At 45.6% G+C, this 119512-nt stretch overlaps 2 protein-coding genes across 3 annotated transcripts; both read left to right on the top strand.

Moving 5' to 3' along the window:
- Positions 1 to 2824: 2824 nt before the first annotated feature.
- PTGFRN (prostaglandin F2 receptor inhibitor) lies at positions 2825 to 73741 on the top strand. The gene is made up of 9 exons (XM_031457894.2): positions 2825 to 2905; positions 32778 to 33146; positions 35730 to 36143; positions 41137 to 41517; positions 51901 to 52326; positions 55246 to 55665; positions 65859 to 65966; positions 70123 to 70428; positions 71958 to 73741. The coding sequence occupies exons 1-9, from the start codon at positions 2857 to 2859 to the stop codon at positions 72122 to 72124; spliced, it is 2640 nt and encodes an 879-aa protein (XP_031313754.2). The 5' UTR covers positions 2825 to 2856; the 3' UTR covers positions 72125 to 73741.
- Positions 73742 to 77879: 4138 nt separating this feature from the next.
- On the top strand, positions 77880 to 113416 carry CD101 (CD101 molecule). 2 transcript variants are annotated; one of them, XM_064488877.1, is made up of 11 exons: positions 77880 to 77968; positions 79672 to 79787; positions 81668 to 81786; positions 89007 to 89387; positions 90746 to 91162; positions 93437 to 93823; positions 96758 to 97141; positions 97843 to 98247; positions 101181 to 101591; positions 104152 to 104547; positions 112494 to 113416. In XM_064488877.1, exons 3-11 carry the CDS (start codon positions 81744 to 81746, stop codon positions 112727 to 112729), a joined length of 3060 nt encoding a protein of 1019 aa, XP_064344947.1. In that variant the 5' UTR covers positions 77880 to 77968; positions 79672 to 79787; positions 81668 to 81743; the 3' UTR covers positions 112730 to 113416. The 2 variants fall into 2 exon arrangements, with proteins under 2 accessions (XP_064344947.1, XP_064344948.1); XM_064488878.1 differs by lacking the exon at positions 77880 to 77968 and having other exon boundaries at positions 79664 to 79787.
- The last annotated feature ends 6096 nt before the right edge of the window (positions 113417 to 119512 follow it).

A 119512-nucleotide genomic window follows, 5' to 3' on the forward strand; every position in this document is an offset into this window, starting at 1 on the left:
CTCATTTACCCTCACTTTCTGCTACAAAAACATCTGTCTTGGGCTGACTCATGACACAGCTGGCTGCCCACCACCAACAGGCTACCCACTTTAGTCCTCATTCTACTGGCCCTGCCTGGACAGTCTTATTTCTTCTGTCTGTTTCCACGATTGTTAAGGTGCTCCATTCATTCAGTAACACCTGGAGGTGGGGAGGGGAGGGAGAAGAATCCCTACCACCTTAAATATACAACATCTCTTGTAAGCTCATTCCGACACCTCACAGCTAAAGACCTGCTGATCATTCAAGACTCGTTTCTCAGTCATCCTCTCCAAGAAGCTTTTTTGGACAAGTTTCCCCAGGACTGACCACTCCCTTATGTCACAACCGTCCCTTGCAAAGCGGTTACACCTGCGAGGTCAGGATGCACAGGCTGCAAGCACCTCAAGGGCAGGAATTGTCATATTTCCCTCTGTATTCCCAGGCTCTAGCCCAGTGCCTAGCACTAATTCACTCTACAAGTATTTATTGAATAACTATCTTGTGCCAGGCACACTGCCAGACTTTTACTTGTTTGTTAAACAAAAGAGTTTTTAGCAAACATCAAATCTGCAGTAAAATAGGGGGTATAAATTGAGACTGTGATGGTCTCTCTGGCCCTTCCAGATTAGACAGAGATGGGAGCTGAATGTATGTAGTCAGCTTAAGCTGGTATAACAGATATCATAAACTGGGTGGCGTGAACAACAGACACTTATTTCTTATGGTTCTGGAGGCTGTGATGTCCAAGATCAAGGTGCTGGCCCACGCAGTCCCTGCTGAGGGCCCTCTTCCTGGTTTGTTAGACAGACGCCTTCCTGCTGTATCTCACATGGCATAGATACAATCTCTCTCATGTCTCTTCTTATAAGGACACTAATCCCATGCATGAGGGCTCCATCCCCAGGACCTAATTACCCCCTAAAGAGCCCAAGTACCACTGGAGATTAGAGCATTAATATATGAATTTGGGGGGGGGGCACAAATATTCAGTCCATAGCATGTGCTAAACTGAATGTGATTAAGTACCAGAATGTGCTTTGGCCGTTAAGCACTGTGGGTAGTTGAGAAAGGGAAAGATCTGAGCTTCTGGAAGGGCCAGGCCTTACTATTCTCTGAAGCTCCAGCTTCTCACAAGGCCTGACATTATGCTTGCATGTAAGGTTGGTTGAATTAAATTGAAAAATTTCCCAGAGAAATTCTAGAGGATTCTGTGGGAAGGGAAATGGAAAGGAATTGTAGGCTGGGTGAACAGCATGAAAACCTTGGTGACAAAAATGAGTTTAAAACAATCTTTTAATTGTGTTAAAATATATATAACATAGACTCTACCATTTGAACCATTTTTAAAGGGTGCAGTTCAGTGGCATTGACATTATGGCCCCACCAGGGATGAATTTTTAAGAGTCTCCTACAGAAGGGTTCATACCTGGCTAATGGCACATTTGTTAGTGGAAATAAGAAACACTTATTAGTGGAAAGAATGATGCATTAGAGTAAAAACAATGTTCCTCTCCCCAGTTTGGGCAGTTTCCCATTAACATCTGTGATTTGTTTTGCATATGCTAATAAAAGGCTGTGGTGTGGGGGTTGGGGGGGGCAGTGCTGCTCCCTGTAGTTTTCTTTTTTTAGCTCATTTTTAAAATCTTTTTTCTTCCTGTATGCTTGAATCATCTTTGTGACGTTTTAAACAATGAACACTAATTTTTTTCCCCAATAGTGGGCCTTTTGTATTCAAATCAAAAGCACAAAACCCTATTGTGGGGGTAAAAGGAAGCTTTATTGGCAACCAGTTGTGTCCACTTAAAGCAATAAATATAATGTCTAAAGAATACATTCCATAGAAGTACTGTAACTATTAATACACTTGGGTTCCCAGTTCGCTGCCACCCCCTGCCCCCACCATGTATCTATTTGTGGGAAGCGCTAATCAGTGCCATAGGCACCCTGGAGAAGGAAGGAGGCGGGCGAGGGGAGGGGAGGCCCACCCAGCCACAGGGCAGTGGGCAGAGCAGAGTGAGACCTGGGTTCTGGTCTCGCCACTTCCGCTGTGAATCCTGCGCAGGGCATCAAAATACTTAAGGACTCTACCTTGGAGGCTGGAATCCCTGCCCTTGAAAGTCCTTTCATCTCTTTCAGTCTTATCCCAATAATTTTTCACAAGGGCCAGGAGACTGGTGGCTGGGAGCTTAGCTGGGATGAGTGGGTGAATGTGCTGGGACTCAGCTGAGGGAATAGTAGCCACGCGTGGGTGACTCCAGAGTGATGGAACTCGGGGTGGCTCGGAATGCAGCTCAAGCGATGGGATTTCCAGACAGAGTCTTTCCAAGGCCAACTTTTAAAGGTCGGAGGAAAGTTTGTCGCGGGGCGGGGGCCCGGAGGGGAGAGCGGGGTGGGCTCCGACGCCTCCTCCCCTTTAAGCGGGTGGCCCCGGCGCTGCCTCCGTTACCTGGAGCGGGGAGGGGCTTGGGAAAGTTTGTGTTTGTTGCTGGCAAAGCGCCGGATGGGAGGCGCGGGCGGGCGGGCGCTGCGGCTCTTCCCTTCTCCTTTCGGGAAGCGGTCGGGGCTGCACGCTCGGCTCGGCGGGGCGGCTCCGGCGCCCGGCTCCCGGTGCCCGGCCGGCTGGAGGAGGAGGGCGGAGGCGGGCGGGCGGGCGCGGAGCGAAGGGCGCACGTCCGCCTCAGCGCTGGGATTTCTCGGCTCGTGAGGAGAGCGGAGCAGGCGCGCGGCCCAGGCGGAGGAGCGCTGACTCTGGAGCAGCCGGAGCTGGAGGAGGAGGAGGAGGAGAGGCGGCGGGGAAGGAGGAGGAGGGGGAGAGTCGCTCCCGCCCGGCGAGCATGGGGCGCCTGGCGCCGAGGCCGCTGCTGCTGGCGCTCCTGTCGCTGGGTGAGTGCACGCAGGGCCCGGCGGGGGCGCGGGGGGACCGGCGGGCGCGGCTGCCGCGCGCGGCCTGGGGCGCCGAGGGTGCCGGGGCGGCTCCCGGGAGATCCGGCCGGGGTCCGCGGGCGGCGCGGCCCGGCGGGCAGCGGGCGCGGGGCCGCCCGGAGTCGGCGCGAATCCGGCCGGGCTGCGCGGGGTGCGAGCCGTCTTCCTCTAGGCCGAGCCCCGTCCCCACATGTGCGGGGGGAGTGGCCCGCGGCCGGCTTCCCCCGGCCCTCCCTACCTGTTAGCCTCCGGCAGCCGGCTCACCTTGAACTCCCGGCCCGGAAGGTGCCAGCGGTCCCGGCCCGCGCCCCAGCTCGGGAGCGGAAATCTGCGGTTTGATCTGCCCCGCCATGGCCGGGACCGGCCCAGCCGCGCTCCGCGCTCGCTAGCCCGCGCCCAGCTGCCTTTCCAGGGAAGCCGGAGGACCCTCCAACTTCCTCCTACGAAGGTCACCGTGTGGCCCGAGCGCTACGATAAAAATTGGTGTGCGGGTCCCCCGTCTTGTTCGTTGTGGCTCGATCTTCTGCCTCAGCCTTCTCCTACAGCTCCACAGCTGCCTGGCTGCAATTTAGACACAAAGACCTAGGAGCCTTGGCTTCGTCAACTTTTCCTACCTGTTACTTTTTCTCCCTTACTGTCCCCTGCCTTCTACCCTCTCGAAACCTTGGTGCCTCTTGATTTATGGCCCAGCGCCCTTCTCCAACCCTAGGAATCTTTGGTGGGTTTTTTTTTTTATTATTATTATTTTTCCCTCTTTATCTCCCCCCCCCCCATCCACAGGCACCATCTTCACTTCATCTAATACGATTATATGAATATAACCACTTGGTTATCAGCCACAGAAATCCATCTGCTTATTAAGTGCCCACCATGGAACACAAGGACTGACTCTTAAATGCTTTCGCTTTCCTGAGTCCCTTTGGGCAGTGTGAACCAGAACTGAAGGAATCAGTGACCTGACCAGGGGTTTTCTCCCACACCCCAAGAGAAGGCAGGTCTGAATCTCTGAGCAAGCGCGTGGTGTGTGGTGTCTGTCCCAGCCAGGAGAACCCAGCTGCGCACAGGGTGAATGACTACAGTGCACTTACGGTCAGAGGAGGGTCCCAATGGAGGCCTTCGGCAGCCACTCCCCTCCTCTGGCATCAGGGCCCACACAATCCCAATCCCCATGACTCCTGCTTCTGGGGGGGCAGCCTTTCTAGCTGCTAGTGTGTTTTCTTCCTTCACCTCTGAGGGGTTTTCTGGAACTCACTCCCCAAGAGAGCTCACCCAGGCATATTGCTTTAGCTGCCACCACGTGCAGGACGCTTCCAGATCGTTCAGTAAATTTGGGAGCGTCTCTTCTGTTGTCTCAGGTCCTAGTGCTCTTATTCTCTACCTTTCACTCCGGGACCCTTGTCAGCTCTCCGTTTGTTGTACTCTGCTGGTGGGAGTCGTGCCCCTTCCACAACTGGCAGACGTGTCTGGGTCCAGCAGGGCTGTGGCCACTGTTGTACAGATCATGCGCTGCTCAACTCTAGGAGCTGCCGTTCACTTCATAGTCTGGGTGAATGACCCTCCCTAGAGTTGTGCTGGGCAATTCACAACCTGTGTACCAGTTAAGAGGGTGGGGCCAGGTAGGGATTGGCAGAGAATGTCCGTGGGTAATTGTGGTAGGGGAGAAGAAAGGAGAGGGGACAAAAAGGGACTGGTGAAAGCAAAAATGGAAGTGGGGCAAGCACAGCTTGGGGGGAAGTCTTGGATGTATTCCAGCGTATCCTGCCCTGGCTGGACGTCTCATGTCAACTACACAAAGGGAATATCTGTGGTGTCTCCAGCCAGTGCCTCGTCCCCTAACAGTCCCTGAACTTCATGCTCCATCTGATAACTCTGCCACACGGAATCTCACTCAGTGTGGCTTCAGTGTGACCTCTGGGAAGCCCTCCCTCCCCTACCACTGTGGCACTGTTCTGATTCCTGAAACCCAATATGTTGATATGCTAGATCATCTTTCCTCTTGTATTGCATCCTGGACATAATCTTGCTGTCACTCTTTTCACCCTCCACATTCACACTGTCCCTCAATTCTGCCGCTTTTCCCATGGTGCAGACTCCAGCATCTTCTTTCCTTCCCGTATATAAAGCTACTGTCTTAGCCCAGGTTCTGACGGTTCTGGCGGTTCCCCACACAGATCTTCCTGTTTGACTTTTGCCTCCAGCCTCCCTTTTAAGTTCATCATTTTCCTAAAGGATTGTTTTTGGTGGTCCCACCTTGGCTCGTTGGTTCCTTATGATTTCCTTCCAAGGGTATTCTGCCCCTTGTGTCCTCTCCCCTCTAGTCTTCTCTCTGATTCAGACTCATCTTTCTAAGTCACCTGTTTGCTCTCCTTTACCTGGAATGCGTGTGAACCTCCTGGCCTTTCCATTTCTCATGGCCTGGGAATGCCCCTCCTTCTTCTCTCCTCTTGCCTGTATATTTCCTCCCCCCCCCCCACAACTACTTCCTCCATAAAGCTTTCCTGACTGAGCCTACCTTTCACGATCACAACAGAAAGAGTGGGTTTTCACTTCCATTGCTGGCGTCTGCCCTGTCTTGTCCATCCATTCAATGCAGCATTTCTTGAGTGCCTACTATGTCCATCAGAGTATCCCAGACAAATGGCCAAGACACAGCGTCTCACTGAGTGGTCCGTGGGGATGGGCAGACAGTTAATAAAACAGCCAACTGCAAGCCAGAATGAAATACCTGACATAGAAACCCAGGTGCTGCTAGGAAGCAAGGGAAAGGATGATTAATTTTGACTTGGGATTGGGGTTGATTTTTGCTGAAGAAGTGACATTTGAGCTGAGCCTTGAGGGTAATTAGTATTTTGAAAGAAAGGATGGAAGAGCTTTCCAGGCTGTTGGGAAAGGCATCCAGTGTGGATGAGTGGAAGTACCTGGCTCATTCAGAAAGGGCATGTAAGTTCCATGTGACTGGAGGTGGAGGAGGGGGGATATCCTCGGAGGGCAAGCCAGAAAGGTGGGTTTGGGGTGGATCCTGATGGTTCTTCATGCGCACCGTGAATGTGGGCTTGTGGGCGCTGCCACGCAGCCTGTGCCTCTCCCTTCGCAGCACTTCTTCATCTCACTGTGTGCCGTTGTTCCTGGTCACAGTCCCCAGCCCAATTATATCCCATGGGCCAGGGACCATGCTGGTCTTGTTCACTGTAGTATTTCTCTTACTAATCGGGTGCCTGGCACAGAGTAGGCATTTGATAAATATTGGCTAACTGAATGAATGCGTGGATACATCGTTTTACCTTGAAAATTTGCAGAGTGAGATTACTCCAACATGGCGATGTGTTTGAGGAAGGGCAGTCTCGTGGAGCGCAGCATGAATTAGAGAGTGGGAGCTACAAAGGTTGTGGAGAGGGATTAAGATACTCTCTTAATGTGTGTCTTTTAAAAAAATTTTGCAAATCCATTGGAATAGTTTTTAAACAACAAAAGCATCTATATTTTAAGATTCAAATAACGTAGAAGGATGTTGTATTAATTGGGTAAGCTAAACTGCTGTAACAGATAGACGCAAAGCACAGTGGTTCAAACAATAGAAGTGTCTTTCCTAACAGTCCTGTTTCCAGTGAAATGCTTGGGCGGGATCCCTGTTCCACACAGGCATTGTGGCTCCTAGGCTGATGGCGGTTCTGCTGTCTTCAACCCCCGGTTTCTAAGATCACTTGGGTTGTCATCACGCCTTTCCAGCCCCATTAAAGGGAAAGAGCATGGAGGAGAATATATGGAGGCTTCTTTGGCCAAGCTGGGAAGAAGCCCACATCTCTTCTACATACACACCTTTGGAAAGGATTTAGTCCTGGCCACACTAGCTGCAAGGGAAGCTGGGCAGTGCGGAGAGCCTGGTAGCTGTGTGCTAACTACTGCAGGAGAAGACAGATGTGAGGGACAGCTCACAGTCTCGGGGTCACTTATAAAGGGTATACAGTAAAAGGATGAATGGGCCCGCCCTCCTGCCGCCCAGGCACAGCCACTCGTGTATAATGTACAAGTGTCCGTGAACTGAATATTTGTTCTTGTCTCGTAGGTCTACACAGGGCTGTGCACCTAATGGGCATGGAGTAGTAACAGCTGCATACCTAGCGTCAGGCTCTTACGTACATTCTCTCACTAAATTCTAACAACAGTGCTTTAAGAAAGGTACTGTTATTTCCTCCATGTTACAGATGGGGAAACTGATGCCCAGAAAAGTTAAATAACTTGTCCAGAGTCATACAGCCTCTCCATGGCTGAGCCAGCATTGGATCACAGGACTCAAATTTTGTCACCCCTAAGAAAAGGTTAATAATGGTTCCCCATAACCTTACGTGTGTCTCGCTTGAGAGTGGTTTAGGCGAAGGATGATAGGGGTTTGAAAGCAAAAGTACAGTTAAAAATAGGAAGGTGTGTCACAGACATAGTAAACAAACTTATGGTTACCAGGGGTGGGGATGGCGGGGGAAGGGGGTGGGAAGAGATATACTGGGAGTTCAAGATTTGTAGATACCAACTACTATATATCAAATAGATAAATAACAAGTTTCTTTTCTATAGCACAGGGAAATAATATCCAGTATCTTGTAGTAACCTATAATGAAAAAGAATATGAAAAGGAATATATATAATATATATTATATATTAATATATATATATAATACATACATATATATATATGTATATGTGTGACTGAAACATTATGCTGCACACCAGAAATGGACACAACATTGTCAACTGACTATATTTCAATTTAAAAAAAAAAAATGGAAGGTCTGGGATGAACACAGCCCAGGCATGGTTCCTGAAGGGAGGGGCGGTGCCAGGATGCACCTCACAAATGTGGCAGCTCTGTACCCCCAAGCACATCACCACCCCAGAGGAAAGGGGCCAAGCTGCAGCTTCCTCCCAAAAGCGCTGGAGAAGGGAGGCTGACAGGAGGAACCCTGGTGACTTCGTCCAGCTTAAGGGTCTCTGAAATGCTATCGCCTTCAGAGAGTCCTCGGTGCTCATTTCAGCCTTGTTCACAGAATTCCTGCATCTGCCAGGCTGATTAATGCCTGCCCTGGCTGTAATTATTCCTATTAGCTTGCTGAATAGGAACTCTGGTTGTCAGTGCTCACTCCTTACAAGGCAGCCGGGCTAGTGGGCATTTATATGGTTATTTCGTTTCCTTGCTGATCTGCTGAGCTGATTTCTACCCCATAGGTTGCATGTATATTTTCATAGCAGCGCTGTGTCTGCCAGTTAAATAAGGTGTGCTTGTCTGTCAATGCGTGTCTGCGTCTCACTTTATCAAACGAAGTTGGGGGAAGCTGTCAGGGCAGTTCCTAGCTCTTCTGTTTAATTGCCTTGGTTTCTTAAAGGCAGGGTAGCAAGGCCATTTGACTCTGCTTTGGGAAAATAACTGGAACTGGCAAAAATTCTTCATGATTTATCTTCTGGAAAAGGCGAAGTGCTGCAGTTGGCACAGTCGGTGCTTTTCAGATCTTGGAATATTTTCCTCCACACCAACTGTAGTCTCTGCAAAGCAGCAGAATTAGACCTGGTAGTGAACGCCGTCGTGGACCAGCAAGGCGATTTCCAGGAGGCTGGAGATGATGGCACGGCAGGCACGTTTGTGTTCTTCGAAGGCGGATTTCTCCACAACACTCCCTGTGTGTTTGTGCTGGATTGTGGAGTCGCTAAGCAGCATGATTCAAGTTTAAGTATGATGTTCTGGGACCTTAATTGCATCCTGCTTTGCACCTTTATAAGCAGCTGAATGTGAGAGCACTTACATCACTCAGGATATTTCAGGCGAATGGAGAAGCAGTGTTTGGCTGGTGTTACTCTGTCTAGGATGAATTTGCCTTAGAACTGTGAAGAACAGAATTGTGCTTAAGGATTCAGGGCATATTTTAGAATGGGTGCTACCGTGGAATCCTAATGAAATGGAGGCCGTGTGCACACAGATGGCTTACTTCTCAGACCTTAAAAGTGACACCAAGCCAAGAATGTCCTGATAATGGCTCTTCCTTGGTCTCACTTAGGGCTGAACTAGGTCAGGACTTCCTAGCTTGTGGGCCATGGTAAGGGACCCACATGGGGTTCAGGTGGGTTGTAGGTGTGTCATGATACTGACACCCTCAGCCCCTGGCTCCCCCAGGTCAGAGCCACCTCAAAACCAGAAGCCCTGTCTGCCCTGAGAGCCATACAGCCAGTGCCATCTCCTGTGTGTGCTGTGAGTGGATGGAGATTGGCGGTCCTCTCTCTTACCTGGGAGCCACAGACCTTGATCCCCAGCCCAGCATTGGAATGGGCAGTTGGAAGATGGAAGTTGCTATGGCCAGTAGCTCATCTGTTCGCTCAGTGAATACTGAGAGTGCCTCCTGCTCCACGCCAGGCATTGTTCCCAGCGCTGGGGATTCCGCAGTGAACAAAGCTGACTCAGAGCTGCCCTCTGAGGGTGGGACAGGACGCGCTGCATGTGTGGCTGGTGGTGTCACCAGGAGGCAGCACCACCTGGATGACTGGGGGTTAAGAACCAGTTCTTGGGAATGCTTGCAGTTAGGGGACGGGAAATGGAAGGGGGAGTCCTGGAAGGAGTAGTCACATGGATGCCAGGAGAACCAGGAGATCACTCTCCCAGACGCCAAGGAGAGATGAGTGTGAGCAGATTTGTTTTGCGGGAAAACCAGAAAAATAAAGATAAAGAGAAGCCCTGGACTTGGAGGCTGAAGAGGGCAGAGGGGAGAGGAGGAGGAGCGGGACAGACAGGGAGCAATGCGGTTGGGGCATGTGGTTTCTGCAGTGCTCCCAGCCTGTTCAGCTGTAAGGATGGCCACAAAGTCCCCAGCCACGTCAGCTAAGGTCATCTATATGTTCCCTTTCATTTTCTGTGTAAATTGGAAGTTTCCCCCATGTTCCTTCGGGTGTCTTCTTCCATGTTGATTGGTGGAATTAACCTTCTCTCCAATACCTGCTTTGAGGCCTTCAGCTGTTAGTTGGAATGTCCAGCATGGGGACTTCCTGGCAGTTTTGTAACCCGTCTTTCTCCCATCTTCATCAACTAAGATTTCAATAGTTTGTATTACAAATAAACCATGACATGACTATTTCTGCTCTTCAGAATCACTTAGGGAGAGAAAAAAATAGGGCTCAGGCTTTGGAATCAGTCCCCCATTTGGATCTGGATCTTCCCTCCAGCAATGTGAGACTGGACAGGTTTCTTAACCTCCCTGAGCCTCATATTCGACACACGTAAGAAGGGACTAGTACCTTTCTCGCAGGTTTGTCATGACAATTAAAAATAGTATGTCTAGAAAAATGCACACGTTAAACTTAACATACGTAAATCCCAGAACTTTGCTACTCAGAGCAGGCTCTGGGGACCAGCAGCACCGGCAGGCAGCACCTGGGATATCTCAGGCCCTGTCCAGTCTGCTGAAACAGAGTCTGCAGTTTAGCCACACCCCCCAGGGGATTCAAACGCTAAATTTTGAGAAGGCTTTGTCTGGAAGAGTACTTGATATGTGGGTGTTTTGGTGGCCTGGGCTTCCTTGATGACCTCCGAGGCAAAGGCTGTGGTCAGAGAGTCAGAGCTAGAGCGGCATGGGATGGCGTGGGCTCCATGGGAGTGCAGCAGGCGTCCAGTTAGCCATGAAGGGTGTGGCTAGCTTAGGTCTGTAGAGGGGGCGGTCAGCCTGGTTTCATGACCTTACCCCACCATGTTCAGCAGCCGGGGAGCGAGGCAGGGACTGGGTGTTGTCTCCACAAGATGAGGGTGGGGGGTGAGGGATGCAGGAATCTGCAGAAAGCTCAGACAACATCCCAGACACAGTTGGCCAAGGAGTCCAGTGGGACAGGCAGCTGAGTGAGGCCAGAGGGCCTGGGGAATCGCGGAAGGTTTGAGGGACTAGAGGACAGGTTGAGGGTGAAAAAGCAGATTCAGAGGCTCAAGGGAGTGGATGAGCCGGGAAGGTAGGAGGCGAGGGTTAAAAGAAGTAACTTCTGAGTAATCCGAGGGATAGTAGTCTGGGTGGGTGGCAGCCAAAATTTTCACCTCTCACATCATTTTGGCTAATTTACATCTAGCATCTGACTGGGTCAGGCCTTGAATGGCTTTGGAGACAAAGGTGTGACTTTTTAGAAGTATTAGTCCCAGGTGTTGTAGGGGAAAAGTTGTAACCTGTGACTAAAGTGAATGGAGGGTTGGGAGCAAGTGTGCTGGGGAGGAACCAATATGAGGATTATTTCCTCCCTAAGAAATGTCTTCCTACCTTTTACATAGCACTTATTTTGCACCAGGCACTGTATTTTCCATATATTAACTCATTTAGTAGGTCTCATAACCCGATGAGGTAGGTACCACTATGACCTCCATTTGATAGATGAGAAAACCGAGTCACAGAGAGGTGAAGGTCACACAGTAAGTGGCTGGGCTGCTGGGATTCAAGTCCAGCTGGCCTGGCTCCAGACGCAGGCCTCATAACCACAATACACTGTTCTGCCTCTCTGTCTTAGGCCAGATATTCAGGGTCAAAGACATGTTTGAAAACACAGAAAGGAAATGATACAGTTAGCTTTAGCTAATGTGATAACATCTGTGTCCTCGTCTTTTAAAACAGGAGGCTGGGATTCTGGCCCTTGATCTTCCGCTGCTAGTTTTGTGACCTTGAACAAGTTGCTGAATGGCTCTTCGCCCCTGTAAAGTAAGGGACTGGGCTAGCTGATCCCAAAGTCCCCTTCCATCTCCGGAATTCTTTGAGTCCATGCTGACCCCTGCTGCCGGCCATATGGGCCGCCCGGTCCAGCCCTGGCTCCTTGCCCCCTCTTCCCCAGCACTCCTGTCTGCAGCCTGTGCCTTTCATCCCTCACCTGCCTGGCAGCTCTCCGCACCGGGCATCGGTGCCTCAGGGCTCTGGGACTTTTAGCTGTTCCGCCCTTGCAGCAGCAGTTACTCCTCCTCCGCGCCCGTCCGTGCAGTGACGCTGGCATCTTTCCTCCCGGTGCTCTAGGTTACCAGGGTGTCACCACCACTGGACTAACTGTGTTTTCACATGGACCTCTGAGAAAAGTCAGAGAAACAGTGAAACCAATGAAGTGTTTCTAGATGACAGACTGTTCTTATCACTGATTTTTTTTTCTTTTTTGCAAGTTTTGTGGAAGGTGTCAGCCACAAGTAAGTTGTCGTTGAGTGAGCAAGGCTTGGCCCTCAGCGCTGTGACTTGTGTTTTCTTCCTCACTGAGCACTCACTTTGAGCTGGTAGACAGTTATGCACCACAGGCCCTCTTTTTCCGGACACCGGCAGACCACAGCGAGAAGAGATGCAGACACTGAGCTGGGTCCAAATGTTGGCAGTGCTTTGGATTTTCCACCTTCCTACAGAGCAGGAAAGTTCAAATTCCAGCATCTCCAATCAGTGGCCTTAATTGGCTAAGCAATGTGTTCTAGTGTTTTGGGGATTTCCTTCTTTCTCATTCTCTTAGCCTGGAAGGGAAAGGCACAAATGACGTTGGATACGATAGCAAATGAAAGGATACATCCTGGAAAACCTCCCTGCTGTTGGTGGGAACCTGTGCTATGACCACAATCCTCACTGCACCCCGCCCTCCTGGCTACTCTCAGGGGCACCTATGGATGCTGCTACTGACCCAGTGAGGTTCTCTTACTCATCATGGATGCAGATCTTTTTGAGGCTTATCCAGAACCTCCTGGGAATGAATCCTCCACTGTGTCTGAAGTGGCCTGCTGCCTTCTGCTATTCCGGAGATGAAGGGGTGGATCGTCCTTTTTGAAGGTACTGCCCCTTTAAGACGTCCTAAAAACAGAACGTTAGCTGATTTGGTGTTTGTCCAGTACGCTGCGACTTTGCTTATGCTGCAGCGAGGAGTTAAAAAAAACAAAACCAAACCACTTTTGGCACAGCTATTCATTTTTCCATTTTCCGAAGGCTGGCACATCCAAATGTTTTCTTATTTATTAGAAGGCATCACAGTCCATCATCTTTGATTGAGAAATCCATACAGTAAGCTAAAACTGCAGTGCCTAGCCCAGAGCCTGGCACGTGATGGGCACTTAGTCATGTTGGTCGAAGGAAACACAGTAGTGAGTAAAAAATTTGTGCTCAACTCTTCATACACAACATTCCTATTTTTTTCCCTATGGTCTTATTTTCTGGTGCTTCAGCAGCATTTAGGGACTACTTACCATGTTTCTGACATTGTGAAAGATTACAATATACACACTACTATATATAAAACGGAGAAACAACAAGGTCCTACCGTACAGCACAGGGAACTGTATTCAATATCTTATAATAGCTTATAATGGAAAAGAATATGAAAAGGAATATATATGTATATGCATAATTGAATCACCATGCTGTGCATCTAAAACCAACAACACTGTAAATCAACTACACCTCAATTAAAAAAAAAATAGAATTACAAGGAATTAGGAAATGGAGTCCAAAGTGGAAACTGAACCAGTTATAACTGAACAGCAGGATGGATCGTCGTTTTTAAACATCTGAGTGGATGGATTAGATTATTAGATTATGAGATTGTGCATATGGGGCTGCAGAATTTTAGGGCTAAAACTGAGACCAGGAGCTGCTTTAGAGTAAGGCTCCATGGAACAGGTCGATCTGGAAAATGGTTTGAGCCCAGAGCAGGAAAAGCATTTCGGATCTGAAAATGACTGGCACAGTTTCTCAGAGGTGGGAGTAAAACTGGTGTGTGCAGGATGGTGTCCCATTTGGGGATTAGCTGACTTGAACTGGAACAGTAAGAGAGACTTCAGGGGGTATGGATATTAAACTCTGGGGAAGGGAGGTGGGCAGAGGGGCGGAACGGAAGCAGAGTCACCCTGAAAAGTGTCAATGGCATCATTGGTAAAAGCCCACATGCATGAGGCTGGTGAGGTCTGCCCGGGCTCACAGGAAGCTAGCCTGCTAAATTAAGGTGGTAAGTCAGGCCATAATCATATTTTTGGTCATTTCTCACAAGGAAAATGGCTCACCAAGCAATTACTGATGAGCCCCTTAGGTAGTTTATCAGAGCATTTCTCCAAAGGACCCTCGGCTGATAAGAGACACAGAAAAGATTCAGAGGAAGGATGGGGAATTTTAGATGGTTTTCTATGGAAACAAGGTTTATGCAGTCATGTGGTTTATTCATCAGAGTCCCACTTTAATAACAGTTTATCCCGAAAACAAGTTTTTTCCGACCATTAATGTGAGTCCCAGAAAGCTTCATGTTGAACCTGGCTTGTAGGTCCCTGGGGACGGTACCGCTGTCACCGCACCTCTGGAGTGTCACAGAGGCAGCGAGGAGCCCCAGGCCCAAGGGGAGTTATCCCACAGCAGGCTGTGTTTGGTCCTGAGAAAACAGTGGTAAGGCAGGCTCTGTGTTCTCTCCAGCGTGTTCACTGATGGTATTTGGGCCTCAGGACAAAGAAGCACATAATCACGTTTTAATGACTCCGCTTGAAGTTCTCCCAAGCACCCCTCACTCCATGGCCTTAGAAACGACTGTCGTCTACATGCACATTGCCCGTCTTATGTTTGTACGTGGTCTGGGAGTTGCTTCCATTTGATTCTTTGGAGCCCAGTTCAAGGCTCACTTCCTGGAGAGGTGAGCATGCCTGCTGACCCTGTAAACTAAGCACACAGCTGCATCCGGTCCACTGTCGTGGGGTCGCACTGGGCCCCATCCATTCAGAGCACAGTGGCAATTTCTAATGATCTGTGTACTGGGCTGAGTGTCTGTCTGTCTCACACCAGACTGTAAGCACCATGAGAGCAGGGCCAGGTCTGTTTCTGTTTACCCTGGTGTCTTAGGACTTTGAGGCTTTGAATGATTAAATTATTGTGTGTGTTTAGAAAATGCCGGTATATATCTCACATATACATATATAACACATACAATATATGACATGTACAGCACATGTCTGAAGTCCATACATAAAAGCCTGCATTGTGGGCCTTATGCCATAAAGGGGACAGAGGTTATCTGTGTGTCTTCACTGTCTTTTTTTGTTACTACCGTAGCATTTCCGAAATAATTGCTCTTGACTTCATTTCTGAGACGGAGGTTCGTGGGTGGGGGTGGGGTAGGAGAAGATGGAGTCCACATGTGAAGAGGAGGGGATGGGAAAGTCCTCACCCTGCCTCGTGGGATTGTCTCCTTTTTCCTTGGCAGCTGGTGTAGAAGACAGACGACTCATGGGTTCTGACTATTGTCTCTCTGCTCCCTCCACCCTTTCCTCCCTTTTTGGGGGTTGGCAGAGCCTCTCCCATCCCCAGCTGGCATCTGCTCCCTTCCTGGGCTTCATCTTGGTTGCTCACAGTGTGGAGAAGCAGACTTCTCCGGTTCCAGTGCATGCTTCAAGCGCCTGGTGGCTGGGTTAGTCCAAACCACACACCGTCTGCTTGTCATCACTGTTCTCGTAAGTGCAGCTCTGGCCACGTCTGCAGGAAGAGGCGGCGGGGCTGCTGCCTGCAGCGTGTGCCTCACCTCCCTGTCGGCCCCGCTCGCAACTACTCTTATTATCTACCCTGTGCCAGGTGTGAGTCTAGAGCCCTGGGCATATAAGGACGTGGTCCCAGTCCCTTGACTCCTGTAGCTGCCAGTCTCAATGTGGAGGCACGACGTAGACACAGGAAGAGAGGTGGCATCCAAGAAGTGTCTAAGGATTGTTAGGGGAAAAAATGCTGAAAGTTTAAAGAAAAGGGAATGCATTCTGGTCTGGTTTCAACAGAGGTGATCTTGCAGAAAAGGTGGGACCACTGACGTAATTCTCTACACCTGTTTGTATCGCTACCTGCAGCTCCCCTCTACCTGTATATGCATTTTTTAGGCTTTAGTGCCACGTCTGGATTGGGAACCTTTTGTAAGGATCCAAAGCAGCCAGGTCAGCTTCTCTAGCTCCAAAGAAGAGTGGTAATAAGCCTGATGTGGGTGTGGGATATTGAGATTATATCACTTCCTGGGGTGCTGAGAACTGGTCTCTTGACTGGTGGTCCTATGTGTTATGGTCACTCAATCATATGCCCTTCACTTTCTGTTATGAGCTTAGTGGAGAGCTTTTTTGAAAATTCATCAATGAGGGGCCATTTCTGATATAAGTGAGGTTAAGTAACTCCTGTTAACCCGCCTAGATGACAGTCCAAAGATCAGTTCTGGCTCTAGGATTCCAGTTTGCAGAGGCTCATTGAGATGGGAGTGATCCCAGTCGTTACATCAGCAGGCATACTGCCAGGCTAGGAACATGGTGATGCGCAGGGGGCCGCCTGCCCCATCACGGGGCTCATGTCCAGCAAGGGTGGCAGACCAGCAAAGGAGCCTTGGTGCTCATGGCGGCCGTGCCGAGTGGACCCTCAGCAGGCACATTCCGAACTCTGCCTGGGGCTGCGGGCTGGGGCTGAGGGAGGATCAGGGAAAGTTTCCGCAAGATGGACTCGTGGGATCTCATTAAGTCCGGACCATCAGTAGGTTTTTGTCTGGCAGAGAAAGGGTGGGTTATTTGTTTCAGGCAGAGGGAAGAACACGGGTAGAGAAATAACACCTATTTATAAGACTCCTTTTTGGTGGAGTGGAGGGTTAAGTTAGTTTTAGGGGTTTCAAAGGGAAAGGCTGGAGACGAGGGCAAGTCCTAAGATTGTGAGGCACCTGGAATGTCACCTGAAGGTGTTTAAACTTGATGTTGTGAGTGGATGGCTGTTTTTCTCTGGTTCTGCCTTCCTAAGTTCCTCATGTCTTTTTTTACTTGCTATTTTAGAAGATTCTCATTGTTGGAGGACTCGTCTCCTCTCAAGCTTTCCTATGAAGCTGCCACACTGCTCCGCCCTCCTTGACCCTGACACGGCTAGGTCTTGGCTCATCCCCTTACCTGACAGTTGGTTCTGCACGCAGCAGGTGTGCAGTGGAGAACTGCTGCGTGAACGAATGAAATATCAGACTGATGGAGTCCGAGTCTTTTCCTTAAAGGGCATGTGAACTCAGAGTCTTTTCTGTTCAAGTCAAACTACCAAACTATACTCCTACCAGGCATCAGCGGGGAAGCTGGCATGGACCTCCACCAAACCACCCATGGCATCTGGCAGCAGGTCTGTAAACATCGAGGGCAGGCTGAAGGCTGTGCTGGGGAGGAGGGATGGACAAGGCAAAGGAAGAGGAGAAAATGGGCGTGGGAAACAGTTAAACTGGGGGAGAGAGGACAAAGCTGCCCAAGGTAAGGAGGGAGAATTTTACCAACAGTTATCTCAGGTGCATTCATGCCCAGATGCAAGTTGAAACTCAGTGTGAATCTCCCGTTCTGTTTAAACTAGAGACTAAAAGGAGGACCAGGTGTTCACACAGAACTTGGCAGACTATGTTGGCCCGTTCAAACATGGGGAGGATGGAAAATGGCTGAGAAGTGAGGGGTGCTGGGCAGTGTTTGGGCCTCTAGCAGCTGTTAATTTTATAGAACACTCTAAAATAATCCTTGTGGATAGATCTTGTCTCAGCTTTTTCTGTCTCTGGTCCCTGGACAGAGAATTGTTTGAATCATTTCATGATGGTTGAGTTATTTTGGTTACCCGTTGGTACAGAGTGCCTCGAAGTGGCTTTTGCGCCTTTCTGTTGTTCTTTGGTCACCTCACTTCTCGGAACCTCAGTTTCCTTATTTAATCCTCTCAAGGTTGAGTATTAAATCATGTGAACAGAACTTGCAAACCGTAAAGCCATGCTATAAATGTAAGGTGGTTTTTGTCAATTACCAAGCCCTTGAAGGCAAAGCTTCCCGCTCAAGACTTGGCTTGTGTATCAGGGTTGCATCAGAGGAGCAGAGCCACTGCGAATATGAGGAAATGAGGCATGGAGGAGAGGAGTTAGACTACACACTTTCAGGAGGAGCCAGGGAAATGAGGGTCTGAAAAGGGGTCAGGGAAAGCCACTAGGCAGCCTTCCTGAAGCACTGGTGAGGGTGGCAGAGGAATCGGGGAGCCAGGCAGAGTGGGACTGCAGTGGAGGTGGGGGTAGGGGAGGTGGGGGCTGGCATAAGAGTCTGTAAGGGAAATTGCCTCTTCAGAGCTACCACCTTTGAGTTTGCAGCCGAGCATCCGGTGGTCTTAGAGCCACATCGGTCAGTAAGGAAAGCATTTGGGAAGAAACCCAGAGCAGAAAGAAGAGTGGGGACAAACTGGTCCCCACCAGCACCGTGCACGTCTCTCGCTGCCTTTAACCATGACGACCACCACAGTATGATGGCTGCTGCTTCCTTTCCACCTCCCAGGTCTCACAGGCACTTCTCTCTTGTCCAGCTCTGACCCGGAACTGCACAGGGAGGAGGATTCTGGGGAGTGTAGTTCTAACTTAGCCATGTTGACACAGTGCAAACCCGCACAATTTCTTGATGTAGAAGTAAGGATTTGGCATGACCCTGGCCTCCCAGGATCTCTCAAAGGCCACAGAACTGGAGGCGATGTCGTGGTCACGTGAGCTAGGCTTCATTGGTAAGGCGTTTGGTTAGTTAATGATCCAGTCTTTAAGAAGTGACTTGAGTGGTTCCTCGGTGGCTGGTGACCCCGCACCTCCTGTCTTCCATGCCTTTCCTGTCTGTAGCACAGAGGGAATGGTTATCTCAGCAGCAGAAGCTGAGGAAAGTTGCACTGACTGAAGAGCCTGTCCATCCCAGGGCAGTGGGAAGTCATCTTCCTCTCACTAAGCTCCTGTTTCACCCGGGGAAGCATATGCTTACCCTTCCTCCTCGCCCTGCATGAAGGCTAAAAGATTTGCAGATATGAATGACCACAGACCAGAGCCAGAAATCGTCGTGTAAATGCTAAGGGAGACCAAGGTTTAGCTCTCCGTACCACCCTTCTTCACCGCCGTGGTCTGTCAGTCCCACCGCCCTGTCCTCGGGTTCCTGTAGCCAGCTCAGGCCAGCAAGGACTCAGGGAGTGCCTTCTATGGCAATCTTGGCCCCTGGGAAAAATAACACACTTTGTGAGATTGAATGGCCACACCTGGACCTTGTCATCACTCAGAATTCGTTCGCCTTTTGGTTGTCACCTCTGCTGTTTCCCTCTGTGACCACCACTGCGTCCCCTGACTCCTTTCAGATGCCCTCCTACCTGTTGAACTTACTCTTCATCCTCACTGGTCCCGAAAGTTCCTTTTTTTCCAAGCTATGTTCACTTCCTGGGCTCTAATGCTGGTGGTCAGCATGTCAGCAGTGAGCTAGTTAACACCCTGAGGACCCTCTGCCACATTTTTTTTTTGCCAGTTCTCATACTGTAGCTGAGTAATACACACCAACCATAGTCCCTAAGTCTGAGCTTTGTCATTTTACTGGGGAACAAAAAAATCCCAAAACCTGAGTTTCTCACCAGTTGTGGTGTCTTCACTGCACCACAGTGAACCTTGTGTTCGTTCTGTGATGGTTTTCTATTATATTCCTTCTGATTCTTATTCTGCACCTTGTCCACAATCTCCAGGATCTAAACCCCTCTCCGTGACTTCACTGAGACATTGGGGACTAACTTAAGTTTCCTCAAGTTTTTTGCCTCAAAACCTTGCTGTATTTTAACCATCCTTTTCTCCTAAATTCTGAAAAAAGTGAGGGCTCTTTCTTTGGCTCTTTTTCCATCTGTATGTGTATACTCTGTCCCTGTGTGACCCCACGCAACTTGTGGCTTTGAATGCCATCCATGTGCTGGTGCCTCTTCAGTGACTGTCTCTGCTTGGACCTCCCCTGAGCCCTAGACACATACACATCCACAGCCTGCTCCGCCGCGCTGCGCCCTGACTCGCATGTCAAATGGGCCCCTCAGAATGGCCAGGAGAGAACTCTGGCTTTGCCTGGTGTGAACTCCTTCCTGCCAGTTACTTTCCCATCTCAGGAAATGGCTTCACCATGCACCCAGATGCTCGAGGCAGAGCCTGTGTCGCCCCAATTCCCATCTTCCTCACTCTCCACCTTCAAAATGGCAATGTGTCTTTTCATTTATATACAGAATATATTCTGAGTCTGACTGCTCCTGAGAATCACCACCACAAGCTGAGGCCAAGTGTCATCTTGTGCTTAGTTTACTGTGACAGCTTCCGTTCTGGTGTCCTTGCTTCCAAATGGGCCCCGATATCGCCCACCTTTCATGTAGCAACCAGGGTGGACTTTCTATGGATGCAGCAGCCTCCATCATCCCCTGATTTCTGTGCTTCCCATTTCAACCAGAGTTCCCTTGTTCATTATAATCCAGTCGCACTGATCTGTTTTCTATCCCTTGAACCCCCAGGCTTGCTCCATCTTAGTGCTTCTCTATTTGCTGGTCTCTCTGCCTGGAGCAATCTTACCCCAGAGTTCTACCCCTGCCTCCCCCACATTTTGGCCTGAACTGACAGGTGACCTTCTCAGAAGGGCCCTTCCTGACCACACTGGCTAAAAGCAGCCGCCCCCAGCCCGCAGTCATGAATATATTGGCTTATTTTATCTTGATGGCATTGATCATTGCTCTAGGCTTGTTTCCCCTCTCTCTCCTTGAATGGAACACAAGCTTCTTGTGAGCAGGGACTCTTGGCCCCATGTCCCAGTGTCGAGAAGGCGCTTAGAAGACTGACTGGCTGACTTTCTAGGATAAACTGCCCACTTGTGCCCGTCATCCCCTTTTGCCTGCTTTGGGGTCTTTGTCATGGCTGTACCCTCTCTTCTTTGCATCTTGATTGTTCCTTTCTCCTGGCTGTTGCTCTCCAAGTCCCACACCACCACGTCACGGCAGATGCAGTTCTGTGGAGGTGACCAGTGTCACCTAGTCTTCAGTTCAGCAGTCCTTTCTCAGCATCCATCTACCTTGACTTTTCTGCAAGTTTGGTATTGTTGTTCTTTTTTTTTTTTAAAATTATTTCAAACTGAAACATATCATAGGGGTCTATCGCTAGATACTGTGCAGGTTGCAGATAGTGTAGGAACCAGGGCCTGTCTCAGGAGCTTGCAGCCTCCTAGAGGCAAGTGGTTGGATATGTCCGTAAGTAAAACAGTAGGGATCACTCCCAAATCCTTCTTGGAGTCCTTGCATCCTTTGGCTGCTAGGATATAAGCCTTTTCTGGTTTTCTTCCCAACTGGCTACTATGCTACTATTTCTTTTTCCCTCTTCCTTTTTTTTCTTTTCTCTTTTTCTTTCTTTCATTCTCTTTCTTTCTTTCTCTCTTTTTTCTTTTTCTCTTTCTTCTCTTCCTTCTTTCTCTCGCCCTCTCTCCCTTCCTCCTTCCTTCCCTCCTTTTTTTCCTCTTCTTTTTTTCTCTTTTTCTTCTACTTGTGTCTTACATGATAGGAGTTTGCTATGGTTTTGTCCCCTTCCCTCTTCTCTGTACTCTGCCGTGTGGGGACCTCATGGACATCTCCCACATCTTCAGCAGACCTCCTCTTCCCTGACCTCTGTGCTGGTGACTCCACATTCATCTGGGGCTCAGATACCTTTGAGGGGTTTCCGCTTCCACCATTTGGTGGACCTTTCCACTTGTCTGGATCTCACTGACTGCTCTTCTCCACTGTGTTTCCTTAGCAGCTCTCAGCTTCCCTGGGACATCCGTCTCATCTCAGGTCTGTCTGTGGATCCTTCTCACAAGGCCCTCCCTGGAGCTGCTGCCTTTCCGTTCCTGCCCTCACCCTTGGTTGTCCTTGTACCCCTCCCCGTCACCATGTAGCAGGCTCCCAGTTGACCTCCCTTGTGTCCACTCCGGCATGCCCTTGACACACTGCTCCAGCTGCCCTACTCTTCACCACTGCCCATGTGTCTCCTCCTAGGTCTTTGCTTAGGCTCCTCCCTTTAACTCTGGTCACCTCCCTCTTCCTTATCTCTGCACCGCCCCCCCCCAGCCATTTTTTTCAAAGGCCAAATTCAAATGTTGTCCCTGTATGAAGCTTTTCACGAATCTCTTTGGATGGACACACCCTCACTTTCTTTGGGACCCCATGGTGCTTGTTATATAGGTCTCTTTGGTTACATATGTCCTTCCTGAAGTTACAGTTTCATGTGCACCTTATGACTCAGCATACCGTAAGTCCCTTAAAAGAAGGTCCAAAGGCTGATTTACCTTCCTCTCTCACATTGCATCTAGCACAGGGGTTTCTTGCTCAACAGTTGTTTGTTAAATGAGTCATGTTGTATTTGCCTAGTTTATCTCCATGAGGTCTTAGATGAAACTTTTTTTTTCTTAATGATTATAAGGCCTTTTCTAGTAGAACCTTACTTGCGTTTGGATGGGATTTTGAAGCACTGCCATATGTGACCTCATTCCACATTCTCTGCTGGCTGTAAGTTGTTTAATGTGTACATTGCTGCATTTTCATCACTTAGGGACTGTCGAAATGAAAGCCAGCACGACCCCTTCCTGCCAGAACTCTCAGTGGCGGACATGCAGACGAAGGTTTCTCATTTATTAAGTTAGAGGCTCCAGTAAAGGCTGTATGAGAGTTTACAGTACTTCTGAGTATTCACTTCTAGCTCACGTGTGGACTGGGAACTCCACTTGGAAATCCATAGGCCCCTGTCTCTTAAAGGCCTTATAAGGTCTCAGGAAGGGGCATTTTGGTGTCACTTTATAAGGCAAGCTGGAGGGAGGGTATAGCTCAGTGGGAGAGTGCGTGTGCGTGCTTAGCATGCACGAGGTCCTGAGTTCAATCCACAGTACCTCCATTAAATAAGTAAGTAAATAAATAAATAAATAAATAAACCTAATTACCTTCCCCCCCCAAAGACAAAGCTAGATAGCTTTGATTTAAAAAAGAAAAGAATATTAAAAAAAGAAATTAAAAAAAAAAAAAGAAAACAGCCAAGCTGAAATGCCACAAGCACTTTAGTTTCACTATTTCCATTCTACCTGTACTACTGGATTCAGTAATGTCCAATACTTATCTTACAAATGGCTCTGGAAAGTCAGATTGCTTGCTTCTAGGCAGCTCAGTGAGGTGATAAAATTTGAGCAATAATAGAAACAATTGCAAAAATCCTTTGCAGATAAGCTGTACTCTGCAGGTCTTGATGTAGAGTAATGTTGATGATAACCCAGGAAATAAAAATCTATTTCCCATGGATATCATGAGGGGGTGGAAGAGGGTAGATAAACACAGTTTAGTCTTCATTAGCGTGTCTCTCCTAATGATTCCTCACGGTTGCCAATAGTGCTTATTGAAATAAACATCGCAGGAATAATTGCACTGAAAAACTTGCCTGACTTTTCTTGCCTATCCCCATCCATTCTACATGATAGAAGAAACTTGAAGGCATTTAATTATTTTCCTGAGTACTTCAAAGGGAGGCAAATGGTAATCTGGAAGCAATTACCTCTTGCTGGTTAATTATCTGTACCGCTGAAAAGTCAGAGCAGTGGGCTTCCAAAAGTCCTTCCGATACGGTTTTGGAATAAAGTTCTCCTCACCTTTTTTTAATATGAAAGTATGAGATCTTAGAGCTAGCATCGCTTAAAATAATGAAGGCAGTTTGTCAGAAAAAAATTTTGAAGAAATTGGAAGTTATTTTTAACAACCCCATTTCTCTGTTTCTCTCCTCTGTCTACTTCATATCAAGAATATATATTTCTTCTCTTAGTAACTCATTTCTGCTACTTTGCTGCCCGTGTGGTTCACATTGCCCTTGGAGAATCTGAAATATTTTATAGGGAATTGCAAGCTGTTTCTTCTTCCGACTCAGAGCAAAGACAAAATCAACAGAAGGTGGTAATACCGATGATGCAGTTGAAGACAAAACCAACCCAGCTCATCTTTGTCTTGACAGTGCACTGCATGGGCTGGATAAACCTGGGTTGAGTCCCTCACTTCAGCAAGTTATTTGACTTCTCTGGGTCTCAGTTTCCTCAGTTCTTTGACAAGGGTGGTCCTATCTACCTTATGGTTCTGTTCTGTGGATTGATTCAGAGGAGTCATGAACTGTGCCCAGCTCAGTGCATGGCGTTAAGAGAGAGACACTGTGTTATGATTCCTCCTCTTACTCTGTCCCAGTCTTGTCGAGAGATACTTGATGATGAATCAAAGTGAATACATTCTAACATAAATACTCGGGATTGGGGGATGATTTAGCTCAGTGGTAGCTTAGCATGCATGAGGTCCTGGGTTCAATCCCCAGTATCTCCACTAAAAATAAGTAAGTAAACCTAATTACCTTCCCCCTCCAAAAAAACAAAACAAAACAAAACAAAACAAAACAAAAAAAAAACCCACAAACAACAACAAAAAAGAGTAAAATAAATACTTGAGAAATGCTAATGATTTCAGCTGAAATTATGGATTCTTTGGTTAATCAACTATTTCTTTATTATTATTCCCCCATCAGTTTGTTTGTTATCCGTTCTTTCATTTTTGTGGTTATTCTAGAGGTTAGAACATACATTGTTGACTTGTTAGTGTCTACTGATGATTCTTTTAGCGAATGCAAGACTTTTGAAAACATTTAAACTCTGTTTCACTCTTTCCCTCACTTTTTGTGCCACCATTCAGTAGATTTACCTACACAGTTACCCTTTCTTTTGCTCTTCCTGTATTTTCATGATTCTGTCTGAGGTCATTTTCTTCCTATTTGAAGAACTCTCTTTAGGATATCTTTCTGGTGTTCCTTTAGCATTTATTTTTATTGATTCTCTTTCCCTTGTTGAGAGTTGATTGAAAGCATGTTTATTTTGTGTTCCTTTTTAATGATTTATTTTTATGTAGAATTCTATGTTGGTATTTTTTTTTAATTGAAGTTTAGTTGATTTACAATGTTGTGTTAAGTTTCTGGTGTACAGCATAGTGATTCAGTTGTGTGTATTTTTTTATTATAAGTTATTATAATAAATATTATAAGTTATTACAAGATATTGAATGCAGTTCCCTGTGCTATACATTGGGACCTTATTGTTTATCTATTTTATATATAGTAGTTAGTATTTGCTAATCCCAAACTACTAATTTATCTCTCTGCCCCCACCTTTCCCCTTTGGTAACCATAAGTCATTTTCTATGTCTGTGAGTCTCTTTCTGTTTTGTAAGTCAGTTCACTTGTATCATGTTTTTTTAGATTCCACATATAAGTGATACATGATATTTATCTTTCTCTGTCTTACTTCACTTTGTATGATAATCTCTAGGTCCATCCATGTTGCTGCAAATGGCATTATCTCACTCTTCTTATAGCTGAGTAGTATTCCATTGTATATATAAAGCACAACTTCTTGATCTGGTCATCTGCCGATGGACATTTAGGTTGCTTCCATGTCTTGGCTATTGTAAATAGTGCTGCTGTGAACACTGGAGTGCATGTGTCAGTAATTATTTTCCTTCATCACTTTAAAGATGTCATTCATTATCTCATGAGCATTGTTTCTATCGAAAGTCAGTTATCAATTATATTGTTGCTTCCTTCTCTGACTTTCAGCAGTTTTACTCTGAGGCACCTACTGTGGTTTTCTTTGTATTTATACTGCTTATGATACATGGTACTTCTTGAATCTGTGACATAATGCCTTTTGTTGGTTTAACACCTTAGATATTACCTCTTCAGAAATTAATTCTGCCTAATTCTGTCACATTCTTTCTCTGTCATCCTGAGACTCTGTTACAGTGAATCTGTTTCTATTGTCTGTTTTTGGTTTTTGTTTGTTTGTTTGTTTGTTTTGAAGAATCAAACTAGATTTATTTTATTTTATTTTATTTTTTAACATTTTTTATTGATTTATAATCATTTTACAATGTTGCGTCAAATTCCAGTGTAGAGCACAATTTTTCAGTTATACATGAACATGTATATATTCATTGTCATATTTTTTTCTGTGTGAGCTACCATAAGATCTTGTATATATTTCCCTGTGCTATACAGTATAATCTTGTTTATCTATTCTACAATTTTGAAATCCCAGTCTATCTCTTCCCACCCCCTGCCCCCTTGGCAACCAGAAGTTTATATTCTATGTCTGTGAGTCTATTTCTGTTTTGTATTTATGCTTTTTTTTTTTTTTTTTAGATTCCACATATGAGCGATCTCATGGTATTTTTCTTTCTCTTTCTGGCTTACTTCACTTAGAATGACATTCTCCAGGAGCATCCATGTTGCTGCAAATGGCATTATGTTGTCAGTTTTTATGGCTGAGTAGTATTCCATTGTATAAATATACCACATCTTCTTTATCCAGTCATCTGTTGATGGACATTTAGGCTGCTTCCATGTCTTGGCTATTGGAAATAGTGCTACTATGAACATTGGGGTGCAGGTGTCATTTTGGAGTAGGGTTCCTTCTGGATATATGCCCAGGAGCAGGATTCCTGGGTCATATGGTAAGTCTATTCCTAGTCTTTTGAGGAATCTCCATACTGTTTTCCACAGTTTTGTTGTTTTTTTGTCTTTTGTTTTCAGTCATTTGGTGCTGTCATATGGAATGTCTGGTAGGTTTTGACTGAATACTGAGACATTGTAAAGGCTCTGTATGATGTTACCTTCTTCACAGGAAGATTTCCTTAGTTTTCTTCTCCACTAGCAGGCCAGTAGAGTAATAGAAACTCACCATAATCCAATAAAGGACTGAGATGTTTTAAGACTAGATTTCAGTATTCATGAGAGCTGGTCGTTCTCCAGTTTTGCTCTTACTCCAAGGACAGCGTCCTTTCCAAGGCTGTAACTCAAAGTCTGGGATATTTACTATCGTTTAACTTCCTTTGTGAACTCAGAATTCCAGTTTTTGTTTCCCTAGTACTGTGAGATGGTCAAAAACTTTGCTTAACCTTCTAGCCTCTTAGTATTCATTTTCTGCTTAGTTTCTCAGACACGTACCAACCTTCCCCTGTGCCTCCCCCAACCCCACCCCCAAGCAGCTTTCATTTGCCTTGGGGGGAAAGCAGTGTGGCGTGTTCTCTGCTATTACTTTTCCCCAAGAACCTTAGCTCCTTAGACTATGACCTTCTTAATGGCCCTGAATTTTAGTTACTGTCTTCTCGGCCCCATGAAGTGTTGGCAGCTTTTTCTACTTACTTACAACTTTTAATTTTACTGCATAACTTAAAATTGGCAAATGTCTCAAGAGAAAAAGCAGTGGACATGGGGTGTTCTGTAATCTTGGCCCCTTAATCATGGATACCTGGATTGATCCCCAGCGCATTCAATTATCTGTTTCTTTTATTTTATCCATCTTTTATGGTTATTCTGGGGGTGGGGAGGTGAGGGAGCTGAGTGGGAGGGAGTTGATCTGATACAAGCTACTCCATCATAGCAGAAAGTGAAAATCTCCTGAAGGTAGACGTCTCCATTATCAGTTTTTTTTTTTTTTAAATTTATACCCTTCTTACTGCGCCTCACCCCCAAAACATTTCTGAGGCAATTTACAATGAAATATATGTGTATACATGCAATATAAACCTTAAAGTAAGAGTAAAAAAAAAAAAATCAAAGGTACCAGGACAGCAGAGAAGGCAGAGGAAAGTGTAGAGACAAAGGAAAGAGGAAATTATTAGAAATTTAAATTGTGGATTGTTTCCATAGGTCAGCATCATATTTAGTCCTAGACTTCCTTGAAGCTAAGATACAAAAGGATACCTGAATTTTATATATGTGTGTGTGTGTGTGTGTGTGTATGTGTATATATATATATATATATATATATGTTGGGACAAACAGGATTTGGAAGTTGGAATAGAGAAAAGAGAGACGATGAACTTAGCAGTAACAATTGTATTCAAGGGCTTTTTTTTGTTTATTTGTTTGTTCTGTTTTGTTGGTAGGTTTGGGCAGAATTTTTAAAAACAAGAATTAGGAAGCAATGGAGGGTTCTGAGACTTACCTAAACAGGTCTGATCTAATTGGGGCATGGTGGCGTGGTGCTGGGCCACTTGGTAATTGGGATTGCTAGTGGTTTAGCATCAAAGCCTTAATACACTGCACAAACGTGTGGTTTAAGTGCCCTCATTTTGTGTTGAGTATCGAAGACACTTGGGCTGTGATTACTAGCCTGAGTGGAGAGAGATGCTATATAGTTCTTGTTTTCTGGGGAAAGAATGCACAATGGTCCATCAACAGGTATTTTTTTCCTGGTAGTAAATTTTAGGAGAATTTTATCATATGGATTCTTGTATCATTGAACAACACAATAGTGTCCCCAGTAGTACTTTTAAGGCTAATAAAGAAATGCTTTTCATATGAAGGTTTCTTATTTTGGCCCCTGAAAATAAATGAAACCACAATTCTAAGTTGTTTCTTAGTAAAGACATTGTTGTAGAAAGTTAACCTGACACAGTTAAGGTGCTGAAGTGTTTGGGACTCTTCGTTTGAAATACTGGTAGAATTTGGAAAACCAGAGGAAAATTTTGTTCTTTTTCCCTTAGTTACAACTGTTAGAAGAGGTTTGAACAAAAGTTGGCAATGTGTGGCTTTGCAGATATTCTTTTTGATTTGGAAAGAGCCATATGCTCTATGTTTTACAAGTTATATTTACTTTTCAATATTATTAGCTGTTATTTAACAATATTAAAGGAAATCTGTGCTAAATACCAGATTGCTGGTAGCAAGTTGAAGTTCTGTTAACCAAAATTCAAAATCTTGCTTTGCATAGATGAGGGGACATCCCAGATCTGCATGTATGACACTGCTCGGGTTTTATATCTTTTTCGATTAGAATTTGATCTTTCAAACATCTGTTCATATCTGCTTGACTTTTCCCAGCGGCACTATAACACAGTCAGCATGGAAGGTACTTCTGCAGGTTGAGCTGGAACGCGGAGGCAGGAGTGACTCCAGGGGACACGTGGAAGGCTTCACAGAGGAGGTGGTGCTGGGGCTGCTTCTTGCAAGATGCTGAGGAGACTGCTGGGAGGGCATTCCAGAGGAAGGAGGACAGAAGCAGAGGCGGTGGGGCCCAAGAGAGCATGCTGTTTCTAGAAAATGGAGGGTCATTTGTTTTGTTGTGCTACCGAAGTCAAATGTGGCTGCTCACCACTCCAAAGCTAATTATTTGAGAGGCCAAGTGTCAATGGAAAGAAAAGACCGCGTTCAGAAAAGCTGGCAATCTGGGAAGAAAGTAGACTCATGTCTAGAGATAAGCTCTGAAGTTCTGCTCAATCATGATAATTTTTAAAGGGAAAAAGGGGGAGACAATCTCAGTTAGTCATCAGGGTAGGAGGTCAAATTCTTCATCGTTTCTCTGTTGCGTGCAGACCTGCTGACTTCTCATCTTCCTTTGGATGCTGTCTTGCCCGCGTGGCCCGCCTGCAGATTGGCTAAGGGGGAAGCTAAGGGTAGAGAGGCAGTCATTCTTTAACTACTTAATTCTTTATTCTTACTCCTTCTAATCCAGGAAGGGAATCAACAGGTTAGGCAAGGCATTGTGTACATTCAGAAAAGCAAAAATCAGGAGTCACGTTAAGTGTTGCCTAGTGATCCTATCTCTATGATTAAGATCTGAGGAAGACAGAGAAGAGCAAACAGAAGAGGCAAGAGATCTGCTTACAGTTGGAGTGAAAGTGTTAACAGCTCGGAGCCTAGTAGCTGACGAAGCTGAAACGGTAGCCATGGACCAGACCATGAAGGATCTTGTATGTCTTTTATTCATTCACTCGTTTAGCAAATATTTATTGAACAACTGCTGTGTAGCAGACCCAGTTCTAGGCACTGGCATTCAGCAGCGAGTAACACAGCTGAAAATCACTGTTCCTAGAACCCTTACATTCTAGTGGGAGGAGTGGGAGGAGACAGATAATAAATAATAGTAAAAATATATAAATATGCATAAAGAATATTAGTGATAAATGAGAAGAAGAAAATTAGGCAGGAGCACGAATGAGGGTGGAGGCGTGCAGTTTTAAGGTGATCGGGAAAGGCCTGACTGAGAAGGTGACACGGACATAAAGGTGTGAGGCTGGTGATGGAGCCAGCAGGGTGAACGTCCCTGAGGGCTCCAGAACGAGGAAGTGTGCAGAAGCCCCAAGGTTGGAGCAGGGCTGGTTTGCTCCGGAGTCTTAGGAAGAAAGCATGGCTGGGAGGAGCACGGGGTTGGAGAAGCAAAGGGGACCAATCCTAGGAGGTCCTGATGAGGATTTGGCTTTTACCTGAGTGACAGGGGGAGTGATTGGAAAGCTGTGAGCAGAGTAATGATGTAACACAACTTAAGTTTTTAAAAGATGGCTTGGCTGCGTTGAGAACGGAGGGCTAGTGTGGAAGGCTAGTAGGCGGCCAGTCGGGAGGCTGTCGTAATAATTCAGGCGAGAGGGAGGGTGGCTTGAACCTGAGGGATCCCAGTGGGGGTGTCCACGGGAGTGTATCCTGGGGGTGATGAGGAGCCAGGAAAGACTTTTGACCGGTGAAGTAGCATATGATTTGTGCGTTAATAAGGTGATGTTGGCAACTCTGTGGAAGCAGGATTGGAGAGCTGAGACCCGGAGCTGAATGAGTTTCCCAAGCTCCAATCATGAAGAGGAAAGGCGCAGACCTTCCAAGGAATGTAGCCTCATGCCTCAGGGCCCTGTTGAGCTGGTTGTTGACTCTGGTCAACTTCTTGGCCGGGGATAGGAACTGAAACGATTTATGCATTAGGAAATTCCTCTGTAAACCTCCCCAAGGAAGCAAAGTGAATGACTGTGATCGGGTGGATTCTAGAGGCAGCCTGCAAAGCAGATATGCACAGACCATTTTTGCATGCAGGGCACTGTCGTGAGTGCTCTCAGTTAATCCTTACACAACCCTAAGGGTTTGTGTCTCCATTTCATAGATGAGGAAACTGGGCACAAGGAGGTTAAGCGTTAAGCTCTAACTCCCTCTTAAGGGTCTCTGCCATGATGCTTCCTTCTGAAGGGTCTTCCTGGGGGCGTCAGAATTATCTGGTCATCTCTGAAATGAAATGTGAAAAAGATTGCCTGCTTCCTTTGTGAACTGTGGTGATGATGGCCTCACTGCCGGACAGGCATGTGTTATTCCAACGCCCTGAGTTGTCAGTGACAGAAATTAGCTTAAGGAACATAAGTGACTGTGAGTGGAATTGCTGGGAATTGAAATGTCCAGGGGAAGAAGTGTGTGTCTGTGGGTTTGTGGGTTTGTGTGTGTGTGTGTGTGTGTGTGTGTCCAGTGCATGTGGAATGACTTAGAAAGTCTGGCCAGATCTAGTGGCTCAGATGATGCCATCTGGTCACGAGGGCACATTCTCTCCACCTCTCTGGTCCAGGTGTTGGCCTGGGTCACTTCTGCTATAGCTGGCTTCCTCACCTAGCCAGGAGGGCTGCTCACATGTAGCTTCAAAGCAAACCATCACTACTGTACACTGACTCCAAAGGCAGTGAAAGTGTCTTCCTGAGCAGCTTCAGCCAAAATGAGCCAGGAGGACTCTGTTAGCCTAGTTTCAGCCCCAGTGTCCATCCCTGGGACGGGGGGTGCAGGGCACTCCTTGGCTTGTAGACGTTATCACCCAAATTTCTGCCTTTATCTTCACATGACACTCTCCTTGTGTGCATGTCTATGTCCAGATTTCCCCCCATTTAAGGATACCAGTCATTGGAGTAGGTGCCCACACTTTGACCTCGTCATGATTTAGCTCTTTACATCCGCAGCAGCCCTACTGCCTAGTAAGTTCTCATTCTAAGGCACTGGGGGCTAGGACTTAAACATATGAATGGTTTGGAGGGGGAGAGTGGTAGGGAGACACAATTCAACCCATCACAAATGACAAAAACACAAAGTTGAAGATAAATAATAGAAATTCCATTTTATTGAGCTCTTACTACATGACAGATTTTCAGCTAGGCATTTTATTTCATTAACTCAGTGAATTCTTCTTGCCCCATTTTATAGTTGAGGAAGCCAAAGCTAAGAGAGGCCTTTCCAATTTAAACTTAGGTCTCCTTGATTTCAGAGCCCAGACTTTCTGCTATATATCTCAATGCTGTACCTATTCATAGAACCTCAGGCAAGAGCCAGGCAGGTGTCTGAATTAAAATGCTAACACAGGTAGTAAACGCACTATAAAATCATGCTGAAGCTCATTGCAAAGGAGCTACCTCAAAGGACACACAGATGGTGGGCCCTCGCAGAGGCCTGTGTTCTCTGGTCAGGGAATGCCAGTGAACTGTTGGATTGTCCCCCAGGCTCATCCCCCATAAGCGTAAACTGCTGCATTCCTAGGAACACCCAGCAACCCGCCAGAGGAGGCCCTCTCTCCCTTTGTGCGTCCCTATCCTCATTCTGAATTTAGATCAGGGTGAGTAGTAGAGAGAAGGAAATGAGCCAGAAAATAGAAAATTAATACTTGGTAGAGTCATCATATTTTAAAATTAATTTATAGGCAATGTCAGATAACCGGAGTTAAATCATTTTATCAGCAGGCTGCTCTAGGATTTAAAAATTGGCATTCATCATTGTAAATCAGGTCTCAGGAGCCCCAGGGAATGGTCTCTGGGATGAGGGTTGATACAGGGTGGGCAGAAATGTAAATACTTGATTAGCTGTGTCCTTTTCTTTCACACAAAACCTAAAATATTTCTACATCCCAGTTGAGTGATCGCAGTAGGTTAAATAGTAACAGGAGGGAGAAAGCCATTCAAGTTTATGGTTAGCCTACTTTCAGTACTTCTCTTCCTCCCTGTAGGTTCTAGGAGACTGTTGCATGAGAGGTACTCACTGCCAGGGCTATTGCTGGCTCGGGGTCTTAGCGGTGACTAAGTCCATGTCACCTAGCCCATCCTCTGCCTTTCATCGACAGTTGATGTCGTATTTTCCCAGGCGGGCAGGTCAATTTCCGCCATGTACCTGGGAGCAGGAGTGCCCACAGTTTTGCCGCATTTGTACTGGGAAGACTTTCCACAATTCAAGACCGACCTTTCGCCTCTTGTCTTTGCAGCTCTTTGTCGAGGGCGCGTGGTGAGAGTCCCTGCGGGGAGCCTGGTGCGGGTGGTGGGCACCGAGCTGGTCATCCCCTGCAACGTCAGCGACTACGACGGCCCCAGTGAGCAAAACTTTGACTGGAGCTTCTCGGCCTTGGGGAGCAGCTTCGTGGAGCTCGCCAGCACCTGGGAGGTGGGCTTCCCCGCCCAGCAGTACCGTGAGCGCCTGCAGAGGGGCGACATCCTGCTGCGACGGACAGCCAACGATGCCGTGGAGCTGCACATAAAGAACGTCCAGCCCTCCGACCAAGGCCACTACAAGTGTTCCACTCCCAGCACGGACGCCACCGTCCAGGGCAACTATGAGGATACAGTGCAGGTTAAAGGTACATCCTCACGGGGGTTGCTGTGCCCAGGGACCAGACTTTCCTCTGTCACTTGGCTGTGGGTGACCATGTCAGGAAACTTAACTCCTCTGTCCAATGGAGAAATAGTATCTTACCAGATTAAAGGCAGCGATGGGCCAGGTGGCCTCTGAGGGCCCTTTCTCTTCACTCCATTATTATTCTGAACCATCCCATGGCTGGTGACTTGGAGGCAGCCTGGTGTGTGGTGGAGAGTTCAGCTCTGAGCTGGGTTACCTGCACTCAGTCCCATTGCTCTGTCAGCTCTGTGGCCGAGGGTATGTCACCTGCCTCACCTTCCTCCTCTGGGAAACAGTGCCTCCTGTAAAGGTCACAAGGACATGGCAAGTCAGCACCTGTGAAGCCTCAGGGCAGTGCCACAGTAAGGACTTTATAAGGTTAGGGACAAGAAGGTGTTGGTCATGATGACACTGCACAGTTTTATGGGAATAACAGATGCTTCAAAGCTCATGTCTGTCTTTGTGCCCTTCATGATTTAAGTACCTGTTTGTTCTAGAAGTTGTAAGGGTCATAGATAAAGACAGATGCGGTCACCGCAAGCTCATTGGCCTGACTGTGCAAGTAATCACATCTTATATGCCTGGAATGTTTCAGGTTGATTGGTTGGTTGGTTTTTTTTTTGCATTTTCCAAATCCTATCTGATTTACTCACACATTCAATTCTCTGAAGCCAAAGGAGACAGGACAGGGTATTTCCCTAATTTACACATGAGGAAATGGAAAAGCATAGGTTAATGACTTGCCTAAAATCACACAGCTAATTAGTAAATGAGCAAGAACAAACAATCTTAATTTGGGGCTAGCAGAATAGAAACATTATTACTGTTATTACTTAATTATGCATTTATCTGTATCCTGCCTTGCTCCAAAAAGAATTAAGTCAGGGTAGTAGTGCATTTAATGACTGAGAAAGAAAAAGATGTATATGATGATATAAAAAGGGGTGTTGATTCAGGCACGCATTCCCTCTGTAATGATTTGTAGACCCCTACCGTATCTCGGAAACTATTCCCTCATTAGACTTAACGAGGGGATAAAACGCCATGTCCATTATGCAGGTATTAAAACGTCAAACCTACCTCTTCTGTTCTCTCTTCTCATTCCTATAGAAAATCCAAATATATTTTTTAGAAAAAGTCCCAGAAGACATTCTTGCACTGGAGTTAAATAACCTGTTCTGTCTGTAGTCATCACACACATGCTGCACCTCCGTTAGGTCAGTTGCACCCTTGTCTCCCTGTGTATTGCTCATCTTGAGGAGTTGCAGGCAGCAGGAGGAAACCTCCCCTAACCCCCCAAGTATCTTTCTGTTTCTTCTCCAGTCTTTGGAAGGCAGGAGCAAGGAGAGGCTTTCCTTGGGTCAGGGAAACAAACGGATGGCCACAAAAGAGACTGGCCCAGGTGGAGTCTCTGGTGGCCGTCATGCATGGTCTGGGGTCTCTCTGGCCTTCAGCTTATCCATGCCCTGGCAGATAACTGGGTCTTGGGAACCGAGTCACATTAGCTGGACTCACAAACTGATGTATATACTCAAAGGTCATCATATTCATTTGCAGGTGAGATGGGTCATTGGGATGTGTCCTTCTAAAGATGTAGCAGTTTTTTCTAGAATAATCCCTTCTCAAGGGCACTGGATTCACTTCCGAGCACGGAATGGCAGGAATAACCAAGGAGGTGATGACCGGTGGTGTTGGGGGGTTCTCCCATCCAGACCACAGGCGAGCCTGGGAGACTGTCCCTGCCCTCGGTGGAGGCTTCCTCACTGCTTGCGTCCTGTATGGCTTCCCTTCCTCAGTAGCACTCGCCAACGCTTCTCTGATCTCTGGGCCCCTTTTTCTAGGCTCTAGAGGAGCCCAGCCTTTTCCCTCTGGGCTCTAATGGAGTAAATAGCCGAGGCTTCGGCTTTCCTTGTCGGGTTCCTAACCTGCAAACAGAGACCCTCTGCTCACCCTAGTCATTCTCAGGCATTCCCCAGTCCTCAAGGCACACAGCCAGCTCTCCTGTGCTTTTGTGGCCTGCAGATCATGCTGCTTTAACTCCTCGAAGATCCCCCAGGCTCCTTACTCCAGCCTGTGACCTAGCAAAGGAGTATTTGACAGTCATGGCCCATTATTTGATGGTGATTGCTGAGTGCCAAGCACTGTCCCAGGCACCTTCCCTTGTAACTGGCTGAACTGTCAGTCAGCTCCCTGAGGTAGGTCCAGTTGCCATCCCTTTTCAGAGATGAGGAAGCTGAGGCACAGAGGAGTAAAGTGACGTGCCTGAGGGCAGCAGAAGTGTGTCGCCCAAGGCAGAGTTCTCCCAAGGGACTTTATACCACCCAGTTCTAGCAGGGGGTCTATTAATAAGTGCCTCTTTAAAATTTCAAGTCAGAAAGTCAGTTGAGGTCATAGGTGAAGCAAAATGGGCCATCGTACCCATCTGGGCATTAGAACAGGGGAGGGGAGGAGGAAATTGTCCTGCAGGCCCGGGTGGAGGGGGGCGGGGCAGGCACGTGCCCAGTGGCGGGCGGCGGTGTGCTGATGGCTCCGCTTCTCCCCGCAGTGCTGCCGGATGCCCTGCGCGTGGCCGCCAGCCCGCAGCCCTCCCCGGGCCCCAGCCTGCGCGAGGGCGAGCCCTTCGAGCTGCGCTGCTCGGCCTCCACCACGTCGCCCCTGCACACGCACCTGGCGCTGCTGTGGGAGGTGCGGCGCGGCCCCGCCCGGCGGAGCATCCTCTCCCTGACCCACGAGGGCAGGTTCCGGCCCGGCCCCGGCTACGAGCAGCGATACCGCGGCGGGGACGTGCGCCTGGACACCGAGGGCAGCGACGGCTACCGCCTCTCCGTGTCCCGGGCCCTGTCCTCCGACCAGGGCTCCTACCGGTGCATCGTCAGCGAGTGGATCGGAGAGCAGGGTAACTGGCAAGAAATTCAAGAAAAAGCTGTGGATGTGGCCACTGTGGTGATCCAGCCGACAGGTGAGCTTTTGGAAATTGTATGTTTTGGACTGCATCTTATTTTCTGACCGATGCGGTGTAGAGAAACAGGCCGGTGCCTCATCCTTTTCTGACAAGATTTCTGCTCCTCCTGGGAGGCCTTGCGTTGACTGGTGAGGGAGTAGGGTGGTGTGGAGGGTCTGGGAAGGATGCATCTGTTTTGTGCCAAATAGTAGTTTTGCTTTGCAGCTGCTTTTCATCTGGATTCACACCCATAGGAAGCTGCTGATACATAAGATACTAAGAAGGTTTTGTGACTGAGAGATTCAGTCCCTTTAAGTGCCAGGATGAGGTCCAGCCTGGTGTTCAAAGGGGATTTGGGGTGCCCCCACCTGCTCCCTTGGCTTCATCTTGTTTGGTGTTTCCTGAGGTTGTGGATTGCCTTTCCCTGCAGCACTTGGGGATGTGTCTGGCTCACCCCAAAACCTCTTGTCTGACTTGGGTCCTCTAGGCTTGCCTTCCAGGTCCCCTCAGATGTGACATCCCCTTGTACAGGAGGGGTTCTCTAGGGCTGGGCCACTTCTTATTTCCTGTATGACCCATACCCCAGAAGCATCCAGCCCTGGGGTCTATGCAAGAAATTGTCATCATCAGTGAACCAGCCTTTTCAAAAGTAACAAACAAACAAAAACCTCCTTATTCCTACTAGAGAAAGAATTAAGAAAATACCAAATACATTTTAGAAAAGTCATAAAAATAAAAGAAAAACAGGCCATTGTTGACTCCATGTCCAGTTAGCGTCGGTGGGAACCTACTGTGTGCTGGGCTCTGGGGTCAGGGGTGTTTGAGGATCGTTCCCAGACCTCTTGGAGCTTCTGGCTTTGGCAGAGACAAAGTGTAAAGAGACCATCTCTGGTGTTGTCACTGCTGTGGACGGATGGGTGGACTTTCTGGGAGCCTGACATCTTCAGATCTCAGAGTACTCTGCTGCCGTCGCTTCTGCCTCCTGTTTTGTAAACTGGGAAGACCTTGGGTGGACTCATTTCCTGACTATAAACGAGGGTGCATGACCACTCTGTTGCTGAGATGGGAAGCAAAGCAGGAAACAGTACACCCGGGGAGTGCTTTTCCTCTGTAAGCTGCGTTGTTCCGAGCGCTTTACTCTGCATTTGCATCGCAACACGGGAGCTGGACTTGGTGAAAGCAGGGCTGATGATCTTGAGTGACTGTGGCCGTCAGTGAGGTCGAGGTGCCCTTGCCGACAAGAGGGGCTGCCAGTCACACTCAGTCTTGGTTCTCCTGGCTGCAGAAATCACTTTCCGGATGGACTCAGGTCACCTGCCTTTTCAGAAACGATCAGCCTAGAATCTGACCTAGGAAACCTCAGATATTTAGCTTGCATCAAACAACTGTTTTATGGGACGGAAGGATTAAGAATTTCAGATTGGCAGCAAATTATCTTGTTATGCAAGAATTTCCATTGTAAAGGTATTTTTTTTTTAATTTCAAACAAGCCACAAAACTCGTAGTGTTGTTTTAAGACTTGAACACTATAAGCTTATTAGGCAGGCAGTAGCACCTGACTCTCACCCAAGGCTGGAGGTTTATAACCTTTTGTACCATGGGCTTTTTTGACAGTCCTTTGAAACTCACAGACCCCTTCTCTGAGTTAATGTGCTTTAATTCATAAAATATATACAAAGGATGACAAAGGAAAACAATTGCATTGAAAGGGTAATCAAAGTATTCTTAGGACAAATTTGTTATATAGTATATTGTGTTTCATTAATGCATTAAATAGTAAGATATAATGGTAGCCCTCACAACTACTGTAATTTCTAAGTAGTGATGCTGTAATTTCTAAGTAGTGATGAATGTAAATGATACTTTAAGATGTCTGCAACAATTTTAATGTGATGTGAAAATATCTGTGATTTCTATTGGGAGCAAAGATAATACTGCACTGGTTTGTTACTTACTTTCATAACAAGAGGATATGCTGTATCTCAGGTAGAAGTTAGTAAAACTAAGAATTTTTATCCCCATCCATGTCATAGACTCTTTAAATTCCTTTTGTGGACCCCAGGTTAAGAACCACCACACTAGAGTGATAGTCTTTCTCATTATCAACACCTGCACTCTCCATAGCTAACCTCTTCTTGTTTTTTTTTAAGTTGAAGTATAGTTGATTTACAATATTGGTTCTTCAGTAGTATTATAGATTATACTCCATTTAAAGTTATTATAAAATATTGGCTCCATTTCTTGTGCTGTATATTACATCCTTGTATCTTACTTATTTTATGTTTAGTATAGTTTGTACCTCTTAATCCTTTTCCTCTATCTTGCCTCTTCTCCCCTTCTCCCCACTGGTAACTACTAGTTTGTTATCTAGTAGTGAGTCTGTTTCTGTTTTGTTATATTGATTTGTTTGTTTTATTTTTTTAGATTCCACATATAAGTGAGAACATACAGTATTTGTCTTTCTCTGTCAGATTTACTTCACTGAGTGTAATACCCTCCAGGTCCATCCATGTTGTTGCAAATGGCTAAATTTCTTTTTTTTTTTTTTTAATGACTGAAGAATAATCCATTATATGTATATATATAACCACCACATCTTTGTTCATTCTTCTGTTGATAGGCACTTAGGTTGCTTCTGTATCTTGGCTATTGTAAATAATGCCGCTGTGAACATTGTCCGTAGCTAGCTTCTTAAATACTCTTATCCCATTGTTAAGATAAATGGTGGGGCTGTGCCATCTAGGTGGCAGTATTCCTCCCCTCCAATGTTAGGAGTGGCCTGGCTGATGTAGCTCCTGGTGTCTAGTTTATGGATTCAGTTATATCCAATGGGAGAAAGCCTGCCCCACTGCAGCTTTGTCTGAGGTCCTCTCTTACATTATGAGTTCTGAGAACTGGTTCTCTTTTTCCCTTCAGCATGCCCCATCCTGTCCCAGCAGTGAACCCCCTAATCCCATAGAACATGTGGCAACAGTGATGTGGCAAGATATTTAGCCACTTGCAGAGAAGAAATTAGAAAGTGAACTATACTGTTAAAGGGACATTTCTGCCAGTATTTCTAAACCCAAGAACCCGCTTTGTCCATTAATATGGTCCACAGCTGCATACTGCTCACTTTTTGCCTCAGCCGGCTCCCTTCTGAGCCTTCTTTTCCCTCCAGCAGTGATGGAAGGCATAGAGGGCTTCCAGCAGTATTCTAGGGTCTCTGACCGAGGTTAGTACATGGAGTGATTCCTACCACAGCGCAGGTGCAGGTCAGCAGTTTCCATACTGACTCCTCCCAAAAGATGTCCTCATGTTACTTTTGGCCCCTTGAAAGGGGTTGAAAGAGGAGGAGGAATTTGGAAGATGGGTGGAGGTGAGAAATTAGACTATAAATTCCTTTTTCTAAGCTATGCCCACCTTATTTTCTGTCTTCATGAAGGTGGATCTTGAACGTGGCCTGAAACACTTGTTTAAAATGTTGTCAAGCTTTGAAACTATTCATAGGAAAGTCATTTACTCCAGAGGGCCTGGCCTTTGGGGTGGAGTCTTTTCTGAACTGAGTGCTAGCCTTTGTCGCTGAGCTGACCCAGGACCACAGCTGATGCTGAACGACTCTTGCTGGAAGCCCAGGACGGGGCTGTCTGTCCACTTGAACCCCCTGGGAGGTGTTGGCTGTTTCTCATGTAAGCAGTTGTTCCCAGAGCATTACCACATGTGGGATATTTTTCTACTCTGATTACAGATGTACAACTTCTTTTCAAAAATACCCCAAATAAAGTAAAATGTTTCCGTGTAAAAAGCTTTGACAGGTGAATGCTGAAACCAGATCTGCCTTGAGACAGTGACACTGAACCCTTCAGTGCTTCATCTAAATATAGCCTGCTTTTAATTATCCACACGAGTGAGAGGGCAGTGGCATGGCTAATCCAGAAATCATTGTGTGTTGGTTTCAGAATATATGCTTTATACTTGGCTTTAATTTCAGGTGGGTTTGTTGAATGGAATAAATGATGCTCTGAGGGCATTGCATTTTGAAGACTTGGCTCATTAGGCATATTGTCTGGTTTCACTTTCCCAGTCCTTCTCTAGGGTTCCTGCCTTCCCCTTTTACCCAGAAGATGGTTCCTCACTTCCTACCCTCCAGCTCTTAGCCCCCAGCTGACAATATGTACTGGTCAGAGCTGAGCCGTCTTTTCTCTGAAACTCACCCAAGTCCTATCATGCATATGGAGAAAGGATGATTTTAGTTTTGTGACGTTCAGCAGACTTGTTTTCAAATGCTAGTGTACGAGATGATAGTGTAACACTTAGGAGCAGAGTCCCTGAAGGCAGACAGCTGGGATTTGAATCCTAGCTCTGCCACATATTGGCTGTGTGACCTTGACCTTGGGGAAGCTCCTTAACTTCTCTGGACTTCAGTTTCCTTATCAGTAAAATAGAGATAATAATGGTACTACCTCGTAGGGTTTTTTAATTCAAATTTATCATTTTTTAATTGAAGTATAGTTGATTTCTAGTACTTCAAGTGTACAGCATAGAGATTCAGTTTTATATATATATTTTTTTCAGATTCTTTTCCATTACAGGTTATTACAAGATATTGAATATAGTTCCCTGTGCTACACAGTGGGTTCCTTGTTGTTTATCTATTTTATATAGTAGTATATATCTATTAATCCCAAATTCCTGATTTTATTCCTCTCCCTTTTTCCCCCTTTGGTAACCATAAGTTTGTTTTCTTTGTCTGTGTTTGTAGGGTTGTTTTGAAGATTAAATTTATAAACCACTCAGAACAGTGCCTGGCATATATATGTGTTTGCTGCAATTATTATTTTTATGATGTAAAAAGAAATGTGGTATGTTTCACTAATTCATTCAGTGAGTATCTCAAGCACTTAAAACTGTACAAAGCCTTCTAACTTGAATGTCATAAATAAGAAGGCAGAAGGAGATGATCTAAGGGGATGGAGTGGAAGGGGCAAACGTAATCCAGATTATCTCCGTGTCCGTGTTTTTAACGTTCCAGTTCTCCGAGCCGCTGTGGCCAGGAATGTATCTGTGGCTGAAGGAAAGGAGCTGGACCTGGCCTGCAACATCACAACAGACCGAGTGGACGACGTTCGCCCCGAGGTGGCGTGGTACTTCAGCAGGACCCCGGACAGCACCTTGCCCGGCCCCCGCGTGTTGGCTCGGCTGGACCGTGATTCCCTGGTGCACAGCTCTCCTCACGTTGCCTTGAGTCACGTGGACGCACGCTCCTTCCATTTACTGGTTCGAGATGTTAGCAAAGAAAATGCTGGCTACTATTTCTGCCACGTGGCACTCTGGACACCTGGGCACAACAGGAGCTGGCACAAGGTGGCAGAAGCCATGTCGGCCCCAGCTGGTGTGGCCGTGACCTGGCTAGGTGAGTGGTTTGAAGGATGGCTCTTAATCTCTCCAGCTTAATCCCTCCTCTGGGATATGGAGAGGAGTCAGGGTGCTGTGTGTTTTGCAGTATTTGGGGTTCTTGATATCAGGAGAAGCATACTGTCACCTGGATAGATCCCAAGCTGAGGAGGTGAAACAAAACTGGCTGAAATAGAATCTGGCAGGCAAGGGAAACATTTAGATAATGTGGCCTCAGTTGTCTCAATACCCTCATTTGAGAGGATATAGTTTCCTTTTGTTGTCGAGATTTGCAGGGTCAGGGGCCCTGCTGAATGGCTGTTTGAAGGATCTTTGTTGGAGGGAGAACACTGCCATTCTTCCTTTCCTTTTCCTAGACTCCTGGGGACTGTCTGGCAGGAGCTGGTGCTTTCCTAAAGCCCAGTGAAGAAAAAGAATCCCTCCAGTTCATGAAACTTGTTTTCTTCACTCAATGTCCTGGAGTCCCAAAATGATTTTTTTTTTAATTTTTTTTTTACAGATATCCATTAAATGTAGGGGCCTTCCTGCTTCCCTCGCTCTTCTGGTGGGCTCTCTCCCCGTGTACGATTCCCAGGGGCAGAGCAAAGTGGCCCTCAACTGTTGACCACATTGCCACCTGTGTTATAGCAACTTGTCACATATGTGAAGGTCATTGTTGTATCTTTTTTTTTTTTTTACATTCCCATCTTCCCTATCTCTTATTTTCTTTAATGCTTGCCTTCCAGGGCTGAGTTTTCTTAATTTTGTTACCATCTTGTAATTAATCGCAAGTAAACTTAGACAGGATGGGGCCCAGTGGAGTGGAGAGAACTTGGCTTCCCACGTCCGTTATGGCGAAGATGGAGATGGGATTGCTGGTCAACCTCTTCCTTGTTTTCAGCTTCATGTCTACTGTCTGCTGAGTGTTCTGAGCCCACATGAAGGCATTTGGCATTGCTCTGTTAGGAGTAAAACAGATCTTTAAAGGTTAGGAAATCATTTCCTCCTTCGTGTGATGCTGAGCGTCCTCCCGCCGTGAGCCCCAGCTCACGCTCAGCTCTTGTCTCTGCATTGAAATCTCGCGGGTTAGCGGCACATTCACTGTCTGTCTCTCCCTAATAAGCCTTTATTTGGCCAAGATGGGGAGTTGGCAAGTGGGGACGGAGGGGGCAGGGAGAAGAAGAGTAATAAGAGAATGAGCAGAGAGTACGTCCAGTTCAGAGCGAGACTAGGCAGGGTGTTCGTCATCCCTGGTAGCAAAGTGATTCTTTGATATCTGCAAAGTGAAAGGAGCAGGGTTTACCTGGCGAGCTTTTATTCCAGTCCTCTGAACCCTGTGTGAGAGACTCACTGTGAAGCACTGAACTGGAACAATGTTAGCCCAGCTAGAACTCTCCTTAGCAACCTTCAAAATAAAACAGATGTTGTCAGCACCGAAAGAAGAGTTTTCATCTCTGGAGCTGAATGTGTCTCATAGCCCTGATCCTCTGTGCATCGTGCGGGGCTGTCAGATCCCAGACCTGACTCTCGGCACCCCTCCCCTGCCAACCTAGAATCACAGCTCAAGAGTTTTTTGGGGTTTTTTTGTTTTTTTTTTTTTTAAAAAGTGCTGCCTGCACTCCAATTTGAGGGCCTCTTTGAAGTACTCATGCATTGATCCCAGCATACCCCGGGGGAGATGCAGGAACTGTCAGGAAATTGGAGGGGAGCTCTGGGAGGGAGTGGGCTCTTTTAGCTGGAAGGGATTTGTTGGTGGCTGTTCTCCGGAGAGTGGAAGGAAATCAAGAGACTAAATTGTGGGAAAAGGCTCAGTTATTATCCTCAGAATCCAGCACTGTTGTCATGAAAGCCATCAGTGTGCTTTCCCCTGGCTGATCTAAGTCCCCAGATCCCACATCTCTCCCAGTTCTTTGCATGGAATGGGCACTCACTAAACATTGGCTGGATGGGTAGATAAGCCAGCACCAACACATGGCTAGTGTTAAAATATGTGCATAGGAAAAGAAGAATTGCAAAGAAAGCAATAATGCTCAACTCAGAATATTCAGAGATATTGCACATGGAAACCTACCAGGAGTGTAAGTGGTTTTTTGTTTTTGGGGTTTTTTTGGTGGTTTTTTTTTTTTTTTTGCTTCTTTCTTCCTCTTAAATCACTCCTCCATCCCTGTCTCTATGACTCACAACATTATAGCTCCTTGGACTCTTGTCAGGTGGCAAGTCGGGCACAAGTACAGCAGTGGACCTTTCTCCAGGACCTCCCTGGAGGTAACTGAGAGGTGACAGGAGAACAGGTGACCTGCCAAGTACTCTATTTATATAGGTCCTCTTATGTTGTGTGACTGTGGGATGTTGTCACAAAAGAGCTCCTGAGAAAGCTGGTTCTCTATGCAGGTATTACACAAAACGCTCAATTTTGCTACTTGACAGATTAAAAATAGTAACTATCGTTTATTGAACACTTACTGAGTGCCTGGAACTGGGCCAAGGGCTCTAATGCATTAAATACTTGATCCCCACAACAACATTGTGAATGAGATACTGTCCCAGTCCCCATCTGAAAACTACTGATCTTCATTTTGCTTACAATTCTGAGGGTCAGGAATTAGGGAGGGACTCAGCGGAGTTCATCTCCATTGCACATGGTGACAGCTGGGACAGCTAGGGCTGGGGATCCCCTTCCAGATGGCTTTCTCATGCACGTGCCACCATGTTCCAGAGCCTCTCTCCCTGTCCCCACATGGCATCTCATCCAGGCCCTCACCACATGGCTTGGGCTTCTCACAGCGCTATCTTCTCAGAACAGTCACGCTTCTTACCTGGTGGCTGACTGCCAAGATACAGGATGTGGAAGCACCCTGCCAGTTAAAAGCTATCCTTAGGACTGGCACAGTGCACGTCTGCTGTTTTCCATTGGTCAGAGCCGTCACAGAGTCTGTCCAAGTTCAAGGGGTTAGGGATAGAGACCCCATCTCTTAATGGGAGAGTCGCAAGGTCACATTGCACGAGGGCATGTGGGATGGGAAACCTTCCTGCAGTCATCTTTGGAAGATAGAATCTACGCAGTGGTTAGTGCTTGTTTCTTTTATTTCAGAAGAAATGTTTAGGTTGGTTTAGGGCGCGTTATGGCCCTGGGTCAAGTCTGTCCCAAGTATTTTCATCTTAAGTGGAGTCTCTCCTAAGTATCGTCATCTTCTGTGGAAGCAGTTTCGGTTTTGGGAATCAGCTGCACTCCTGAAACGGAAAGCTAGGTTGTTCTTGTCCTTGTTTGCTTGGGGTTGGTGCACTGAGTAGATGAGGGGTTAAAACTGACTGGCGTCTTTTCATGTTGCATCGTGTAAACCAGACAGATCGGGCAGTGACATGAATGGGTCTGTCAGGTCCAAGAGGACTCGTAGTAAGTAGCTGGGAGGACTATGGTTTTTTCAGAGGGTAAGAAAAAGCCTCTTTTACTTAGGATGTATGTCCTACTTTTGAAGGGAAAAAGAGGACTTAAGTTGGCTTGCAAAATGAAGCCCAATTTAAAGCAGGAGACATAAAAATAAAATCAAGATCAAAAGGGGTAAAAAGAAAAAAATCAAAGAATAGATATTGCAAGATGGTTGGGATGAATTAGTTACTGCATTTGAGCACTGAATTTGCCTCTGAAGTTTTGAAGAGTCGAGGCAAAAAGAGATGTGATTATACAGTTCTCCTCTGATGAAGGAAAACAAACAAAAGAGACAAACTTTTTCTTGGCACTGAATTTAGCGTGTGCTTTTTTATTTAAGGGGCACTGGATAACATAATGGACAGTGCTTTCAACTGTTCTTTTACAAAAGGCTCTAAGTGATTGTTTACATGGATGTTTCTTATATCCACTTCCTAAAAAAACTGAGGGAATAAATCTTAAGTGTGAAGGAGGTTTTGTAAGAAGCTGAGTTACTATGGAGGACAAAAGTTGCTTTGTGTTGATCAAATTTAGTATATGGCTAAAACTGTAGAGAATCTGGAGGAGTGGCTGGTTAATCTGCATATTAAGCCATCTCTCTCTGCTATCAGATGTCTTAAATGAGCCCTTGGCAAGAGTTGGATACTAATCGGTTCACGGTTGAGCTCTCCGCCTGAAGTCCCAGACTTCTGTGGTGTTAATTGGAGAGGGTTCTACAGGCTTCAGATACAAGGGCAGGAGGAGGCAGAGCTGAGTTCTGCTATTCAGGCTTAAGAACCTGATTTGCATTCTTCCCCACTAGAGGACCGTCCCCACTTCCAGCAGTGTGCCAGCGAGGAAGGTAATTATTTTTCTTTAAAAGGAGCTGTTAATCTGCTAAGTGCTTGGTAGAGACTTCCGAGTTCTTTGCCATCTATAAAAGGTGAGATTTAGATCTGCAGAATTTTATGGGCAACTGTCTGTCCCAGGTTATCTCTGAAGGCAGAAGCTCCACCACTGTCTAAGCATGTTATCTTGGGTGTGTCGCTTAAGGTTTCCGGGCTTTGGTTATCTTGGCTTGGTGGGATAATGCATATAAAGTCCTTAGCGTAGTGCCTGGCACTTAAGTTCTCTACGCGTTTCCATGGTGGCCATGGTGATTTATCCATGTTTTGAGGGGAGAATCCACATAGAACATGCTCTTCCCCACCAAGTTCTTAACCAAATAAGCATAGGGGTATCTTCGGGCATGGAGAACCAGTGTGCATGTGTCCAAGGAGGAGGGGACGCGCTGACTACACCAAGCCCCTTTCTTGCCTCTGCCCCCAACTTTGACAACGTTCTCCTCCTCCCCTAGGCTAAGTGAATGAGGGTGAAGAAAGAAAAACCGGCATGAATGTCACTTTAGGTGTGCGGCATGAGTGTCCCATTCAAATAAAGTTATCTTCATTGCTCTGAAATCACTCATGCTGAATATAGCCTCATTAATGGCTCTACGAAGTGGGGTAAAGTGCCCCCCAAAATAACAGCTCCTTATCTACAGCCTTCCCTGTTTAAATGTTAGAGGATATTTAATTGTTACATACAAATGACAATTGCGGCAACTCTTTGGTAATTAGTCAACTTGCTCAGCTGCCTCTAAAGCACCTGCCCAATTCCAGAGAAGAAACTCGGCCTCAGCAGAAACAAGGGCGCTCTTCCCCCAGTTTCCCCTCACTTGTGCATGCAGCCTGTCCGTCTGATTAGCTCTACCATGTTAACTAAGCTTCACAGGGGGTATTAGAACGTGGCCCTGCTGTACAGTTCAGGACTAGTGTCTCAGCTGTTATCATCGCCCTTGTCTTCTGGGATGGAGCCAGTTTTGAGAAAGCATTAAGGACTGGGTGTGTGATGAGGTTGTGCAATTTGGCCCTAGTGGGAGCCAGGCCATGGAGCCAAAGCCTCTCCTTTAATTCTACTCCCACACACCGTGCAAGGCCTCCGTCTTTGAACTTACCTCCTTTGGGCTTCGGTTTTGTTTTTGTTTTTCCCGTTTAGGAAATGTACCTGAAAACAGTACCTGTCTCATCAGGCTGTTCTGAAGATTCAACGAGAATGCAAGGCAAGTGCGTAGCATGGTCCCTGGCATGCAGGAAGCCCTCTGTAAAAGCCAGGTATTAGTATCATTGCACCTTCCCTGTAGAATGGTTGTGAGACGAAAAGAAGGAAGTAACCTGAAACCCCCAGTTCATGTCCCTGCACACAGTAGGCACAAAATACCCGCTTTCACAAATTAGCCAATGATCCTGAGCATTTTCATTGTCCTGCAAGTTACAGCAAAGGAGTTTAATGACCCATATTCCAAAAATAAAAGTCTTTTCTTGGTGGGAGTGAGGGTGGGGGTGAGGTTCGCGTTGGGGGAGGCTGCAGCTCCAGGAGGTGGCGGGTGTGTGAGCAGGGCGCCCTGGGAGCCAGACTGGGGAGCAGATCCTTGTTTCTCGGAATGTTAGGGATGTGGTGCCTTAGCCCGACCTCAGTATTCTGTGAAAGGGCTTACAGCGTGGGTGGGTTGTTTGTTTTTGTAGGAAAAACCACCAGCTTCAGTTGTCAATATTTTGCTGATCATATTTCATCTCTCTTCCTTTGCCTAGGTAGACACACACACGCACAGGCACACGCACACCAGTGTCCCTCTCTCTTTTTTCCCACCTTTCCCTCCACCCTTTTCCCTCTGGAAGAATTTGGAGGGGGGAGGAGGTAATTAGGTTTCTTTCTTTCTTTTCTTTCTTTCTTTTTTTTTTTAACAGAGGTACTGAGGATTGAACCCAGGACCTCATGTGTGCTAAGCATGTGCTCTACCACTGAGCTGTATACCCGTCCCCACTTCTGGAAGAATTTAAAACATATCCCAGACATCATGTAATTTTGCCATTAAATACTTTAGTATGCATCTTTAACTGATAAGCATTTTTTAAACATAACCACCATTGCGTTCTTAGCTGATTTCTTGATGAGATCAAGCAGAATATAGCAGTAATCAGTAGTGGAATGCTTGTACCGAAAATGAGCATTTTTTAATGCAAAATATTAAATTTAGTCCAATTCAGCAAGTGTGTTAATGTCTTTCATGTACAAGGCACTGCACGCACAGCACATGCAGATGAAGAAAGCAGGCTGTCCCTGACCCTGCAAAGAGCCCTGTACAAGGTCCGTAAGACAGACAGATCTGTAACTAAAGTTCAAGGCAGTGTTCAAGTAAAATCCTTCGAGAGCAGGGAACCTGGTGGGCGGTCGGGTCTCTGTGAACGTTTGCTGAATGAGAAGCAGAGGTGGGACAGGCTGCTGAGTTCAAAGGAGGCCTCCTCTGTTAAGGAGAGGCGACCTGGGAGATGTCTGTGCACAATGGACCTTGAGGAACAGGCCCAGTCACTGCCAACAATTTTTTAAATCGTGAAACAGCAATAAAGGAAGATTTCCACACACGCATCAAAACAAAAAAGAAATAAGAAGCACGCACACGCCTACCATTCTGGCGTAGTGGAATTATATATTTTCTAGGAGTGTTAAGTCCCATCCGACCTCCAAGGCTGGTGGATCCTTTAGATCACCGAGAATCCACTTGTTTGTCTTTATTTTAGGATCCTCCTTTGAGGGGCCTAACATTTAGTTTTAACAGAGAACAAGGAGACCGACCAGGCAATGAAGACATTTTCCTCCTGTGTCAAGCTGGAATTCCTATAACTAGATGCACACATGCTGTAACCTCCCCCTGCTCTCCCTTTTCTAAATTTGGATACATAAATTTAAACAGATCCATCCGGGGGTAGAGGAGGGGGTAGAATGGGAGAATCTATTCAGTCATTTACTCAGCACCCTATTGAGCAGGTGTCCCAGGAGCTGAGGCACAGGCAACATTGGGAAGAAGGCAGAGGAAGTGACAAAGGGATGGTGACAGGTGCTATCGGAATGGAGTCTAGATTGTACACAAGAAGGCAGCGGGCAGTGGGGCTGGACAAAGGGGTTAGACTCACACGATGCAGACCCTTGAATGCCAGGCTGGGGAGTGTGTTCTTAGCTCGGTAGGCAAGAGGAAAAGCTATGGGAGGCTTCTTGAGCAGATGACTTTGTGGTGGTGTGAGCCCTGAGGCGGGTTGGAAGGTCGTTATAATAGTCCTGGCTGGAGGCAGAGGGCCAGGATGAGGAGGGTGGTCGTGAGGTTTTCATGCACCTGCTGTGTGTGAGGCCTGGGGTCGGAGAATGGGAAGAGACCCTGAGGAGGTAGAGTTGGGGCCTCAGGAACCATCTGAGTGGAGAGTGGGAGATGGGGTGCCTTTCATGAGTGGAGTCTTAGGGAATCAGTGATGGGAGTGTGGTGACAGGAGCCCTGGTTGGAAAGTTAGAGAAGGAGGAGCTGATTTGGCTCATTTGGAGTGAGGTTTTAGCTGTGTGTGTGGGTGTGTGTGGGTATGTGGGGGGGGGGGTGTCCACTCCCTTCTCTGGCCCCAATCTGTCCTTAGACTCAGGCTCAAACACTGGCACCGGGCTGTGTTCTAGGCTTCTTGACTTGGTCTCTCATGGCATCTCAAGATAAGCACGTTCGCAACCCTATTCATCTCACTCCCACCCACGTCTGCCAACACACACACACATACATGCACATGCATACACACACCCGTGCGTACATACATTCATACATGCACACGTACCAGGCCCCAGTCTAAGCACTTCCGCATATATTTTAACTGTTAATCCTCACAATAATATTATGAGGGAGGTAGTTGCTGTTGTTCTCCCCATTTTTACAGATGAGACACCAGAGAGGTTAAGTAATTGGCCCAGGATCACACAGCAGGTAACAGCAGAGCCAGGATTCAGACACAGTCTGGCTTTCAGACACACCCCCGGCTCCTCACCACTGCTCTTTGCTGCCTCACAGTCTATTGGTCAGGTTATCGTGGTGACACATGTGGAGGGTGTTCGAGTTGTACTCGGAGTGGAACCGGCTGCTGCTGCTTCGTGAGGACTCGATGTTGTGGTGATCCCGGCTGGTCCTGACTGGTCAGAGCGGGGGTGGTCTTGTGTACGCACAGCAGTTCAAGTCTGTCCTTTCCACGTGAAATAGACGTGCTTGTCCTTGTCTGTACCCTGCTTGCTATGCCAAAATCTGACATGAGGGAAGGGGCTGAGACCCTGGATGTGGGGTAATCTTGGCTTCTACACATGAGGATATAAATACGTTTCAGTGTTTGTTCCACTGCAGTTGCTGGAGAGGCGGTGTGTGTGTTCACACTCGGCCCAGGGGCAGGAGACTCCCCAGCTGTGCAGCTTCCCCTGTGAAACAAGGTGGCTGACAACGCTCTAGTGTCTTTCTCTACAGCGCCCACGTCACTGAGGGTGCGCTCTCCTGGGCAGGCAGAGCCGGGCGGGTGTAACTTTGTACGGCACAGGGTCCAGCCTCGCGTGCAGTTAAATCCTTGTGAAGATGACATTTGAGGGAGTTAGGATTTTGGGTTCTTTCCGTTTCCTGGCCACTGAATCATTCTTGGGGAAGTCGTGATGTTACACGTTTCATCAGAAATGTAAATCATGAAAGTACAGTTGCTTGACCTCAGCAGTTTATAATTTGTGTGAGTCATGAATAAAAGCAACATTAAGTAAAACTGAACTGTTTGATGCAGATGATGTGAATATAGTGTTGGCAAATGGGAAGTTCTGTGGTCAGGTAGAATTATTTGTCCCCTAGCAGGCAAAGTGCTACCAGAGAAAAATGCAGCCTTTTCTAAACGTTGTTAGCACCAAGGCAGCAAACGTTTATTGAGTGACTACTGCATGCAAGGCTGCATATTTGGAGCTTGGGGACAAGACCTTTAAGCAAGGAGTAATAACAGAGTGGCATGACTGCAACGCAATAGTACCTACATGGTTTCTGGGAAAGAGAGGAAGGGTGTCACACTCTGGGTGCCCAAGAAGGGGACACCGAGGAGGTGACAGTGAAGAATGAATGCAAGTTTGCAGGGCTGTTAAGAGGAGAGGCCACTGCAAACCAGTCACCACGGTGATGCCAGACTGGTGACCAGAGAACTTCGAATCATGAGGTGTGGCATGTGTAAGGGGTGGCGATGGGGAAAAGGAAGCAGCGAAAGTGTCCCCATGCCAGTTCCTGGGCAAGTGTGGAGGGAGGCCTTGAAATGTGGAGTTGCAGGAATGGATTGAATTGATACAGGGTTTTTTAATACAAGTGAAAAATAACAGGACTGTGACGGTGGCAGTGGGGATTCTGGGAGAGCATGGACTCCTCACCCACCTCCCGCCCCATCAGAGTTTGTGCCTGGCAGGAAGCAGGGTGGTTATAGTGAGCGGGCTTTACTCCAGCCAGGACCACGGTGAGCGGTCTTCAAGGCCAGTGGAACTGAATGAGAGTTCCATGTGTTAGCGAAAAGAATATCATTTGGGGAGTTTGAGGGTGAGAATACACGGGGGAGATGGTGACCTGGGGGCCTTGCGTTTGGGGCAAAGCCCCAGATGGTGGGAACCCGAGCCACGGCTGGCTGTCTGGCCAGTGCTAGCGTGTGCTCCAGGGTGGGGTTTTCCAGTGCTGCCCCACTGGCACTTTGGAGGTCTCTGGGCACTGCCTGGCCGGCCAGAGAAAATCTTAGCTGTGCATGGACACCAAGCTTCTTTAGAGATTCTTCTTAGAAGCTTCCAACCTCCTGGGGAAACTGACAGCTGACCCCAACCTGACAGATCAAGACTCTCATTGGGGACATTTGGCTTCTGGCCTGGCAGGGTGATCTTGAGGGGCATCGTGGGGGCAGCGTTCACAAGTTTTGCAATAACGCGCTCTTACAGGACCCTCCCCGGGCCACGCAAAGACCTTTCCCTGCTGCTGCAGTCAGCAGGCGGGCATTCACTTGTCAGGACAGGAGTGGTGCTTGTCTCATCCCTCCTGCTAATTCCTGGTATGTAGCTCTAATTTTTTTCTTTTTCTTTAAATCCTGGCCCCTCTCTCTTGTTCAGAACCAGAGTATCAGGTGTACCTGAATGCTTCTAAGGTCGCCGAGTTTTCAGACGACCTCACGGCGCTGGAATGCCGGATAGTGGACATGAAGAACGCGGAGGCGAGCGTCCGTTTCACGGTGTCCTGGTATTACCGGATGAACCGGCGCAGTGATGAGGTGGTGGCCAGCGAGCTCCTGGCAGTCATGAACGGGGACTGGACGCTGAAGTACGGAGAGAGGAGCAAGCAACGGGCCCAGGACGGAGACTTCATTTTTTCTAAGGAACATACAGACACGTTCAATTTCCGAATCCAAAGGACTACAGAGGAAGACAGGGGCAGTTATTACTGTGTTGTGTCTGCCTGGACCAAACAGCGTAACGACAGCTGGGTGAAGAGCAAGGATGTCTTCTCCAAACCGGTCAACATATTTTGGGCATCAGAAGGTAGACGCTTTATTCTTGTTTATAAACGTTGTTTGGTTTTGACTTAAGTCATCCCACGGTGCACTTTCAGATGCACGGTCACCCTGCGGGTTTCCCTTTATGCTCAGAGTCCAAGGAATGCACGCTCAAGTGACTGTTTCTCATCCACAGCATGAACCAGCCCCTTAGCAATGATGACGCCGAGAAGGTAAGTCCTAACGAGAGGGCTGGGGCTTGGCCGGTGGTAGAAGGTCATCTGGTGGGAGTGCACAGCCTGCCTGGGGTAAGCTGTCGACACTGTGGCTTAGCTGTGTGATCTTAGGCCAAACTTTGCACAGGCCTTTGGGGGTATGTCCGGGCACCAGAGATGCCCCAGAGTGAGTGGGCATCTTACTCTGAGCGGCCAGTCACCCATTCAGAGAGATTGTTTCTCGGGAGAGCTGACAAGAACTTAAGGTAAACAGTTTCTCTGATGCATCTCCGTCTGAACGCTCAGAGCGCTGTCTACCTTGGGACGTCAGCCTTGTCAGCTGTTTTATCCCGGTCTAATCCATCAGCCCAGGAAGCCCGGGCCCCCTCGGTCCTCCTCCATGCCCCCAGGGCGAAGCACCATACGGCCCTCTCCACATTTCTGGTGCCTCACTGCCCCCCCCCCGATATCCCCAAACCCCACAAAGGGCCCTCTAGAATTTAGCAGAATCTCCCATTTCCTGACCTCATCTCTAAATGCTCCTTTCTTTTTCTCACAGTGAGCATGGCCAACCTTGCTCTCCTCAAAGGCACCACTGCCCCTGCAGCCTTTCGGGGTGGTGGTGTTTTCTTCCCACACTGGGCCCGGATGGGGCAGGTGCCCGCCTGGTCCCCCACTGCAGCCTCCAGACCCTTTTCCCTCCTTCCTGAACACATCTTCTCCTGTCATCGGATCCTTCCACCTCCTTCCATTACTGTCACCTGTCGACTCCTGGGTCCTCCTCACTCGCTGTGTAAAGATGCTCACTCTGGCTTCACAACTACTCTCTCCAGCACTCCTCCTCTCTTGCTGGCTCCACTGTGTCGGCATGGGGTCACATTGGCTGCACACTGGAATCATGCAAGAGGCTTTAAAAAAATACTGATGCTGGAGTCCCACCAGAGTCTGTCTTAATTGGCGTGAGGTTATGTGCAGTCTGGGCACTGGAATTTTTAGATACTCCCAGGATTGTTCTCCTGTGCATCCAAGGTTGAGAACCCTAATCATTCTCCACCCGTGCCCTCCTCTCTAGTCATCATGATCTTTGTCCACTTTGGGTTGTTCTCTCCCAAGCTCACACCCTACGTTAGACGTCTCACTTCTGATAACTGAGAGCCCTCCATCCTCAGCTCCAAGCAGTCTGTCCTCTGAACACACTCCCATCTTTCTAGATCACTCCCAGTTTCCCGTTGGCCTATTAACGTCCTGTTAGACCTCTTGTGTTTTGTTTTGTTTTGTTTTGTTTTGTTTTTTAAAGCTGAACTAACCTTGATCTCATTTCCCCCTCCATCTTTCTGGTCCCCACTCTCTTTGTCCACCATTTCTGTTTTTCTCCTTTGACGGCCAAAGGATTTGATTTGTCTGTACTCGGTGTCTCTGGGTTCTCTCCTCCTGTTCTCTCTAATCTGCTCTAACCTGGCTCCCCACCCTCCCCACACCACTGCTCATGTTATAATTTCTAGAGATGGACATATGGCAAAACCCAGTTGTTAGTCATCTTGCCTGATTTAGCAGGATTTAACACTGGTGATCATTTCCTCTTCTTGGAAATACTTTGGTTTTTCCTTGGCTTGTGGGACACCACCCTCTGTGGGCTTCTCTCCAGCCTTGTAGCTCTTCTTCTTGGCCTCCTTTGTTGGTTTCTCTTCATTTTCCTGACCCTCCAACATTAGACTGCCTTCAGACCTAGTTTTTGGACTTATTTTTATCTCTTTAACCTTTGGCTATTTCTTCTAATCTCACAAATTTGAATTCCAAGAAAGAATGTGAACGGCTCAGTGGACCCTCAGGAGTCAGCGACTCTGGAGAGACACCCTAACATATGTGTGCTCCTGATAGGCTTGGTGGAACAGCTGTTCCCCAAAAAACCCAACATAATTTTATTTTATAACTGGATGGATTCTAGAATTATCTCATTAAAGGATAAAAAGGATGTGCTTAATTCTTTTGCCCATCCATTCAACAGATATTTCTGTACCTCTTAAGTGCCTGACATTGAATTATTATAATATTGATGAATTCTAATGTGTATTTGCTTAGGGATTTTTTTTTTGACAGAGAGGCAGGGAGGAACACCCTTAAACCTTAAGGTAGGACAGACATGGGCACTTGTTCAAAACGTTCAAACAGCATCTCTGAGGAAATGACTAGATCTACAAGCAGATGCCCCAATCAATGGAATGATCACCTCTTCTGTAACATTACCATCATAGGATTAAGCAGAGAGAGGACCCATTTTTCCCTTGCTCTGCTCTTCCAAGCCGGCTGGTTAAGCTAACAGTGCTTCGCCTGTACCCGGCGGAGCCTCAGGAGGGAGAGGCAAGCAGCATCGCCTGAAGCCACGTCTCCCCCAGGTCGCTAGAAGCGAGTTCTCCTTCACATCCTTGGGGGCACCAGTAGCTTCCCAAATTCTCACTCTGGGTGAAACTTCTCAAGGACTTGAAAATCCTTAAAACCAAATTCTCACCCATCGATCCCCTCCTCCCTCATACCCACTAAATCATTTCAGACTGCTCCACTTCCTCCTGCGTGGCGGTGTTCAGCCCGCTTACCAGTACACGTGATTTTCTTTCTGGGTTTCCAGATTGTCTGAAATGCTATTGTGTGGCAGTTTGCAAATAAATTCCTGTTTCCTTGACATTGTGCTTTCAGATACGTACCCATTTAGCTAATCCTGTTAGAAATCACCCCTTTCTGGTGCTTCATTGCAGATTCCGTGCTTGTGGTGAAGGCGAGGCAGCCAAAGCCTTTCTTTGCTGCAGGAAATACGTTTGAGATGACTTGCAAAGTGTCTTCCAAAAATATTAAGTCGCCACGCTACTCCGTTCTCATCACGGCTGAGAAGCCTGTTGGGGACCTCTCCAGTCCCAACGAAACCAAGTACATCATCTCCCTGGACCAGGATTCTGTGGTGAAGCTGGAGAATTGGACAGATGCGTCGCGGGTTGATGGTGTGGTGTTAGAGAAAGTGCAGGAAGATGAATTTCGCTACCGAATGTACCAGACTCAGGTCTCGGATGCAGGGCTATACCGCTGCGTGGTGACGGCCTGGTCTCCTGTCAGGGGCAGCCTGTGGCGGGAAGCAGCGACCAGTCTCTCCAATCCTATTGAGATAGACTTCCAAACCTCAGGTGAGCAGGGACCCCTGTTGAATCATTGACTGAGCTAGAAAAGACCCTAGGGTTTTGATCCAGTGGCTTCATTTTTTTTCCAACGGCTTTATTGAGATATAATTCAGATGCAATTTACACATTTAAATGTATAGTTCAGTATATTCACAGGGGGTGCATGACCATCACCACAATCAACTGTACAATATTTTCATTGCATCTAATTAAAACTTGCACCCTTAGCTGACACCCTTCACTTCCGGCCCCCAACTCTCCAACCTCCTATCCGCCAGCAACTGGTCATCTACTTTCTGTCTCTATAAACTTGCCTATTCTGGACATTTCACAGAAATCGAATCTCATATGTAGCCTTCGTGTCTGGCTTTTTCACTTTAGCATTATGTTTTCAAGAGTCATCCATGTTGTAACATTATCAGTACTTCGTTCTTTTTTTTTTTTTAACATTAGAAAATTGTAGCCTTTTTATTTAGTACCCAGAGAATGCCAGCCATCTAACATGATATCTTGTTAAATGTTGCTCACAGAGTTTTAACAAGAACGAAAATATGTGTAATTTCTATGTTATCTTTGGCAGGGTGTAAATTCAAAATGATAGCCGCTTCTTTAAGTGGCTCCTTTAAGAGGGAAAAACACTGTAAAAGGCACTAGTGGATTTGGTCTTATATGAAAAATGTAGTACAATGAAAACTTTAATGTCAAAAAGAACAGTACTTTAAAGAAAACATTCATAAAATAAATGATCGTATCAACACCATAATGTAGTCAGAAAAAGAAAACATAGTTATCTGAATATTGGGGACCTTTTCTTTCAGCTGCAGAGTTTACATTTTTAAGTACATGTGAATCAAATGTACACACCATTTTGGTTTTGAGAAGTGCAAAAAAAAAAAAGGCCAGTAAATATCACATTTTCTATATTAGAAAATGAGTTTAGGAATCCCAGCATACTTGGGAAGTGTTGACACTTTTTTTTTTTGTAACTATAGGAAACTGCGTTCTCTCTGCATAAATGTATGTAACTCACAGCTGCCAGCACTATTACTGTTTTTAAAAAAATTAAACGCAGAAAAACCACATTCTTCTTTTTTTGTACTGTGGCATTTAAGGCAGAATTGTCAGCACTTCATTTTTCTGACTGAATAATGTTCCATTGTGTGAATGTACCATGTTTTGTTTATCCATTCATCAGCTAATGGGCATCTGAGTGTTTCTGGTTCTTGACTATTATGAATAACGTTGCTGTGAACATTTGTATGCAAATTTTTGTGTGAACATACTACCCCTCCTTTTGACCCTCACTTTTTTAACAGATAAACTGAAACACACCTACATCACATCTTTTAGGGAACATGATGAAGTATAAATAAAGAGAAGAGGGACTCAGCCTCCAGAGGGTGAAATGATTTGCCCAAAGTGGAAGATTCAGAACTAAGATCCAAGTCTTATCCAGCCCTTGGCTTTACTCTTAGAGGTCCCTAGGACTGAAGGTGACAGGTGCTGTGCTTGGCCTAACTTACCAGAGCAGTATTTCCTTACAGGGGACAAGGCTCCCAGCCTTCTGCCTCACCTTGCTTTGGGACTAGAAAAAGATTCTAATTAGTCGAGACTCCAGAGCTGTGGTAGTGTGGGTGGATACATCTGTCAGCCTGTTTTGTTAAGAATAATTATGAGTTGTGTTCATTTATGGGAAGGTTAGTTAAAACAAGAGCATTTTTATGTCTATTCTGAACCTATTTTAGCTTTGGTAAGTAAATGTTTTTATGCCATGAGGTGGAAAGATCCACCTTTTTTAATTGCATAGGTACATATTCTCAAATGGAAATGTTTCTTACTCATCTGAGTTCCTCTGACAAGTCTGTCTGTGTATGTGTGTGTGTTGCAGCAGGTAGATGATTTAAAATTTTTTGATCCTCAATCTTATTTAGAATATCAAAGCAAAGGATCATCCTTTGTGAGTTTAATACTGAATATTTTCACTAAATCTGCCCTGGGTTCCAGCTAAAGATTTCTGAATGTGTAAATGAATACTCATCTGTGAAACTCCAGGCACTGAGTCAGTGTAACAAATGCAAGATATTTGTTGAATTTAATTATTAACATTTATATTAAATGTAAAGTAGGCTTTAGTGAAAGTTATTTTCTACTAACATTAGTTTGTATTATTATAACCTTTTATAGTGTATAGTGAAATAATATTCTGGCATCTAACAGTCTCTTAACCTTTAGGTTAATATAAAGTAAATATTGATTTAAACCCTTAGATTTGGAAAGAGCAGAAGAAACACAAACCTTTCATTCTGCATCTGCTTGTTTGTTTTTTACTAACAGCTTTATTGAGATACAGTTAACATACCATAAAATTCACTCGTGTAAACTGTTGTCAGTGTTTTTTTTTAATATATTCACAGATATATATTGTGCAGACATCACCACTAATTCCAGACATTTTTAATCACTGCAAAAACAAACTCTGTGCTCATTATTGGTCACTCCCATCTCTACCTCTAGCCCCTAGGCAACCACTAATCTACTTTCTATCTCTCTAGATTTGCCTCTTCTGGACATTTCATACGATCTGGCTCATATAAGTGGGCTTTGGTGACTGGCTTCTTTCACTTAGCATAATGTTTTCACGGTCCCTCCTGTTATATCTTGTGTCAGTTCTTCATTCCTCCTTATGGCTGAATGATATTCCATTGTACAGATGGACCACATTTTTCTGTGACTGTTCATCAGTTGATGGACATTTAGATTCCTTCCACCTTTTGGCTATTATGAGTAATAATATGCTGATATAAACACTAGGATATAAGTTTTTTGTGTGGATGTAACTTTTCATTTCTCATCTAGGAATGTTCTGGATCATACAGTATCTCTCATTCTTTGAGGAACTGCTGAATTGTTTTCTCAAGCAGCTGCACCGCTTTACATTCCCCCCAGCAGTGTGTTCCACCTTCTCACTCACCCTGTTATTCGCCATCTTTTTGATTATAGCTAACCTCGTGGGTTCGAAGTAGTATTTCATCGTGGTTTCAATGTGCATTTCCCTACTGACAGTTGATGTTGAGCGTCTTTCATGTAGTTATCGGTCAGACGTGTATCTTCTCTGGAGAAACGTCTATTCAAATATTTGCCCGTTTTTAAATTGAGTTATTTGTTATTTTTATTGTTGACTAGTGAAGTTTTCATAGTGTCTGAATACAAGTCCCTTAATAAGATGTATGATTTAAAAATATTCTCTCCCACTGTGTGGGTAGTCTTTTTACGTTCTCAGTGGTGTCCTTTGACGCACTCAAGTTTTTTATTTTGATGAAGTCCAGTTTACCTATTTTTTTCTTCTGATTGCTTGTGTTTTTTGGTGTCATATCTAAAAAAGCACTGCCTTAATCCAAGGCTGTGAATATTTATACCTGCGGTTTCTTCTAAGGGTTATGTAGTTTTCGCTCTTACATTTAGGGCTATGATCCATTTTGAGTTAATTTTTGTGTGTGGTGCGGAGTAAGGATTCAGTTTTATTCTTTTGCATGTGAATACCTAGCTGTCGAAGCAGCATTTGTTGAAAAGTCTGTTCTTTCCCCCATTGACTTATCTTGGCACACTTGTCAAAAATCATTTAACTGTGAATGTTAGGGTTTATTTCTGGACTCTCAGTTTTGTTCCATTGATCCTTATGTCTGTTCCTATACTGTTACCACATTGTTTGGTTGCTGTAAGTTTGTAGTAAGATTTGAAGTCAAGAAGTGCAACTTCAAAAACTTTGTTCTTTTTCAGCATTGTTTTGGCTATTCTGGGTCCCTTGCATTTCCAGGTGACTTTTGGGATTAGCCCATTAATTTCTGCAGAAAAGACAGCTAGGATTTTGATAGGGATTGTGTCGAATCTGAAGATGAGTTTTGAGAGTATTACCATTTAACAATGTTGTTTTCTAATCCATGAATATTTCTTTCCATTTATTTGAGTCTTAAAGTTTCTGACAGTAGTGTCTAAGTATTATATTCTTTTTGATGCTGTTGTAAGTGAATTGCTTCCTTAATTTCCTTTTCAGTTTATCCATTGCAAGAGTATAGAAACACAACTGCCTTTTTGGGTATTGAACTTGTATCCTGCAAACTTGCTGAACTTGTTTATTAGTTTTAATAGTTATTTTGTTGATTCTTTAGGAATTTTATTTATTTTTTCTGTATTTGTTTTCATATTCTTTTTCATTAAAAGTTATTATAAGATTTTGAATATAGTTCCCTGTGCTATACAGAAGAAATTTATTTTTTATCTAGTTTTATGTATAGTAGTTAATATTTGCACACCTTTAACTCCCAGATTTATCCCTTCTCACCCTGTATCCCCGTTGGTAACCATAAGTTTGTTTACTATGTCTGCAAGTCTATTTCTATTTTGTAGATGAGTTCATTAGTGTCTTCTTTTTTTAGATTCCACATATGACTGCTATCATATGGTATTTTTCTTTCTGTTTCTGGCTTACTTCACTTAGAATGACCATCTCCAGGTCCATCCATGTTGCTGAAAATGGCATTATTTTGTTCTTCTTTATGGCTGAGTAGTATTCCATTGTATGACTATACCACCACTTCTTTATCCAGTCCTTGGACATTTAGGTTGATGGACATTTAGGTTGTTTCCATGTCTTGGATATTGTATATAGTGCTGCTATGAACATTGGGGTGCATATATCTTTTCGAATTAGAGTTTGCTCTGGATATATGCCCAAGAGTGGGAATACTGAATCACAGGGTAAGTCTTTTTTTCAGTTTTTTAAGGAATCTCCATACTGTTTTCCATAGTGACTGCACCAAACTACATTTCCACCATCAGTGTAGGAGGGTTCCCTTTTCTCCACAGGCTCTCCAACATTTATCATTTGTGGACTTTTTAATCATGGCCATTCTGACTGGTGTGAGGTGACCTCATTGTTGTTTTTATTTGCATTTCTCTGATAGTTGATGATGTTAAGCATCTTTTCATGTGCCTGTCAGCCATTTGTATGTCTTCATTGGAGAATTGCTTGCTTAAGTCTTCTGCCCATTTTTGGATTAGTGTATTTTTTGTTGTTACTAAATTGTATAAGTTGTTTAAATATCCCGGAAATTAAGCTTTTGTTAGTCGCATCATTTGCAAATATTTTCTCCCATTCCGTAGGTGGTTGTTTTGTTTTGATTACAGTTTTCTTTGCTGTGCAAAAGCTTCTAAGTTTAATTAGGTCCCATTTGTTTACTTTTGCTTTTATTTCTATTGCCTGGGTAGACTGCCTTAGGAGAATATTGCTAAATTTATGTCAGAAAATGTTTTGCCTATATTTTCTTCTAGGAGATTTACAGTGTCTTGTCTTATATTTAAGTCTCTAAGCCATTTTGAGTTTATTTTGTGTATGGTATGAAGGAGTGTTCTAATTTTGTTGATTTGCATGCTGCTGTCCAGTTTTCCCAACAACACTTGCTGGAGACTGTCTTTTCTCCACTGTATATTCTTGCCTCCTTTGTCAAAGATTAATTGACTGCAGGTCTGTGGGTTTATTTCTGGGCTCTCTGTTTTGTCCCACTGATCCATATGTCTGTTTTTGTGTCAGTACCATGCTGTTTTGATTGCTGTAGCTCTGTAGTGTTGTCTGAAGTCTGGGAGGGTTATTCTTCCAGGTTTGTTCTTTGTCTTCAATATTGCTTTGGCAATTCTGGATCTTCTGTGCGTCCATACAAATTTTAGGATTATTTGTTCTAGTTCTGTGAAAAATGTCCTGGGTAATTCGATAGGGAATACAATAAATCTGTAGATTGCCTTGGGCAGTATGGACATTTTAATTCTTGCAATCCAAGAGCATGGGCTATCTTTCCATTTCTTAAGTCATCTTTAATTTCCTTAATCAATGTTTTGTAGTTCTCCATGTATAAGTCTTTCACCTCCTTGATTAGATTTATTCCGAAGTATTTTATTGTTTTAAATGCAATTTTAAAAGGGATTGTTTCTTTACTCTTTCTTTCTGATGTTTAATTGTTAGTGTAAAAAAAATGCAACTGATTTCTGTATGTTAATCTTGTATCCTGCTACCTTGCTGAATTCTTTTATCAGCTCTAGTAGTTTTTGTGTGGAGCTTTTCTATATATAGTGTCATGTTATCCACATATAGTGACAATTTTACCCCTCCTCTTCCAGTTTGGATCCCTTTTATTTCTTTTTCTTGCCTGCTTGCTGTGGTTAGGATTTCCAATACTGTGTTGAATAGAAGTGGTGAGAGTGGGCATCCTTGTCTTGTTCCAGATTTTAGCAAGAAGTCTTTCAGTTTTTTACCGTTGAGTACTATGCTGGCTGTGGGTCTGTCATAAACAGCTTTTATTATGTTGAGATATGTGCCCTCTGTACCCACTTTGGTAAGAGTCTTGATCATGTCATCTACGAACAGAGATAAGCTTACATCTTCCATTCAGTTTTATTGAACACCCTCCATTTATTTTTCTTGCCTAATTGCCCTGGATAGAACCTCCAGTACAGTGTTGAACAGCAGTGGCACAAGTGGACGTCCTTGTCTTGTTCCTCATCTTAGGGAGAATGTTCCCCATTAAGTATCTTTGACGGTTAAGTACCGTGGTAGCTACAGGTTTTTCACAGATGCCGAATATTGAGTTGAGGAAGTTTTCTTTCATTCCTAACTTATTGAGCATTTTTATCATGAAGAGTTATTGGCTGTTGTCAGATGCTTTTTCTGTGACTCTTGAGATTCAGTGATTATGTGGTTTTTGTCCTTTTTGTGTATCTGTTTTGTTGTCTGTAAGATTTTATTCCGCCTTGTTTTGCTGCTTATTTGATGTTTCTTTAAAACTGTTATGAGGAAGAGGGGAGACATAAAACCTTCCACATGTATTTCTGGGTGAGGAATGGGTATTGAATCTATTTCTCAGTTCTTTAAATCTTAGCATAACAGAGGAAATCCCTGTAACTTACAGGGTGAATAGACTGCCTAAAGGTTTTGTTTTATTTAATCCACAGTGTTGTCATGGCCAGTTCGCAGTTTAATTAAGAGGAGCTGCCATCAAGTCCCGCACCCAGCCCAATGCCATAGTCCTAAAGAGCTCCCGGAAAACATTGACTTGATACTGAAGAGCCGTTACTTCCTAAAAGTCAGCAGCACCCCTTGAAACACATGTAACAAAGAGGTCCTTCCTAACATCCACCTTTCTGTCCCCTGGTTTTAGTACACTTGCCTCTTGGTATGAGGACTGTGTTCCTCAAAGATGACTTTTACTGACTCAAAGTATCAGGTGGAGTAGGATGGTATAAATGTGACAGTGTTAAAGATTTTGGCCTCTTAAAAGAATAATGAGAACGTTCTTCTCCTCCATGGGGAAAATTTGAAAATATGGTAAAATAGAAAGAAGGAAAAGGTAATCATCCATAATCTTACCAGAGAATGTTCATTAGTGGTGTTCATCTTCTTAGAATTCTTCCCTTGCATGTTTTCCTGATGACTTTGAAATCAGGCTATATATACAATTTCATGACCTGCTGCCCTGCTACTTTAACATTAGAGGATAAGCATTTTCTGTGTTATAACAAATTCTAGGTAAATACTAACTTTAAAGACTCCACCTACTAGAATTTGGTTACCCATTACCCTATTGATGGACATCAGATGGTCTGCAATTTTGGCTTTCACAAAAATACTGTTTTTCTTACAGCCTTATTTTAGGGACTGGATTTGGAGCATGGTTTGTATCAATGTGTTTAAAAGCTAAGTGGTCTGTGTACTTTCTGCAGCGTCGGAATTGGAGGAAATCTAGTGACTCTGGTTGTTCGCTTAAATTATCTGTGCTGTTGTCTGTCATCTGTGAAGTTAACCAGACAAATCCCCTCACAAAAACAGCATTGCCCCAGAAATTGACCATAATAAAAATATTTCTAAGCCTGGGATAATGACCCACATTTACAGCGAGTTGTTGATTTCATTAGAAGGAAGTCCACTGCTGCGAATAGTTGACAATGAAGGCCTTTTCCCTCCTCCTTGTCTGCATGGTGAGCACAGCACAGATGCTCTGTTGTTCCCACAGCCACGGCCACGGCCACGAGGGCAAATGAGAACTGTAACTTGTGACCTAGAAGGCATTTTGGGTTTTCTTCGGAAATAAAAAGAAAGTGAAAATTGTCTAAATTAGGTAAGGCAATTCGTCCAAATAAGGAAAAGGAAATATGTCCAAATTTCTTTGCTGTTTCAAATTAAGCAAATAGAAAGCTAAATCCTTTCTGGGGATCTCCTTATGCTTTATCCTTTTGTGTTCTCTTAGAAGGGGCCTGGACAGTTGAAGAAAGCCTCATAGCACAGTTCTATTTATAACCGTGAAATTTTTAGTCAGAGGCAGAAGGAAAAAATGTGGCCCCCATTGCTCCCCATGGTTGCTACTAACCTGTCCTCACAGATGGCCATATACGGCATGCAGTCCCCGAGTCATTACCGCTGAGCCAACTCAGAGCAGCTGGCTTAATGCTTTCCCACCTCACTGCTGTAAACAGAGCAGAGCCAGGGTGGTAAAGACCAGAGGGAACTGTGGCTGAGGGCCGAGTTAACTGAAGGACTTGATGGTCCAGAAGTAAAGTTTCCTTGTCCTTTTTTTCCTTGTCCTTTCCTCCCTTTCCCCATGTCCTGGGACTGCCATTCTGTTAATGTTCTCTGTCCCCTGGGGTGAAGCATCGTCCCGCCGCTCTCTGGCTAACCTGAGCTCTCTGCAGAACCCACCCAGGGCTGCCCCACGCCCTCAGGTTTCCATGTTCTACAACCATCCTTCACCTTTCTCCCAGCAAAACACGGGTTACTCGTGGACTTGGTGTTAGGAACGTGATCTGATGAATTCATCTTACAACTCATGCTGAAATGAAAATATAGCCTTTTCAATGCTTTGCCTCATTGGCTCACATGACCTTTTTTGTCTCTTTCTCATGGTCATGTCTTTTGGATGTTAAAAAGTACTTTCTCCTTTCTAGTAATTTGATTTTAAAGGCAGTCACACGTGTATTCTTAGCTTCTAATGAATTTCAGAATCAGTGTCCAGGGCCATTATCTTTGCTTTCCAGAAAACCCAATGGAAGTCTCAGCATTGGTATTCTGGAATCTTCTTCAGGTTTGCCTATTTCTTGATATTAGGAATTGAGATAAGGTCAATGTTAAGCTCTTAAGATTAGATTGGCTTAAAGCTGTGTGATACTCTCACCTAAAAGTGAGCTGTAAAGGGGTGAAAAACAAAGACTGCGGACCTGACCCCTCTCTCTCCCTAAGGAGGGGAGAGAGCTGCAGATTTCTTCCATTCAAAGCATATTTTTTTTCCATTTAATAAGTCATTTATTTGTGCATAGTAATGAAATAGCACAATAATAGTTATACCTACAGTCAAATGCATCCAACTGACTCTGTGATAAATACTATCAACTTCTGACCCTAAATTCTTTTTACTTAATCCTTCGTGTTTTGTTGCTCATATGTATAGTCATTATGTTACAACTTAAAAGCTTGGAACAAGTCTGCCTTGTAGTGAGTAGATGGTACTGAGTTAGTGTGGTTTGTGTAGAAACATCTTCTGGGCTGTGGAAGAAGAAAAGGGATCTTTATTACAGTAAGTGGGATATTGCGGGAGCGTTCTCAGGAAGGTATATAAGACAAATCCTGTCTGGGTGGTATTTTTAAAAGGAATTTCCATGCTGCCTCAATTTCCCCCAGCAGATGAGAATCGCCTTCTATGTGCCCACCATACTTTATAGAAATGTTGTCATTGTCAGCTTGTCTGTCTCCTTACTGAATTTCAACCTCTTCACAGCAGGGCCTGTTGCCAGTGCCCAGCACAATGAGGCTGCTCACTCTCAGGACCAAAATCCTCCCTGATTTGGTCCTGAGCCCTCTGATCTGTGAGCCACTCTGGCCTGGGAGTGAAACATATGGTCAGAAACAGCCCAGGCTGTACCAGGATGGGAGGTGGTGTGGTCTTCAAATGAGACCATGGCCGTCTTCTTAAGAGGAAGCTCATTTGGATATACTTAATACATGTGTCTCTCTAAATAGAAGAAAAACAGCCTTAGAACACCTATTTGAATTTCTAGCCCAGTTCCAAGGAAAGGGAGCCCACATTTAGACGCCCATTCGGGCCCCAAGAATGGAATTTAAACCACAATGTGGAAGATCATGAGGTGGCATTACTTTCTTCCAGGTCCTGTATTTAATGCCTCTGTGCACTCGGACACACCATCGGTTGTCCGGGGAGATCTGATCAAGCTGTTCTGTATCATCACTGTCGAAGGAGCAGCCCTGGACCCAGGTACTTTTCTCCGTCCATCCCCTTCCCTTCTTGCTTTGTGTAAGTGTCTCTTTTTATCATCCCCACTATGTTGTTACCCAGATGTGGAGATCAGGGATTGGATTGTCTACTTATCCCCAAACTGCCTAGCTCAGTACTTTGTATTCACTAGGTGTCTAATAAGGGCTTATTGAATGGATGGAACAGTTGGTGAGATCATTTGAAAACAGCCAGACCTTTGAATCTGTGTGGTCAAGGCAATCTAGTGGCCACTCAAGCTGGTTTGCGACCACTGGCAGAGTCCAGCTCCCTCCCTTTTTTGTGTTTTGTTTATTTATTCAGATAGTTCTTGAACCCCTGTAAACAGGTGCTGGTCCAGATGCTGGGAATAGAGGCGTGATCAAAACACCCAAGCCTGCCCTCATGGCGCTGGCAATGTAGCTAAGGAGACAGAAAAGCAAGAAACCATCGTATGATGAAATATCAGATAGCGATTAAGGCGCTGAAGAAGTAGTGAGCAGAGCAAACGAGTCAGCAAGTAACCAGGGCATGCTGTTGTAGTTTAACTTCTCAGGAAACCTTTGTAAGTCTTTTCTTTGCAGAAAATGTTAGTTTTACCAGCAGGATGTCTGAGGGCCCGGGACCAGCAGTCCTGCTTTTTCTGCTTGGGCCCCTCAGTGCCAGTTGGTGTTTCACTCATGGACCCTCAGGGTTTGAAAGGACGTTAGATGCAATTGGGTGTCTCTGTTGCTGAGCAGGACTGTCCCCACCTCCGGCTTCTCCCAAAGAGCCCGTGGAGACCCTGACCCACTGCCCGTCTCTCTTCTGTGTGCTCTGACCCGGGGTGCCTTTGTACCGCACACCCCATAACAGGCAGAGCCGTGGCCTCGCACAGATCCGCGCCCTGAGGAGGGCAGATTGTGTGGGGTTCACTAAGTTCTGTGGCCCGAGGTGGAAACTGGACGCGGGTCTTCATTCTGAGTTAAAGGGCAGGTTATCGGGGAAGTGAGGGTGGGCTGCAGTGGACCCAGTGTGACGAGCACGAGCAGTGTGACTAGCACTAGCACGTCCCCTGAGGTCTGGCTCCCGGGGGCCCCCGGTTGGAGGTTCAGGTGGCGGCTAGTTCAGGGTCGGCAGACCTTTTGTGTAAAGGACCCAGGGAGGAGGTATTTCGGCTCTCTGGGCCGGGTGGTCTCTGGGCAACTGCTCCACTCTTGTTGTGGAGCGAAACCAGCCGCCAAAGAGAATAATCTAAACAAATGGGCCCGGCTGTGTTCTAGGGAAGCTTTACTTACAGGAACAGGTGGTGGGCTGGGCTGACCTGCAGGCTACACTGTCCTGACCCCTGGACTAGTTGACTGATACCGAAAGGGACTCTTGTGGGGAACCGGGCTGTGGTTGAGCTCTCGAGGTGGGAACAAGGAGGAGGGTTTGTGGAAGATGCAAGAAAAGGGAAAGAGAGAAACCCATCCAGACCAACCGTGTGGTCAGCTCTGTCCTCGGGGGGTAAGGAAGGAGGAACCGAGGCCTTCAGTGAGCTGCTGGTCCTGTGGAGACGCCAGGAAGGGGTGGGGGGGGGGAATCCTTTTTAAAAATTGGAATAATGCAATGCCCTTTTCACCTGTAAAGCTCATGTATAGAGATGTACACAAGTAAATCATTTAAATGTCCTTTCTCAGTAAATTAATTGGTCACCAATTGTGGCCTTAATATAAACGTCTTTTTCTCCAGTTTAACTGCAAAAGCTGTAAGTAACTGTTATCTTGCAGATCACAATTTTCCAGAACTTTGCACTCTTGGACTGCATGGGTAGAAGATTCTGAATAATTAAACACAGGTTGTAATTTGGTTTTCCCCACACATCCTATGGGCTGTGAAGAATTCTCTTCTGGAAAGGACATGTGGCCTCAGTGGGCCGAGTGCCAGGGTGCTCCTGCGCCAAGGCAGGGGGAGGGAGGGGAAGATCACCGCCCTTTAGAGGCAGTGTCTTAGGTCTGGTTCCCCAGAAGCAAAGCCTGAGATGAGTGTGCAGGTGATTTTTAATTGAAGGTGTGCTCTCAGGAGGAAACTGCGAGGGAGAGAGGGAATCAAGACAGCAGGGAAAGAAGCCAGGCAAAGATACGAGCTCAAAACAAGTCTAGCTCCCTACGGAAAGCTCCAGAGTTGTACCACACAGTGTGGCCTCTGTGAGCTAAAGGACTGGGCTTTTATCCCCCGCCCCCTCCCAAACCCCTGCCAGTGGGTCAGTCATTGTCCCCAGTGAGTGGCTGGGGAGGGGTAGTGTTTCTTTACCTGGGAAGGTGGGCTCTCCAGAAGGTGGCTTCTGTCAGCCAAGGCCAGTCCTCTGGAGAAGGGTACGGGTGTGAGAGCCTAGCAGCCAGCACTGGCAGCAGTTGGGGACGCAGCGCTCCAGCTGATCAGGGCAGGGCACCGGGAGCACCTGCTGCAGGCAGTAACGCCCTTCCTGTTACAGCATCTCAGTACGGAGCGCGGGTGTTGAACCGTGGAGGTGAGGCTGCCCCTGGCGGCCAACTTGCACTGAGTGCTCACTACATTCCAGGTGCTGTTGTAAGTGTTTTAGAAAGTTAACCCACCATGGGTGCTATTGTAATGTCCTCCTACAGAAGAGGAAGCTAAGTCACAGTGAACTTAAGTGACTCACCCGGGTCACATGGCTAACAAGAGCTGGCGCTGGGATTCTAGCGCGGGTAGCCGTGCCCTGCAGCCTGCCCACTGCTCCATAATGCAGGGCAGACCCGGGTTAGAGTCTGGGCACAAGTGACGGGGACACAGCTGTGATTTTGCCTTCAGTAACCACCTGGTGCCTGCAGGTGACAGCAGCCCTGAGCTAGTTGTCACTGAGTACCTGGGAGTCATCTGGGTGCCCGCTCTGCCCCGACACCGTGGAGGTGTGAGGACGGTGACAGCATTCCCTCTGCCCCAGGGAGTTGGTCCACGTGACGAGAGGTGACCTACATGCTGGGAGCAATCGGATGCTGTGCTCAAGTGCCACAGTGGGCCGATGGGGAGAAAAAAGGTATCTTGGTGCCTCAGACTAGAGAGCTGTCATCACGTCCGTAGAGTTGAGGTTTGCCTGAGGCCCTTCATGTTTTTAGAGAGAGTTGAAAAGGAATCATCATTTGAATAATTTTGTAGAAATTCTTGCTTTTAGTTCTGCTTACATTTTTTTAATATGTAAGCATCTGAATATAATTTAGTTGCCTTATAATGTGCTTTTTATTATTAGTGTATTTTTACTAAATGAATAAATGTTTCTTTTTTGTTTGACAAAAATTGTGCTATTTAACATTTGTATAGAAAGCCTTGTCACTGAGTTTAAGATAAAGCAGAGTCCGTGTCCTCCCAGTCCTTTCTTGTCTGCGGGGTGAGTCTCAGACCTGTCGCAGCTGGTATCATTTGATAACAGCCAGAAGAGGTCAAGGGCTTATGATGTGCACTCTACTTCCATGTTCTAGGAGAATTAGCGCTTGTGTCAAGGCCTTCTTTCTCTTAGGCCCTTATCAATTTATTTGAGGCTGTTAGAACCTTAATTTTGCAGAGTACCTTCCTTAGTCACTGGGACTGTTAAACTGCGTTCAATTTTCTCAGCTTGACATTTTTTTCCTTCTTGTTTTGAACTTAAGCACGTTAGGGGGGAAAATCTCAGCAAACAATGAAATCTAAACTGTTTACAGCTCTCCATTTTGTACAATTGATTTTATGTACATGTTGTTCTTTACAACTTTAGTGTCCTTCTCGTCTTGGGGGACTTCTGCCTGAGATGTCAAAGGACCCTACTTTCTTTGGGAGGCAAAGCATGCAATGTCACTGCATACCAGCTTTACAACCCATGTTCCCTGGAAGAGACAATTTTTGGCTGTGCTTGTCAAACTGGGTCGTGGCAGTGGCGTGGTTAGGAGGGTGGGCTCTGAGCTAGACTCCTGGGTTAAGCCATCCACACTGCTGCCTCCTGGCCCTGTGACCTCAAACAAGGTATTTGGTCCCTCTGTAGAGTGAGGACTGTGATGGTACCTCCATCATGGGATTGTTGAGGATACAGTGAGGCCCACGGCACATAGTGCAGGGCTGGCCCGCAGTCAGGATACAGGCGTGTTAGCCATGCCTGGTACTTCTGCCTGTTGCACTAACCCCAGGGTTTTGGCTTGATAATCCACAGATGACATGGCCTTTGATGTGTCCTGGTTTGTGGTGCACTCCTTTGGCCTGGACAAGGATCCCGTCCACCTGTCGTCCCTGGATCGGAAGGGGATTGTGAGCACAGCCCAGAGGGAGTGGAAGAGCGGGCTCAGCCTGGAGCGTGTGAGCGTGCTGGAATTCTTACTGCAAGTGCATGGCTCCGAGGACCAGGACTTTGGCAACTACTATTGCTATGTGACTCCGTGGGTGAAGTCACCCACAGGCTCCTGGCAGAAGGAGGCAGAGATCCACTCCAAGCCCATCTTTATAACTGTGAAGATGGATGGTAAGAATGACACACAGGTCACTCTCGGTGTTGGAGGCATGACTCCTCTCTGTGCTCTGCTCCCGTGGACGGGATCCATTTTCCTACCCTTTGATGAACGTGCCCCCTTTCTCTCTAGACCTGGCCCAGTCTGTACCCAGACAGAGCACACACACAGCCCTTGCTGTTTTCCCAGCTTTGGTATCGTGTGTGCTGGAGGCATCCTTGGGAAATGATTTGTTAAGACTTACTGGAAGGATTTTTGATGCTTTCTGTAAATTCTATACACACCCACTTAGCTGTGCCCTAGGATTGGCACAGATTCTGCCAGACAGAGGCAGAGAGCAGTGCCAAGAGAGTGGGTTCAGGTCTCCAGGAGGGGCTGTGAGTGGGTCCCTGCCTTCTCTTGCCCTCCTGTTAGTTCTGCTTCTTGGAAAAGGGAGGTTCCCCCTGGTGTCACTACCACAGAGAGGGGTCTTCACGGAACCCTGAGATGGGAGGGGGAGGTCTCGGCCTTGTTTGCCCACGCTGACCACCGTGGTCTGCCTACTCAAGTGGTCAGAGGGCCCACTCCCCACGCCTCTCCTCCCCGAGCGTCCCAGAGTGGGGGCGGTTGTTCCTTGGTTAACGGGAAACATGTCTTCTTTGTAAAAACTGTCAGAGTAAAAGTTAATTGAAAAAAACTCATGGAGCGAATTCAAGTCCAGGTGGCTCTGAGGGTTAAGTCGGAGCCTTTGAGTGCATTTCCCTGGTGATGTGTCAGTTTGGCTGAAATTGGACTGGAATTGACTGGAACTGGAACCCCAGCCCTTCCGCAGATGACTTAGTCTCTCTAATCCTTCATTTCCTCTCTGGTAAAATGGGATAAAAAAATCTCTCATGGGGCTATTGTGTTAAATGTCAGGCAAACAGCCACGGTGCCAGCATCCACTCAAGGCTGGTACTTTGGGGGATGGGAACATGGGACTCTGGGTTGTGGGATCTAAACAGTGTTTGTGCATTCCTGACACTTCGTCTATTTATACCATCTTTGCATCTTTGAAATTTCTTGCTTGAAGATACTCCATATGAAAACCCAGAATTACCAAACAAGTAGGGAGTGATTATTCACTTTGCTAGATAATTTACTATAATGTTCCTTAAAATAGCTCTCCTAGTACACTTCAGTTATTTGATGCGGAGAATTGATTTATGTATGGTTTTTCTTAAGGATGCATCTGCTACCGAATGTGTGGTGCCCTTATACTGACTTTTAAAAAATCAATCTCCTGCCAAAACCCTAAAAAGCAAGTTGACATTCAAAGCCATGGAAGGAAATCTTTTTTCTGGTTTTTCCCCCACCTCCACGGAACAGGGTGGGGAGACATTTGCTCACTTTTTAGACACATATGGCTGAGCTGCTCCTGTCTCTAACGCTGTGCTAGGTGCCAGGTGCGTGAGATCAGATCCCTCAGGGGGAGACCCCACTCGGGTGGAGAGGGGAGGCGGTGGTCTTTGTGGACCCTCTGCCCCCCATCGCTAACCGGTTCCCTTTGATCTGCCCCTCCCAGTGCTGAACGCCTTCAAGTACCCGCTGCTGATCGGTGTTGGCCTGTCCACTGTCATCGGGCTCCTGTCCTGCCTCATCGGGTACTGTAGCTCCCACTGGTGCTGTAAGAAGGAGGTCCAGGAGACAAGGCGTGAGCGCCGCCGGCTCATGTCCATGGAGATGGACTAGACAGTGCCGGGAGAGGCCAGGACAGAGGGACGGTCAAGGAGCAATTTGGGCGAGAAGAGGACAGTGATCTTTTAACGCGAAGTGTGTTACACTAAAAACCAGTCCTCTCTAATCTCAGGTGGGACTTGGCGCTCTCTCTTTTCTGCATGTCAAGTTCTGAGCGCAGACCTGTCTACCAGCACACAGCCCTTCTTCCCACGGCACTTTCTGATAGAACAGTCGAGTGTGTGTTTTCCCAACTGCGGCTTTTTAATGGTTAACCTTTGTCTAATTTTTTTCTCCTACTGGTTTATAGATCTCTGACCTGAGTGTGTTTCTATCTTCGGTTCAAGGGGTTGTGGTGAGGAAGGGGTGATGGCGTTTAGAGTTCTTTGTCTTGGGTGAGAGCGGGACTGCCCGCGTGAGGGCTTTGTCTTGGGTGAGAGCGGGACTGCCCGCGTGAGGGCCGGCTTCCCGCTGGAGGCACGCGTCAAGGGTGCCGCTCGGTAGGACCCTCTGCCCCGGCCGAGGGACAGCACAGCCCAGTGCCAGAGGCATGTTTGTGGCTTTTACAACCCTCCCCCACCCCCTATTTTCAGGGGTTTAGATGACATTTGAAATCTAAACTTGCAGGACGTAACTTCCTGTTGAGCCCCAGTGCATTCTGTTGTGTTTTGTTTTCTGCTCCTCTGCCCCCTTTCCATTTCTTTCGTATTTACTTCATGTGCGCGTGCTGAGATGGCCCTGGAATCGAGAATTTGGCTCTCCACCAAGCACCTTATCTTGCCACCTTAGCCTTAAGAATGAGAATGAAGAGAAATACACAGCCACCTCTGTCCAGGGCAGTACGAAGGCCTGCAAGGAAGAGGAGGTTGGGGACAAAGAAAGGAGCAGACGGTCACTTCCATAGCTCTGAGGCCACTATGCCCCCGGGGGCCCCGAGGATGGCGGAGGGGGGATCCTGGGCATTAGATTTCTGCAGCTCGTCCCTGTAGGGTCAGTGGTGCCGGGGTGTGTCAGGTGGAAGGAGCCGCCTCCACCCCCTGTCCTGCCCTTTGTGGGGGGTAGGGGCCTGGTGGGTCTGCAGGGGGACCCACAGACCCCCTGCGTCCTTCACGGGCTACTTGGGCTCCTTAACATGGAGGCCAATTGCTGCTTGCAAAACTGACTGACTTCACGGAATCAGAAATTACCTAGAAGAACCATGCATTTTCTATGACCTTTTCAGTCCTTCAAGTCTTTTTAAGATCCTCTGCAGGGGGTTAGTGAGAAAGGGTATATTTTGTGGTATGTTTGCTTTCCTATTAGGAAAACAGAGGAAACCCAGCAATTTATTGCCACGTGAACAGCCTACAAAGTAGATCTGAGAGCAGTCCATGCTGCCCGATTGCTCGTACCGGGAGTAGGACCATGGACCCAAAGAGATCTTCCGCTCCCTGAAGTGTCTCACCCCCTGCACAGCGCTGGCCTTCGGGAAGCATCCCAGTGGGGTTTTCTGAGGCTCGCTGGTGACTCATGCCCTACATTGCAATCCTCTGTGCTTTTATCCTGGCTCTGAAGGATCTAACACACTGCTCTGTCTTCCGAAGGGGAAAAAAAGGATTCGTCTGTTTTGAGCAATAAAGTCGTAGAAAATGATGGCCATTCATGTGCGGCTCTTTGTCACAGTGGGCCGGACGAGCCGTACCCCTCCCGGCTCAGCGTCTTCCCCTCCACTCCCCTCGCTCTGTTGCCCACGATTCATTCTGCACTTAGCACCGAGTGCCCCACCAGGAGGCAGACTGCCACCGAGTTCTTCCTTTTGGTTTTGCCCAGACCACACACGTGATAGAAGCTAGATTCTGCCCTAACCATAGCAGCACAAGTGAATTCCAGGCCTAGCCTCTGTGGCGGGCAGACGGGCAGCAGATGCCAGAGCCTAGATGGCAAGAGGACGGGCAGAAGGCCTCACTAGCACTAGATTTGGGTGTTTCCTACATGCCGTTTCCTAACTGTGCTATTTCAGAGGAGGTGGGTCACAGGTAGCTGTGCAAACCGGCATTCAGGAGAGAACACATAGAAACAGGTGCTGTGTTAATAACAGCCGGTGCCCTTTAAGCCCTTGCAGTTATCATGTCTACTAAAAAAAGATTCAGGATGTTCATAGGGCAGGCCCTTGGTAGGGAGGAAAGGGTACTTGGCTATGGGTGTGACCAGGTGGCCCCGGGTATGTCTAAATCCATGGCTGGGCCATGGCAGACATTCAGTGACAGTAAAGGTGACACATGCTCACACACTGTACCTGTTCCTTGCAAACTGCTGTTACAGTTCAAAGCTGGGGTTGTCAAGGCACTGACTCTCCCCCCACCCCACCCAGCCCCACCCTCTGTCCACTGGTCTGGTACAAAGCAGGGAGAAACCCCAGGGTGTTGCACCAAGGATCTCCTTCCTTCCAGAAGCATAGACCTGGCTGGAGCGTGTGTCCTTTTAAAAGTGTGAGATGCACTCTTTTGTTGTACCAAATACCGCCCCCTGCAAAGTGCTCTTCTGGAAGAGGTTCCTGCCAGAAACACTGGTACGAATGGAAGAAGGGCCCAGCCACGATTCCCACGGATAAAATTGCACTGCTGAACGCAAAGATGCTTGATTTAAAAAAAAGTTTGGTTTTTTTTTTCTAATCATAAAAATATCCCCAGGAAAGAGCCTAAGCTATGTTCAGATAAAAGCCTCAAAATTACTTTCAATTGTTTACTTTATAATGTTTACATACACTTTTCACTTTTTTAAAAAAAAGAAAATGCAAACTCTGACTTTTTAACAACTTTTCAGATTTTTCATGGGACGGTGGAACCCTGACTCACCAACTGGATTTCAGTCTTAATTTAGGAATGTATTTATCTGTGTGTTTCCTCCCCTCCTATCCACGTGGCTTTCCCTAAGATCCTGGGAAAGACGGCCCCTCCTGCCCAGACCCTCTCCTGTTTCCCCTGGTGGCTCTTGCTTCTTGCTTTGCAGACTGCCTGCAGCCATGGTTTTGTCACTGACATCTGTGAGCCAAAGACTGAACCTTTTTAGCAGGAATAATAAGCAATACTACACAACTTGCTACTTTCAGAAAAGTTTTTTTTAGCTTCACCGATGACAACAGAGGAAGAAGGGAACTGGGATTGGGGTAAGTTCTCCTCCGCTGTCTGACCAAATTCTCAGTGATAAATCTTGTGTGCAGATCACTAGGAGAAAAAAGTTGACTCTCTTTCTTTTGTAGCGTGGCACATAACGATCTGCCAAATTTTACGTAGACCAAGAAAGGGTCTTGTGTATTTTTGTCCATATCCAATGTTATATGAACTAATTGTATTGTTTTATACTGTGACCACAAAATATTATGCAATGCACCATTTGTTTTTTATTTCATTAAAGGAAGTTTAATTTAAATTGAAGTTGTGTAAGCAACTTGATCTCGGCCCCTGTTTTCCTTTCATCTCCTTTGCATGAGGGATTGTGGCTGAATCAGTTGCAACCTGTGCACCTTCTGACCTCTTTGGACCCCATGGAAGCATTGTAGATTTTCCCCAGAAAGGGAAGAAGAAATGGATGTAATGGGATCAATATTGAGATGCCCACCAAGCGGAAAGGTGAGGGCTAGGATCCTGCTGCTGGTGGACGGTCTCTTGGTCTTCACTGAATTCTCATGGCACTTCAGGTCTCCTGTCAGGAAAGAGAGAAGTTAGAAGTGAGATGGTTCCTCTCTGCGGATGAGGAAACACACCAAGGTCTGTGACCATATCGTGACTGGAACAGAACAGCTTTTCTGACTCATGACCCAGTCTGGAGCCAAACCAGTCCAGAAGGTGCTAGCCTTCTACCCTGTTAAAAAAACAGTGCTTTCCCCAGGCCGCTGTCTGCAGGGACCTGGATGGGAGGGCGCGCTGGGAGCCCCGACTCCCCACTCGCCTCTGGGGCCGTTTGTGTCCTGGGCAGAGACCTCCTCACTTGCAAGGTCTCTGGGGGCCGGGCCTGTGGAAGGTACTGGCAGTGATGGAGCACAGTCAGTGCACCCCTGTGGGGCCTGGCCTGCCGCTGCCTGCTTCTCCATGAAGCAGGAGGATTCTGCTCACATCAAAACGCTGACACAGTCAGAGCTGGACTTCAGCAGCCCCCTGCCTGCTGCTGAGCCTGTTCCTGCCTCAGTTTATTTTAAAAAGAAAAAACTTGCTTGCACACCTCCTGTGGCCTAGGCACTGTGCTCAGCACAAAAAACCTGCCACCTACTCACTTTCCTGTAGGCCTTGTCACGTGCTGTCTGCTTGTCTGGAAACCTCTTTCCATCTGTCCAACTCCGACTTCTCCTTCAGGTCCCAGGGGGCCTTTTCTGCCCCCCATTGGCTAGGTGTGGGACCCCTGACAGATGCTCTGGTTGTCTGAAAGCGACAAGAGGGCAGGGACCCCTCACCACTGTGACAATAGCTAACACCGGGATCCTTAAATGTGCTGTGACTGGGCGGGTGCCTCAGGTCATCCCCAGGTGACTACAGCAGAAGCTTTCTTACCTGCTCTTCATGTAACTGGATCTTGCAAATAACAGCCACTCCACGCCCTCTAACCCACAGACCCATGTGTGTAGCACGCCGCTTTAAAATACAGGTCTTAGGATTTAAATGAGGCAACAGATCAGGAGATGACTGCCCTTGAAAAGACAATCACAGATCTCAAGGGGGGGCTGTCACAGGGGAAAGCACCAGGGTCCATCCGGAGGCAGGGGGATGAGGGAAAAGCACGGGCGACAAGCTTTGCTGTGGTTTTCGCAGGAAGGATCGGGCCAGTCAGGGTCAGCAGGCTCAAGGCTCACTCGGTTGGGTAGTTTTCCGCGGGCTCTGAGGCCTAGGGAATGTCCCTAGTTATTTGGTGTGATGAAAAAACAGCTGTTTTGAGTTGCTGCCCAGGATTTGACAGTCTAATAGCCCTAGCCAGAGTCTGGACATTTAGATAAGGACCTGAGTTTAGGATTTCCACCCAAGGGAATCCCCCTTTGCTTTTCCCGGGGCATCTTTTAAAATAACCATTTTGAATTGAGCCTGCAACCTCGGCCCCAACCACCTTCTAAGTACTAGATACCTGCTACCCTGCTCTTGCTCCCCTGCTCACTGGAGACCGGGACGTCGGAGGGCTGCCCTGCCCCCAGCTCATTGGCCCCACCGGCTCTGCTTCCTGGGATCTGTAAGTAATAATTTCTGTGACTTGACTTTCTTTGTGTGAGGGTATTGAAACTGCTTTCAATCAAAACGACCCTGGGGTTTGACTTCCCCAGGGTGGGTGTTGAGATACTCTGGGAGCCACCTACTGACCCCGTGTGGGTGGCCTGTGCCTCCTCATTCAGCAGGTCATAATCTGCATATTCTTAATTTAATACACCAGCTATGCCTCCCCCAACACATCCGGTTCCTGGCCCCGGGCCCTGGGGGGGTGATCAGAGCAGGGAACAGAGGTCCTAAGGGCGAGAGCCCAATGGTGGAGATGGAGGGGTATGGACTCTGCATTGTTCTGTTTGCACAGGAAAAGTGTGCTCACAGGCAAATGCGAATTATTTCCTTTCTCTAGGTGCTGGCCAGCCCTGGGAGGAACAGTCTCTCCAGGATCAGCAAGGTCCTAGGTGTCAAAGCGTCAAAGCCAGAAATAAAATGACATGATTAATACATTGGCCACGTGGGGCTTGTGCACCTGGGTGGCGCAGCTCCACCCACAGAGGCGATGCTCCCCCAAGCCCTCTCTGTTCTGTTTATTCTCCAGCCAATGTGTGCCAGCAGCACTGGTTGCTATGATGACAGAACTTCATTGAATAATACGTAAACCAGTGAATAGAAGTGCCAAAGAAAGGTGTTGATAAAGGTAAGATGAATTCTATGGAAAGACTCAAGAGGGAAATTGCTTATTTTTAAAAAATGCTGTCTAGTTGGGTGGGGGTATAGCTCAGTGTTAGTGTGTGCTTGGCAAGCACGAGGTCCTGGGTTCAATCCCTGGTGCCTCGGTTAAGGGGAAAGACAATGCTGTCAGTTCCAGGCAAAACAACTATAAAGGATGGAGCGGGAACAAATCACAAAAACATGGAAGGGTTCTGTACTCCATTGGCTTCACAAGTGTTCTTAAAATTTTTACCCCTTTTTAGAGAAATCAAAGCTGAAAGTTGTAGAAAAGACATAGGTTTGCTTTATGCAAAAAAAAAAAAAAAGTCATAGGAGACTCCAGACAACAGACCAGTAATCAAAGGAAAGACCTGGGCCTGTGTCTAGAGATTGGTGAATGAATATTCAGGTATATAATTGAGCTGATAACACAAATTTTGAGATACAGAGGAGTCTTTTTAATGATTCCCAACTTTACCTGACATTTTCTGTTAATCAATAAACTAACAGCTCTAATTGTGTCAGATAATGGGGTTTCTCCTGTTACTGTCCCCATTCTCATATTTAGGGAGATTGAGACAAACTAATTTGCTTCAGATGTGAACCCAGATCTTTCTGACTCCAGAGCCTGTACATGGTCTAAATCACTGTACCAGCTGCCGTGCCTGGAGATTTTAGGCATTCAGTACCTGCTGAAGAAGTAGAAAGATGAGTAAGAACTGGCCTCTGCCCTTAGGAAGTTTATGGTCTTGTAGGAGAGGGAGGCATGTAAAGAATTCATTTCATTACAAGTAACAAGTAAAATTATTATTATTTCTCTGACATAGCATACAGGAGAGGGTGAACTCTCTAAGATGTCAAGAAAGGTTTCACATAGGAGATGCAAACCTAGATTTAAAATTTTTTTAGTGAGTAAACATCCGCCAGGTAGGAAAGGCTCTAAGCAGAGGGGAATAATAGCATATGGAGAGTTAGAGAAAGGATGGTAAGGACACGTTCAGAGAAATACAGTGATTCTGTCTGCAGGGTGAGGTTGTGGGAGAGATCTGAGGGGCCAGCTTGTAAAGGTCAGGGCAAGGAGTTTGTACTTGATTGTCTAGAAATATTTGGGGAGCCACTGAAAACCTTTAATGGGGAGAATGCATAGCTATTTTCACATTTCAGATCACTCTGGCAGGTCAAGTAGGGAAAGGGGCAAAATCATGATCAGCATCCTGCTGACCCTTTCAGGGTTTTCTTTTCCATCCTCCAGTCACTCATTGTCCTACACATTCTGCTTTCTGAAGATCATGGATTGCAAAGTTAGAAAGTTCAGTAGAGCCCAGAGCCAAAAGTAAGAAGGCAGCCGTAGAATGCACCCATTTCCTGGCAATACAATCTTGTCTAGATTAGTTGATTCCTCTAAGCCTCAGTTTTCTCGTCTGTAAAATGGGATTAGTAATGCCTGTCACATAATGATGTGAGTTCTTCTGTAACACTGAATATGTGAAAATGCCTTGCACAGCACCTGCCATGTAAAAAGTCCCCGTTTAAATGTTTTTTGGCCTGAATGCTTAGGACAGGAGATCAAGATACTTCAAGTTTCTATGATTTTGTGGAATTCATATTTGAGCATGTCAAACCTGAAAAAAAAAATACATCACTTTTCATTAATCTTCTAGGAACTGAAACAGATTTTTTTTTCTTTAGTACATTCTTGTGTTGCTTTGTCCAGCACTGGCCCTCTCCGTCGATCTGAACCAGGAATTCCATTTTTACATTCCTTTCAACTGATACAATTGCAATGTGCTGCAGTGATTCCCAAGGTAATAGAATAACGGTCTCTCTCGCTAGCTGTATTTTTTTCTCTCTTCTTTTTTACCCCCTTTGATAACAGAAAGCTTCTTTTTTTTTTCCCTCCAGAAAAGAAGCAACATCACCCTGTCAATGTTAAATTCTGGCAGAAATGGAGCCACTAAAATGGAAGGAGGGAAAAAAAATTTTGGCAACAGCCAAGAATGAGAAATTGCATAGCATTTGCTTAGTTGTTTGTATTTCAGGAATATAGGATACTCTGTATTATTGGCAATGATTGCCTCTGTTGGCAACACTTATTTCTAAATTCTCTTTTCAGTGCATATAGCAGACTGATTGCACTGCTGGCCCCAGTTCTCTCCGTCTCCTTTTGCCCTGTCACTGTGCAGTTCCCTTCACTAGAGAGATGGAGTCTGTTAAGTCATCTCTTGCATTTGGACTTGGCCCTGTGACTTGCTTTGATCTGTAGGATGTTAACAGTCATCATTGCTCCCACAGAAAACTGCAAAAAGCTTGTAAGTGGCCTTCCTGCTTCTAGCCTTACCTCCCTTCCTCATCTTGGTACTTCAGTTTAAAGGGAAAATAAGACCAGGCCATTCTCCTACTTTAAAAAAAACCAAAATCTCTGAATAGCTTCCCTTTTCTACAAGGTTAAAGCCAAGCTCTTAGGCCTGGCATGCATGGCCAGCTAAGGTCTCCCCCAGCCGACCTCCTGAGACCCTTCTCCCTCCACACCAGCCTCAAGCTTTACTCCAATGCACGGGCTCGGCTGCTGTGCCATTATCCATGCTGGGCTGTTTCTCCCCACCATACCTTGGCGCCCTTCCTCCCTGGTTGTCTCCTTTGGCCCGGTGATCCTGGCCTTCCCTCCCGCCCACTAACTCCCCCACACCCTTTAGGGGCCACATTGATGGTTGTGCTTGCAAAATTACGTTGTGATTATCTGATTAAGTGGAGGTTTCCTGAGAACAAAGACTGAGTTGTTAGCATCTTTGTACATGTAGCACCTACCACGGCATGTCGGATGGGTGGATGGATGGAGCAGGGATCTGCCGTAACTGTGGCCTGAAGCAGACCGGGTTGTTACTGACCTATGCAAGTAGAGGCTTAGCCACGGGAACTAACGTCTTCAGTGAGCTCATCCCTTGTACGGTCTTGTCTTGGAGGAAGGATTAAGTTGGCCTGGGTTGGGTGTCAGCTGTTACAGTGGTCACTCCCCTCCATCCTTGGTGCCCAGGCCCACACTGGGCAGATGAAGATTCACTTAGATGTCTCTGATACTCATGGAGCACTGCCTGTGTACTAGATGATGTTCTAAGTGCTTTAAGTGAATTCGTTCATTCAGTTCTCAGAGCAATCTTTTTTTGTTTTTTTCCAATTCTCATAGCAATCTTGCAGGGTATATACTATTAGCATTTCCATTTTGGTGTTGAGGGTTAGAAAAGATGAATGAACTTTTCTAAGATCAGCTATTAAGAACAGAATCTGTGTGCCAGGCAGCCTGACTCTCAGCGTGTCCTCATCACTGTCACCTCATGTCTCCCCAAGTTTGTGTTTTCAGGGACGCTTCTCTTGTTTCTTAGTCCTTTCCTCTCCCAAGATGGGAGGCAAAGTAAGAGCTAACAAGATACCATTGCTGCTTGTTTTAATTTATTCTGTTTACTTAAATTCCTCCATTATTACCTAGTGGTATATATTTAGCCAGGAGGAAGCCCATCTTCTCTTAGCTTCCTCTTTACTTTACCTACCCCTGAAGATAACTCACTTTTCCCACCCAAATTTGGATGATTAGCAAAGAACCACCTAAAGCAACCAGTGTTGCTTTTTGCAAGCCATCTCTGTTTCTCAGTGGGCTGAAAACCACACTATTGCTTCCTCTTTGTCTTTGTAGTGAGAACACAGCCATTTGTCACTCAGCATCTGAGCACCGTCAGTGACACCGCCGGGAAAGGTCTATACTGGTCCAAATGGCACTCATCCTGCATGTGACATCTTTTTTTCTCATTCTGAGTAAGTATCATAATTCTGTACATTACTATCATCGTGGGGCCAGTCGAACAGAGACCGATGGGTGATAAAATGGGACAATTTGGCCCCCTATAGGAAAAATGATGCCACACATCTCTGGTGCTGGCAGTCATTTTTGACTGTTGATGATGTTCTTGGCTCACCTAGACATCCTTGAGTCCCAGGAGGTGCAATGTCTGGTTAAGTCCCATGGTAACCTGACCCCACTGTTTTTCACATTTGTGTGTCTTGCCTGGTCTGCTGGTTTGCTGGCCCTGGCTTTACCTTATCTTCTTAGGCTAACCTGTCCGTGGAGAGAGCAAGAGGCTTGACTCCCCAGACTGAGAGGTGACCTTAAGGTTTGCCTGATGTTGGAGCTTGTCTAGATAAGTGTGCCTTGGGTTTGTGGCTGGGTGGAAGGGAAGGTCATGAGAGTGCTTAGTAGTTTTAGGTTAACGTAAGTTAATGTAAGTTAACGTAAAAGAAGGTTCTGGACTTTAGCTGTGAACTGAAGTGGGAACTGGCTACCAAGAAGAGTCAGGAAGATTCACTCAGCTCTGCTGAGGGGCATCTGAAAGGACCTCAGTGGGCCCAGGAGCATTTGTACCTGTTTGAACAGGCTGGACAGAGGGAAAATTAGGGGGTGGAATGGAGAACAGGTGAGCTGGGCAGGGAATGCAATCGTTTCCAAGCAGACAGCAGGTAGTAGGTGCTTTTTAATGCTACAGGTTCTTTTAGCATCTGGTGAAGCCCATAGACCCCATCTCAGAAGAACTTTTAAGTGCCTACGTTAAAATGCTTAAGATTATTGGGAAAATCAATCATATTGAAATCCAGTTATCAAAATATTTTAAACTAAATTGATGTAGTCACTTACTACTCCTTTATTTATGCATCACATAACAAGATCTAGAGGTGGTCTCTTAAACACCAAACTGCAAAGTGGTGATGAACAGGAACAATATTTTGAGATACCTGCAATAGATGTGATGGGAAAATAGCTATGGGTTGTTGTCTACATTTATGACTGAAGAAAATGCTAAATTTCCAGTAAGATTTGTGAAAATAAAGATGTAGGGGCTTTTTTTCACCCAAGCTTATGGACCCTTTAATCTCCCATGTGGACCCAGGTTAAGAACTGCTTTAGAGAGACTGGATTGAGTTAGTGAAGGGACTTGAATGACTAGGATGATAAGGGAACTAAAAGAGCTTACAATCAGTGTGACCTGGGCTGTGGCTAACGGGTGAAAAGGGTGCAGCATTCAGCTCAAGGGAGGCTTAAGAAACTTTGGCTTGAGTTGAACCGGGCTCATGTCTCAAAGGACACTGGCTAGTATGAGGTAAAGTTCAGATAGGGGCCTGACGGGGCGAGCGCTGACCTGTAGGGAGAGTTCCTGGGACCAGTGGCTGGGTAATCGATGCCTGCCAGACTGACTTGGCAGGCGCTGATGGCTAGGTGGTCTCGTGGGGACCTTTAGGGACCGTTGGCTGGTGTGTTCCTGTTTGTCCTGTTCAGTTGTCTGTGTGTGATGCTCAAGTGTCTGTGCTTTGTGTATGTGAATTGTGTGTCTGGCCTGCATACAGGAGGAAGCTGGGCTTACATTGTGCAACAAGTCAGATGATTGCAAATTCTCTCTCTTTTTTTTTCTTCCTCCTGATGAGTAAGCTGAAAGGCCTGAGAGAAGGAATGTAATAACCAAGGTTCAAAAAGGGGAAGCTGGATGCCTTTCATAGCCCATTTAAAGAATTACCTAAACTGGGTTACGTATTTACTTCTTCGGAATTTAGACTCATCCTCAGCACTAATTTTATATGTTTTTATGTGAAAAACACATCAATCAGGAAGTAATTTGAAGAAAAAAAAAACTGTGGAAGCTTGCTATTTGTCATTATGAATACAGAGTAGGGAATTAAGGAAATTAATTAAATGATGATCAACTGACCAACTACATTGTTTGGGAAATGTATACTTTGTCCTAATTAATTTTTAAAATAAATAGGTGGGGGAGAGTTTAGCTCAAATGGTAGAACTCATGCTTAGCATGTATGAGGTCCTGGGTTCAATCCCCAGTCCATTTAAAAAAAAAAACCTAATAATAAATAAATAGGACTACTGCCCTCACCCCGCAAAAAATAAAATAATAAAATGAAATATTTTTTTAAATTTTTTAAATAAAATAAAATGAATATGAAGACTGATTAATCATGTGAGAATATGGGACTAGATGTGGTTAATGTCATGAATAAATGAGCTCTTGGACTTAGCTTTGTATACTTGGTCTGTCACCTTTCACCCTGATTAGCTGCCCTGCAAATAAAAACCATTAACATAGGAGGGTCCTGGGAAGGGGCTATTATTGTTTGTCTCACTGAGACTGTGTTCATGAAAAAAAAAAAAAATTTTACTAAATTATGGACAAAAGTGCTCTCAGCCTCCAAGCATACGGGATTTTTGTTGATGTAAAGAAAGAGAAGTTTCTTGTTGTGTTTAATGTTCTCCAGGTCAGTTTTGTATAAGGTGGAATCATTTAAAGTTGTGGTTTTTTTGTGTATCATAATGGTCAAGTGTAGACCATTTTATATAGTTCAGTCTAAAAGCTTCCATTCAAATAATACTGAAACAGAAAATTTGGCAATCCCAGTGATGTTTTTGAAAAAAGCCAGTACCAGCAGGGAATCCTTTGTGTTTCAAAACTGTGACTCCACTGCATTCTGTCAGTGCCAAGCTGTGCACCCATCAGTCAACAAGCATCTGACCTGCTGTGCAGAGGTTCCTGAACCTCTGTCCATTAAAACAGAAAGCAACGGGCCAGTGCTCCAAGGTATTTTTAGGAGGAGAGACATGTGCAGCATCCCGCAGAAAATAGATTTATAATAAGATGCTTCAGGGCATGATCCCAATGCGTAACCATTTGAATTGGCCTCTGTCAGTCATTCCTTTCCACCTCCAAAATACCTGTTAAACCTCCCCACTGTTTCTTTTGCATTTCTGAGAAAGCAGTATCCTCCCAATCATGTTCTTGACCTCATGCCTCTAAGACCTTACTCTATTCATCGTCCTCTCTTGCTTTATCCACCTCTACCCTCTCCAGCTCCTCTGCTCATAAATATGCAGAGGTGCCTGCGTCCACCTCGCCCTCACTGCTCTCCCCTACCCAGCAACTCTAACTGCCACCCTATTTTTCTGTTTGCCTTCTCCATGAAACTTCTTGAAGTACTTTATGTTTCTTCCAGTCACTTCTTACCCTTGAAATCCTCTGCTTCTGCTCTGTTGAAATCTCTTTTACAAAGATCTCCACGGACATCCTCATCATCAAGCTAAAATGACCGTCCCCCGCCTTTAGAGTTCTTACCCTCTCCGCAGCATCCAGCAATACCGACAGTCTCTTTCTTCTCAGAATATTTTGTCTCCTTTGGTTTTCAAGCTGCTGTCCTGGCTGCCCTCCCACCTCCCTAATTCTTCCTTCTGTAGGTGTTGTCCCTCATCCTACCCCCTAAATAGAGAGGTTCTCTAGCAGTCTCTCTCTAGCCCTCTCCTTCTTTTCCCTGACACTTCCCAGTACATTCCCAGAATGTAACTGACCTAATCCCCATCTCCAGCCCAGAACGCTCCCTAGTTACAAACAAGCATTTATAGGAACCAGTGAGAAACAATGGAGACAGCCAGGAATTTGACATTTGTATGTCAAATTCAAGTCTGGCTCCACCATTTACAACTTTGACATTGCTAAATATGGGAATATCACAGAGTTCTTTAGAGGATTAGATGGCAAATATTTTCAAAAGGTTGAGTAGATTTTGAAGTGCAGTTGTATATATTTCAATATTATTTCCTAATGTTTGATGGGTATCCTTCCTGTCTATTCTGTGCCACTCGAATTTAGTATTTCCAAAATTAAATGCATTATCTTCCCCTTCATCCTTGAGCACACAGAATTATCTCCTCCTGATATCCTTGTTTCTATTAACAGCATCATTACTCTCAGTCACCCTTACAAAACCTGGTGTCATCTTTGACTTCTTCCTGCCTTCCATCCCTCCATCGCCCCTTCTACCTCCAAGCATCCAAGACACTGAAAAGACTCTATAGATTTTTATCTCCACAGTGGCTCTTAAATTATAGCCCCTTTCTTTCCATTTCTATTGCCTTCATCATTTCTCTCTTGGGCACCTGTAATTACCTGATGTCTGTTTCTAACTCCATCATCCGACACACTGTCAGGTTAATTTTCCTAAGACCTTTCAAACACTTGCAGTGGACTCCCCATTGCTTAATCAATCAATCCCAAACTTTTAAACGTGATACTCAAGTCCTTCACGCTTTGGACTCAAAATTCCTACCCAATCTTACCGCCTTCTATTAATCTTCATGTAATCATTATGTTACATTTCCTCTAATCCAACTAATTACTCCCTATTTCCTAAACAGTTCTTTTGATTACTACTTGTACAGTCTTGTCATAAAGACTCCTTCACCTAAAAGGTCCTGCCTCCCCTCTGAAATTGTCATAATCCTTCCAATTCTCAAAGGTCCATTTTTAACACTATCTCTTTCATATACCCTACCTATTTTCCTCCCCCAAAATGCAATCTCTCCTTTCTTTGAATTCCTCAAAGCACTTTTACCATATCTCTTTCCAGGAGAGGTGACTACCCACTTGACTAAATTGTAAAATAAAGAAGTCAGAAACTACCCCAAACTCATCTTCAAATCTTAGTTCCCGAAATATCAGAAACACTACAAGTGGTTGAATAAATATTTATTGAATTAGCAAATAAAGCAGTAGAAAACACAGTGCTGGTTTTCACAATAAAATGTTTCAAATGTGGTACCCATCTCTCTGAAAAGTCATTAAAAATGTTGAGGAAGTGTTGCCTAGCCACCAAAAATAACACTGTGGAAACATGTTGTGATACAAACCTGTTAGTGGTACCTCAGAAACCATATTTTTAAAAGGCTTCTTTATTGTGAAGTATAACACATAAGAAAAGTTAATAAAACATAAATGTGCAGTTTAACAAATGAGTAAAAATCATGTAATCACTACCCAGGTCAAGAAACAGAACATTGCTAGGATGCTTGAAGCACCCACCCACCCTGCCGTGCACCCCATCCTGATCACAACCCTCTACACACACACACACGCACAGACGCACGCACACATGCACACACGCACGCACAATCTTGGCTTTCATGATAACCACTTCCTAGCTTTTTTTTTAATGGTTCTACCCCTTACATTTGTATCACTAAACAATACGGTGATGGTGTGGTACTGCCTTTTAAACAATTTTGTATAGAGTCTTTCTGTATCTAGTCAAGAAGATTCTAAAGTATTCTGAATCTTTAAACACAGTCATCCGTGTTACTGCAACCAACTGCAATTCATCCACTTTCCTTTCTGTATGAGATTCCATTTTATGAACGTACCACAGTCTGTCCTGTCTTCTGTTGATGGGCATAGGGCTGGCCTCCAGTTTGGGGGTGATAGTGAACAGTGCTGCTGTGGATGCTCTTGCATGTGTAGCCTGGTGCACACTGCTCACTTTTCTCTCAGACGTGTGTCTAAGACTGGCTGGCTTTGCTGACAATGTTTTAAACTGCCTCTGTAGTGGGGAGGGTGTAGCTCAGTGGTAGAGTGCGCTTAGCATGCATGAGGTCCTGGGTTCAATCCCCAGTACCTCCATTTAAAAAATAAATAACTTGATTACCTCTCTCCCCCCAAAAATAAATTCCCTCTGTAGTATAATTTTTTTGGTAAGTGATATTTTCAAATTTTCTCGGATGGTCTAACTGCTATTCCTAGATGCTTATTACAAGAAATTTGATATAAATGTATAGTGTTAACTGGGATTTATGAATAAGCTAGTATATTTTAAATTATTACTGGAAATGTGTGTGGTTGGCTGATTGGATGTTTGTTTTCCAGTTTTGCGTGAGTATTTTTAGTTGACTCCATCAGGTGACCACTTACCCTTTCTCCCTGTTTTTTTGTAGATCCGCTCCTATCAGAATTGTTTTCATTCCCAGATTCCTATACTCGGCCTTATCATGGTGTCTGTAATGTTATTCCCTTTCTCTCCCTTTTTTTTTTTCACTCTGGTCTTTATTCTTTGTCCTTGTGGATTCAGACAATTCAACAGATGCTCTGCTTCTTCCATATCTTCTTATGAACTCTCTTCTGTTAATTCCATTAATTCCAGCAATTGCTCCCGTTGGGACTCCTGATGTCTTTCCACTGGGCCCTCAGCCCCGAGTCAAAGAGCTAGCTCACCCTCGTGGCGTCTCTGCATTTGTTCCTTGTTCTTTCTGTAACACAAAATAAACTGGCCTTTAATGTTAACATAAACACATACGTTTAATTTATTTTTTATTGCAGTATAGTCAGCTAAACACACTTTAATTTCTTAAAATGTCTTGCTTTTGAAAATGTGTATGTCAAAGGAAATGTTACCTTTGAATAATGTTTTCTCCTTTGAACCAAATGGTTGAGATTTGGACACATTCCATAGTGGTCCCCAACTGAAAACCTTTGGTAAGAGAACAACTGAAATCAGTCTGATCCCAGATCCTGCTGGACTTGACAGCCATCTCTTACAGGCTTTTCAATAAAGCTGTAATGACTCTAAAAAAATGACAAAACCAAAACCCCTTCACGGTATAGAAAGGAAGTTCTGCTGCGTCTTCAGATGCTAATTTTAGCTAGTCTTGCATCAGACCTGGCCAGGAACTGCAAACAGTTCCAGCCAACCAGCAGGAAAAACATGGCACCAGGGACAGTGCCATAGACTTTGCCGCCCTAGTGATCAATTCTGTGAGAAGAGCTCAGTGACAGGTATCCAGAAATTGAGGAAGTACATGCCGAATTTTCCCGTAAAATAATGGAAGTGGTGAATTATCATATATCATATTTACTTTAGGTGCACTTAGATAAGCAGATATGTTTTATGGAGGTGGTCATGTTACATTGATGAAGCTGAACTTTTTTTCTTTAAGAGACTAGAGATTCCTGTGGAAGTTAAAGTTATAAAAAAACAATGAACTCATCAAGCCATTCCACTGCTCCTCAGCCTGAAGAAGGTGTTGAACATTTGAGTTGATGATAGCTAATAACCTGCGATCTCATTTACTAGAACTGTAATAAAGGCAACTACATAATGTGGCGCGTTGGGAGCTGGAGCACTAATCTGTTTTTATTCCCTTTCTTCCTCCTACTTGTAAGCTAAGCTCACCATTGGCCAGAGAGAAGTAACAGTTCAGAAAGGACCGCTGTTCAGAGCTGAAGGTTACCCTGTCAGCATCGGCTGCAATGTAACTGGCTACCAGGGACCTTCTGAGCAGCATTTCCAGTGGTCTGTTTACCTGCCGACAGCCCCGGCCCAAGAAATCCAGATCATTAGCACCCTGGATGCCACCTTTTCTTACGCAGTGTATGCACAGCGGGTGCGGAGCAGGGAAATCTACGTGGAGAGGGTCCGGGGTAACTCGATCTTTCTGCACATCTCAAAGCTCCAGATGAAGGATTCCGGCGAGTATGAGTGTCACACACCCAACACTGATGAAAGATACTATGGCAGTTACAGTGCGAAGACTAATCTCATTGGTAAGCCGGGTGCCCTCCTCTGCTAGCCAGCCCCTGCGAAGCCAGTGTCTCCCTCATCACAAGGCCTTGCAGTGTGACGTGGCTTTGCACTGTGCTGTTTGTTTTGGCAAAAGAGCCATGTACCCCTCTGATATTTTGGAGTTTGTCACAAATAGGTATCTCATATTCTCTAAAACTCTCAATTCATGTTTCCAATCAACTTTGTCATGAAGAGTTAGAGAGTATGTGGTCTTCCAAGACCTTGCCCGCAGCTCTCCATAGGTTGATAATGCAACGCCATTAGACAGATCTTGGGGACTTCACATGTTATGTCTCTTCTTGGACGCAGACTATTAACTTAGCTAGAAGAGCTGGTATCAATATAATGCATTTAGTGTATATTAATATATATATAAAATTCATAGAGTATCATAGGAAGTAAGTCTTGGAAATAATTATTCTCAAACTACCATTCTCCAGCATATTTACCTTTGGGGAGAGGGCCATAGTCCTTGCAATTACTCTTTTGTCCCTTTGCCTAGAATGTCTTATCCTCCCCTTTTCAGCCTAGCAAACTCCTACATATACTTCCGAACCCAGTTTACATATTACCTCTTCTGTGAAACCCATTCTTGACTGTCTCAGAAAGTATTCCCATCATTGTTCCTTCTTGATGCTCTATTCCCACCACTGTGATTAGCACTCACCCGGTTCATGTGGTTATATATGACCCTCTCCTACCCACCTCAAGTGCCATGAGAAGAGAACGTTCACCTCACCCCGCAACACAGCAGTTAGCACTGAGTAGATGCTCAATAAATATTCCTTGTGGAATATGAGTGTTGCTTTCACATGAGCGGAGGCTGTGTGATTTCCTTTGAGGAAGAAGAGAATGGTAGGGTAGTAGGATGGTTATCAAAACTTTTGTAAGGGTTGCATTTTGGCTCTGAATGATAGATTATAACAGGTTTTTTAGAACTTTATGAAGGAGCAGGTAAAGCCCAGGGAAGTGCAATGACTTGCTCCAGTTCATGTAGTCAAATAGGGACAAATACAGGATCAGAATATAGGTCTTCTAGCTCCTAGTGCTTTTCCCATTTAAAACCTCTGTGTCTGAGTAGCTAAATTGATTCAAGCCTATGCTAAAAATGTGAAATCAGGATCAGTACATCAGTGAACTATTAGCTTTGCTGAGTTCCATAGACTGTATGTACATAGTTGCCAATGTTCCTGTTGACAATAGGGAGAGCCGATGGCTGGTGGAAAAGCAACTCCAAGTATGTGCGTTACAGGTGGCGGGGCAGGGCGCCATCTTCACCTAAGGAGGCCAGTCTGACAGGTGCTGGACCCGTCAGTTACCATCATTTCTCTGCTTCCAGTTATTCCAGATACCCTCTCTGTTGCCATGACTCCCCAGACTCTCAGTAAGGAGGAAGGTGAGCCATTAGAACTTACCTGCGAGGCATCCAAAGCCACAGCTCAGCATACCCACCTCTCCGTCACCTGGTACCTGATGCAGGATGGAGAAAGAAGCCAAGCCAGCAAGATTATTTCCCTCTCCAAAGATTTTATGTTGATCCCTGGACTCTCATACACAGAGAGGTTTGCAGCCGGGGACGTGCGGCTCGACAAGCTTGGGGTCGCCACCTTCAGGCTGTCCATAGGGAGGCTCCGGCCCGCTGATCAAGGCCAGCTGTTCTGTGAGGCAACTGAATGGATTCAGGATCCAGACGAAACCTGGACTTTCATCACGAAAAAGCAGACAGATCAAACAACTCTGAGGATCCAGCCGGCAGGTATTGATCTTCTCAGGAAATTTCTTAATATGCTGGTTATGGATACTAGGCGGTTATCTTTCTGTTTTTTGTTTTTTTGTATCTTTTGTTGCATCTAAACAAATCAGTTAGAAAGTTTGAGTAAGTTTTGGTTTTGTCATCTGGGAAGCAGAAATAAGGACATTCAGTGTGGGCTGTGTCCACAGGAGGCTGTATATGGGATAAAATCTGTTGAATGTTAGGCAGATTCCACGAGCCATGCACAGAAGTAGTTTTGTTGCTATTCTTGCCAGCCTCTGCGTAAGCGCTTTATCTCCATTATCTAATTTAGTCCTAAAAACCACCCTCTGAGGCAAGTAGTCAAGTCCCCATTTTTAAAACAGGAGGCTGAGCCTCCGCTCAGTGCACCGCCTGAGCTCACCCAGCTGGTGAGGAGTGGACCTGGCGTTTGAAGGCAAGTGTGTCTCTCCAGAGCCCACTCACCACAGACACTGGTTTCCAACATGAAGCCTTGTCTTGGATCAGTGCTGGGATCTCCGTCCACCTGACCCCTTTTCCTCGGAATGGTGCGCTCTTCGTGACCCATTGGCAGTTTTACCAAAGCAAACTGGAAGTTTCCATTGTGATTCCTGGTCTCTCTACATGGGCTTTGGTCCAGTAGGAGGAGGTCTAAAACCATATATATCCATGCTGAAAGCAATGATGCAATGGCGGATCACTGAAGCTTGCTTGCTTGCTTCCTTCCTTCCTTTCTTTCTTTCTTTTTTAGGAGGAGGGTTATTCTATTCCATTAAAAATTGTCCTGATGGCCTTCAGTGTCCACCTTATACTCAAGTAGTCCTATGGAGACACATCACATGTGCTTTTTTCCCTCTCTTGAAAAATAATTTTTAAATATAAAACAGTCTTTATTTTAAAATTTTATTTATTTAGACAAATAAAAATTACATATGTTTAAGATGTACAGCACGTTTTGATATCTATAGGCACTGTGAAATGACTATAATCAGGCTAATTCACATACCCATCACCTCACATAGTTGTGTGTGTGGTGAGAACACTTAAGATCTACTTTTCTTAGCAAATTCCACCACCACACAGTATTATTAACTGTAGTCACCATGCTGTGCATCTCTAGAACTTACTCATCCTGCATGACTAACACTTTGTGCCCTTGGGTCAGCACCTTCCCATTTTCCCCACCCCGCCTGCCCCTGGCAACCACCCCTCTCTTCTCTGCTTCTATATGTTCAACTTTTTTAGATTCCACAGTATTTGTCTTTCTGTGTCTGGCTTATTTCACTTAATGTCCTCCAGGTTAACCCATGCTGTCAAAATGGCAACATATCCTTTTTCCCTTGTGGCTGAATAATATTCCATTGTGTATATGTACCACATTTCCTTCACCCATTCATCCATCAACAGACACTTAGGTTGTTTCCATATCTTGGCTGTTACGAATAATGAACATAGGAATGCAGATACCTCTTTGAGATACTGATGTCATTTCCTTTGGGTTCCTTGGCCTAATGGCCACGCCAACTTACATTCCCACTGACAGTTACTAGGGTTCCCTTTTCTCTATATCCTCTTGCTGTCTTGCCATCTTCTGTCTTCTTGATATTAGCCATTTTAACAGGTGTGAGGTGATATTGTGGTTTCAATCTTCATTTTTCTGATGATTAGTGGTGAGCATCTTTTTCTATCATCTGTAAACAGTGACAGATTTACTTCTTTTTTTTTCCAATTTGGTTGCCTTTTATTTCTTTTTCTGTCTGATTGCTCTGGCTAGGACTTCCAATACTATGTTGAATAGAAGTGGTGAGAGTGGGCATCCTTGTCTCATTCCCGATCTTCGATGGAAAGCTTTCAGCTTTTCACTGTTAAGTATGATGTTAGCTGTGGATTTGCCACATATCACATTTGCTTTTAACTTTGGAAAATTCCACTGGATATTCTCAGCCAAAAAGGAGCGCAAGAAATCACAATTTACATCAATCCAACATAGTATAAAAATTTTTTTTTAAAAGATACATTGCTGTATACTTTTTACTATCTTGCTTAATAGGATTGCAGTCAGAAAACCACGTATCTCTTCTTTCTGGGTGATTAAAGAATAGTCAAGGGCATTTTTGATTCTAGGCATTTCTTTGGCTTCCCTATTCCTCAGAACTAATGTCCCACATGAAATTCAATCCCTGTGCTATCCTGACAGGAGGTGCCCTCTCTCTCTGGTACTGAAAGGACAGATGCAGTGGCCTCTCTATAAATACCTGCCTTGCTTTTGTTTCCTAGTGAGAGATTTTCACGTCAACATTACGGCTGAGAGCACGGTTCCTGAAGGGAAACCCTTGGAACTGATTTGCCTGGTCGTGGGCGGCGGCCAGAACCCGCAGCTTCAGGGCACTTGGTTCTTCAATAATATTGAAACGGCCCGCCTTGATGCCGGTGGAGTTCTGGGCCTGAAGAAAGACTACCAAGAAAGAGCAAATCAGGGGCAGCTCCAGGTTTCAAAGTTAAGCCCCAGGGCTTTCTCTCTCAAGATCTTCTCTGTGGGCCCAGAGGACGAAGGTGCCTACAGATGTGCAGTGGCAGAGGTGACAAGAGCTCAGATGGGCCCCTGGCAGGTGCTTCAGAGCAAGCAGTCACCGGACAGCCTCGTGCACCTGAGGAAGCCAGCAGGTATGTGAAGCTGGGACCAGACACTATTGGGCTGCTTTTAGGTGCCCTCCTTTGTGACACAGGATGCCTTCATGGACACAGTGGCAGTTCCCTGAAGTCAGGTGTCAATCAGATCACTTTAAGGTGAAGTAGAAAGGAAAGCACCCAAACCAGCTGAAGACCTAAGTCCTTTTCCTGGGCCGTCGAATTGGCCGTGTCCACGAACACACCACGCTCTTTACCTCTCCAAATCTCAGCTTCCTCAGCCATAAGTTAATGGCATCCACTTAGACTGTCCTTAAGTTCCTTTTGCTGCCTAAGATTCTGTGATTCTATTTGCTGTTATTCCTAATTTTTGTACTTTGGGTTTTCTTTAAGTAGAGAACACCTGTATTAATGAAGCCCTGTGTCGTTTTCGATGTGTGTGTGTTTTGAGTGGGTTAAGAAGAAAGAGCTTACACTGGGCTCCTTTCTGGGAAATAAACACCCACGTTATTCCTCCTACTCCCCCCAGACAGCTTGCAGGTGGCTTTCATCAATTCTCTGTTATTTTAACCTGATACAAGGAAGGATCCTAAGTCTTAATTCTGCATCAAAGCAATACTCAGAGTAAGAAAAGAAGTCGATGGTTGTGGACAGACTCTCTTGCCTGCACGTTGCTGAGATGTGGTGAGACGCCTGTCCAGATGGGTCTGAGTGTCTGTAGGCTTGAATCTGGAAGGGCACTCCACTCTTGTTTAGTTTAGGAAGGCTGGGTGACTTTAAATATGTTTGAATAATCACTGCTTTTCATGTGGAGAGAAAACAGATAAATCCACAACTAATATTAGAATTCTCTGGGCTGGGTGTTAAATTCAGTGTCTAGAAAGATGAATTGCCCAAAAGCAAAAACAAAAACAAGCCAAAAAGGAAAATATCCTTGTTGTATAGAGGCATCTCCAAAAATAGGTACAGTTCCCTTTCGTGCTCTTCCCCATCACCCCATTTGCTAGGAGTGAGGATGCACCGATTTGGCCGAGAGTGGAGAGCCAGGAAGTGTGTTGGTGTTAGTTTTCACACTAAACATTTGGTCTGACTTTCTAGGATTCAGACAAAACTACGTAGGCGTGTTTACATATTTACACAGAGCTACATCTCAGCTTCATGCATTTCAGCCTCCGCTGGAGCAGCTCTGGAGCGAATCTCTCTCAAATGCAGGACGCGGGAATTTGGGCCAAAGGGGTCTGAAGGTGTGCTTCATGGCACACAGATCACAAGCCTATCAGTAGGTGGCCTTCCCAAGCTAAAAATAACCCTCTGTGCAGGCTGGAGTCCAAACTGGGCCTAATATGTACAAACAGAAATGGTTGTTTTTTTTTTTTTAAGCAGATTTATTAAGAATCCTGTTGAGCATTTGATTTTGCAAGTCAAACTCTTACTTCCATGATGCATAGAGTTTTATCATTGTATGACTGTTTTAAACAGAAGGGGGTACTCACTACGAATATGACTATGTAACTTACGCATGCTTGCTAAGTTTATTACTTCTTACCAAGAGGCTGTAATGACCACAATGAACTAAAGAACCTTGACTTTTTTTTTTTTAAATTGAAGTTGGTTGAAACTAATCATAATAGTTACAGTAATGAGATTATGAGTAATAATTTCCCCTCTAATTTCTAAACTTCAGTTTTGAGTCTATTTTTAACTTGAAAAAAATAAAGTGTAATTATCTTCTAATACCCCAAATTTAGAAGCAAGTTGTATTTTTATATGTGTATATATATATATATATATATACACGCACATATACACGTGTGTGTGTATTTCTTTTTAGCCTATTCATGGGCATTAGCCTTCATTCTGCCTTTGTAACATATACATTTATACATAAAGCGGTGAAGACTGAACTCCTTCCTCAACAGGGAAGAACAATTTGCAAATTCATTTAGATCCTATTAAGGTTTCTAATGCCAGTTCTGTTTTATTTGCTTCTTTTGGCTTTGAACTCTTATGCTTTCACAAAATGCCTATCTTCACACATTAATGCTAATAGCTCACCTTTACTGGGTACTTCCCTTTGCCAGCAAAGCTAAGCCCTTTGCACGTGCTATTCATTCAGTCCTTGCAGCAGTGCATAAGGGAGGCGCTGTCATTGCCACCATATTTAGAGGAAAGGAAATTGAGGCTGTGTTGCTCAGGATAATTCTGACTCCAAGGACCTTGGCTTTAAACATGAGACTGGGCTGCCTTGGGTGCATTTGCTCCTGAAGAGTCTTTGCATTCCCCACAAAGCACCCAGGACAAGGCGTTGAACAGTAAGTGTCTGTTGAAGGAATATCTGCTTTTCTACACACCTTGAATTTCCCATCTGGGAGCCAGATTTACATTTACTTATAGTTTTATACTATAGTTCAGGTAGAGGAAGGATCTCCCTTCAACCAACAATATATATGAATAAGTATCTGATTTGAAAAAAAAGAAAAAAACATACATATGTGCATTTCCCACCTCCTCAAGTAATTATTTAATGGCAGTATTTTGAACAGAAATCTAACAATACTACTTCCCTGTTCAGAACACATAGTAATTAGGGAAAGATAAGGAAGCAGAGGAAGGCCATTTTGAAATGTGAAAGTCTGAATTCTAAAAAACTAAAGATTTAAATAAACACATCTCGATTACTTTCAACCTCATACACCCACCCGAATTAATTTAACAAAATATCAGCAGATGTTTTCCCACCTAGACGTTCCAAAGGACGGCTGATTGAACAAGTCACTGAAAATAAGGGCACATTATAAATTGTTTAACTGTAAATAAGCTTCTCCTGGTATTTTTTCTGCTGTCTTGTTTCCACTGTTTGAGTGTTTAGCAAATCCTTCTGATTTGTCACAAACTAACCAAGTCCTAATTAATGAGATTTCACTTTATTTACTTGAAATACTTTTTTCTTCTAAAATCTGTAATCCACAGCAAGAAACGTGGTTGTGTCTACCAAGAACAAGCAGCAAGCGGTGTGGGAGGGAGAGACGTTAACCCTTTTCTGCAAGGCAGATGGGGCTGAAAGTCCCCTGTCCGTGACCTGGTGGCACGTCCCACAAGACCAGACACAGCCAGAGTTTGTGGCTGGCATGGGGCAGGATGGCACCGTGCAGCTGGGTGCCTCCTACGGCGAGCTCGATAACCCCAGCAACACAAGGCTGGAGAAAATGGACTGGGCCAGCTTCCAGCTGAAGATCACCTCCACCACCGTCACAGACAGCGGCACGTACGAGTGCAGGGTGTCTGAGAGGACCCGGAACCAGGGCAGAGAACTGAACTGGACTCAGAAGATATCAGTCACTGTGAAACCTCTGAGTAAGTGTCAGGGAAATCCTTCCTAAACTTGCATAGCGTTGGCCTCTTCCTTTTGCAGTGGAATGCAGCGGAATTGGACTGTATGTCATCCTGAGTCCCTCGTTATGGCACAGGTGCCCCAGGACAGAACAGAGTCTCTGGCTACCACATGTGTCTGTCCACTGATCTCATCTTTATACAGATCATCTTTCCAGTGCAACTTGTAAGTTGTTATTCGAGGCTAAAAAACAAAATCATATGAATTGGAGTAGACTTACATAGAAGAGTTATGCCAGTTGGAGCTGAGCCTCGTACATTCAGGCTTCTGACAGCTGCAGCCCTGGGATTGCAGAGTCTCTCCCAGCATGTGCGAAAGAGAATTACTGCCCCCGAGAGTCGGGGTAAGGGGACGAGGCCAGCCGGCGGGGCTGGGGAGCGCTCCACCCACTCAGCAGCAGCTGTCTAAGCAGCAGACCGGAGAAACACTGCCTGTTTGTTGTCGCTGCTGAGAACACTCTTAGCAGAGGGTCAGCTTTAGAAAACCAAGGTCAGAATTCAGGACAGACTGTACTGTGAATCAACTTCTACCCCCAAATATTGGATACTCCCAATGTATGAACACATGGTTCAGTGTGACGAGGCGGTGACTAGGGAAACTTGGGAGCCCTGTACCTGGATTTGATGACCGTGTCTGAAATTCTGTTTCACATTTCTGCCCACAGAGTCAAGTTTGCAAGTTAATCTGTTGAGTCGTCAACCACAAGTGAAATTAACAAACACCTTCGACCTGTCCTGCGTCGTGAGGGCTGGCTACCCTGACCTCAAGGTTCCACTCACTGTGATGTGGCAGTTCCAGCCAGCTGGGTCTCGAGACTTTGATCTGCTTGTTCGAATTGCCCATAATGGCACAATCGAATGGGGGGACTTCCTACCCCAGTTCCAAAAGAAGACGAAGGTTTCACAGTCTTCGTTTCTTTCTCAACTCCTAATCCATGATGCCACCGAGGAGGAAGCAGGGGTTTATCAGTGTAAAGTAGAAGTTTATGGTGGACATTGTCTTCACACAAACGGCCCCTCGAGGGCTTCTGCCGTCTCACACCCCCTGAGGATAGCCGTCACTCTACCAGGTGAACACCACTTGAAATTAATCCTTGCTTTTTTTTTTTTAGTAAACATTTTTCCCGTTTGGGGTAAGGTATAGAATTAAAGCATGAAATACCTTCTCCTCATGTTTGTACTGTGTAAGTAAGCATCATACATAAGTGATATCCAGGAAAGGAAGGGGAGTAAATTAGGAGTTTGGGATTAACAGATACACACTACAGTATATAAAACAGATGAACAACAAGGGCCTCCTGTATAGCACAGAGAGCTACATTCAATGTCTTTTAATAACCGATAATGGAAAAGAATCTGAAAAAGGATATATATATATATATATGTATATGTATATATATATACACACACATATATACACATGCACACTCATATATATAAAGCTGAATCACTTTTCTGTATGACTCAAACATTGTAAATAACTGTATTTCAATTTAAAAAAAAGCAACCAGAAATAGAAACAAAAGCAAAACAAAAAAATAATGATATCCAGTTTAACGTTAAGCTAATATGCACAAAATGGGCACGCTGGTTGTTAAAACATTGAAATACTTCCACACTGACTAATAATAACTGTTGCCTCTTCCCCATTTCCCATCAGTCCCCACCACTCAGCAACAAAAGGGCACGATGTGGCACAGCAAAGGACCCTAAGGCTGGTCAGTGGTGAGGCGTTCTTTCAGATTGGTCACTGGCCATGCCTTACGGTCATTAAATGTTTTGAATGTCTCCCCTAGTAGTATGGGTAATAGAAATTCCGTTAGAACACATTTATCCACTTATTTTTCTGTGTTACTGTTTAAGATTAGAACATTTATGTTTATAGTCAACACGGTTTTCTTTGTCAGTTGGTCCTAGAGCACAGAGCATAAAAGTAAGACATGACCTTCGCAAATTCTGTGCCGTGTGTCTTGCTCCGAGACTTCCATTCTCCTACGGCAGAGTGTGCAAGAGCCTTTGTTGTCATTTAGATCTGACGAGCACTGGATAGCAGCATCACTTTGCACAAGACGTGTAATCTGTCCAAACCTAGTGACCCCATGTGTAAACTGCGGATGTGCAATTTAAAGGTGGTGACGTGGCAGGTACAGTGCCTGACATGCCAAGCTGATGCTCAGACGTGGTAGCTGTCAGTGTTGTCTCTGCTACCGAGCGGTACTTCTGGGAATAGCAATGATCTCCTGCTGATTAACTTGTGCCTTAACTTACTTGTCCTTTCTGTGGTATTTGAAATTGTTGGTCCAATCCTTCCTTCTTGAAACTTCTTTTTTTCTTGGTCTTAATAACACAGGATTTTCTTGGTTTCCTTCCTAGCACTCTGGCTGCTCCTTCTCAGTCTCTTTTGCAGAATCCTCCCCCTCCTCTGATTCTTCCCTTTGGGTTTCTTCCTCAGTGAGCTCTCTTTTCGTTCTGTACAGTCCCCCGAAGTGGGCTTATTCCCAGAGTGGGTTAATCCCCTGGATTCAACCTATATATTAACAGTTCCCAAACCCATTATCCTGAAAGACTTTTCTTTGGATCTCCAGGCTCATCTATGCAATTGCCTCCAAGACGTGTCTACGCTCAATATGTCAAAACATAAGTACACCATTATTATCCCTCCAAGCTACTCCTCTTACATTGTTCTCTGTGTGTCCCCACCATCTCCCAGTGGCCCAAGTAAGAAACCTGAGTCGTCCACCACTCCTCCACGTCCACCTCATGTCCAGACTCCCATAGCATGACAGGCAAGGTCCTTTATAATTTGGTACATTTATGTCCTTCCACTGTCCATCTTGACCTTGAGCTCCAGCCACACGGAACTACCTGCAGTTCATCAAGCACTCTACGCTCTCTCTCATCTTTAAAGTCTTTGTTCAAGTTGCTTCTTTTGTGTGGAATCCCTTAATATCTCCATCAGATTAATTCCTATTAAACCTTAAGACTTAGCTTAGAGATCTCTCCTTCAGGAAGCCCCCCCCCCCCCACTCCCACGTTTGGGTTAGATGGTCCTGCCGTGTGCTGGGACGGCCACCTCTGCACACCTCTGTCCCGCTTGGGTGACACAGTCCTGTCCTCTCTCAGCGGCTGTGCCTGTGCCAGTCTCTCCCTCTAGGAGGTAAACCCACTGAGGGGAGGCATCCACAGAGCCTGGAATAGCCTGGCACGTAATATAGCATGTGCTTAATAAACGTTTATGGAAGGAAGAGTAAGGGGGCTTGCTGACAACATCAATAAGCCGTTACAGAGTAGAACTGGTCATGTCAGCAAGAAGTTAAGAATAAGATTCGGAAGCCAGGTTTTACTCTTCATCTTTCTGACAAAGCAGAAAATCTCCGGGGCTAAAGGATGGTTGACTACCTATCCATACAGTGTTCCCACAGCTGAGTGGCTGCAAAGAGACGCACAATTTTAATAGCTCACATACAGCTTCCTCTTGTTTATGCATGTTCGCAGGCGATACAACTAGGCTTAGGCAAATTGTGAATCCAGACGTACACTGGATAGTGACCCCACAGGCAAAGTGTTACATGGCCACTTGCTCACCATTCGATTTATGAAATGCTACAGATGTCTGTTCCCAAATACTGAAGCATTATCAAGTGGAAGAGATCGACTTTGCTGGATGATGCTTCCTCCCCGCCCTCCCCTCCCCATCCCACTCCTCCGGGGCAAGGGCAGAACCAGGACCCATGGGCAGAAGTTATGGGGAGGTAAAATTCAACTTGATTGCAGAAAGAATTCTCTAGTGGCAGAGCTGTCCAAAGATGGAATGGGTGCTTGGTTAGTTAGTGAGTTGTTCGGAGGCTGCAGGAGCAGTTAGTGGGGCTGCTCAAGAGGGAATTCACACATCTGATGGATGTAGGAGGCATTGCCTTTGTTGACCTCTCATGTCCCTTCTGCCTTCTAGTTCTCTTTTTCTAGCAAAGTAACGAAAGTAACTGTTACCATTCTTTTCATTTAGAGAGCAAGCTGGAAGTGAATTCAAGCAGTCAAGTCCAAGAGATCTCCATCAACTCTAACACTGACATAGAATGTAGCATCTTGTCCCAGTCCACTGGCAACCTCCAGTTAGCCATTATTTGGTACTTCCATCCCATTTCCACTGATGCATCCTGGCTGAAGATCCTGGAAATGGACCGAACCAATGTTGTCAAATATGGGGACGAATTTCAGAGCCCACGGAGAAAACAAAAATTCCATGCCGAGAGAGTTTCCCAAGGCTTGTTTCAGCTGCACCTTCTGAACGTGGAAGACAGCGATCAGGGCAAATACTACTGCGCTGTGAGGGAATGGCTCCGGTCCGCAAACAGCACTTGGCACCAGCTTGGAGAAAAGCAGTCAGGTCTAACGGAATTGAAACTCAGGCCCACAGGTAAACCTCCAAGGGTGTCCTCACACATCTTTCTGCAGAACTGCCGCCTTCTCTTGGGCAGCTGTTCTACGAAGTGATTATATGAAGGTGAAACTGTGACCTAGAGTTGTAGGAATAGTAGCCACCTGCACGAGGACCACAGGACCGGGTGGCCCACCAGAGGAGACAGGGGTCACTTACGGTGAGTCGGTCTGAGATTTGGAGGTGGCTGGACGGGAGCAAGTCTCTGAGAGTGGTTTGCATCTCAGCCCGGCAGCCTGGTCTCTGCAGCTACCCGGGGTACCGTATCTCCCGATCTCTGTAACAGCAAGCTGTGTCATTCCAGTGGGGCTCTACTGTAATTTGGCAGAGAAAGAGTAACACGAAGCATATTTCTCCCACTGTGAACAGAAACCGTACAACTCTATAGGGATGTGTGGAGAAATTGCTTTTCAACATTTGGCTGCCTAAACATAAGGCAAATAAGAGCAGTTAGCTGTTGGAATGGCCTAGTGAGGGCGTCTTCTCCACCTCAGGAGGCCTTTAAAAATGCAGTAGGAGTTCCATCCCTCTGCACTGGTCCATGAGCGCTGTGGTCTAAACGTGGGCAGGGTTGATTAGATCTGTCAGTGTTAGTTCGGTCACCTCCAGCATTGATTAAAATTAAATGAATGTCACAGCTAAGGTTTGGGAACTGGCCAAGATCCAACAGCACGATGCAAATAAGTTAATCCAGTCTGGTGCCGAAAATTCTATTTTCAATGTAACATCAAAAAATAAGATTATAATGAACGTTGCCATGGGTTAGGCAGTTAGGGATCCACTGAGGCACCGCCTTCAGGAGCTCTCAGTCTGTTGGGAGCAGCAGGGGCGAAGTAGTAACCCGGCGCCAGGGTCTCTTCCTGCCGCTCCGGCCCCCGTTCTCCATGTTCTCCAGACCCCTTCTCCTCGCCCTGCTAAATGCAGGTGTCCTCAGGGACACCTAAGCCCATTTTCCTCCTTACTCTCCGCTGTCTTCAGAACCACTTAAACACTGCCTTTGTTCCAACTACCACCTTCAGTGAAACAGCCCTCAGTCTTAGCCCCCTTCTCCTGAACTCCAGGCCCTCCTACCCAACTGCCTGCTGCACATTCCTGCTTGGCTCCTACCCAGCATGTCCCAAATCATCCTTATGTCCCACGTCATCATCATGGTGTTCGCATCTTAGCCATCCCGCAAGACTCACGCACCCTTCATTCTCCATCTGTGTGGCCAACGCCCCTTTCTCCTGGTGTACCAAGACAAACTGTGACAGGGTGTGCCCACCTCTTTACAAAGCGCACACCACTTCTTGACTCTAGCCAACACTTCCCATTCAGAAACGCTGGCCCTGTGCTGTCCAACCTTTTAGTACATCAAGGGATGCCTAAAACCTTTTTTGGTGACATCTCTCAGTTTGAGAATGTCCATAATGATTTCAAATTCTCTTAAAATCCTGAAGATGTCGAATAAGACATATCTGTGGGCTGGGTGTGTTTGGCTGGGGGTAGCCAGCTGTGCACCCTGGTGTGGGAAGTGAGTTAAGGAAGAAGCCCCAGGGAACAGTACTGAGAAGGATTTGTCAGACATGCAGGAGGGATATTTTCTCTGAAATCAGTAGAGGAGAAGAGTTCAGAAGTAAACAGATTTCAGTGGCAGAAACCGCAGAGAGGACAGAAAAGACTAGAGGGTCTCTTGAGCTGGGAAATTGAGCCTTTATTGGGTACTTTGGCCAGAGTGTAGTGGTGGGGTTGGAAGGCTGATTGCAATGGAGTAGGGAGTAATTTGAGGTGAAGAAGGAGAGACAGGACCACAGAAACTATTTCACATGCTCCTCCATGAAGAGAAGGAGAGAGTAAAGATGGTAACTAAAAAAGAACCCCAGATTGGACAAAGCTGTTCTTTTCAAGACAGATTAATAAATCTGTTTGTGGTAGAGTTGAAAATTTAGTGCATACTGTAGTTTCTTTGTTTTGTTGGAACTAATCTAGCCTTCTTTCCAAGTTCTCACCTGCTGGTGATCTGGGGAACATTTTTAAAAAGTAAATGTCAAAATCTTTTTAAAACTTAGTCTAATCCAACAACGTAGTCTCTAACACATGGATAAAGATGTTCGGTCTCTCGGATAGCCTCCTCGTTCCTTGTGTCTATACCTGAGGTGACACACCTGAGTGTATGGGAGGAGGGTCATTTGCTTAGAAAAAGGGGCAGTGGTGGCATATTCAACTTGAAGGGAGGCTGGAAGTGTTGAAGGGCCCCTCTGGGAAGCAGAAGAGAGAGCTGACCTGGGAGAATTAAGGGCAGCAGGACAGAGTGCCCACCAAAGCTGGGTGGTTTTTCGTGGCAGGTCCAGTAGGCAAGAGGGAGGCTGAAGAAGGGAAGTGGCTGGCTTGATTCACAGTAGACAATGTTCTGGCAAATATGGAAGGAGGACAGGGGTCAAGGAAAAGCATTCACAGTGGAGGACCTGATGTCGTCTTCAGCGACAGCTGGACTGTTCAGAGGAGGTGTCCAATCTGAAGTGTGGGTTCCTCTCTAACTTATGGCCATTTTATTTCCTAGGAAGCAAGGTACGTGTCTCCAAAGTGTACTGGACAGAAAATGCCACTGAGCACAGAGAGGCGGCCATCCGCTGCAGCCTGGAGAGTGCTGGCAGCCCAGCCTCCCTGTTCTCTGCGACGTGGTACCGGAACAGAGGAAATCCTGCAAGTGAGATGCTGGTGCACCTGCAGCAGGACGGCTCACTGGAGTACGGTGAAGAGGGGCTCAGGAGGCGCCTGCTCTCATACCGTTCATCCCCTACAGACTTTGTCCTGCAGTTTCAGCGGGTGGAGATGGAGGATGCGGGCATGTACTGGTGCAAGGTGGCAGAGTGGCAGCTACATGGCAACCCAAGCAAGTGGGTCGCCCAAGCGTCAGATGAGTCACAGCCTGTGGTGCTCACGGTGCTGCCTTCAGGTAACTAGGGATCCCCCAGCCGTGGCTCTTGGCTGGGAGACTCTTTGTCTCTCCTCCTGTGCTCTCCCTCCAGCTGTATTTTGCTTCTTTTCAGGCTGAAAACAATGTACAGACTCCCTGAAGAAAATGACTTTGCCCTTTCTCTCAGTAGTGACTCATCTGGACAGATAAGATCTACATGAGGTTTTGGCATAGTTTTTTCCTTTTTACTGAAGTATAGCTGGTTTGCAATATTGTATTAACTTCTGGTGTACAGCACAGTGATTCAGTTATACGTATATTTATATTCCTTTTCATATTCTTTTTCACTATGGTCTATTACAAGTTATGAATATAGTTCCCTGGCCATACAGTAGGACCTTGTTGTTTATCTGTTTTATGTGTAGCAGTTTGTATCTGCTAATCCTGAATGTCAGGGGCATCTGACCTCTTCTCCCACTTCCCCTCTTAAACAGAAGAAGCCATCAACATCGTATCCCTTTAAGTAACCAAATAATGTTTGAAGCAGACATCCTTACCTCTTAGCTGATTCTCCAGTCTCAGAAAGCACATCTACAGTGGGGGTGGGAATGAGGAAGAGGGACATGGGGACTTTATGTCTGATCTGGCTGAGCCAAAATCAGCCACATCTAAATGCTGCCTGAGTCATAAACCAATCAACCAAAGAAAAAAAGCCTCTCTCAATGAGTAAGTGCCAAGCTTCTTACCTATGGGTTCAACAAACTACCTTAACCCTGAGAATGATAGATGTTTGGCGTGCCTCTCCTAATTGCACTTTGAAAGGCACCAAGGAAGGAAATGGGCCCTGTGGAACTTGTCTGTAGGCTCCAGCACGGGAGGCAGTGACTTGAAGACCATCAGCCAAAGGGTGACCCTTCTCCGTGTGGGAAGGTCGTCCTTGTTGTGCTGAGCGCCCAGCTTCCGGAGGCATGCGGAACAAGAGGTTGTGGAGGAGAGGGCTTCCTTCCAGCCAGTGCAGTGCCAAGCCTATAATAGGCATTCATTAAGCAAAACTGTCTCCAGCTAGACCAGAAAATCTCCCCCGGTGATCAATGAGCCACAATGAGATGCCATAGCCAGCTGATTCTCTGAGCCATTTCTTTCCGATGGGGTTTACCAAGAAGGTGAGAGGTGAGCTCTATGTTAAACTTACAGTGGGAAAGGGTCACTGGAGAGGCAGCGGTGTGGTCTTCCTGCCCCATACAGGGAAGGGTTAAAAGGATCGGTAAAGATAACGTCTCTACAACACCAGCTAGCTCCTGGGACACTCCATGGGAGGGAGAGCGTGCTAGGGAATGAGAGGTACCTTTTCAGAGTAGGCATACGTGCATCCCAGCCCCAGCAGGGCTTCTGGGGGGGAAGTCAGTTACCTAACTTATTCCCTGAGGGGTCATCATTCTCCTCCCACCCATTCTTCAGCAGAATTTTTATTCCAAGTATCCAGGCAGAATTTATCTTCCTATGAGCTTTTCTTCCACTCCAACAATTATAGGAAGTCCCACACCCTGAACACATTCCATCCGTGTTTTCCCACTGGAATTCCCAGGCCCTGTAGAATCAGCAGTTTCTGCAGAATAAACAGACAATAACTGTAAAAAGTCTATATTCCGTGACTAAAAAGCACCTCTCTTCTGAGACAGATGGGGTCCTTCATAGCGTATATTTACTGTTAGTCTTTGTGGAATTCTTATAAAACAGGTGTGAGGTTTTAAGAAGATGAGCTCTGGAAAGAAAACGTGACAAGCTAAGTAGTCTTTGTATTCTTCACAACTGAAGAAGCTTGGAAGCCTGTGCCACGGCGACCTGAGGGTTTCCACTGTGAGCACCGGCAGGTGTTCCCAAGGAAATCCTTCTCTTAGAGCATCTCGCTTCCTCTACCTGGCTGGTCCTTTCTGGTAGGTGGGTAAGCAGTATGGGGCGATGAAAAATCCCAGGGTTTGGAAGGAGACAAGCCTAGGCTCAAATTGCAGCTCTGTCACCTACCTACTCGCTGTGAAATCATTTCCTGGTTACCTAACCTCTGTGAGCCTCAGCTTTCTCATTAAATGAGAATCATAATAGGAATTCATGTAAAGTATCTGGCGCAGACCCCGGCATATTCTAAGTGCTCAACAAATGTCAATTCCTTTTCCCCTTATGTCTCAAACGTGCCGCACACACACACATATGCACCCACATGCACATATACAGGTACATATACACATACGTATATATGACAAAATATTTAAATTTGTTCAGTGAATAACTATATGGGGTCCTGGGGCACACAAAAATGTGTTACAGAGTCTGTTCCCACAGAGCTCAGAGTCCGGTGGGGGAGGTAAAGTCCAACATGATAAGGTGTCGTTAAAGAAATGGTCTCAGGAGACTAAGGAAGGAGCAGAGAGAGGCAGGGCTGAGATGAAGGGCTAGGTGGGGAGGAGATCTGGGAGAGTTCCGAGAGTATGGGGCCTATAAAAAGGAAGACACACGTTTTAGGAAAAGGGAAGGATATGCAAGATGATCAGAGAAACTGTGTTAGGACGGCCAGAGATGAGGCTAGTGAGACGGAAAGGGTGTGGATCTCAATGGGTCTTGTGTAGGAAGCTAGGGAAGGTGAACTTTATCCCGGAAGTTAGAGTGTCATTGCACAAGTTCAAGCAGTGGGGGGTGACCCATCAGATTTGCATTTTAGAAAGCTCCCCCTGGGAGTGGTGTTAAAAATGAATTGAAGTTGGGGAGGGTGTAGCTCAATGGTAGAGCTGCTGCTTAGCATGTGTGAGGTCCTGGGTTCAATCCCCAGTACCTCTGTTAATTAATTAATTAATTAATTAAACCTAATTACCACCCCCCAAATTTTTTTTTTAATGAATTGAAAGGGAGGAAGGCACGAAGCAGGAAGAACTATTTGAAATTGATTGTGGGGACCCAGGTGAGGCATGATGAAGTCCTGAATTAAGGCAGTACCCAGGAGTGCTGAGAGGACAGGTGCTCATATGAGGAGACACAGTCTTCAGGATTTAGAGGATGAGGTGTATATGGAAGGTGAATGAGCAGAAGAAGAGACTCAAGGGTGAGTGCACAGTGGGGACACTCACCAAATGAGGTGATACAGAAGAAAGATCTGAAGGGGAACATTAGTTCAATTTTGAATAAGTTGGGCTGGACCTGAGTTTGGAGTACTGGAAAATTATCCAGGGAGATCTATCCAGTAGGCTTTGGAATTTCCAAATGAGATCTCTGCCAGAGTTACAGAAGTCATCATCTTACAGCCTATAAAGATGTCCAAGGATGGACCCCTGAGATACACCACTGTTTATCCGGGGGCTGCAGAAGAGGGGCTATGAAGGAGAATGGAAAGCATAGCCTAGAGGTAGGAGAACCAGGGTTCGGTGGTATCACGGAAACCAAAGGCAGGACAGATATCAGGAGGGAAGGCAGAGCCAACAGACTCAACTGGTGCAAAGAGGCCAATTAAGATGAAGATGGGAAAATATCCATTGGTTTAACAAGATAGGGCAATTACAGAAAAGTTGTGAGAAAAGTCAGACTGCGGTGAGAAAGTGGACACGTCAAATCCAGATTATGCTATCAAGAGCTTTGATGCCAAGGGAAAGAGAGAAAACAATGACAAATGTCAGGAGGTGCAGTGAAGCTTTGCTTTGTTCTGTTTTGGTTTGGAGATGGTAGGGACTCGAGCACATTTACATTCTGGAGGGAGAAGAGCCAGTGGAGAAGAAGAAGATGAAGATTAGAAGAGAATGGACATTACTGGCAGTCTAACATCTTGCATGAACTTACACCACCTCCTGATTGGAATGCTCCTTCATGTCATCTGTCCCTGCTCAACACTTACTAATCCTTCACCGACCAACGTAACTGCCACTTTCTCAGCAACTTACCTTAGTCTCTTAGTCATCACACCTGTTTATCACCCATCATCAGTGCCAGACTATACATTGTGAGAAGGCTAAGACTGTCTGGTTCTCAGCAACAGCATAATGTCTGGCACAAAGAAGGTGCTCAAATACTTACTGAATTCACAGTATAATTGCACTCCTGGTAAGGACCAGCTCTATGTATTAATAAGGTCCATGTCAAATATAATAGGCTACGAATTCTCACTTCTCAAATGGTTTCCCACCACCTCTGCTTGGCAGTTCTGGGTTGGCTTAATTTAGGACTGTTTAAGAGAACTGTGAAGCATGTGGCTAACGTGAAGGCAGAGAAGTTGAGAGGTACTTCCCTGGTGGAATGCACCTCACATTTTCCTCTCCATCTTACATCCTTGGCTGTGACCAAGCCAAAGCAGGGGCTACAGCTACCTGATTCTAGAGAACTCGCTGTGATTAATTAATAGGCAAGGTTCTAAAGCTTTAGGGGGGCTGGATTATTTGTAGCAGTACAGTATTTATTACTATTTCCCAGATTTTCTTTGGGTAAGGCTGTATTTAGAAGTGGATCTTCAGAAGAGCTATGGGCCCCTATCACCCTGGTGTTTCTGGAGGGAATTTGTCATTTGTCTGTGCTCCCTGGTGCCTCCAATAAGGCCTGGCACACAGTGCTCAGCTCAAAAAAAGCTTGATGAATGAATGAGCAAGTGAGTCCTCAATGGAGGTGAAGCGAGCGCTGTCAGAGGTTCACTTACTCTGAGAGGCTCTTGTATCAGGTTCCCTAACCCCACTTTGACTTCTTGGCTGGAGCCGCCTCTCCCACGTGGCCACACCTGGCACGGCCAGTTGCCCAAGTCTGGGTTGCATTAGGGGAGGAGTTGGTAGGGGCTTCAATATCTTCTACCTTTCTTCTAAAGTCAGTGTTAGAAAGAAATTCTCTTAGTGATAGGTTTGGCCACGGGTAGAAGCAGGTTATAAACTAAACCTCGTGATGAAGTGTTCCCATTACATTTTTGGCTCTGTCTTACAGGCCTTGTACTCCGAGCCCTGGGCACTTACTCGGATTGATTCAAAATGCCAAACCTTAATGGTTTTGCATGTCACTAATACTAATCCAGATCTGGGCGAGAGGCAGATGGTGGGAATGGTGACTGTGGGATCCAGAGCAAACACTGCCCTCCCGGGAGAGGTCATTTAGAAGCACTGGAGCTGACAGTTCCTAGCTGGTGTCCAATTCAGCACCGCAAAGAGCGCCCTTTGTCGACCTTTGATGGCAGATTGCTCTCAGTGGAACGGACTCCTCCCCATTTAGACAGTCAAGCCCTCTGGCAGTCCCTTCATGCAGTCCCTTCATGCAGAAGGTGAGAGTGTCAGTGGCAGAAAATCCAAGTGCCAGATTTCTACCTCCTATGTGCTGGTTCCATCTCCCCATCATCACACCATCATCCTAGCAATGGCGACACATGGGTGGCATGGACTCTTGTCTCCCAATTCTCTGCCTCTCATGATTAGAAAAGGAAGCCACAGTCTCCTAAATAATTGCTTGACTCTCCGCTGAATGTCACTCAGCCCTGGGGACAGAGAGATCAGAGATTTAAGGGAAAGACTTGGCCTGTGGAAGAACATGGCCAAGCCTGTGGTCCCTGAGTGAGGAAATCAGCAGACTCAGCTCTGTTTTCTGCCTGGTCACTTGGGAAGAAGTTGCCTATGATTTCCCTAACTTTCTCAATAGCACTCTAGCTGGTATTTATTCCTTGCCGACTCAACAGATGGGCTAGACACTGTTTAATGCTTTATTCGGCATTATCTCATCACGACTCTACAAATTATTATCCTCATTTGATTGACAAGGAAACTATTAGAGAGGATGAGTAAGTTGTCCAAAATCAATGATGGTTAAGCTGAAGAGCCAGGACTTGGACCCAGTTCTCTCTGAGATGTAGTAGGGGCCCAGTCACTACTCTGCACACAGCGGGAGGGTATATTTCAAGTGGTAGAGTGTGTGCTTAGCATGCACGAGGTCCTGGGTTCAATCCCCAGTACTTCCCTTAAAAAAACTAATTAAATAAATAAACCTAATTACCTTCTTCCCCCCAAAAAACAAACAACAACAACAACTACTCTGCACATGAGTTGTGTAAAGTAGCAAGGCCGGAACCCTCACCCACTGGTCTCTATAGCTCCGCTCTCTTTCAGCCTTGCAGTCTATTCCTCCTGCTTAGACGTATGCCTTCAAATGTATTCAGATGAGACCCGGGAGAATTACTGTAGTCAAGCAGGGCCTTGGAGGGAAGGGCCAGGTAGGATGTGGAGAGGGGCTGATAAAGAATTCAAACTCCTGCTTTATCGTTTGCCCACACTTTCAAAGACAAAAACCAAATTTAGGATGGAGAATATAAACGAGACCAGAGAGAATCCAAGCAACAAAGCCCTGCAGCTCCTTCCCTGCTCAGAGCTGCCAGCCTAATGTTCAGTGATGGTCTCCTCGGTGTAACATGACAGCAGCAGCGCCTGGGTCCCTGGGTGTGGAAGTCACTCATGCAGTTGACTCATTCTTTAGTCCCCATTGATGCCCAAGTGCTACGCGGGAGAAAAGATGCATGAGACGTAGGTTCTGTCCTCCAGGAGTTTTCTTTGCAGAATTTGGACACGTTTAGATTCTTTCTTGACTTCCAACAAAGAGATGTTCTTCAAGGTGCGAAATGCATCAGCAATGCCAAAAGTGAAATTCTTGCAGCGTGAGGTTGGTCAAAATGACCTTTAAACCTGTTGTCTTTATCTCTAAGAGTCTGTAATCCTATGAATTCTATGGCTTAACCTCTGAGGAAGAAATTGCTTATGTCATTATGATTTTCTAATAACAGCTCAGCTATTGTTAGCATCAGATTTTTCAGAACAGCCCTGATTTCAAATATCCTGTCGTATATAATGTAGTCGGAAGACTACATTTAGTAGTTGGTGTCTTGGTGTCCTGCATCAAAAACTGTAAATACCCCTCCTTTGACTAGTAGCTTGAGGCTCTCTTTCCTGGAGCCTGCGGTGTGTGCAGTCTTCCCTGGCTGCGTGGCCAGGCCCTGACTGCTTCAGGGCTGTTTGTCCGTGCTCTGAGTGTCCGTGTGCTGACAGGGCTTCCCTGAGGACTGCAGCTGCCCGATGGCTGGGTGGCCGTGTGCTTCAGCCGGCATTTATATCGGAGCGTTTGCCCACGTGGTTGCCGTCAATCCAGTTTAATTCAGATCAGCAAACGTTACCAAGGAGGTGCGCGAGGCACTGCAGAGGCTGGAGAAACAAGCGACACTATCAGACATACTCCAATGACCATGATGATAAAGATGGTTAAAGGGAACACAAGAGGTCTAAACAAAGGCAGGTGTGAGAAGTGGAAAAAAAGAAGAGGAAACTGTGCCTGAGGCCAGGTGGGAAGACAAGTGTGATGGGGAGCTAGGCCAGCAGGACCCAGGGGATTACGGTGTAGAGAGCATGCCCGGTGGAGGCGACAGTAAGAATAATGGGAGGGGACCGAATGCGGGGGTGCCTGGGGACTGCGAGGCTGATTTGGAGATTAAGGAAGGGGGGGTGCTTCTCACTTGCGGGTGCTGTGGTTTTATAAGGACAGTGCAGAGTGAGTGTGTGTGTGTGTGTGTGTGTGTGTGTGTGTGTGTGTAAGAAGCAGCGATGGGAATAATGGTTAAAAATTCAGGACCGGCAACAGAGTTGGGAACGAGGGTTGAATTATAGATATCTTTTCTGCGGAAAGAAGATTAAAGGAGAGATTTTCTTTCTTGTTTTGTTTTTCTTTCTGGCTGTTAGTTTTAAGTAGGTCATCGCAACCTCTGGTGGTTGGAAATCGCTGGGCGAGAGGGAGTTGGGCTGGAGGAGCGCCGACCTGCAGCTCTCCTCTCCCCGCACCCTTTCCTCACTCCTCGCGTGTGATTTAAGGGGCCGACTGCTATGTGGCCCCCGTGACTTTCACATATATTTGCCTGTAACAATAAATCCCAGAAGTGTTAACAATTAATTCGTACAAATACGTTGGAGACTAATTATTCTTTCTTTCCCCCCTGTTTGCTGCAGAGCCAACATTGCCTTCCAGGATCTGCTCGTCAGCACCTCTGCTCTATTTCCTCGTCATCTGCCCCTTCGTGATGCTCTTTCTTCTGCTCATTTCCCTCCTCTGCTTATGCTGGAAGTCCAGGAAGTTATCCACGCTGAGTCTAAACGCGCAGAAAGAAAAGGACCTCTGGGTGGGCTTGAAAGGGGCTGGAGGCAGGACCACAAACAGGACGGAAGAGGATGATGAAGACAGTTGAATCCCCAGAGGCACCTGCAGTCCTTTGGAAAGAGTGTGGGCTTTGGAACTGGCCTGACCAGGATATGAGTGACCCCCTGGTTCTGTCCTCTGTGTCTGGCCTGGGGCAAGTTCCCGAGGACTCAGAGGGAACATTCGTTGAGCGCGTATGTAGTGCCGGGCACCGTTAATTGTTTCTTCCTGTGTTACCTCGCCTACCCCTCGCACCCCCCCAGGAGCCAGGTGGCACCGTTACCCGGTACCTGTTTCACACTTACCGTATCTCCCAAGGCTCAGGCTCCTGTCTGTGAGGAGAGGAGCCCCTCCCTCACCCAGTGCTGGGGATTAAATGAGATCCCTGGGCAAAACCCCAGGCAAGGCTGCCCTCTGCTCGCCTCTCTTGTGTCTCTGATTCCCTGGAGAACACTCAGGGTCCAGCCACACTGGCTTTAAGTAATCTTCTGCCTCCGGATAAGAGGCCGAGGGAAGGATCTGATGTCAGCAAGGCAAAAGGAGTTGAGAATGTGCCCTTCATTTATGTCAGATCTGCCTCCCAACCAGACTGTGACTTCCTGCAAGGCAGAAATCCCATTCTGTCCTCCTTTCATCTCCAGCCCATTATAAATGCCACTCAAGGGCCAGTTCTGCACAGTAGATGTTTAATCAACATTAGTTCTTGAACGAAATGATAAAGCATTTTGTAGCCTGAGTTTCTTTCTTTTTTCTTTTTTCCATAAGACTTATTACATCATTGCTAAGGAGAAACTTCAAAAAAAGTTTTTTTAGTGGCGGTACTGGGGATTGAACCCAGGACCTTGTGCGTGCTAGGCATGCACTCTACCACTGAGCTACACCCTCCCCCCTGTTTTTAAATTTTTTTGGAGAGGGGGAGGGTGTAGTGGTAGAGCATGTGCTCAGCATGCACAAGGTCCTGGGTTCCATCCCTAGTACCTCCATTAAAACAAACAAATAAATAAAAACCTAATTACCTCCCCACCAAAAACAATAAAATTAAAAAAAAATTTTTTGCGACAGTGCTCCAGTCATCTCCCCAAGACCTCATATCCCCTTTTCCTCCCCACACGCAAAGTCCATCTAGCTCCTGGCTCTTCGTAGCCAAGGTCTTAGTTTCCTTGACCTGACAGTACTGGGTAGCAGGAAAGGGCGTTGGGGTAGTTATCAGAAGGCAGGGGGTCTAACAGCACCACCGTCCCCTCCCACTCTGGCAGAGGCGAGGAGTTCAGGGGGAAGAGTGGGTCAGGTCCATTTCCTCAGCATCCTCTGTTCTCAGCCAGGAAAAGTCAGCCGGGTAGGGTGTGGGGAGTGTCATGGCTAAAGGCTCTCAACAGCTGTCCCCGAGGAGATAACAACTGTCCCCACCAGGCCTGAGGTTCCCCCACCTTTGTTTCTAAGGTGGCTTGGGCCCTGTGGTACCCAGAACTGGAAACCAATCAGTGCCACCTCACAGACTTGAGAAAACACATCTGTTTATTATCTATGTGACCAACGGGGTTGTTTTCACACACGGTAATTTGCATTTCCAAGGAGAGCAATTTATTTTTAATTATTTTATCAGGCACACACGTCCTCTCCAAGCATAATTAGTTCCTTTGCAAGGGAATTATTGGTGGCTGTGAGAACTCCCACTGCAGACCCACCACTTCCTTCAATTCGTCTCCCTTTGTAGCCTCATTTGAAATATTCCAAATGTTTTCTTAAGCAGGCCAGCACGTTTGTTTCTTCTCTCTCAGGTGAGGGAACATATTTTTCAGAAAACAAAGCTAATGCTAAGATTTCTTGGTGTGATACTCACCCCCATCTTTTCCAGAAACCTGGATTTTAATTGGATGTTGAAGAGAAAGAGATTGGATTTAAGCCCTGACAGAATCCGAGTAGATTCTAGTAGTGTCCCAACCTGGGGTCCTTTCTCCCCATTCGCTGTTCCCCATCTGCCTCTGGACCCTGCCTTTCAGCTCTTAGCTCAAACACCAGTCTTCTACATTTGAATTCAAAACAGAGACTGCACGGAAGACACTCAGATATCCCACTACTCCACCCAGAGCAGTGCACGGGAACGATTATCCCCCAGGGAGCCCCTCCCATGTGCCGGGAATGGGATGGGAGGGCTCCAGGGGGTGACTCCACAGCCCTGCTCCCCGGGGACCATCACCCTGTTTGTTCTGGATGCCCTGCTTTCATTAATGGGAACTAGAGCACATTGGATTTTCTAAGAAATCACATCACGCTATTTGGCCTATAGTGAGTTTTCAAGCAACTAAAACCCTAGAGTCTTCTTTTTACCTTTCTGAACTTCTTTAGAATAAAATTTGTTTCCATCTGATTCAGCAGACATTTTACATGAAACCCCTTCTCTCTCCAATTATGCACTTGTTCATTTTCAGGTTTTTTTTTAATTGAAGCATAGTCGATTTACAATGTTGTGTTAAATTCTGATGTACAGCATAGTGATTCATTTTTTAATTTATATATATATATATATATATACACACACATATACATATATACACATATATATATATATTTCTTTTCATATATTTTTCATTATAGGCCATTACAAGGTATTAAATATAGTTCCCTGGGCTATACAGTAGGACCTTGTTGGTTATCTGTTTTATATATAGTAGTTAGTATCTGCAAATCCCAAACTCCCAATTTATCCCTTCCCACCTCCTTTCATTTTTGTTTTTAAAGCTAAACAGAGAACGTTACTTTCACTCAATGATTTTGACTTTTCTATCCTGTGTCACCGCCTGGTTTTGCTTTTGGCTGCTTGTGTTACCAAATCCTCTTTGGCAACTGGACAAACCTCTGTCTCAGGAGTTGGCTACTCTGTAGCCCAGAAGCCAAATGAGGCCCAACATCTGTTTTTTAAAATACAAGTTGTTGGAATACAGGCATTCTCATCTGCCTGCGTGTTGTCCATGGCCGCCCTTACCATAGCATGGCCGGGTTGAGTAGTTGCCACAATAGACTGTGTGACCTACACAGCCTTCTGGTGGGTCATGTTCTATGTATCTTAGCCACATACTGTGTTCCTGGGGAACTTGATTTAACCTGTTACATCTGTATCTGGTATGTACCTGATTACTTCAGTAAAGAATCTTAGGCTCTCTGGATTGGGGTCTAGTCCAAGCGGTTCTGAAGTATGAATCCTCTCCATCACACTCCCATCAAAGATGAGGAACTCACCACCCCTGAGGTATTCCACACCATCCTGCTGAGTTGCAGGACAAGGTAACACAGAAGAAGGAGGCATGAATACGCTCCATTCACTGTTTTCAGTCTGCTGAGGCATGTCGAGGAACGACCGATTTACGGCAGAAGATGAGTGCAGTTGGCAGCAAGTCCTGCACCATAGTAGTTTCTCACAGTCGCACAGGACTTGTTCTTCATCTCAGGTTCACAGCACCCCACGCAAAAGGGCTGCGATTCCTGTCCTGCAGGTGAGAAGCTGAAGCTCGGAGAGGTTAAGTCTCACCAGGATCACCCAGCCATAGGCAGAAGGGCAAGAGCTCAAAATTAGGTCTGCTGACAAGTCCTGGACTCTTTCCCCAATAAATACTGTACTCAAATCCATCACTATTGGAAAAAATCTGGTGATAATGTTATCCACCTCATATGGTTGTTATGAGGATCAAATCAGATACTTACATGAAGATAAGTTTTAAACCATTTCAAGTCATAAATGAATGTCAGCATAACCCAAGGTTTTCCAGGCCTTACCTGTCTGTGCACATAAATGAAATGAAATCAACAGTAATAATCCAAATTCTACTGACTTTTGCCCCAAGCTTATACAGAGTCTTACCATCTAGAAAGTGTTCTTCAAACATTCCTGGAGCTTCTCTAGGATCCTGGGAATTCATCCGAGTTCACAAACAAGTCCACTCTCACATGGTTTCCTGCTGCTCTGTTCAGATCTACAGCTCCCACTGCAGTCAGGATGCTGTAGCACCTGAGATGCCCAAGCTGGACAGTGGCAAGCAAGGAAAAGTACCTAACTCTCATTCTGTCCTTGTGTTACTCTATTTGGATTTCCGTCAAATCCAAGATGGTGGGCGAGGGTTTAACTCAGTGATAGAGTGCATGATTAGCATGTATGAGGTCCTGGGTTCAGTACCCAGTGCTGCCATTAAAAATAAATAAATGAACTTAATTACCTCCCCCCAGAAAACGAAAACAACAAAAATCCAAGATGGCTTGTGCCCCCATGTCTCTAAAGATCTCCTGTGACAACTCCTTCAGCTTTTGCTCAATATCTCCTTTCTCCTTAGGGTCAAGACACCAGCCAGTCTGGAAGTAGTCTGAGAGACAGACTTCACACTGTGCTCTCCATTTCACATTCTTGGCTCCCAGGAAACTCTGTAATGTCTTCATCAGCAGCCCTCTTTCTCCTGCAGGTGGGTCATGCAAATCAGGCTTGAGGGAGGCTCCCCACTCATCGGACAGGTCCAGAGAAGTCGGCATTACCTATAGGTTCAGCTCAGACTTCTGTTACCCTGGCTGTTAATCTTTACCTCCTAATGCAGCAAAGTGCCATGGGCAATGAGAAATGAGACGATGTCACAAAGGAGATGTCATTTAAATTTTAAAATGTCCGGAAATATTTAGACAGGTAAAGTTGGAGTAAACAGTCGTCAAGGGGCAGAGGTAGCCTCGTGTAAAGCACAGTATGTAGAATAGATTTGATTTGATTTAAGCATTAGATTTGCGGAGGGGGGCAATGGGAGATTAACACAGAAACACAGGGGAAGGAAAAGAGATCGTGAACTTGCGCAAGAACTTGGACTTTATTGGATGGACAGGGTGAGCCATTGACTGTTGCTTAGAAGGGAAAGAACAGTCATCCTGTAGGAGGATTGGAAAAGCAGCCGCATGGATGAGGGATGGGGTCGGGGTGGGTACTTTGTAAAATGGAGATAAAACCAATTTTGTGAGAGTTTGGAGAACTGAACAAAATTATCAGCAAGTTTCCAGTATTATGTCAAGCTCATAGAGGTAGCTAATACGTATTTGTAAAATACAATGACACATGTTATGAGATTCTTCTTCAATTTAATAAATACGTGTTGACAGAATTTTCTACTGAGAAGTGTAGAGATAAGAGAGGGTTATGTCGTTCATTATCTTAACTGGCTTTCTGTTTACTTTGTATTTTTGAAACTTGCTTTTATGTTCAATTTACTTGTCAGAAATTTGGAGTTTCTATCATGTCATCTCTGAATCCAAGGTTCCTTCTGCACCAGTTCTGACTGCCAAATGGAGCTATTTTGACTAGAAGCATATTCATCACATTAAACCATTTGCTGAGATGGAGGACCGCATGGGATAAGGAATTATTAATAAGCTCATATGCTGTGAATAACCATTAAATGAAAACCCAAATTCATTACATCAGGATGACTAAATTTGAAAAGACTGATCATATCAAATGCTTGTAAGAATTTGGAGCAGCTGGAATTCAATACATTGCTGATGGGAGTGTAAATCTCTTCAACTATTTTGTAAAACAGGTAGTTTCTAATAAATTTAAATATACACTGACTCTATGGCTTAGCAATTACGTTCCTTACATTACCTGAGAGAAACGAATGCCGATGTCCACTAAGACATACGCAAGGATACGCATAGCTTTATTCATTGTTGCTAAACACTGGAAACAAAACCATTGTCCATCAATAGGTGAATGGATAAGGTATAGTTTATATACATCACAGAATACTGCACAGTAAAAAAATGAACAAATTACTGACATATGTGATGATGTGGATGAATCTTACAGCATTGTTGAGTGAAAGAATCCAGACACAAAATGGCATGTCCTATATGAGTCTACTTATTTGAAGTCCAAGAACAAGCAAAACCTATCTATGGTGACAGAACTCCGAATAATGATTTCCTCTGGCAGGAGTATTGACTGGGAAGTAGCATAAAGGAAGCTTCTGAAGCAACTGAACTGTTTTTTTATCTTTATCTAGGTGATGGCTTCATAGGCATATGCCTCTGTAAAAGTTCACTGAACTGTCTTCCTAAGATTGAGTACTGTACTGTTAATAAATAACTGAAATTAATTCTATATAATTTAATAAATATAAAATATAAATATAATATGCATAACTTAATAAATAGCTTACTACATGTAAGCTTAAACCTGAATTTTTTTAAAAAGCATCTTTTGGGGGAAAGGGGGTTTAACTCAGTGGTAGAGCACATGCTTAGCAGGCATTAGGTCATGGGTTCAATCCCCAGTACCTCCTCTAAGAATAAATAAATACTAAATAAAACTAATTACCTCCCCTCACCAAAAAGATTAAGAATAAAGTAAAATAAACTTTAAAAAATAATTAAATAAAAAGCATCTTTCTTTCAAAAAGTATTTGAGAACCAACTGAATGGCCAACACAGAGAGGGGGATTTTAATATACAAGAGAAATAAGATTCCTGTATTCTACAAGCATTTTCTGATATTTAGCATGTGCCAAGACACACACTAGGAGCAAGGCATGCAGAAATAACTGACATCATCCATTGCCTCCAAGAGAAAAGGAGAAAGGAGTTAATAAATCATGAGGACTGAATCTTTATGACAAATCTGTAAAGAAACTGAGATTAAAGCACAAACCAGGAAAAAGCAGTTAGGTACGGTGCCTAAGGTCACTGAGCACTAAGGGGCAGAGCTGGTGCGTTGACTCCAGAAGCAGCATCTGTCACAGCATGCTTCCTCCGGCTGCAGAGAGCCTGCGCTCTCATTATGAGCAAAGACCTGTACGCGCGCAGTAATGAG

This window comes from Camelus dromedarius, chromosome 9 (genome assembly GCF_036321535.1).
Source record: "Camelus dromedarius isolate mCamDro1 chromosome 9, mCamDro1.pat, whole genome shotgun sequence".
NCBI classification, from domain to species: Eukaryota; Metazoa; Chordata; class Mammalia; order Artiodactyla; family Camelidae; genus Camelus; species Camelus dromedarius.

Excerpts from the sequence above, each read along its gene's own strand:
- CD101 (XM_064488877.1), top strand. The coding sequence starts at position 81,744 with ATGGCACTCATCCTGCATGTGACATCTTTTTTTCTCATTCTGA. Across the intron at positions 91,163-93,436 it reads TCTGAGGATCCAGCCGGCAG|TGAGAGATTTTCACGTCAAC; the intron begins GTATTGATCTTC and ends TTTGTTTCCTAG. Across the intron at positions 98,248-101,180 it reads GATAGCCGTCACTCTACCAG|AGAGCAAGCTGGAAGTGAAT; the intron begins GTGAACACCACT and ends CTTTTCATTTAG.
- PTGFRN (XM_031457894.2), top strand. The coding sequence starts at position 2,857 with ATGGGGCGCCTGGCGCCGAGGCCGCTGCTGCTGGCGCTCCTGTCGCTG. Across the intron at positions 36,144-41,136 it reads TGTGGTGATCCAGCCGACAG|TTCTCCGAGCCGCTGTGGCC; the intron begins GTGAGCTTTTGG and ends TTAACGTTCCAG. Across the intron at positions 70,429-71,957 it reads TATAACTGTGAAGATGGATG|TGCTGAACGCCTTCAAGTAC; the intron begins GTAAGAATGACA and ends TGCCCCTCCCAG.